General features: G+C 39.1%; 1 protein-coding gene across 2 annotated transcripts; it reads left to right on the top strand.

Moving 5' to 3' along the window:
* Window positions 1-83,908: 83,908 nt before the first annotated feature.
* Window positions 83,909-137,791, top strand: LOC127451929 (neurexophilin-1-like). 2 transcript variants are annotated; one of them, XR_007899165.1, is made up of 3 exons: window positions 83,909-84,338; window positions 132,557-133,551; window positions 135,812-137,791. XR_007899165.1 is itself a non-coding variant. In XM_051717005.1 (2 exons), the coding sequence occupies exons 1-2, from the start codon at window positions 84,285-84,287 to the stop codon at window positions 133,319-133,321; spliced, it is 819 nt and encodes a 272-aa protein (XP_051572965.1). In that variant the 5' UTR covers window positions 83,909-84,284; the 3' UTR covers window positions 133,322-137,791. The 2 variants fall into 2 exon arrangements, 1 of the variants encoding a protein (XP_051572965.1); XM_051717005.1 differs by having other exon boundaries at window positions 132,557-137,791.
* The last annotated feature ends 6,388 nt before the right edge of the window (window positions 137,792-144,179 follow it).

The raw sequence follows: 144,179 nt of genomic DNA, 5'->3' as shown, positions 1-144,179 counted from the left end.
TAAACTTTTGATCAGGGCCATTTGGGTTATTTCTGTTATCATTATGATTTAAAAAGGAGCCAAACAACTATGTGATAATAAATGGCTTCATATGATCATTATCCTTAAATAAAAGACTTTTTTTTTTTTTGTTTTGTTTTTTTTTTTTTGCATGATCAGTCATATTTTCAAAATCAATGCCAAAATTTCACAATATCTTCCAGAGTATGCAAACTTTTGAGCACAACTGTATTATGCAATTTTGCTGACTTTATTAACCTGACCTGTACAGTACAGTGCTATTCATGCTACATTCATCCCTCATCATATTTGGCTTCAATCAGGTGAGGAGATATTTTGACTGGAAAAATAAGACAAATACTGATTAAGATATATATATATATATATATATATATATATATATATATATATATATATATTATATATTTATATTTTTATTAGTAATTAGGATTTTTTAAAATGAGTAATTATAAATTAATTAGACAATTAGTTATTTTCAATGAAGATTTGGGTAATGAGTCTTGTGCAACATCAGCAACAAACAAGGTGCATGGAGAGAGCAATGTACCAAAAAAAAAAAAAAAAAAAAGATAACTCCAGCAACACTTGTTAAAGAGAGAATTTAAAAAATAAAAATAAAACCGATGCATTTCAGCACACAGGCCTTCATCAGGTTTAACAAGGTTAAAAGAGAGCCAGTATAGAGCAGTTATTTAAATACAAACAAGAGTAAGATCCAATGGACAGGACAACATTGTTCACCAATCAGGACAAACCAATCTCAATTTTTAATGAAGGTCTGAAGATTTTGGACTTTTTCTCCATTTAAATTTTTGTATATTTGCTTTGTATATTTATAATGGTTTTAACAACCAGCCAAGTCGAATGCCACCCCCAGAAAAAGTGCTGGTACACCTTATCATCAGTCCATCCTTGGTGATGACCAGTTATCCACAATATACAGACAAATAAACAAGAGATCAGACCACCCTGACCAGCATAGCATGCTCTAAGCATGGACTGCCAGATGCAGTATATATAAACGCAAGACTGAAATATAGTTTGGATGTCATTCTCTACTTCCTCAAAGAACAAAATTACTTTTTCAGGCCATTATTTGTTTTTATTTTTTTAATGGCTTTATATCTCTGATCTGAATCCAGCCAAGCCTAAAGGGATAAAAATGGATAATAAAAGAAACAAAGAGGATGGAAGAAGATAGATAAAGAGGATGAGCAACATTAAAGGAACAAAATCTAATTTGTCTCCACAAAGGGAGTCTCCCTCAGGCAAAAATGCCAATCGCATGAGCCTTTCACTTTTTCATTTGTTTGAATGCAGTCTACATTTGATATTTAAACTAAGGGTACATTTACACGACAACGATGTACTAAAAACGGAAAAGTTTTTCCTTTGCGTTTTTGAAAAGTTTCGCGTACAGACGAATCCCCGTTCACACGGATCCGCAAAAGTGAATACAAACTATGAAGATGGCGATCGGTGGTCGTAGTAGTGATGCAGTAAATCTACACTTTGCTGGAGAAGCATCAATAAACTCAATCTTGAGCAGCAAAAACACAGTCCTGTAGTCCGCCATTGTAGTTTTGAATGTCTCGCGCATTGTTTTGAAGTACATTCGCGCATGCCTACAGACTGAACACGTAATACGCATGCGCATGACGTCATTGTTTTCACAAATTCGCATTTTTGTATGTTTACACGGAGACGATAACGGCATCGTTTTCGAAAACTTGCACTTGTTTTCAAAAACTTGCAGTTTGCGTTTTCAGGCCTCAAAACGCCGTTGTCGTGTAAACGAACAGCCAAAACGCATAAAAAGTTTTCCATTTTTAGTTGAAAACATTGTCATGTAAACGGCCCCTAAAAGGCCCCTATCGTTGCTCCATGAAGCCCTGTACTGTCCGCTAATGTAGTCTGAATAGAGAGAAGTATCCACAAAATGAAATGCTGAATGATATTTCACCTCCGGCATGCATGACTCAGTTGTGTTAGAGATACCTAGGGTTTGACAGTTTGTAGTCACTCTGATAATAGTACATCTTCTCTCCCTCCATTTTACTCATCGGGACCGCAGTGGTCCTCAAAATTCAAGAGTATTCTGACAGCAGAATGGCCATAGCTGTGATAAATCATTTAAGCTTCTCTGATTAGATATGCATGGTGTGTCAGGTGTGATCCATAATTGAAGTATACAGAAGATCTATTGTGCTGTTGTTTAAAGGGGTCTTGTGAGGAATCAAATTAACCTTGAACTTTGAGATAAAAGCGTTCATTGTACTATGAAAATACTGTAACTTTCAGAACTCAGAATCACTTTTTTGAAACTAAGCTTCAAAAACAGCTTGCCCTATAATTCCACAACTTCCACAGATTTTAGACAACACTTGCCAGTGAGAGCATCAGTGTCAGCATGAGTGAAAATGTTTGTCTTTTATCAAAATGTTATATATATATATATATTTTTTTTTTTTTTTTCAGAGGCAGAGCAATTTTAGTTTTTGGCCAAATCACATCCCTCTTACTTTTTCAGCCCCTCTCCTCCAACCATCATGATACATTCTGGTATGTAACCCCCAGTTTTCATAATCCAATAAATTCCTGGTGGATAACAAAAAGCCCTATGTTTTTCTCATTTATTATCCTATTTCAATGTAATATCCTGTTTTGTTTTTTTTGTTTTTTTTGGAAATGTCATATTAAGGGAGTAAAATTAGTTGTGAAAGGTGTTTCATGTTGACTTTAACCTTAGGTTGCTCCACGTGATTGTTAAATCCATCTGGGGGTCGTAACATTATTGGGGGCTCCACTGGGATATTAATAACCAATTCCAGATTTATTAAAAATCATTTTTGTGCTGGTGGCATTGTGTTTGTGCAGGTTAGAGTTTGGCTGGTGTAGGGGTATGATTCTCACTTTGAGTATGAAAGATCCTGGGTGAGCTCCTGAAAATATTAATAATATAGATTTTATATATATATATATATATATATATATATATATATATATATATATATATATTAAATCATAGTGTTATTCTATTTATCAACACAGTGTAAATGTCACAGAAACAAATATCACTGGAACCGGTCTTCTGATAAATTATGTTTCTATTCCTTTTTAGATTGTCAGAACTAAATTTGTGGATCTCCTGCTCCAGTATAGACCACTCTGTCTCTCTTTCATATCAAAGGTTTACACCTTTCACATGGCAAAAAAGGCAAAGAATTTAAAAAGTTGATATGCAGCTGTATAACTACAAAGAACCTCAAAGCTTCACACTAGAGGTCACTACTTTTCATTTCCTTTGAGTAAAAGCAATAAAACCTTTCATTTAATCCCATTCCATTGCTGTTAACATAGTCTGTTCACATGCAATGTCAACCACACACCGCCCACGAGAAATACGCTGATCTTATGATGACATAAAATCCCAGTAGGGAAGGAGGTGTTGGAAACCAGCTCAAATCTCTATAAAAAAAAAAAAGAAAGAAAAAAAAAAAACCGCTCACACAACACCTCTGACTCCTTTAATTAGAGCATACCATTTGAGAAGATCAAGGTGAAAACACTCCTTATGGTGAGAAATATGTGGTCCAGATCACCCACAGTACCACAATGGTAACTTTACCCAAGTATTTCCAGCATCTTGAATGGAAACTATTTTGATTCAACCACAACTGAACACATTGGAGATGTTGGAGATGCTTCAATGAAACTGGAAGTTTATTTTTACCAATATTTGTACTTTTTTAGAAAATTTTTCATGATACATGACAACTTATAATACCTAAGTGCAGGTTTATGGTGCAGAAAAAGTGTATGGTTCAAGGCAAAGGTTCAGTACATAAAGTGTCAGCTTAGAAAAATATTGATAGATTATCCTTTGTTAACACATTTTTCAGAGAGAATTGTCTTTCAGGTCCATTCTCCAATACATTATGCAGTCTGAGGAACATAGCAGTCATGAAACACTCTGGCTCTGTTCCAAAACCTACATAGGCAGCATTTAAAGGCATCACAGATCATTCTTGATGCAAATACTGTTAGAAAAGGCATTATGCTGTCTACTTTTGGACAAATTCTGAAGCAGCATTGCATGTATCCTTTGTAGAAAAGGCGATTCATAATGTATTCCAATGAGCTCAGTGAAAAAAATCCATCCAAGATGGTGAATGTGGCAAGAGATTTGTTCATTATAATTTTACAATTTAATACAATATTGTTTTCGTTAGTATTATTATTATTATTATTATTATTATTATTAGGGGCCAAGCACTGAAGGTGCTATGGCACCTGTTGTTTTCACTATTATTATTATTATTATTATTATTATTATTATTTGTATTATTCCTCCCCAAAGGAAGTCTATGGGAGCCCAAAAAACTGTTCTTAGGAAAATGGTGAAATTTTGCACGATGATAGTGGTGGTCATGAATAGCCCCCATACCAAATTTGGGGTCTCTAGGACATACTCTATAGCGCCACCACCATGTCAAAAATACACTTTTCTTTTGTGCGTATCTTTTGAACCGTTTGTCCTAGAGACACAATTCTTGTTTTGTATGATAACTCTCCTCATGATTCCAGTGGACATCTTACATTAAAACTCCGCCCATTACAGTGGCTGCCATCTTGGATTAGGTCATTCATATTTTTTTTCACTTCTGCTCCTTCAAACTTTGCCTGATTTGCACAAAAAATGGCTCAAAATAATCTCAAGGCCAAGCAGCACAGAATAAATAATACAGAGTTTTTATATTTTACTTTGTTGAAAAGTTATGCAAACACATAGTTAACGAGGTGGCTGTGAAAAAGGATTTGAGGCAGTATCTTGGCAATGCTGTGTCCTATCAAAATGAAACTTGGTATGCCTCATGAGGATCATGGTCTGAGGGCACATGCAGAGTTTTGTGACAGTGCCACCTATAGGTCAATAATTGTGATTATTATTTTGCCAGTGACTTTTGAACCGTATATCCTAAAATCATGGGGTTGGTGTCTGTGGATTCCTTAGGTCATGCAGAGTTCAAAGATACCAGTTTTTCCCCCATATTGGCCATACTGCCTCTCTGCCCTATTGCCATTTATTTATTTATTGGGATTTTCTCCCCTTTTCCCCCAATTTGGCATCCCCAATTCCCAATATGCTCTAGGTCCTTGTGGTGATGTAGTGACTCACCTCAATCCAGGTGGACAAATCTCAGTTGCCTCTGCATCAGTCAATCTGCACATCTTATCACATGGCTTGTTGAGCATGTTACCATGGAGACCTAGCACTTGTGGAGCCTTCATGCTATCCTCCACAGCATCCATGCACAACTCACCATGTACCCCACTGAGAGCGAACCACATTATAGTGACCACAAGGAGGTTACCCCATGTGACTCTACCCTCCCTAGCAACTGGGCCAATTTGGTTGCTTAGAAGACCTGGCTGGAGTCACTCAGCACACCCTGGATTCGAACTTGCGACTCCAGGTGTGGTTGTCAGTGTCAATACTCGCTGAGCTACCCATGCCCCCTATATTGACATTTATTTTAAAAAAAAGATATATCTTTTAAATACATTGTCAGATTTAAAAGAAAATTGGTTTGCCTCATCAACATCATGTCCTGATGATACTTGACAGTGCCACCAGTAGTTCAAAAGATAACCCACACTTGTGTGCTGACTCTAACCTCAGGAAGTCTCCTTGCCACTAAGTGGGCATTTCAACTGAGTGGCTCAGCGTGTTAAAGTGCTGGTTTATAGTTTTGAGGGTCCTGGGTTTGAATCCCATTTGGACTAGAGTTAACATTATATTGTATTTGTTTACTGAATAGTTGCAGTGTTTATCACAGATCAATTCTGTTTGCAGGTATACTTCTTGTTCTTCTTTGTCTTAGTGTTGTTCTTCTGATATATAAGGTAGTGATGTCTTTTAAAAGGATTGAGAAGTTAGGAGATAGCATCACTTGTAGTTGAAAACAACATGGTCTGTTTAGCATGGTTATCCTGTTACATGCTATGATAGCTTAGTATGCTAATCAGTAAACATGCTAACTGTTGGGTTTTCCGTTTTAAGGCTATTTGATCACAATGCTATCTGTAGACAACATTAGCTTAGCATGCTAATCAGTTAGCATTTTCCATATCAGCCATATAGTCTCTCCGATATATTGAATTTTATAAAAAAGTGATAAATCTTTACGAAAATTGGTATGCATCTTTGACATCAAGTCCTGAGTATAATTGAGAAGTTTGGATACAGTGCCACCTATAGTTCAAAAGATAACCTACACTTGTGTGCTGACTTTAACCTACAGAAGTCGCTTTGCCAGCAAGTAGGCATGTCAGTTGAGTGGCTCAGGGTGTTAAAGTGCTGGGTTATAGAGTGGCTCAGTGTGTTAAAATGTTGGGTTATAGTTCAAAATGTCATGAGTTTGAATCCCCATCTTTACAAGTCATTCTGTTGGTCTGGTGATTTTTATCGGCTTAATGAATGGTTGCTGGGCTGTTCCACAATCAAATTCTGAATTTGATCTCTGTTGAAAAATTTAGCCCAGCTGTTGAGCCATGAAATAGCAAATGGAAGGTTCCTGGTTCAATCCCCACCTCAGCAAGTCATGCGTTAGAAATGTGTGTAGTTCTGGAGATTTTTGTATTGTGCTTACTCAATGGAGGCAGTGCTTTCCCCTTTCAAATGTTGATTAGCATCTTTTATGAAAAGTTACATGAATATAAAGTTGATCACGGTAACAGCTGTGCTTTGCTGTGATTCATCTAAGCTTGGTATGTCCCTTTGTTGACAACAATGTTGTGGTGCAGTGGATAGCACTGAACTGTGGAATGTAATATCATGGGTTCAAATCCATCCAGGAACAATGTGGCCTGTGTTTGCTTTGTGAGATCTTTGGGTTGTGCAGTGGTTGTCACATTGGTCTTGGCCCAGTGGTGGACTGGCCATTGAGAGAACTGGGACTTTTCCCAGTGGGCTAGCAGCAAAATGGGGCCGCTGTGTTATGCAGAAGGGGGCAGTGATATGAAGAAAAGGACAGCAACCCCTACATGCTCAACAACATTCTATGTCAGTAGGCCAGTTTCTATGTAAAATCTCAGGCTGAATGTTCTTCCCAGACCACCCCTGTCTTGGCCCTATAATTGCTGGGATGTATATATTTATAATTCATTCAATACAAAAAAAGATTAAAAAATAGTTCAATAAAATTAGAAATACAACTTTATAGTCCCATTATTTGTGTGTGCTACAGTATATATTTTTATGGTTAAAGTATTGCATCATTAGCTTAGCAACATGCTAATGCCAAACTCTATTGAAATCAGGAATAAGGAAGTTGCTACCGTTCTGAACGTTCTAAGTCAGTCACTTATGAGCAGTGTTGGGAGTAATGTGTTACAAAGTTACTGTAATCTAATTACATTTCGCAGTAACACAGTAATTACTTTTAAAATTAAGTAATCTTATTACAGTAACAGACATTAATAAAATTACATTACTTGGATTACACATTTATTGCTAAGATAATTATATTTAGTAAGTAGAAAGTAGAACTTTAACGAACAGTGACAACCCTCAAGAATGTGGCCCAGTTCTCCAACAGAGAGGAGACTTCCACTCAAACAGGGACACATGATACACACCTCTCCAGCAGATGTGTGTGTCTCCGCAGCATCTATCAAATATAAGTTCCTTCACTTTTCTCTTTCGCCTCATCAATCAAAATGAAAATTTCAAGGAGACAAAGAACCTCAGCACAAATCAGCAGCAAGACTAAGAAAACATAATAAATGTTAATGGCTGCTTGTTGTTGATCAATAGTAATTAGATTTGCTTTCTTCGTATTTTGGTCATGATGGTGAACAGTTCACAAAGACATCTCAGCAACACCTTTTGGAATATGAGTGCCTTTGAAAGTAAATGACAGAAAGAGAGGAAGACAGAAATATATTGATGTGTTTCTTGAAATAATTTGCTATTTTCATTTTCATTTGTGTGTGTGTATGTGTGTATATAGGGGAGACTGGGAAATGTTGCAACACATTTTGTTTCAACATTTTTAACTCTTGTTCCCTATCTGTCACTCACTCGATGTTGTGTCGATGTAGTGACACTAGGGGTTGCTCTTGGGAGCCCCAAACACCTCTGATCTTTGAGAAATGGCCAATGAGAATTGGCGAGTGGAATTTGTATGTCACTCCCCCGGACATACGGGTATAAAAGGAGCTGGCTCGCAGCCACTCATTCAGATTTTTTCTTCGGAGCCGAGCGGTTGATTCATTGAATTCCACTGCCGTTCCATTCACCTCTGTATGCTGTTGGATTTATGGCGCATTTCAGCGGTTTCTCCCCCTCGTTCACGGATTGAGTGCAGAGAACGCCCCTGGGTGCTTCGACAGCTGAAAAAGAGAGAGGATATATTCTAAAAGAGTAATTTTCCTCTAAAAGAGTGGCACTGAGGTAGAGCGTAGCACACCCGAGGGGCTGCAGCACCCACATTTTCAAAGAAAGAGCAGTTTCCTCATTCCCTGGGTCACATACCCGATGTTTATGGCCATCATTATCACGATCGCCGGACACTGAACATTCACGGCAGGCACGGCGTGGCGGAAATGGGTCCCCCACCTCCACGCGCCCAGCTGCGGCACACACACACCCATGCTCAGGCGGTTGTGACGAGTCACGAGGACAGTCTCCCTCCTTCCTCCCTCGTTGCTGACTGGTCCTATGGTGGGTACGCGGAGCAAGGTAAGTGCTTTGACGTTTCCCTCAGCACAGCCACGAGCTCAGGAGGTGAGGCTCCTCAATGTGGCAACTCCTGCTCCGCCCTGCCATGAGGCCCCACCCGCAGGTATGTCAGATGCGATTGTACCCTTGGTGCCCCTCGCTCGGAGCTTGGAGGTGTGGCTAGCGCTCTCCAACCCGTCACGATGGCTGGCCAGGACCATCTGACTCCGCTCTGCATGCGGAGTTCACGACCCTTCTGCATAAGGACGTAATAGAGCCTGTCCTTCCAGCCGAGATGAAGAGTGGGTTCTACAACCCCTACTTCATCATGCCAAAGAAAGGTGGTGGGCTGTGGTGGGCCAATCTTGGACCTGCGAGTGCTGAACCAGGCCTTGCACAGACTCCCTTTCAAGATGCTGAAGCAGAAACGCATTCTGTCGTGCATCTGGCATCAAGATTGGCTCATGGCGGTAGACCTGAAGGACGCGTACTTCCACATCTCGGTTTTACCTCAGCACAGACCCTTTCTGCGGTTTGCCTTCGAGGGCCGGGCATATCAGTACAAGGTCCTCCCCTTCGGTCTGTCCCTGTCGCCTTGCCCCGTTAAGGGAAGTGGCCATTCGCATCCTCAACTATCTTGACAACTGGCTGATTATAGCTCACTCTCGAGACCTGCTGTGTGTGCACAGGGACCTGGTGCTCAGGCACCTCAGCCGGTTGGGGCTTCGGGTCAACTGGGAAAAGAGCAAGCTCTCCCCGGTCCAGAGCATCTCATTTCTCCGGATAGAGTTAGACTCAGTCTCTATGATAGCGTGCCTCATGAGCGAACGTGCGCATTCGGTGCTGAACTGCCTGAAGTCGTTCAAACAGAGAACGGCGGTCCCACTGAGACAATTTCAGAGGCTCCTGGGGCATATGGCATCCTCGGCGGTGGTCACGCCGCTCGGGTTGATGCATATGAGACCGCTACAGCACTGGCTTCAGACTCGAGTCCCGAGATACATTTATGAAAAATAACCTTGGCCAGAGAGCATACTGTAGTTCAAGCTTTCAGTTCAAATCTGTCTTCATTTTATAAACCCTTACATTAATGTACGGCAGTGTGGTTTTATTGTGTTCACCTGTTCACAGCTATTACAAAAATATGATACTGAAATATTAAGAAGGAGAGAATTAACAAAAATATTCTAATTTATGACAGCTTTGAACTGTGTATTAATAACCACCATGCAAAACCACTGCTGAAGAAAACATTTGTGCAATTGGACTTTTGACTTAAAACCTTACAGTTACTGTCATATAGCCCTAGTGACAACTTCCCTGTGTGACAACTTAGCCCCTGTCTCCCCTGTTTGAGACAGTCACAATCTGCAGCTAGATCTGCTGCAACATTGTGAGAGCAGAGAAGAGATTTGATAGCCAAATGACAACAGTCTTGATTTAAGGGGTTATAAATACTATTATTATTTAATTACTTCTTTTTAAACAATACACAATCGTATTTTATCAAACTACACAAAAATGACTCTAAGACATTATAGATATTACAGTTTTATCTTCTGTTAATGCCTGATCTTCTGTAAAGCTGCTTTGAAACAACAATGCTTTGAAAGGCGCGTTATACAAATAAAAATGACGACTTGATTTAGTCAACAAGACCAAGAATAAGAGTTGCTTTAATCAAATTGCTTTAATCAATACAGACAGTTTATTGCACAAGGCTGAAATGAAACCACATTTTAATTTAACCTTTAGGGCCATTAAAGACTCTGTGCAGTGTGATGGTAAGCAGAATCTGGACCTCTGGGGTACATTTTCCCACCAGTGGAGGCTTGTTCTTTATGGTAGAATCAAATATGGCCTCTGTGAAACTGTACCTGACACTTTAGGAACTATTGTTGAAACATTACATCTAATAGAATCCAATACAGTTGATATGTTGTTGTACGGCCAGGAGCAAATACACCTCAACAAGTGGGCAGGATATTTTTGTAGTGTGTGTGTGTGTGTGTGTGTGTGTGTGTGTGTGTGTGTGTGTGTGAATAGGTGGATGAGAACTTACAAGGTTTAACCATATAAAAACGAAGACATATTAAGTTGCATGTATATTTTGTAATGTCAGCGTCTCTGGTAAAATCATTAGTAGGTGTTTTTGAGAGATACCAGCCATAAGGGTACAGTAAAAGTGAGACAGGGAGTACAAAAAGAGGGTGGGGGTGGCAATAAATCTACATATGAGGAATTGACTAACTTGTGACCTTATTTATTTATTTATTTTTGTCAGACATGAAAAATGGGATTTTAATACTGACCATCTAAAAAACATGCCAAAGAAAGTTAAGGCGGATGTCAAGATTTTCAGAGGATAATCACTTAAATTTCTGTTTATTTTTCTCAACCAAAGCTATCATATGATTTCAGAAGATTTGGAATATAGAGAAAAATTTGTATCAAGCATTTTTATAATAGCTTTTTGGTGCTTTTGCATCCTCCTCCCTCATGTTGAAATAATGGCTCTACAGAGTGGAAGTATCTCATTACCCTTACATTTCAGGCACCTTCAAACTCTCAAGTCTTGAAAACGTACATTAACACTTAAATAACAACCAGGAACAGGTACTCTGAAGTTTAGGCAAAACAAACAAATTTGTGTTGGATTAAATAATGGCTAAATAATAGATACCGCACACTATAGCCTTGTGTGAGAAGTACTACAGTAATTGTACTGTTTGCTTGTTTTAATCAAGACTCCACTATTCAACAAACAAGCTCTTCTCAAGGTCTAATCTCATCTTCTACCTCTCATAGCTGTTAGCAGAGAAAATAACCTGAAGGGCGACCCAGTTTAGAAGTAATTTGTTTAGTTGACCCTACAACTGGCAGACTGAGGTCTAGATTAAGACTCAGGAGCTAATTATTTGATTGTAGAGAGCGGGACATTAAGGCGTAACACAAACAAACCTTTTCCATTCTAATCCTTCTACTCGCAGAGTCATCAAAAACAAATACAGATGAAGAACTAGCCACTACTTCCTGCTTCCACCCAATGACTCACTTTCTGACCTTGTTGACCTCTCTACTCTGTTCACAATTACAGCGTAAAGCGACGCCCTTGCTCAATTTTGGAAAAACAGAGGAAGAGAGTGATCAGTGTGGGACAGAGGAGAGTAGAGGCATCCCATATGCCGAAAAACCTGACTAACATTGGACTACCAAGCCAAAAAAAAAACAAAAAAACAAAAACAAAACAGCAGTCTAAGCTGGTTTGCTGGTCTCACACCTTTATCAGGGTTGGTCTAGTTTGCAGGTTTTAGAGGGGTTTTGGGCACTTGGTCAGGTTGGGAGACAAGCTTGCTGACCAACTAACCAACTAAGCACCAGCTTGGCCAAGCTGGGAGACCAGCTAAGACCAGTAAACCCTCTTTGTCTGGTTTAAGCGTTTTTTTTTTTTTTTTTTTTTCCTGCAGCAGGGTACTGTTTATCTCCAACAGAGAGGGTAGCACTAGCTGTCTAATAAAAATAAAAACATAAAAAACAGAGTACTTATTTCAGGGCTTTCAGACATCACCATTCCTGTGAACTAATCTATTCATGTCCAACTGAATTGGAAATGAATTTTTTAATGTTTTTGAAATAATGTTTGAGACTCCTTTCTCTTGCTGAGGCTAATTTCATAGCTAACATTTTATGTTTCCTAAATGCATCCAATTAAATAGTATTTTCACAAGTAGATTTTCAAAATTACAGCTTGATTGGAAATTACACTAAATAGAACATTCTGCTGCCTTATGTGATATTTACCTTGACTTATCTTTGTTTTCTTTAAACATAAATGTCTCATATTTAATCTCAACCATGCCCTTCACTGACACTTTTGTTGACATGGTACACTAACTTAAAAAAATAAAAATAAAATAAAATAATAAATTATTAGGGGCAAAACTGTTTGGAGTGGTGGAAATGCTGCCATAACTGCAGGGCAGTCAACAATTTTAATACACTGATAGAAATCAAGTTCACACAATAAACACACACTGAAATCGGAAAGAGTATACCGACTTTTCTTTCGTCAAAATCGGTGTACGTTGACCGAAATTATGAAACACTGCCCCCAGTGGCCAAAGCGGTAAGTGTTGTAGGGCATATGAGCACATGTGAGCTCCATTTATGTCCAGGAGAGGTTGCCAAAAGCTAGTAGTGAAGCAAGTTGTTTTCAGCGTTACAGGACGTTATGCAATGAAGAGAAAATCATATATTTATAGGTTCTATCCCCCAACCCCAACCTAACCTTAACCATTAGTGGAGTAAAAAAGTAATGTTAGAGGGAAAAGTGAAACCTCCAAATCATGCTCCTCATTGATTATTCAAACATGGTTACACCTGGCTTTGAACCCTAGTCTCCCATGCAACTGATGCAATGTGTTACCAGTCATGCCAGGTTAGTAAGATTAAAGATTACAGAGATATAATCTCTAAAATCTGAAATATATATATATATATATATATATATATATATATATATATATATATATATATATATATATATATATATATATATATATATATATATATATATATATATATATATATATATATATATATATATATATATATATATGGTTTTTTTTTTGTTTGTTTTTTTTATAATAAAATTATAATTTTATCCAAGATGGTCTAGTCTATTAAGAAAATAATGTCACATAATTCTGAAGAAATCATTTAATATGTTAATTTAGTAAAAAATTAACATTTATTTTTGTTAGAACAGTTAAAATGGTTGTGCTACTTAATAAAGTGTGGAAATCGTAATATAGTGTCTTTTTGCAGCTGAGATATTACATTGTTTTAGTTACTGTACAGTAAAGTTACTTTACACTTGCAAGTCAAATATCAGTTTTAAAAATAACGAAACATATTTCTCCTCAAATTCATCAATCTATTGTTCTTTTGAGAGATGAAGGATATTGCATGCACTTCTGTCTTGAAAGAATAAAACAAACTTGATCTAACCGAGACAGCGAGAGAAGTGGACAACCCAGATGCACAACAACAAGAATACAAGTACATGAGAGACTCTTATTTGAGAAAAAGACTTCTCACAGTTCCTAAACTAGCAGCTTTAATGAACAGTTTATGCCAAACAGTTGCATTGCTGAAAGTAGAGGATTCTTGGATGAACAAAGTTTGAAGAGCACATCATTTATTTTAAAAGAAATAGTCAATTGTAACATTTTAAATGTGTTACTGTAATTTTTCTATTATTTTCAATCAATTTAATGCCTCCCTTGCTGGCATGCCAGCAACTGAGAGAGAGGAGTAGACTATTTTATTCCTATGAAATTCCGCACCTGCATTCCAATCTACATCTTGATGTAATACTTCCTCATGATCACACAGGGTGTTTTCATGAGCTGAATAGGAGGCTAAACAAAAAGTTAAATTGTAACAAGAATGCAGTATACCCAACAGACTCGTGTAGCACGTGCAAGCCATTTGCGCATCACAAGCCGGCAGCGCTCCACTTTCGGTTAATCACGTGAGTAAACATGCCCCATTTGCTTCGGTCAGGCTGCGCAGATGACAGCCTACATTCTGTGTTTCATTTATTTATTTTGCTTTCAGAACAACACGTGATGTAATAAGGAAAACACCACTATTAATCCTTGAGATTTCACATACAGGTACACCCTCCTTAAACCATGGTCACTTTTTAAAATTACATTAAAAGATTAAAAGAGAAAACATAAACCCCCATCGTAGGGTTATATTTAGAGTCTATTCAAAATATAAATTAAACCTGGAAATAAAATTTTAGGATTTTGCAGGTGCGATTTACCGAAAAGGGCTAAATAGTTGATTGGCTTGTGATGCGCAAATGGCTTGCACACACAGCGCGAGTCTCGTCACACTTTAATATGTTTAGTCTCCCATTCAGCTGATGGAAACATGCTGAGTGGTTTATGAGGAAGGATTACATCAAGATGTAGATTTGAATGCAGGTCAGGTGCGAAAAACGTAATATAAATAAAACAGACTGCTCCTCTCTCTCCCTCTGTTGTTTGCGTACTAGTGATTACCCCTCTGTGTGATTTTGAAAAATGTATGACATAATATAGGAAATATTTAAGATTCCACAATCTTAAATCTTCAGCACAGCCACTGACCAGCGAAATAAAAAATGGTGGTGCAGTATGTCAAATAATTTGGTGCATGTCTATGTGTGTATACATTTAAAGCACAAACCTCATGGGGTGCCCCAGAGGTAAGTAACACATGCTACATGTACATTTTAAATAAGAATCATTAATGCATTATATAAGCGGTACACATACAGCTATTTCACCAAGCAAAATGATGTAACAATGATGATTTTCTTACTTTATTAAATGAAAAGCTATTTTGTAAACCAGGAAATATCATTATTTATTACCCATCTTTGCTTAGCATACTATTTCAATCACAATCATTCAGTTATCACTCACTGGGTCACCTAATTTGACTCACCACACTTTATATCACTTCCTGTGACCTCAGCGTTGCCCCCATCTGTTATTAACTGGTGTGTGAAATCAGCTTTGTCCTGCACTTGAGTTTGGCTGCCTAAATGATCCAAATGGTGCGTGTCTGAATGGGTTAGAGCAGCTAAGAGCAAACCATCTGTACTGAATTTCCCAAAAGCACAACAGAGCCGAGTGCTTCCGAAGAGGAGTTGCAATTAAGACCAACTGAGGTGTTTCCAAAGTGAGCTCAGCCATGTCTTTTCATATAAAACTATAGTAATCAAAGCATGTGTTTAATGTAGCATGAGATTCACTGGTTTCTGTAAGGTAAACCCTGAACTGAACTAATTGATTATGCAGCCTGATTCTATAGCTGACCCTTGCTAACAGATGTTAGTCATAAGTGTTGAACTACTTTGAGAGTTATTATAAAGACGCCATTGAACTGGATCACCCCAACACTTTGAATGATAACAAACACACACATGACAACAACTCTATTGTCTACATGACCTTGTAGATGGGGCACAAATATTAACTGATTTATTGCCTGCCCAAGATGGCCTACAACCTAAGACCAGCTTGTACCAGCTAATCATCAGTTTGGACCCATAAATGACCAGCTTAGACCAGCTGGAAACCAGCTACCATGTACCAAAACAGGTTACCAGTTTAAGCTGGATTACCCAGCAGAGTGCCAATACACGTATGTTGAAAATATAATAAAAAATATTTATACACGTTTCTATTTCCAATAACTGACCCAAACTTGCAAATGATATGCACATAAACACTACAGTTGTTATTACAGAACTGCAATGTCCTAAATATAACTGTTAAATAAAGATTTCAGCAAACTTTATTAGGGAACACCTGTATACCTACTTATTCATGAGATTATCTAATCAGCCAATCATGTGGCAGCAGTGCAAAGCATAAAATAATGCAGATACGGGCCAGGAGCTTCAGTTAATGTTCACATCAACCATCAGAATAGGGAAACAATTTGATCTCAGTGATTTTGACCGTGGCATGATTGTTGGTGCCAGACGGGCTGGTTTGAGTTTTTCTGTAACTACTGATCTCCTGGGATTTCCACACACAACAGGCTCTAGAGATTACTCAGAATGGTGCCAAAAACAAAAAACATCCAGTGAGCGAAAATTCTGCGGAAAGCATTTTACACTGTCTCCCCCCCCCCCCAAAGTGGTGATAGAACTAGATGGGCCTAGAGTCAGATCTTGCATACCCCCCTCAAAAAATATGTTGCACCCCTTCTCAATACACCATGGGGCATGTAGACTTTATCAAAAACCTGAGAGTAGTCTTGTCACATCTTACATAAAACGTGTAGGTTGTGATTTGAAAAGTCCAGCATTAATGGATATGTCAGGTTATGTGTGTGTTTTGTCCATCTGTCTGGGTGTGGTTCTTTTATCAGCCTTTAAATTCCCTAATTTATTTCCAAAAATATGAGAATATGATGACATTTATGGCCACCCCCTTCTGTCAGGCCACCTCTTTTTAAACCTTTCATTAACCCAAGACAACGACCACACGTGGCTGTTTACAGACCAATATCAAATCAATGATACAAAACTTGTTTTTTATTATTTTCTTGATAGTAACTGTTTATGTTTATTGTTCAAGTGCACACCACCACCCTCTAGGGAAAATTACTGTTTACATGTTGCCCTTCCAAGTGGTATATTCTGAACTTTGGGCCACACACTCCGGGGCTATGCTGCTCGCTGTGGGTGTCCTGGAATTATTTTTTTTTCTCATATAACTTCACATAACCTTTCAGTCTCTGTGACTGGAAACAATTCTGGCTTTTGGGATTTGTGGTTAAAGAAAGCAATAGCTTCATGTAAAATAAGCAGGAAAAAGCAAAAGATCTGAGAAGTGATACAATTTGGATGATCATGAATTGATGTAAGAAATAATGCTTAAAATAAACATGAGAGCACACAAGTATCACTGACAGCATAATTAGCGTATTTTGATTGGATGCACAGCCTTTTCCTCTTTTTCAAATGTTAATAATCCTATTTATTTTTCTATCATAACACTACATCATTATATAGTTAGTCCCTGTTGAAAAGACCAGAATTGTTGATCACCAGCGTACAGTATAATCTCTGCTTGTGTCTCCACCATGCTTTTGAACTAACTTAACCAGCAAGAAATCCTTGGTGAACCAGCATCACTAAAAAAGACCATTCGGTTCATCCAGCATTTTCTGCAGGTAAACATCATAGCTGTGCTTAGCCTCCAGGTAGGGCTGGGCGAAATGACTATATATATCGTTGCGATGATATAAAGTGTCAATCGATAGAGATTTTGTGTATATCATGGTATGTATATATATATCCATGTGGGCAGCGTGGGCTTATCTATCAGAGGGCAGGGCTTCATGTCAGACTGATAGAACTGAAGAAACATGCACAGGGTTTTTCCTTCATCGTGTGTTTGCCGCTTTAAAAATGTGAAATATTCTTTTCATCTGATATGCAAATGTTTCATGTCTTTGGAGCTCTGAAGTGCGCGCGACTCCAGCAGTCTTTCCGATATTTGTGCTCCAGAGATAGGAGAGCTTGGAGAGGGTTCACTCGCGCTACTCAATCATTTTTGACCCAGGAAAACCCCTAATGGTGAAAGAAGTCTCCACAGAATGGGACGATTCCCAAACAGGTCAAGAAAATGAAGAGGAGCTTATTATTAAAACATGTGCGACATGGTGTACAAAGCAGGAAAAATTTAATCTGCAAACTGTTTTGCACAATGATAATCACTCGTTATACAAACAATCTGTTTTACCACCTCAAAATGAAGCTTGCAAAAGAACATTATGAAAGCCAAAATATCAGCATTAATTCGGTCATTTATTTATTTATTTTGAAAGAAGTGATATTTATTTTCGTTGGATATATCTTTTACTTATGTTTTATTTTCTTTGTCGCATTGCTTTGAGAAGATCTTATGTTTCTTGAGCAGAGTTTATAATAATAATAATAATAATAATAATAATATTGGTCAACAACATTTTAAACTAAAATGTGGCATACTTTTATATTTAACATTTTGGTAAGGTTGAATTTTGAAAATAAGTTGATTTTTATTTATTTATTTACTTACTTTGACTTTGTTGTCTTGTTCCAAATAAGAGGAAGTAGTTTTTATTAATAAAGTATTTAATTCACTGACTGGAGTTCCAAAAATGGGCATTAGAATATGGTTATTTAATATAGAAACCAATTTTTATTGATTTTCCAGAAAACTTTTACAATATTGTGATATATATTGTTATCGTGATATAAAATTACTCATATAGTGATATAATATTTTCATATCGTCCACCCCTACCACCAGGCATACCAGCAACGGTCTGGCATGGTCTGAAGTCTTTTCAGAAGGGTTATTATGAACTTCACCATAAATACAGAATTTAAGGTCAAGAGACCTTAAGTAATATTAAAGCAAATCTGATATTTCATGGTTACATACAGTACAATTGAGTAAAAGAACAACAAAATGGAGAGAAAGAGACTGTTATTCTGAAGTACTGGGATAATACAGATAGATTGAGAGAAACAGATCAATAGATCTAAATAACCAGCTGCTCTTACCGTCTGGAGTCCAGATCTTTTTTACCCTCATACAAACACACATACACACACAGATATTCTTGCACTCTCATCATAAACATGTCTCAATACACTCAGCACTATACGGGTCATGCATATTGTGGAATGTGTGTGAATGTGTGGGCAGTGTGGGGGCTATTACAGGAAAGCATCCCCCATGCCATTAATCACTCATATACACCCCAAACGTTAACCTGCAGCCTGCCTGTTGAGAGGCCGGACTGGTGTTCTCTTAAAAGCCTCTTATTAAAAATCCACTTTTATGAAATTACTGCCTGGACTACAGTGATGGGAGAAGCTATGAACTTACACTGACATGCCTCAGTGTGTGTGTGTGTGTGAAAGCCATTAAGGCCTCCATCACAGACACCGTGGCCTCTGAGCGCAGGGAGGGAGATAATGGCCAGGTGTGGCCACCCGGAGTGGGGTTAGTGGCCACCACAGCACAGTCATCAGTGCAGAGCTGCTCTCGGTTAGATTCCCACTCACAAGAACCTGTGACTCACTGTAAATAATTGGACATATGTGAGATTTTTATGCATTATGGGCCATTTCCCACCTTTTAAAGAGTGTTTTTCTATTTTGCGAGAGACATTTATTGTGCTCTCCTCTCCACAAACAGACAAATAACACAGAACAAAAACTCAACCTACCGCCAAGACTTGTGTACTGCTGCTGCTCCAAAGAGTCCTGTGCACAGAGTGTATGCTACCTTGGCATGCCTTAGCCTGCTTGGATGAATGGCATAATGCTAATGAACTAAATCTCTACATGTGCCTGGGCCTGCTTGGCCTGAAGCCTTAAACTGCTAGTGACCTGACTCATATTGTGTATCTGACCAGGAAAGCCCAGAGCATGTTTAACTAGTTACTACATAGTTAGCTATGTGTGAATTTATTTAAACTAATGACCAAAGACAGCGTTGTGTACCAGTGCCTGATTTGGCTATGGCGTACCTTGATAAAGACGTGCTTCTATGTGTCATAGCCAAAAGCAGGCATTTCCGTGCAAGCTGATAGAAGAAAAAGTCCCAGCAACCACCTAAGCAAATAGCATTTTCAAAAAAAAAAAAAAAAAAAAAAAACTCTCACAACGCACTTCAGTGGAACCAGCTTACATGCAGACTGAGCAAATTTAAATGTAGGGCAAAGAGAGAGTACGCAAGTTAAATGGATACCGATTACACATCAAAGGACCTATCAGCTTACACCATGTGAGCCATTTGGTTTGACATATCACATGTGAGTGAGCTGATTGGCTAACAGATAACAAGTGCAAAGAACCTATTAGCTTTGTGCAATTCAAGAATATGAGTTTCATGCCTGAATTTAGTCATTTATAATAGTGCGCATCTCATGACTGAAGCTTTAATTTAAAATTTTCTGTACTAATTGTGGGAGAAATCTGTGGAATCTATATAAATATCATAAAATATGATAAATTATGTATTTTTAAAAAAAGTTAAAATATTTTCTCCTATCCCATGCTAATATGCAGAGACAACTATCAGTAAACCATTCATAAGCTGATTCCCCCCCATCCCCCCCCCCCCAAAAAAAGTGTGAACACTGTGGTGCTCTCAAACATTGATCTGTTTATTTGAGCAGCCTGTCCAGCCCGATGCAGCAACACAACCAATGGTGTGAGTTTCAGGTGGGACTATCCATTTGTTCGACCAATAGCAGACCGAGAGTAAATTAAGAAATCTGTTTTGAAAACAATGTTTATTTTTGAAATTTCTTTAGTGTCACAGGTGTCGCAAAAATTGCACACTTCATATTTAACAAACGAACAAGTAAGGGGCAGGTGCTTTTTTAAAAAAAAAAAACATTTGTTTTTGGTTTCACTTAATTTTGCTCTGATTTAGATTAAGATTGTAGACATTTTAGAGAGTTGTACCATTAGTCATCAATTAAGAGCCACTCTTCCACCATTGAGCCGAATCGTTCTTGTGGAACAGTGCCATTCAGTTCCAATCCTGCCTTGTTGATATAGTCACAGTTTCTGTTATGCCATCGTTTCCAAAGTATGCGGTAATAGAGCGCGTTTTCTAAATGCTCCATTTTAGGTGGAGGAAAACTCCATTCTAATGTGGATTAGAGTCGTAAATGTAGTGAAATAAATGCGCAATGTTTAGTTTTATTTTAAACTAAAATGTATAATTATGGACATCATCGCTGTTTTCGGTGTAGGAAAGTGCATTTCAGTGTGGATGACAGGCATAAACGTATCACTATCAATACATTTTCAACTGAAAATGTATTAGTGTGGACATGGCCTTACACACATAGAGTGCATTCAGAAATTATTCAGACCCCTTCATTTTTTCACATTTTGTTATGTTGCAGCCTTATGCTAAAATGCTTTAAATTATCTTTTTTTTCTTCACATCAATCTACACTCCATACCCCATAATGACAAAGCAAAAAACTGATTTTTGAGAACTTTGCAAATTTTTTTACAAAGAAAAAAACTGAATTATCACATTGACATAAGTATTCAGACCATTTGCTATGACACTTGGAATTTAGCTAAGGTACATCCCATTTCTCTGGATCATCTTTGAGATGTTTCTGCACTTTTATTGGAGTCCACCTGTGGCAAATTCAATTGATTGGACATGATTTGGAAAGGCACACACCTGTCTATATAAGGTCTCACATCTGAAAATGCATATCAGAGCAAAAACCAAGCCATGAGGTCAAAGGAACTGCCTGCAGAGCTCAGAGACAGGATTTTGTTGAGGCACAGATCTGGGAAATGCAAAAAATATTTGCATTGCATTGAAGGTTCCCAAGAGCACAGTGGCTTCCATAATTCTTAAATGGAAGAAGTTTGGAACAACCACATCTTCTTAGAGCTGGCTACCCGGCCAAACTGAGCAATCGGGGGAGAATGGCCTTGGTAGAGGTGGCCAAGAACTCAATGGTCACTCTGGTTGAGCTCCAGAGATCATGTGTGGAGATGGGAGAAACTTGCAGAAGGACAACCATCACTTCAACACTCCACCGATCTGGGCTTTATGGCAGAGTGGCCAGACGGAAGCCTCACCTCAGTGCATGACACATGAAAGCCTGCTTGGAATTTGCAAAAAAGCACCTTAAGTACTTTCAGACTGATGAAATGAAAATTGAACTCTTTGCCCTCAATTCCAAGCGTCATGTCTGGAGGAAACCAGGCACCGCTCATCACCAGCGCAATACCATCCCAGCAGTGAAGCATGGTGGTGGAAACATCATGCTGTGAGGGTGTTATTCAGTGGCAGGGATTGGGGGACTGGTCAGGGTTGAAGGAAAGCTGAATGCAGCAAAATACAGAGATATCCTTAATGAAAACCTGGTCCAGAGCGCTCAGGACCTCAGACTAGGCCGAAGGTTCACCTTCCAACAGGACAATGACCCTAAGCACACAGCCACGACAATGCAAGAGTGGCTTAGGGACAACTCTGTGACTGTCCTTGAGTGGCCCAGCCAGAGCCTAGACTTGAACCCAATTGAACATCTCTGGAGAGACCTGAAAATGGCTGTCCACAGATGGTCTCCATCCAACCTAACAGAGCTTGAGAGGATCTGCAGAGAAGAATGGCAGAAAATACCCAATTCCAGGTGTGCAAAGCTTGTCGCATCATACCCAAAATGACTTCTGTAAGCTGTAATCTTTGCCAAAGGTACTTCAACTAAGTACTGAGTTAAGGGTCTGAATACTTGTGTCAATGTGATATTTAAGGTTTTTTTTTTTTTTTATAAATTTGCAAAGTTATCAAAAATCTGTTTTTTGCTTTGTCATTATGATAGATTGAAGTGTAGATTGATATGGAAAAATAACAATTTAAAGCATTTTAGCATAAGGCTGCAACATAATAAAATGTGAATAAAACGAAGGGGTCTGAATACTTTCTGAATGCACTGTACATGCATAAACACACATAAATGTCCATAGCACCATTAGAATTTCTTGTCTGCTGTTAATACTGTCTCATTCTCTCCATCTTAATACTGCATTTGTGTGTTTATAATTTTACATTAAAGATGGGGAGAGAGAAACTGTATGTCATCTGTATGAGTGTGTGAGGAAATAAAAACAGGACAGGGGAGTGTTTGATTCCACATGCAGCACCTATTAATGGCGCTGACATTTGCTGAAAGACAGTCACCCTCCTTACTGCTCATTAGGAGTGTGAGATTGAACAGAACTTCTTCTGCCACTCTGTTTACATCACTTTCACTAAATGTGCCATTAAGTTATCATAAAACTCTGCACTGGGGATTACTGACGGAGGTGTTTTGGTGTTTGTGTAAGAACATCTGCTTTAACTCAACAAACAATTAAACAAACAAACATCTGTCCCTTTCTCTCCAACAAGTATATCTGTACTCAAACATGTCTCTTTCTCACACATTTGTGTGATACATGTAACACAAAGAGATAACAAATGCACACAATTAGAATGCTGCACTGACCACTCTTGTTAATTTTGTGTCTGTTTTAGATATTTAACAAATCACACACACACAAACACACTCACTCACTATGCTATTGAAATCGGGACATACCACAGACCCCTACTTCAGACTTCAGTTTTAGAATAATAATAAAAAAAGGTTTTGTCAAATTTAGCTCACTTCTGGGTACAATTCTGTCCCCAAATTATAACTTAATACATACACATACACAAACAAACACAGATATTTTGCAGTTGTATGAAATAATTGTTTGGGGGCGAGGCTTGACTGCTATAGTTATGGTCCACTTTCATTGTGTGTAAAAGAGCAGCCTGGACATCCTGCTGGATAATTCCTTATGAGATCCATGAAAAAAAACAAAAAAAAACAAAACATTTTCAAGCTACATGAGGGTGACTACATGACAGAATTTTCATTTTCGGGTACACTGTCCTTTAAGTACACATAGGTTGCAGCATTCATAATCTGTTAAAGACACCCACACCAGCTAATGCACACTGATGTTGTTTAACGGCTTATGATAATGTAGCTGAGCCTGGGCGGCTCACACTGTTGTTGCCATTGGTAACTGGCCCAGCACCTGTGTCTCTGTCATGCGGTGATGAAGAGGAACCAGTGCCCACTGTCACATGGTGCCAGCAGCAATATATGACTCTTCCCATATCCTGAGACTGGTGCCGTGCCAATAGCCACCTTCCCCTCAATAATCAGGCATTCTCTAGACATAGAGGAGATATGAGTCAGAGAAAGAGAAAGAGAAAGAAAGACTTTTATTGTACCAAATAAGCAAGATGAAAAAAGGGGGTGGGGGGGGGGGAGAGATGTAATGAAAGTGAATGGTGACTGAGGCTGTCAGTCCGTAACATTCTGCCTTACAGTAAATTTCCTTTTGTATTCCTCGGAAGAAAGTAAGTCATATGAGTAAGGAACAACATGTGGGTGAGTAAATGATGACAACATTTTCATTTCTAGGTATCCTATCGCTTAAAGATAGTAAGCCATGTAAGAAATAAGTTAAAGCAGTGGGAAAAACGTAAAGAATGAGGAAAGAATTAGAAAATAAAATAAGACAAGGGGAGGTAGATTTAATAACAGTACACTTTTTTGTCCCCTCAAGGTCAGATTCAGCCTTTTGAAGACGGATATGATCTCATTTAGCGTTTTTTTATCTTCACCAGGGAATGAGGGATTTTTTTTTCTGTTGACAGGTGTTTTCCCTAGCTATTCCAATTGTTTCAAACACATCAGAATAAGGATGGACAGATCAACATTTTAAGAGGAAGAGAGATTATGAGAAGAAATTAATGTTTGTCTTCTATAAGGCTTTGAGACAGAGGGATAAAAGACTAATTTGAAGCACTTGTGTCTTCTGACTAAAGATTAGAGTAAACCTGCTAAAGACAGCGCTCACACGTCCCTGTCAAAGACATACAGAATAATGCATTGTGTGGTATTTTTCATTATGAATGCGTGGTTTTATTTACAGTTATAATGGTGTGCATTTCATGACTGGAAAGTGTCTTATGTGCCCACACTGATTCCCACATTTTCTGCACTAATTGTGGGTGAAATTCAGCAGAATGGATTTTTGATTATAGTAAATTATGTTTGACAGAGCTAACAGTACAAAACTTTAGTCTATTCAAAGCTAAAAGCATTATCAAATTAGCCAAAATATATCATAAACGAACACACAAGAGGTGGGGAATATGTTTAAATTCATTGGTGATGCAGGGCAAAAACACTTGATGGGACCCCTGCCACCACCCAACATGATCACAGGGGAAATATACATGTTGCTTCCAAAAGTTCATGTACCCAAGATCAATCCCATCCTGCCGAATTACTGACAAGTGCCATCCCCCATCAGACATTTTTTCATCATTTTAAATTTGATCACCTTTCTCTGTAGCACTATTGAACAACCTCAAAGACTTGGGTTCTGGTCTCGTGGGAACCAGGAATTGATTGTGTTAACATAAACAATGGTGAGCAAGAAAAAAAGGTTGCATCTTTGCTCTAAAATGATAGTTTTACTCCACTGACATTTAGGTTTAGGGTTGGGGTTTGGGTTAAGCGGTACAGTTAATAAAATATGAATTCCTGTTGACTGTATTGACATTTACAACTAAAAAACAGCTCACGTTTGGCGCCACTCTGTGGACAATTTACCCAGAAACTGGAGCTCACACGAGCCCATACATTCAACAACCCATTTAGCTTCGCCCACTGGGCGAAAAAACAAAACAAAAAAAACGGCAGAAAACTGAGTTGGATGGCTCTTTTCAACTGTAAGTGATATATATATATATATATATATATACACCAATAAAGTTGTTCTTTGTGAATTGCACTTGTTTAACAAAACCAGAGTAAACAATTTTCATTGGTTGTTATTACTACATCATACTTTTGGGTCGATGGAAAAAATGCCCACGTTCTTGTATGAAGTATGTCAGCGAATGTATTCATACTACTCACCAGCATACTTAAAAATCTTTTTTAATGGCCGAGAAGTACTTTCTTCATCAACTTCAATACATACTCTGACAGTACAAAAATTCGGATGCAGCTCTGGTCTTGGGGACTCATAGCACAGAATATTTTGAATGTATACCTTATATGAAACATCCAGTTCAGTTTAAGTGGAGCCTCTACTAATGCCGTTTTTCTGTGCTATCGGAGTTATCGTAAATACACGTTTTCTACTTGGAAGTTGCACATGAACACACTCTCAAGTTGTAATTATGACTAGGAAACTCTGAGATAATTTTTATACAAAGTTTCAGAGTTGTCTGGGAGGACACATAAACTTTCAATATGGTGGAGAAGAGTACGGTTTCTGTAGTCAATGGTTTTATTATTTATTCTTAATGCAGCTCCCTTGTTATCGCTTGCTGTTTTGGCCAAATACATTTACGTATTTAAGTAACCATTTAATGCATATTGTAAATTTTTACATAGATAAAATAGCTTGTATTTGACCAAAATTCCATCATCATCAGTGTCAAAATAAGAGTTCCCCAAGAAATATGTAAGAATGAATCTTGCATTGTCCATGTTTCCGACAACAAAGCACTTAAACGTGACATATTGTAATTACGACTTCAGAAGTGGGAAGTTGGATAATTCCGATAGCACTTGAAGGCTGCATAACAAACTGATGAGCTGAATCAGGTGTGTTAGATATGGGAGACATCCAAAATGTGCAGTGCTATGGGGTTAAGATACAGGTCTAGATGTAAGATATTTGTTTTGAGTGCAAGAAGTCCCCGGTTTGAATCCTGTGTAAAGTTTTTTTCCACACAAAATTAATAGGCTGTAAGACACGAGGACAAACAAACACACGTAATAACCAACAGACAAAACACATTTTGACAACTTGATTTCTCAGTACATGGAGCTAAAGCTTTAATTAGGCATCAGTTTTATTTAGAGAGGCCATTAACGCCCCAGCCAAAACCCTGCCCCCTTTAGACAGCATATGAGTTACCCATGAGTCCAAATATGAGAAGTTCTTGATGAACAATTCTAGCTGAGCACTGTGCATGCATGCACATGTTCGTACGTGAGTGAGATAAATTATCTCCAGTAAAAATGCATGGCCCTTTGTGTGCTATATTAACTTGTTGTACTGGCTGATTCACTGCATTTTCCCTCAGATCTTCAACCCAGGTCTCAGGCTCTCGTTCACCTCCAGGAAAAATAAACCAAGACTAACATACACCTCACACAGAGGGGAACTCGTCTGAAATTATTTATGCACCAAATTCAGACACAGTGTCTCAGATGACAGGGTGCTGATGCTTTTTTTGTTATTTGAAATTACAATATACGTAAATCAAAATCATTAGAGGGAATTCACAGTGAAGAAGAGGATGGAAGAAATCTAAGGACAAAAAAAGTCATAGAGTAAGAGAGTGCAGAAAAGAGGAGAGGAAAACACATTAGTTAAGTGTGTGTGCGTTCTGCATGAATTAGCTGTACAGCCTTTGGGACAACCATTTCCTTTCTAAACACACATCATCAACTACAGTAGGAGGAAACACAGCCCTGATCCACTCCGATATCCATGCTCTACAAATGCCCTACAAATTTTGATAAATGACCTATCCTCACCAGGACACAGGTCACCTTTACGTCATCATACAGAATGTGATCTTGATCTATGTCTGAATACTGCTTCATAAATTACACACCAGGGCCTGGGAGGTCTACGAGCCCAAGGCGAAGCAGTGTTCCCGGGTACGAATATTGAGATGTCAGCGTAGTAGTCTGGGCTGTAGAGACAGGATCTTACGGAAGTTACACCAATTTAATCCTTTACTTCAGAGTACTTTAGAGTGTGAATGTGTATCTGTGTAGTTTGAAGATTTATGAAAGAGAGGGGAAGGAACAGAAAGAAAAACAAAGTGCAGAGAAGAGAGAGAGAAACCAGAGGAAAGGTTTTAACAGCCAGACTGTTGGGATCAATCCACTTCAACCTCATATCCCAAAGCCAAACTCCAAACATGTGGAACAAGTCAACAGCTAAAATCATATCACCACAGCTTTGTCTCTCTCTGTCTGCCTGTATTTAATAAAATCACAACATAGGGGTCAGGTTTGATTGGCTCTCCTCTCAATCTCACTGGGTGTTAAAGGGAGAGGGGATTATGCTCAGCCAATGAGAATATAACTTAAACTCAAAGGCCAACCAAAAGGTCAGCCTCTTGGGTCAGTTATCTGGGAGGGTCAGGCTCTATGGTGTCAAGCTCTTAAAGCACAAAACCGCTACAAGTGAATAAAAGCACAGAGCAGCAAAAAACCATTTAGAATGTAAAGGAAAGGCTACATCATAAAACAGGGACATTTCTGAGTAATTTTTTTAGCCTTTGAGAAGAGAGGGCAAAAAGAGGGATTTTTTCATAATAGAAATGTTCCATTGCATTTCAGTGAGTGAAACCCCTCAAACAAGATCTCTTAGATCCATATAAGATCAGGTGACTTTCAGTAGGGCTTCAACTAAAATTAATGTTATTGTAGTTTAATTTGAAATATATCTACAAAATATAATTGTTTAGGCTTACTTAAAAAATATGTTTTTTTTTTTTCTTCTTTTAATTGGCTTTGGTTGCAACGTGAATGGTGTTGTTTGTTGTAGTGAGAGGGAGTGTGATCATAATGTGAAGGGGATTCCTTTGTGTGTGTGCTGTTCCTAAAGGCAAAATGTGGATTTTATTCAAGGTTAAATGGGTCATGGAATGGAGAATCAAATTTTTCCTTGAGATATATATATAAATATTGTAAATTTCAGAACTCAAAACCAGGGACTAAAAACTGTTCAAGGAACGAAAACTTAAAACGAACAAAATGTTTAGCAGAATGTAACCAAAAACTGGAACAAAGTGATTTTCAATTATTCTGGAGTGAAAATTTTATTTTTAAATGCTGGTAACCGGTTATAACTGGTTAATTTTGTTCCGATAATTTTTTCATGAAACCAAAGGCAAAAGGGTTTATCACAATAAATTTTTGGAACTACACCACTTAATGTTGCCTGAAAAAACAAAACATGTGCTTTGATCCTGAAGAAAACTGCTGCATCACACACTTCTTTGCCTAACTGCCCGTTGTGGAAGTCAATTTCTGTGAATGAAGACCTTTTGAACAACTATGTAAAATTACTGCATATACATGCACTGCTAATCCAGATACAAGGAAAACATTATTAGAGGTAAAAAGTACTTTTCTCAGTTGTTTCCATGTCTTCATTGAATTATTGTTAGATATGATGCATTAATACAGATTTGATGCTGCCGGGCTTTGACTCAGAAGCAGATCTGTAAATACAATTATACTTAACTGTTAATTAACTGCTTGTTATGATTTTTTTATGCCAATAAATCCACCACACAGGAATTTATTTTCGTTTATTTTAGTGAGGCAAGTAGCTTATATTGGGCTTGTTTTTCCAGACCAAGTAGCTTGTTTCACTTGCGAGATCTTGAAACTCTGCAATTGATATTTCACCCACCCCTTAATGCAGAGCACTGTCATTTTAAAAAAGAATGTTATTCACTGTTCTTTTATTTTGTTCTAACCGGTAACCTTTTGGAAAGGAGGCTGTGGAAATTCTGAACCGGAACAAAAAAATATATATATATTTACTCAGAACGAACCGAAATGAAAAACATTTTGTTTTTAGTCCCTGCTCAAAACTTCCTCCCCAGTCTAAAAAGAGCATTTACTGTTAATACCCTGCTTAAACATCTCGTTTTAAAATCTGTGTGTTCATGACTTCACGAGACATTGCCCATTTGTATTTACAGTTGTGCTCAAAAGTTTGCATACCCTTGGAGAATTGGTAATATATGTACCATTTTTAAAGAAAACATGAGTGAGCAGGCAAAATGCATTTCTTTTATTTCTTATGGGATTCATATTCAACTGTAGGTTATAACAGAATGGCACAATCATAAAACAAAACATGGCAACAAAGAAAAAAATGAAATGACCCCTGTTCAAAAGTCTGCATACCCTTAGTTCTTAATACTGTGTATTGCTCCCTTTAGCATCAATGACAGCGTGCAGTCTTTTGTAATAGTTTTTTATGAGGCCCCAAATTCTTGCAGGTGGTATAGCTGTTCATTCGTCTTGGCAAAATGCCTCCAGGTCATGCAAAGTCTTTGGTCATCTTGCATGAACCGCACGTTTGAGATCTCCCCAGAGTGGCTCGATGATATTAAGGTCAGGAGACTGTGATGGCCACTCCAGAACCTTCACCTTTTTCTGATGTAACCACTGGAGGGTCAACTTCGCTTTGTGCTTAGGGTCATTGTCATGCTGGAAAGTCCAAGAGTGTCCCATGCACAGCTTTCGTATAGAACAATGCAAATTGTCTGCCAGTATTTTCTGATAACATGCTGCATTCATCTTGCCATCAGTTTTCACAAGATTCCCCTTGCCTTTAGAAATCACACACCCCCAAAACATCAGTGAGCCACCATCATGCTTCATAGTGGGGATGGTATTCTTTTCACAATAGGCCTTGTTGACCCCTCTCCAAACATAGTGCTTATGGTTGTGACCATAAAGCTCTATTTTGGTCTCGTCACTCCAAATTACAGTGTGCCAGAAGCTGTGAGGCGTGTCAAGGTGTTGTCGGGCATATTGTAACCGGGCTTTTTTGTGGCACTGGTGCAGGAAAGGATTCTTTCTGGCAACTTGACCATGCAGCTCACTTATTGGCTGCTTTTCTTTATTATTTGGTCCAAGTCATCAATTTAAAAAAAAAAAAAAAAAAGTATTTATTTTTTATTACATTTTAGTTTTATAATGAAATAAATTAATATGGTGGCACAATTATATTTTTGTCTACGAAACTAATTTAAAACATTTAAGCATATGCCTTCAGATCAAAAGATTTTTAAGATCATGAGAAACATTTCAGTCAAGTGAAAAAAAAAACCTTTACTAAAATTATCAGTGGACCTCATGGAATATAATACAATTATTTAAAAAATAGCATTTCATAAACCCCTTGGGAAAATGGCTATCCCAGCTTTATATGAAGAGTTAACTACAAGTAAGCCATAAGTAATTTAATTTCTGAAGAGGGTAAACACTGTGGCACTTTCCAATCTTTCCTCTGTTTGAGCATCCTGACCAGCCCAGGAAAGCAACATTGGTTTAACCAACTGCATGCATTTGGGGCTGGACTACCTGTCTAACAGGAGAAGTGTACAGGAAACCTGTTGGAAAATGTTTTTGCAATACCGTCTGGTGACACAAGTGCCGCAGAAATTACACACTTCAGCTTTAAATTTACATGTACACACATGTACATGGAACAGCATTGGGAGGGTTACTTTTAAAGTGTATTCCACTACAGATTACAGAATACCTGCTGTAACACTTGCTTTGACTATAAAACTAAAAACAAAACATACATGCTAAAAATACATTCTCTGAAAAAATCCTATATTATGCAAAAAGTATATTATGCAGTTTTGCTTCTAAAACAAGATAAAGCAAATTGATCTTGTTTTAAGGATTTTTAAAATATTTTTACAGAGAAACAATGCAAAAATTCTCACTGAGAATAACATTTTTGCCCTAATAACAAAGGTCTTACTAGAGAAAACAATTATGATCTAATGTGGATTTTCTTGATTAAAAAAAATATAAAGGTGCCTGGTAACAGGTGCATGTAAAATAGCATTTTAGCTCAGCATAAAGCTAAATGTTCACATGACAAATTACACAAAGTTTATTTCTATATTTCTGCTGCTCCAAACGTCTCTGTCTGCTCATATGAATGTAACACATCTTAATAAAGTGTTTCACCGCTATTCAAATGCTCTTTGGATCACATCATTTATATGGATAAAATGTTTTCCAAATTAAGAGACTAAATATTAAATGGAACAAATGACAATAAAATGTAAAGTAATCTCTTCAGTAATCAAAATACTTTTTGAATGTAACTATACTGATTACCAAAGATTTAAATTGTAGCTGTAGTGGAATACAGTTACTAATATTTTGTATTTTAAATACGTAATCCCGTTGCATGTATTTCGTTACTCCCCAACCCTGTATGTGAATATACACACACAAACACTCCCACAGAGATGTATGTGGGCCAATTTCCTGTATAACACAACCTGACGTTTTTACCATGTGTAAAGAACAATAGTTAATGAAGACTAAAAGCTGAAGAATTCTCACTGTCCCTGACAGTTAAAGCTTTCAGTACTGAGAATAGACATATCAGATTGTTTTTGGCTGCTATAATTTCCAAAAACACCCATATTCAACCCCAAAGGGCCACCCTCTGATTTCCCCTTGTCTTTCTATTTCTCTCAGCCCTTTCTCTGTGTAATTTCTCATATCTCTCATATCCATGCAGTGGTGTAGATTTCATTTGAACATTTGGGGAAACCCCTAGAAAATTGTACCCATGACTCACATAAACTCATTTTAAACTGTAGGAGGGAACAAACATTGCAAATATAAAACATGTCTATTTTAGCCAACCTCGAACAACAAAAAGAAGACAAAAGACATAAAGGCCTAAAGTAATCACTGATAATTTGCCATAATGTGAGCATTGTAGCATATAGCCACATACAAATTGGATGGCTATACTGTTTTTGTTTTTTTAATGGCTGATAAAATACTAATATTTGAGTGGAATTATGCGCACACCCCTATTAACCCTTTGATAAGTAATCATTAAAAGATTAACATCACCTGCATGTCTCTCTTACAGGATCCCTGTTGCTATCAATGCTTAATTTACTGTCATCTCATACTAAATTATAAAAAAAATAAAAAAAGACAGATACATGATTGGGGAGACCAATTCACTAACTTTTAGAAACTACAGATTTACAGCTATGTATCAACACATTTACAGTTATGTATCCAGCATAATACTCTTTCAGTCTCTTAACGCAAATGCTTCCTCTCTTTTCCCCTGTGACGAATGGATTAGTGTGGGTCGACAGGCAGCACTAGTCTCAAAATCATCTGTCAGTTCCATGAGTTTAGATCAAACAGAGAAATACTGGTGCTCTCAGTGCTGCGCTAGGGTGCTTGTTCCCTCAATACAAAGAATCCTGGACACCCTTGGGACCTTTAGCGTCAGTGGGGGGGGGTATAAAAGACCTCTTAGCCTCAACACAGAGCCTCTCAGTTTGCCATACCAAGTGATGATTGCTTTAAGCCTAACCTCTGGCTAAAGAAACCCATCCAGACACAACTGACCATAGATATAAGGAGTCTTGGATTCTAACTGTATTGTGCCATGCAGAAAGGATTTCTAATGCTGCAACAGGTGCTTCACACAGCCAGGAACAGAACAACATTTGGCAGACTTTCACACATCTTACACTTATTTTTACACATATATATTAACTGGAATAAGAGCTTCTCCTTCTGGTGTTTAGGAATAACACTAATATCTATTCTACTTCCTCATTAAACGGCGTGTAAATACTAAATATATGTAATATTAGTTTCTGGGCCCCCACTGCTTTGGTATCTTCCCGGTACTGCTTTTTGTGGCTTTGGTCTAGGTAGGTTAATCACTGGGGCCCTCTGGTCTGGCAGGTCCCACCATAAAGGCCTAAATTAGTCATTAGTAAAGGAGTTCCTCTGCTTCACCTAATCAGTCAGTATTAGCTGGTGGAATGGACAGAACTGGGGGGCGGGGCTGACTTCTTGATTGCTTTCCTAACCCACTCAAGCAATCAGTAATATCCCTTGATCATAATTAGATGATCAGGTGTTTTTATGCACTGTAAAGCAAAAATCACTAATGGTCTTGTGTCCATAGAGCTCACTCATGCAAATTCGAATACACTGCTGTCATAAAGGCCACTTCAATTGCAAACCTGCCAAAACAACATTACTTAATTTATTAAGCTTTTCCCCCATTCTTAAACCAGTACTCATTAATCAATGCTGATGCATTTAGGATCAGTAAAGAAGAAATGGTGGTTGCTAACCCAGTGATTATAATAATATTGGATGTGGAAGATCCAATATTTTATGTGAGGGCATAACAATATATTTAATATTAATATTAAAACTGATCAAAGCGCAGTTCCAAACTCTGCAACTAAATTTCTGAATCTTGCACAAAAGTTGTGTTCAATAACAATATAAAGGGATATATCAATCTAATAAATCAAATGAAAGGACTATATATTTTTAACCCCTTAAACTCTGGTGTATTTTTTGGGCTGCCACCTCACTCAAATTTAAAAGCTCACCATTCACACATACTGTGGACTAATTGCAAAAAATTGGTGTAATTATTAATACAAATATTTTATATGTTTACAATCTTATGATGAACAGATATAAAAAAAATTAAAAATTCCTAAATTTGTAAGCATGTAATTCTGGTTCTGTTCACTCTATCTTCATTTAAAAAGTATTATTGTATTCCTCTAGATGGCAGCAAGTACTAGGAAAAAATATTTTTCTTCTATCACCTTTCATCACAAAATTCAGATCTGAAATGTAGGTGGCGCTCTAATGCATTTTAGCCCTCACAGATGTGCTCATCCATAGACATTCAATCTAATATTCTGTTCATGTTCAAAAATATTTCACTTTGTGATTATTTTTAAAATCTTCGAACTGTGGTGTTAGGGCACAAAAATAAACTGTATAGTCATATTCCTGAGAATGAGAGCTTTCATTTGATATAGGACTCCATTTAAGTGTTATGTGAAAGACTTCTTTATAATAATTTATATTTCTACCACATTACCTCTAGGTGGCGCTTATTTGTGACACAGATATTTACAGCCCTTATTTTGTTATTTTATGTAACAAAAATGCAAAAGTGATGGTATTGTATTAAAAGTTCAGATTCTAAGCTTTCAAATGGGGTATCCCATATGCCTGACTTACATATCCGGGGACTTTAACGTTTTAAGTGTAAACTTATTTCGCGATATAGCGCCCTCCAATGAAAGGGTAAATGGATTTAAAGGTAATGTGTATTTTTTCAATGTTAAAATACTTAATATGCAACTATAGCTTAATATGCAACTATAAGTAAGCCATTTGTAGTTTGATTTCCCCAAAATGTGTAAACACTCTGTTGCTATCAAAACACTGCTCTGTTTGTTTAAGCATCCCAAGCAGCCCAACATAGCAAAATCAACTAATCTATTAAATTAATAGTGTGAGTTTGGGGCAAGACTAACTTTTTGGCCAAACAATGGAAGACAGGGGAGTCTTCAGCTAATCTGACATTATTTTTGCAATTATGTATGCAAAAAAAAATTACACTCTTCACCTTTAACTTAAAAATCAGACATTCTGATAAGAGGTGAAATTACAACAGTGGCAAATGAAAACACACTACATTTTACAAAAGGACAGCACAGTCCATACCTATAAATCTTTTAAAGAAAATAATAAATTTGCTTTTCTATTTACAGTATGTTCTTGTCAGACACCATTTTGTACTTACACCATTTACAAGAAACACATTTTCCAACCATTTAACCAGGCATATTTTACTGATTAAAATTTGGAGACAAAATGGGTTCGATTTTGTTTGCTTGTGTTCTACATTTGGATTCAGTTTAGACCTAATTTATTTCCTGTTTGTCCTCTAAGAACATATAAGAAAATAGCAATGCAGATCTGGTCTTAATTGTTGCCAATTGATCTTTTACACTCAAACTGATTCCTGACTTAGAATATTTGTAGTGTTTATTTGACTCTAAAGAGTTTAGTATTCTTGTCGCTATTAATGGTCCAAATAAATAAAATGTCACCGACAGCCACTAATGCAGCTTTTATTCCCAGCATTTTTAAATTAAAATATTGAGGTTTAAGTCTCACCAATTTAAACAAGCTGTCATAGTGAAACGACACCCACTTCCTCAGCCCACCACAAGCTTTACAGGAAATATGTGACTTTGGCATTCAAATACATCACAGCACTATTAAGGTTAATTAAGGTTCATTAAATGCCAATAAAAAAAATAAATAAAAAAATGTTAAACTGATGGAAATACTTTGCATTTCTAGACTCCAATAATTATATGTTTTGCATTGGAGTCATTGGGTCGTTATTTATCACAGCAGGTTATCTGATCTAAAGCGTTGTTTATAATGTTGGCATTTTATTCTCTAAATTACTTCTGCAAGGTCTGCGACATCTAATCTAAGCCATCTCTTGTAAGAACAGATTATAAAAACAAAATACATATTGGGGCTTGTTTTTGATTGATGTCACTATAAATCTTTTGTATAAAAAAATAAAATAAATAATAATAATAATAAAAAATTGATTTGTGTAAATACCAACCCAGGGTAAATTTACAGATTAAAAGTTTGTCTGTCAGTCTCATAAAGCAAGGTATGTGTGTATGTATGTGTCTACATATATGCCTGTCTTTTAGAGCTTAGAAGTACAAGTAAAAATAACAGGGGTTTGAAGGTCAAACACAACATATGAGACAGGCGTCTCTCATATCCCAGACTGTGAGAAAATTAGATGATAGAACAATTATAAAACTGTTTAGTCATATTTTCTGATCAAAACCAGATGGTCAGGGTTCTCAATATACATGGCTAACAAATACATAAGAGACTAAATCTCCACAACCTGTCTGCTTTTAAAAACTCAAGTGAGAGACTTTAAAGTTCGAAGGTCAGAAAAGGGTGTCTGTGTATGTTTAAAATACTAACATTTCACACAGATTGGTAGACAGAAGCAGATTTTAGTGGGATAAGTTAATGTGATCACAGCTTGACGTACGAGACCACACATGTGTATAGCTACCAAAAGCTGGCTTTCAGGGTAGATCATCTGACCTTTTCCTTCTGAAATTCAACCACTATTCAGATAAGTGGCATCCGAGGGTTTTAAAGTCAATATACCAGATTGCAGTTGACATCCAAACAAGAGCAGCCACTAACATAACCAAAAACTAAAATAGTCATAAAACTGAGAAGGATTTCATTTAATTTAGCTGTTTATTTTATTTTGCACTGTTCTTTGTTGTCCAGCACAACTGCTTTGGCAATGTAATTTTGCAAATGTTGCCAATAAAGCACATTAAAACTGTAAGAGTGGGAGCAGGGAAAGACTGGGACCAACAATCACAACCCACATCTGATAATCCCCCACTATATGCTTTAGAAATGTATCTAACAAAATACTGCCTATTGTACTATTTAGCTGATACTGCATATATTAATGTTCACTGTATTTTCATATGTCTGAAATAGCCGTTTAACATTGCAAAGGCAGTATAAATAAATTGCATGATAAATAAAAAATCTAAACAGGCAAGACCACAAAAGGACCTTTAGTTGATGTTTAGTTTTTATTTCTGCTGGGTTGTGCAGGTTAGCCCCACCCACTGTGAAATCTCATTGGTCCAAAATCCTGCTCCACATAACAGTGCATTACAAATCAAATATCTTTTGATTGGTTTGTAATTTATCACATTATATAGCAGTCACATTCAGCGTGGACAGAGAACTAGCTTGTCCACACTAAATGGAAGCGTGTTGCATTTCATCTAGTTAGGTCATGGTCTTACTGTAAATGTCAGAGATTTTTCTCCCTTGTAATCTTGGTGTATGTATATTTTATACAAATTTGGTTTAAATTTTTAAAAGTCCCAGTGCTATATGGCCAGTCCATCCCAGGGTTAGGTACTGTTGATAGCTCCATAAACATGTACTGCACTGTGTGTGTGTTTGTGTTTGATAAACCAGTGGTTCTCAGCTGGTTTTGCTTCAGGACCCAGAATTTACATTGGAAATCAAGTGGCAACCCACCATTGTAAAAACGTAACCTGTATATAATGTATCATGGGTCGCATTTCCTTTTATATTGCATAGTTTTGTTCATGGTTTTCAAGTACAAAGACATGCATCAAGTGACATTATTTTTGTTGTTGACGTCAACAACAAAAGCAACAGGAAGTTTTCTCTCCCTCCTTTTAAAAATTGAAAAGCATATTTACTTATATGAGCCCATTATTATCCCGTTTGTTTCCTAATTTCAAACATAATTCAAACAGAACATACATATTACATAGGAGGAAAGGCTCCTCATTACCATGGTTAAGTCAGTGTAGCTAGTCTTAAATAATAATAAATTATAGTATTTATGAAAAAATAAATACTAGCTGAAACACATCTTGAAACTAACTACAATTCCACTGTTGATATAAAATGAGGTCTAATAGATTCTACCTTTAGATGATTTCATATGAAACTATAACATTTTGTCAAAATATAACAGTTACTTTTACTCATGTAAAATCATGAAACAATTTTGTAAAGGTGATGATGTATAATGACAAAAAAAAAAAAAAAAAAAATGCATAACACAGTTTTGCTCTTTTCCTCCTCAGTGCTGTTTGGCATGTCAGGGCTGCCTACTGTTTGAGAGGTTCGACTTGACTTCCTCCGTAATGCTTTAAACTAGAAAAGTCTCACTAGAATTGGTCACATCAGTTTTGAGGTCTGTGCATCGCAATATCAAGGGAAGCCCGGTTGTTGCACGCGCGCACCAGAGAGCAGATCATTAGCACGAGCTGGTTCCGTTACACTCGTGCAAAAGTGCAGATGAGATGCCTTTAGCTGATGGCGAGATTATCATTAAATCTGCCTCGGCAGTCCTAAATAGGCTATCATTTGGGCACCGAAATATCTTCAATGGGAGAACCATGGCATTGTTCTTTCCCTGCTGTCCGCGGCCCAGTCCGAATAGACCTGCGACCCATCAATTGAGAAACGCTGTGATAAAAAAAAAAAAAATCACAGTGGAAAAAAAAAAAAGTCCACTGATTTCAATTTGGTTTTGTAGACAAATGAACAGCTGTAGCTGCTGGTAGTTTTGCACAGATGGAAAATAAGTTTATGGTGGTCCTGAAAAATACAGTACAATGTATGTATGTATATATAATAGGGATGTGCCCTAAGCCCATGCGCAATCTTTTTTCCCTCCCTTTAAACTGTACTAATTTGAAAATGTTAAGGTATTATTATTATTATTGTTATTATTAGACTATTATTATTCTTTTCCCACTGTTTCGCTAATTCTGTACATGTAATTTAACTAAATAACTATGTCCTCCACATCCAATTCCTGATATATTTATGGGAATTTCACCTATTTGTAGGCTATATTGATTTATTCTAATTTCCTTTAATGTTTGTATTTAATGTTAGCTGCAAAATGTGTGCTTGATATTTGACAATTGCTTGACACCTTGTGCCTCAGTTAACAACATATTCTACAGTTCATGATCCTACACATTCAGCTTCATCTGGTAAGAAAAAAATATATAAAATAATAATATAATGAAATAATAATAGTACAACAATATTAATAATACTCATAGTAATAATAATTAGTATTAGTTTTATTAGTCTATTATTATGAATAGGCATATACAAGACATATATTATTTATAGAAACTATACATGTAATAGAGTTGAAAAATGGGTGATTCACTTCATTTTGTCGTACTTCCGGTTTAAGCTCCACCCACATTCAGTCCTATCCGGATATAGATACAGATCATTTTGATAGTAACAGATACAGATACAAATACAGATAATGGCTGCGCTGCACACCCCTAAAATATAACCAGTGTTGCTGAAATCTAGAGTAATTTAATTTTATCTAATCTGTTGCATTGACTTTAAGAAACATATAGACTTTGAACAAACAGAGCAAAATTAGGCCACGGCATGACTAACATCACAAACATGTTTTACCAAATATAATCCTACTGACAAACCAAAATTACCAACATATGCTCTAACAAACTTCTTCTGTGAGATAAGCACAGGTTGGAGTGGTGCATGCATTTTGTTATTTCTATTTGTAACAATTTAGTGTAATGTTTAGATTTGATGTCTTGATGTGCTATGCAGTCGTAAGGGGTCATGTCATGCATTTTTTTTTTTTAATCTAATTTAATTATTTTCCCTGAGGTCAGCAAAAATAGTCAGAATTTAATTATAAATGTTAATTTTAAACCCTGTCTTTGGCACTCAAACTGAAACGCTTGGTTTTTGGCTCTCTTACCCTTTAAGACCTCAATGTAAAAGTTATGATTGGTCAACATTGTACAACCCCTCGAATACAGCCATATTTGTTTGAAGGTCATTCAGAAGAGAGAATGAACCAGCTCTACAATAACAAAAACTGTATTTCGGGGTTTGTACATATCGCGCATGCAACACAAAATAACAATAGCAACAAAGGCAGTGAAACACATTGCATCTGAATGTAACAATCTGTTTACGTAAGCCCTGCTGGACCATAAACCATAAATATCAAACAGTCATCAGCAGATAAGATGCTCATAAATTAAACTTGTTTCTAACAGTTTTGCATTGATGTCATTGCTTTCGAGGCGGTCATGAATTAATGAGACCCCAAGAGAATGGGCCATTTTTACAGGTTGGTATCAATAAATATATATATTTATTTTTACATGACACCTTTAACAAGGGATAGTTTTTGAAAGACACGATACTCTATCTGTTTTAAGGTTTTCCATGAGCTGTATCCCAGCATTCTACCAGAATCTGGCTCACTGAGTTTTCCTTCACAGTAGGTAATTACACCCTGTCAGATGCAGATTAAACACACAAAAGTCTGATATCATTATCTCTCAAGGTGATGCATGTCATGTAAAAATACTTCCTCCTATCCCAACTTTACGTGCAGAGACAACTATAAATAAGCCAGTTGTAGGTTGATTTCCCCCCAGAAGTGTAAACACTGTAGCTCTGTTGTGCTTTCAAAACATGGTCTTTTTGAACAACCAGCTCTACCTACAATAGCAACATCAATCAATGGCTCAATCAATTGTGTGAGTTTGGAACAGGACCATCTGTTTGACTGATCAATGGCAGTGTTCGGAAAACTGGTGTTTTTTTATAACAATTTATTGATGCTAGTAGTGAAAAAATATATTATGCCATAAAGTTATTTAATTTGTTTATGTTTGACCTTTGACTAGTTTAACCTTTGACCTCCACACAGGGTATATTTTGCAAACAACACAGTGTTCCCTATCTGTCACTCACTTGATGTTGTGTCGATGTAGTGACACTAGGGGTCAATCTTGGGAGCCCGAAAAACCTCTGGTCTTTGATAAAAGGCCAATGAAAATTGGCGAGTGGTATTTGTATGCCACTCCCCCGGACATACTGGTATAAAAGGAGCTGGTATGCAACCACTCATTCAGATTTTCTCTTCGGAGCTGAACGGTCATGCTCACTGAGCTCAATTCTCATGACTGTTCATTCACCTCTGCTGGATCTGACGGCGCATTTCAGCGGCTTCTTCCTCCTCTGCGCTGGTGCACTGCAGAGAACACCCCTGGGAGCTTCGGCAGAAAAAAGAGAGTATATTTTCCTGAAAGAGTATATTTCTCTAAAAGAGCGGCACACACGGAATGTCTTTTTAAAGACGCGTCTTTTTAAAGATGCCTTTCCATTTGTGTGTTATTCCTGGTTGCGGTCGTTACCTCTCAACTTCAGATGGTCACGATCGCTGTCTTTCGTGTCTGGGCGCGACCCACATGGAGACAGCGTTCGAGGATGGTTCATGTTCTCACTGCGAGAACATGACCATGGCAAAGTTGCGGTCGCGGCTTGCTTTCGTAAGAAAAGCAATGGCCAGGGGCTATACAGCAATTCCCCCGGTGGATAAGGCGCTCACAGTGCACCTATGCCCGAAGGTCACGGCGCGGTCTCTCGGGCAGACGATGTCCACATTAGTGGTCCAGGAGCACCACCTTTGGCTCAACCTGGTCGAGATGGGTGAGTCCGACAAGACACGGTTCCTTGCTTGCGGGTTGCTGGCCTATTCGGCGACACCATCGAGGACTTTGCCCAGCAGTTCTCGACAGTGAAGCAGCAGATGGAGTCTATCCGGCATATCCTGCCCTGGTGCAGCTCAAGATCCTGCACCCCATCTGCTCGTTGCAAAGGGCATCCCTCTGCGGTGACTGCACCAGCTCCGCCGCAGCCCGCCCCTTCGGCCCGGCAGGAAGCAGACGCCACCCGTGAGACGGGCAACCCAGGGTCGACGAAACCCACTGCATTGGAGCTGGTAGTAAGACCACTCCATCCCCCAATGGAGGGCCAGGTGAAGAATCTTTTGTTGCCTTTTTATTTGATTTCGCCGCATGATTTCTTCCTTCCCTGGGTCATATACCCAGTGTGCACGGTCGTCATCATGACCACCGTCCACCTTTTTTCCCTTGCAGGATTGGCGATCCAGCACCCAGCTGTGGCACGCATCTGCCCCCGATGTGACAGTCTCCACGGGTTGCGAGGACAGGCCTCTTCCTCCCCCGTCCCAGGCTGTTCTGGGGGTGGTCACAAGGAGCCAGGTAAGTGCTTCAATATTCCTAGACTCAGCACAGCCACGACATGGTGTGGCACCTCGAGCTCCGCCCCGCCGCGAGGCCCCACCTGCCGGTACATCCGATGACGTTGTCCCTTTGGTCCCCCTTGCGTGGAACTTGGATGTGTGGCTTGCACTTTCCAATCCGTCACGATGGCTGGTCTGGACCGTCCGACTCGGCTATGCGATTCAGTTCGCAAGGTGTCCGCCCAGGTTCAGCGGTATCCACTTCACCTTGGTGAAGGATGAAAACGCTGCTACCTTGCGCGCGGAGATCGCTACCCTCTTATGGAAGGGTGCAATAGAACCTGTCCCTCCAGCCGAGATGAAGAAGGGGTTTTACAGCCTATTTCATCATACCGAAAAAAGGCGGTGGGTTGCGGCCAATCTTGGACCTGCGAGAACTGAACCGGGCTTTACACAGACTCCTGTTCAAGATCCTGATGCAAAAACGCATTCTGGCGAGCGTCCAGCATCAAGATTGGTTCGCGGCAGTAGACCTGAAGGACACGTACTTTCACGTCTCGATTCTACCACGACACACACTCTTCCTGCGGTTTGCATTCGAGGGTCAGGCATATCAGTACAAGGTCCTCCCTTTCGGCCTGTCCTTGTCCCCTCGCATCTTCACGAAGGTCGCAGAGGCAGCCCTTGCCCCGTTAAGGGAAGTGGGCATTCGCATTCTCAACTATCTCGACGATTGGCTAATCTTAGCTCACTCTCGGGACATGCTGTGTGTACACAGGGACTTGGTGCTCTCGCACCTCAGCCGATTAGGGCTTCGGGTCAACTGGGAAAAGAGCAAGCTCCTCCCGGTTCAGAGCATCTCTTTTTTCGATTTGGAGTTGGACTCAGTCTCTTTGACAGCGCGCCTCATGAACGAACGCGCACAGTCGGTGTTGGCCTGTTTGAAGGCGTTCAAACAGAAAACAGCGGTTTCACTCAAACTCTTTCAGAGGCTCCTGGGGCATATGGCATCCTCAGCGGTGGCCACCCCGCTCGGGTTGATGCATATGAGACCGCTTCAGCACTGGCTTCAGACTCGAGTCCCGAGATGGGCATGGTGCCGCGGGACAAAGAATCTTCTGTTGCCTTTTTATTTGATTTCGCCGCATGCCCAAGTGGCTGCGGTACCCAACAGTTCAGCAAAAGAGCGGTTTCCTCCTTCCCTGGGTCACATATCCAGTGTGCACGGTCGTCATCACGACCACCGTCCACCTTTTTTCCCTTGCAGGATTGGCACTCCAGCAGCAGTCTCCCTGCCCCTACGCACACAGCTGAATATGCGTTTCCCCCAGTGAGCCTACTTGCACAGACTCTATGCAAGGTCAGGGAGAATGAGGAGCAGGTCGTCCTGGTAGCACCCTACTAGTCCACCCAGACGTGGTTCTCGGACCTCACACTCCTCGCGACAGCCCCCCCCCGGTGAATTCCTCTGGAATCTCCATGTCTGGCCCCTCCAGATTGCGCCTCGTTCCCTCATGGGACCTCTCTGTAGTTCTTCAGGGTCTACAGAGAGCCCCTTTTGAGCCTTTGCAGTCAGCTGAGCTTAAGGCACTCTCCTTGAAGACTGTCCTCCTGACTGTGCTCTGTCAGCGAAACATGCCTGGAGTTCGGTCCGGGCTACTCTCACATGATCTTGAGACCCCGACCGGGCTATGTGCCCAAGGTTCTCACAACCCCTTTTAGGGACCAGGTGGTGAACCTGTGAGCACTGCCCCAGGAGGAGGCAGATCCAGCCCTGTCGTTGCTGTGTCCGGTGCATGCTTTACGCATCTATTTGGATCGCCCGCAGAGCTTTAGGATCTCTGAGCAGCTCTTTGTCTGCTTTGGTGCACAGCGGAAAGGAAGCACTGTCTCCAAGCAGAGGATCGCCCACTGGCTCATTGATGCCATAGCTATGGCATATCACGCCCAGGACGTGCCGTCCCCGGTAGGGCTACAAGCCCATTCTACCAGGGGTGTAGCAGCCTCCTGGGCCCTGGCCAGGGGTGCCTCTCTAACAGACATTTGCAGAGCAGCAGGCTGGGCAACACCCAACACCTTTGCAAGGTTCTACAACCTCCGGGTGGAACCGGTTTCGTCCCAGGTAGTGGCACGCAATACAAGCAGATAAGCCCGGGATAGCCAACTGGGTGTTTCACTTGCACATAGCGCCTTTCACCTCCTCTGAGTTGAAGACGTGCGCCATTATTTCCCAGAAGTGTTCACAAACTATGTTCCCTGGTTGGCTTCCTCCGAGCCCTGTGGCAGTCGAGATTTCGGAGAGACTCACTGCTGGCCCAGTACACATGCTAACTAAGAGCCCTGTTCTGGGGTAGGTGCTCCACATGTGGTGGTTCCCTGTAAGGTAACCCCAATTGATGTATATCTTCCGCTAATTCATTTCCCTGTTAGCAAACTGCATCTTCCTTGGGCAGAGCCCCCTCTGCCACAGTCTCCATGTTTGTAGCAACTCCCCCCCAGTTGGGTAGGATCTACCATGAGAATCTACACATGGTCGGCAAGACCATGTGATGTATTTTCCACTTAAATATCCCCCCCTCTCTTTGGGCGAGGTGTGGTCTCTGCGGTGTCCTCCCCTTGTGAGGGACACCCCCTGACTAGACCTGGCAGCCCAGTCGGATAATCCCCCTTGTTTTTTAGGGAGTGGAAAAAAAGAAGGGGAAAAGAGGCCACGACTGGGTTAGCCTGTCGCTATCTTTTGGGTAGTCGACTTGTCCCCAAAGGGCAGTTCGACACTCATAACTATGTTGGGGGAGGTTACATGTCGGCCTGGTGCGCTGGCTACAAGGCACACAGTGGTCTGCCCATCACACACCACCAGTTCATGTAACACAGTTCAGCCAGTTGCGGCGTTTTGTATAGGGACCCCTAGTGTCACTACATCGACACAACGTCGAGTGAGTGACAGATAGGGAACGTCCTGGTTACATGCGTAACCTCCATTCCCTGATGGAGGGAACGAGACGTTGTACCCGTACCCGTATTTCCGGGGGAGTGGCATGCAAATACCACTCGCCAATTTTCATTGGTCTTTTTTCAAAGACCAGAGGTGTTTCAGGCTCCCAAGAGTGACCCCTAGTGTCACTACATCGACACAATGTCTCGTTCCCTCCATCAGGGAATGGAGGTTATACAAGTAACCAGGACATTTTTTCAACTGTCAAAGGTTTTAAGTCTTTTAATTCATTATTTAGGTATTTTATACATCATTAATTTGTCATCTGTATAAAATTTCTAATGTCGAGTAAAATCTACTGTTGGATAAAATGGTTTGTAAGCCTTTCTGAATCACAATTTCAAAATACTAAACCACATTTTAAACAAAACTAACAATCACTAAACAAATTAAACTTGATAAAACAAAAATAATGACATGCTATCTACACTAACATTATCATCAGACTGATGCCATTATCAACTAGTATAGCCACAAATCATCATACATCCTTTAATATATTAGCTATTGAGGTTCGCTTCCCCATAGAGGGTGACTAAGTTCAGAGCTATGGTTTATGTTCTTCATTATACGGTGCTTGCTCGGACACCAGCGGCAGGATCCGACTGGCTGTGCCTGGTCTCGCAGAGGCTGATGGAGAATAATTTCTTTTTCTACCCTCCCGCACCCAGCAGTTTAACATGGGCTGCTGACAGGAGAATTTTCACACTCTTTTAAAGGGATATTGGGTGTTCTACTCGACATACATGTTTGTGAGAGTGTGTGTGCAAGTTTCTGAAGTCATATATAAAAATGCAAAGGGTAGACACATGTTGTCTTCAAGTAGCAGCGCATGTCCACTACAGTTACTCATTATATTAAACTATGTGTGTTTGCATGGATATGACAGGTCAGAGAGTAAAATGCATCCATTAAGTATTTTATGTTCATGGATGTGAACACACGATAGCAGGTGTTTTGGGGGTGCTGTAAATATATTATAATAATAATCAGTTTAGTAGCAAAAAACTAACAACATTACTAACTTTCTTCAATGCTTCATTTAAATTTGTAGATCCTTCAATATGTCAATAAAGCCTTAAATATCCGTGAGTGCCTTCTCCAATGCAACAAATAAAATCTATTGTGAGCAAACTGACAGTTTACCATGACTACCACTTAAAAGTGTCTTATGCAAGTGTCGGAGAAAAGCCAGCTTAGCCAATCGAATTGTGCTCTTGCCCAATTTAAAACTGTTATTTATTCCACCAATGAAATTCATTTAACGGACAATGTAATTGGCCACAACATCCTCTCTCTCACAATCTGTTTGCTCTCCTCTCTCTTGATTTCATTCTAGTTAGGAAAAAATATACTTTTTACTTTTCTAATACTGCTGTAAACGATTTCAGCCATTCTGGAACTTCCACTAGACCAGCTGTTGAATTAGCCAAGCCCCCTCTTCCCATAACCCCGCAATTTAAAGAAACGCGCACACAGACACATTAGAGACCATTGTATTGGAGCAGATGGAGGGTGATGAGTCCCCCTGAGCATTTCGCCGTCTGACTCTGAGCGTTTCGCAGGAGCAGGACACCTTACCAGCACTTACAGGTGCATCTCAATAAATTAGAATGTCGTGGAAAAGTTCATTTATTTCAGTAATTCAGCTCAAATTGTGAAACTCGTGTATTAAATAAATTCAATGCACACAGACTGAAGTAGTTTAAGTCTTTGGTTCTTTTAATTGTGATGATTTTGGCTCACATTTAACAAAAACCCACCAATTCACTATCTCAAAAAATTAGAATATGGTGACATGCCAATCAGCTAATCAACTCAAAACACCTGCAAAGGTTTCCTGAGCCTTCAAAATGGTCTCTCAGTTTGGTTCACTAGGCTACACAATCATGGGGAAGACTGCTGATCTGACAGTTGTCCAGAAGACAATCATTGACACCCTTCACAAGGAGGGTAAGCCACAAACATTCATTGCCAAAGAAGCTGGCTGTTCACAGAGTGCTGTATCCAAGCATGTTAACAGAAAGTTGAGTGGAAGGAAAAAGTGTGGAAGAAAAAGATGCACAACCAACCGAGAGAACCGCAGCCTTATGATTGTCAAGCAAAATCGATTCAAGAATTTGGGTGAACTTCACAAGGAATGGACTGAGGCTGGGGTCAAGGCATCAAGAGCCACCACTCACAGACGTGTCAAGGAATTTGGCTACAGTTGTCGTATTCCTCTTGTCAAGCCACTCCTGAACCACAGACAACGTCAGAGGTGTCTTACCTGGGCTAAGGAGAAGAAGAACTGGACTGTTGCCCAGTGGTCCAAAGTCCTTTTTTCAGATGAGAGCAAGTTTTGTATTTCATTTGGAAACCAAGGTCCTAGAGTCTGGAGGAAGGGTGGAGAAGCTCATAGCCCAAGTTGCTTGAAGTCCAGTGTTAAGTTTCCACAGTCTGTGATGATTTGGGGTGCAATGTCATCTGCTGGTGTTGGTCCATTGTGTTTTTTGAAAACCAAAGTCACTGCACCCATTTACCAAGAAATTTTGGAGCACTTCAGGCTTCCTTCTGCTGACCAGCTTTTTAAAGATGCTGATTTCATTTTCCAGCAGGATTTGGCACCTGCCCACACTGCCAAAAGCACCAAAAGTTGGTTAAATGACCATGGTGTTGGTGTGCTTGACTGGCCAGCAAACTCACCAGACCTAAACCCCATAGAGAATCTATGGGGTATTGTCAAGAGGAAAATGAGAAACAAGAGACCAAAAAATGCAGATGAGCTGAACGCCACTGTCAAAGAAACCTGGGCTTCCATACCACCTCAACAGTACCACAAACTGATCACCTCCATGTCACGCCAAATTGAGGCAGTAATTAAAGCAAAAGGAGCCCCTACCAAGTATTGAGTACATATACAGTAAATGAACATACTTTCCAGAAGGCCAACAATTCACTAAAAATGTTTTTTTTTTATTGGTCTTATTATGTATTCTAATTTTTTGAGATAGTGAATTGGTGGGTTTTTGTTAAATGTGAGCCGAAATCATCACAATTAAAAGAACCAAAGACTTAAACTACTTCAGTCTGTGTGCATTGAATTTATTTAATACACGAGTTTCACAATTTGAGTTGAATTACTGAAATAAATGAACTTTTCCACGACATTCTAATTTATTGAGATGCACCTGTATATGGGCTGCCTCATATAACTGAACACGCACAATGATTGAAAGGCAGAAAGTCTTCTGATTGGCTAAACAAAAGATCTGACCGCAGCCCGCAGAGGCAGGTGTGATATTTCATGGCACCTATGTCATTGATATTTGACAGATAATAGTTTTTTGCATGTCACTGAATTAACAACAAATAACACCTTTAAGTAGAATTGAATGAGAATACTTTTTTTCCCACTCAAGTATGTTTTTGGCTAGATATTTAAACTTTTAATTAAGAAAATTTTTCACTCAGTATCCATACTTTCACTTGAGTACTTTATATACCCCTGATTCTGTGGACAAAATGCAAGTACATTTATGGTGCATCATAATGTCACACATGTTGCTTCTGGTTCTTTACTGCATCTGTCTGATCACAGTTATCTCAGATTGTTTTCTTTTCCAACAGAATCCTGTGAGCCGTGATAAACATGTTACTACAGATGTAATTTCCCCAAGAGCAGGCGTCTGGAGATCATCAGGGGACAGCGCAAGTCCCACACTAGTCTCATAGCAAACAAAATTAGAAAATGCATTCTCAAACAATCCGCACAAATCTTATTTGCTGGTTTGATGGAACTTCTGCGAGTAGAAGCATACAGGACTTTTTATCAGTCCGTCTGGAAACAAAGTCATGTCCACAAGGTTCCACGTTGATACAATGAGCGCTTTTAAGGACAAAATAATCACCAGATTTGCCCAAGTCTGCCAGGTTAGTGACATTAAGGGCTCTATTTTCATGAGTGCACAAAGCGCAGCTCTAAGCGCTGCCACTGTGCACAATGTCTTATTAAATTTTCATGAGAGCACTAATTCTAAGTGCAATTTTCGTGCCAGCGCAAATGGGCATGGGTGGGAGTGTTTGCGCTACTGTGGGTGTAGGCGCGCAAACTGTGGGTGTATTGTCTGTAAACGAAGTGACGTAAAGCACAGTTTGCTGTTTTCCTAAGAATTTGGTCGTTGAGCTAAGACGTCTCTATACCACGTCTTAATTTAGTGCAAAGTCCAAATGCAGTTCCTGCGTTTGCAATTTGGAGATTTCACCAGCAGGTGGCAATAAAGTTCATGTCCAAATTCTGAAAGTACAGAACATCAAATAATGTCCTTGACGATCACTGTTGAAGCCTTTGTTGAAACAAAAAATTGTGAGATTTGTTACATTTTCTAGAGGTCATTGTTTATTTTTTCATTTATTATTATTTCTATTGTTATGTTTGAGTCACTGCAAAAGGGGCTGGTGGAAGACGGAGATGTTTGGATTTGGTACAATTTCTTGATCACTTTGTTCTTGTTTCAATAAATTAATTAAATTTTTCAAAATCAATGTCGACCGGTAGAAACGAAGTGCATGCCGATACAATCACTGTTAATACTAGCCATGATTTGTGTGTCAGTAGATGAAAATGATTAATAATACTTAAATTCTCTGTAATTTAATGGAGCCTACATCCATATCCTGAACCACATTTTCCATGGTTTTAAAAGGAACGTGTCCCATTTAACAAGAACGCACAAAATATTGTAAATCCTATATTTTTTTAATTAACTGTATACAGACCATTTACACTACCAACTTCTTATGAATATGCTGTCTTAGTTTATATCGCTGGTGCTTGAGAGGGAATGGACTGTATAATAGGAAGGAGACAGTGCCGGAGAAGAAGCTCCATTGACCCGATTAGCGCCTTTCGCCAAACCCACTTGCGCACAGACTTGGTGAAAATACCAACACTTCATTGACTTTGCGCTTATGAATTAAGGCATTGTGTTGCGCTTAATGCTTGCGTTCTTAAAATAGGGCTCCAAATCTTTTAAAAATATTCAGTTTCGTTTGCAGAAATTAAAGCGCAAATCCATGAGCAGAGCTGCATATTCTACTTTGTTTACTTAGCTATGTCTGTGAAATTCTCTATGGTAAAGTTATCTATGCTGTATTTAGAATCTCTGCACATTTTCTGCTATTTTCCCATGTGTTTTCTGTGCAATCGCTCGCAGAGATTGCCGTGCCATTATATAAATGATTTCTTTCCCCATATCGGTCTTGTAATTTGGTATCGAAAAATCCTCCACGTGCAGCAATGACAGCTTTACGGATCCATAGCATTCTAGCTGTCAGTTTGTCCAGATACTCAAGTGACATCTCACCCCATGCTTCCTGTAGCTCTTGTCGGGCACTTCTCACTCACCTTACATTCCAGCTGATCCCACAAAAGCTCAATGGGGTTAAGATTCATTATACTCTTTTCCAATTATCTGATGTCCAATGTCTGTTTCTTTGCCCACTCTAACCTTTTCTTTTTGCTTTTCTGTTTCAAAAGTGGCTTTTTCTTTGTAATTCTTCCCATAAGGCCTGCACCCCTGAGTCTTCTCTTTACTGTTGTACATGAAACTGGTGTTGAGCGGGTAGAATTCAATGACGCTGTCAGCTGAGGACATGTGAGGCGTCTATTTCTCAAACTAGAGACTCTGATGTACTTATCCTCATGTTTAGTTGTACATCTGGGCCTTCCACATCTCTTTCTGTCCTTGTTAGAGCCAGTTGTCCTTTGTCTTTCAAGACTGTAGTGAACACCTTTATGAAATCTGGCAATTTCAAATTCATTGTATAGCCTTCATTCCTCAAAACAATGATTGACTGACGAGTTTCTAGAGAAAGCTGTTTCTTTTTTGCCATATTTGACCTAATATTGACCTTGAGACATGCCAATCTATTGCATACTGTGACAACTCAAAAACAAACACAAAGACAATGTCTTCATTTAATGAACCAAATAGCTTTCAACCATGTTTGATATAATGGCAAGTGATTTTCTAGTACCAAATTAGCAATTTAGCATGATTACTCAAGGATAAGGTGTTGGAGTGATGGCTGCTGGAAATGAGGCCTGTGTAGATTTGATCAAAAATTAGTTTTTTTACATCAGTAATGTCCTGACTATACTTTGTGATCAGTTGAATGCAACTTTGGTGAATTAAAGTACCAATTTCCTTGAAAAACAGCAAAATCTGTACATTATTCCAAACTTTTGGCCGCCAGTGTATATATAAGCTGCTGCCATTTTAGTCAAAGTTCTGACTACACAAGACTAGTCCCACATCAACAGCAGGAGCAAAGTTAACACAGTAACTACAAAAAAATCAGGTCTTAGTGCTTCAACACAGTCAAGAAAACACATCTTCCTCTAGTCTCCACCTTTCTCTCTGTAAACAGAACTCACTTGATGTCCTGTTTCTTTGAAGCCTCCCAGGCTACCCAGCATCAGCAGCACCAAATCAGTCTTCACCGGCATGTTTCTCTATTGGTTTATCTCTTCTTTTCTCTTCCGTCTCAGCAGGCACCAATTCTGTAGTCAAGAACTTTTGTTCCCTCCATTTCACGTGCCATAAAAACAAACAGAACTCAAGATGGCTGCCATTGCGATAAAGGATAGAAAATAAACAAATGTGTGAGAATTACCTGCTGGCCTACAGAGTCTGCGAGTGGTTTAGATGTTTAATGTTCACTGCAAGTTGCTTTATTTTGCTTGGAAATGACGTGAACAAGTCTTTGATGTGAATGAATGGAATAATGTAATAGGATGAAGTCAACAGTGTGTGGCTGAGTGCACGTGTGTATCCAATGGTGTGATGATTTCACAATGACTCCAATGCAATAAAAAAAAGCAAAATGGTTGGCATTCAGTTTTAAAAGTGTTTGAAAGAAGCTTTTGTACCAGATGTTGGGGGCTTTAATGCCAAATAAAAAATCAACAAATAGCATTGGAAAAGAATATTCACGTATTTGCAAATCTAGTCGATTTTGACAATTATGGATATATTTGGGTCAGGTGATATGCTTTTAAACCTATGACATAATATTTAAGCAAGATTGTTGTTGTTGTTGTTGTTGTTTTGCATCTTGTAGGCCTTTTCTTTAATTAAACTGTAAATACTGAGGCAGACCGCAGGGATTTGTTGCAAGTAATAAATCGGAGATGGAAGGATAAAAAAAAACTACATCCATCTCACTTGAGGGCAAAGGCTGAGAAAGCCTGAACCTCCGTTGCCACAGGGGTGGTGACAAAGTTTAAATCCCAGGTGGATGAAGTCAAAGTATCATAAGATGAGGTGATGACACCCTCTCAGATGGACCATCAATCTCTCAGAGAGATGCCCAGAAGGTCTCAGTGGGTAAAAGGAGAAGGGTAGTAATTGTGTAAATAAAGTTCCCTTATTCTCACATGTACAGTACACTGATTGGTGGCTATTGTCATCAGTGTTAGGCCTCACTAAGAGTTGCTGTGCAGTTTGAGAAATAGAAAAATTGGAGCTATGTTGTTTTAATAACTTTTGGTCATTTGAAAGTCTTTAGGGGAAAATAACACTTTCCATCTTATCGTATGAAACACTAAGTCGATAACACAATGTAACATAATTTTTGTTCCTGGATAGTAAGTGTAATTTCCTAATTGCTTGTGCCTCAAAAGTATAAAAATGGCTATTATTCCACACAAACTTTGCTTTTGTGAACAGGACAGTGATATTTTGAAATTTACATATTTCCAAAGAGAAATCAGGTGAATTTGTGTCTTTTCGTTCACATAAAGTGAGAAAAAAATAACATATGAATCCAAATTAACATGTATTTATACTAAAGTAATACAAAAATGACTACAAAAGATTTAGAAGTGAGTAGTTTTTCGAGATTTATGATTATACTGTAAATCACTTTCATGAATCAGCTCCCAAATGTAGTCTCCCATCATGTTCTCATTATACTGTCCTTGGTAGCGGCGTTCAAAATCTAGTATATCCTGATGGAAGTGCTCGCCTTGCTCCTCCGAGTATGCTCCCATGTTCTCCTTGAATTTATCAAGATGAGCATCAAGGATATGGACTTTGAGGGACATCCTACAGCCCATTGTGCCATAGTTCTTCCCAGAGTCTCAACCAGCTACACTTAGTTTTCGGCCTTGTGATTGCCCAGGAAGCCCCAAACCACTGCGACAAATCTATTCCAAGCCGCTTTCTCCTTACTAGTGAGCTTCTTGGGGAATTCATTGCACTCCAGGATCTTCTTTATCTGTGGTCTGACGAAGACACCGGCTTTGACCTTTGCCTCAGACAGCTTAGAGAAGAAGTCTTGAAGGTACTTGAAGGCTGCCGACTCCTCATCTAGAGCTCTGACAAATTGTTTCATAAGGCCCAATTTGATGTGCAGTGGTGGCATCACTAGTGGCTCCCACTTGACGTTGTTCCTCCCCACAGAGAACTCGGTCCACTGTGGCCAGTCCCGCCTGTGGTAGTGCACCTTGGTGTCCCTGCTGTCCCAAAGGCAAAGATAGCAGGGACACTTTGTAAAACCGCCTTGGAGACCCATCAGGAATGCCACCATTTTGAAGTCGCCTATGACCTCCCAGCTGTACTCATCATACTTCAAGGCATCCAGCAAGGTCTTGATGCTTTTGTAATCCTCTTTGAGGTGTACCGAGTGAGCCAGGGGAAGAGACGGGTACTTGTTACCATTATGGAGCAGCACGGCTTTGAGGCTCCTGGATGAGCTGTCAATGAAGAGGCACCACTCATTCTGGTTACAGGCGATTCCGATTGCCTCAAAAAGACTGGTCACATTGTGGGAGAAGCAGAGCCCATCTTGAGGGGTGAAGAAGCTGGAAAAAGTTGGTGACGCTTCCTCTGATCTGCGACTTGCACACTTTCATCGAACAAGTTCCACTGCTTGAGTCTAGATGTCAAAAGCTCGGCATTGGACTTGGTGAGACCAAGATCTCTAATCAAGTCGTTGAGGTCTTTTTGGTTGGGGTAGTATGGGTTTCTCTCCTCAGCTCCACCTCTGAAATCCCTCAAAGTCCATATCCTTGATGCTCATCTTGATAGATTCAAGAAGAACATGGGAGCGTACTCGGAGGAGCAAGGCGAGTGCTTCCATCAGCATATACTGGACTTTGAACGCCGCTACCAAGGACAGTATAATGAGAACATGATGGGAGACTACATTTGGTGGCTGATTCGTGAAAGTGATTTACAGTATAATAATAAATCTCGAAAAACTACTCACTTCTAAATCTTTTGTAGTCATTTTGTATTACTTTATTATAAATACATGTTAATTTGGATTCATATGTTGTTTTGTTCTGACTTTATGTGAACGAAAAGACATTTGCCCGTTTTCTCATTGGAAATACTTGGTCAATTTCAAAATATCACTGTCCTGTTCACAAAAGCAAAGTTTGTGGGGAATAATAGCCATTTTCTAAACTTTTGAGGCATAATCAATTAGGAAATAACACTTACTACCCAGGAATCAAAAAAATAATAATTTGTTAAACAGTGTAATAAGACATCATTTCTACTATCCAATGGCAAATAATGTAAATCCTAAAGAGTCCTCTAATTACAATAAATGCTCCCACTCTGAAAAGATGTCTCCCCTTACAAGCCACAGGGAAGTCTTGGTTGCCAGGATGCTTTTGTTTATGTGTTTAAGGTGAACTGCAATACCCATAATTCGTTAAGTCGGACATGCCTCTGCTTCTTCAATGTCTGTCACCAATCTCTCACCACAGTAATAAATGGTAATCAGTGTAATCCCTGTCAGCTAAAGTGCGACTGTGAGGGTGGCACAGGCCTGTATTCAATCATGGGGAGAAAAAGTGTGGTCTGCTTTCAATCAAAAAGATTTTCACTTCATTGTTTTTCTTCTCATTTCTTCTACCTCTTTCTAGATTGGATATTTAATATGAAGGGACGGCAGAAGGGGGCAGCTGAGGGCTAGATGAATGAAGAAAATTGTCAAAAATTAAAAGAAAACCTTGAGGCCTAGTAAAGCATAAATTCTGAACTATTAAGGAAAGAAAGGGAAGGGCAGCATAATGGACCAAGAGGACAACGCTGATCATTTTTCACTATTACAAAAATGAAATTACATCTTCTAATGGTGAAATAAATTAGCGTAATCAAGCTAGAACAGGCTGTTCATCATCTGCCCTCTGGAGGATTCTCTGATTAATAGGGAACTGGCAGTCATCACTGACATTTTACAGGCACGTCACACATTTTAAAGTTGATACCTAAAGCTAAATTTACCCTGCCCACAACCAGCAGAAGACAAAATTGTCTGGACTGGTCTGAAAGTACAAAGTTCGTCAGAAGTGTGTGGAGATAAGTGGAGATGTGTAAATGATTAAGATTTGACTATGCAATTGGTTTCAATGATGTCCTCGGAAGAGTCTACGGGGGGCCATCATTCAAAAAAGCAAACAAAAAATATGATTTTTTTCAAATTAAATAAATAAAAGAAAGATGATGTATCTCTTGGTTTTAACACATCTGGTACTGCCTGAATCTTTAGACATGTCCATTACATCTAAACATTCTAACAACTTCAGCAGTTTGCATCTCAGAAAACTCATTCATGTGAAATCTAATAATAAGTTAAACACAAGGGCAAATCTTTGCTGAATGGTTGGACCCTCACTTTTTGGTACATGATTTTTGTCTGCTCCTAAACCCAAATGTAAGCATTCCAGTGAGACAAATCCTCAAAAGAATGATCTGTTGGACAGATAGATGGAAGAAGCAACAATTAAAGGAATAGTTCACCCAAAAATGAAAATTTGCTGATAATTTACTCACCCTCAGGCCATCCAAGATATATCTGAGTTTCTTTCTTCATCAAAACAGAATTTAAGACTTTTAGGATTTCATTGCAGGCCTCCTCCTCTAAACAATGCAGGTGAATATCCTCCATTTTTTGACGGTCCAAAATGCATATTTAGGTTGCATCAAAATAATCCACACGACTCCAGTCGACAAATAAAGTTCTTCTGAATGCAAACGATTGATTATTTTTAGAAACAAAACAATACTTATATACTTTTTAACTACAAATGTTAGCTTCCGTACATCTCTGTGACTGCGCTCATGAGAGGGATGACGTAAGCTCGTTGGTAAGGTCACGCGTCACATGGAGGAGGAGTCATGAAGCGTGTCATTGTTTACATCGTTTTTTTTTTTAATTATTATTATTTGGAAATTATTTTTGTATTTTTTATTTTATATTGTTTTGAAATTGTTTTGGACTGTTTTGGTTTGTGAACGGCACAAGTTTCTCTTGTAAACAATGACGCACTTCCTGACTCCTCCTCCACGTGACGCGTGACCTTACCAACGAGCTGACGTCATCCCTCTAGTTTAGAGGAGGAGGCCTGAAATTAAATCCTAAAAGTCTTAAATTCTGTTTTGATGAAGAAAGAAACTCAGATACATCTTGGATGACCTGAGGGTGAGTAAATTATCAGCAAATTTTCATTTTTGGGTGAACTATTCCTTTAAGTTAAAAGTCTGAAGTAGCATGTGTAACTCGTGGTGAAAAATCAAAGAGTATGTTGGTACAATTAGTCCTTCTGATATACTTTGAGGATCATCTGTAGAAATCCATCAGTAATCCAGCTCTGGAAGCACTGAAGTGATTCTCTCTGAAAAGTCTGCAAGAGCTTGATGACCTCGGTTACACTGGGCATAGCCAACCTCAATTTTTGCTTTTTTTTTTTTTTTTTAAGAAAATGAGGAACAATTCAAAATTGATTTTTGTTGTAATCAACATTATGCCACATATTCTTTCGATTGAGCTTAACTTGTATTGAACACGGAACATTCCTTTAAAGGGTTAGCAAGAATGATAATTCTGACATCATTAACTGGCCCTCAAATTGTTCAAAAACCCATATGACTTTGGTTTGATGTTATGCAGTATGTATGTTAGTCTCAGTAACCATTCACTTTTATCACATGCCCATGTAATGAAAGTGAATGGTGACTGAGGCTTTCATTCTGCCATCCCTTTTTTAATGTGTGTGTTCCAAGAAAGAAAGCCATACAGGTTTGGAATAACATGAGGGCGAGTAAATATTGACAGAATTTTATTTTTTGGTGATCTTTCAACCTTAAAAGTTTAAATCCCATAATACAAAATAGTAATGAAAAACTATATCTGAATGCATCTTTTACCTTGAAAAAAAGAAGAAGAAAAAAAGAAAATCTCAACTGGGTGTTTGAGTAGTTTGTTTGTGTATTTTGATTTCAATAGTGAGTAAAAATATGTCTGAATGTGTATGTATGGCAGAGGTTATCTAAACTCAGCAAGTTCACCTAAATACATCTCTGTATCTGAGGGGGTGGAAGAGAAAGAGGGATCTTGCACATGAACAGAACACACATCGCTGTATTACATTAGAGCTGTTTTTAAGTGCAGCTCAAGGGCATTTAAGAGAACGGACATGACAGAGAACAGAAAAAAGCATGAGATGAATGTGCCACATTATCACAGTTCGTGTCTGATGAGAAGACAAGAGTAAGATGACCAGAAAAAGAGGAAACCAAAGACGGAGAGACAGAGCATGCATTTGGAAACAAAGACAGTTAAGTCTTTAACAACTTTAACAAAGAGATGCTTCAAATGAAACATCAAAACTTTCTCTGTATCATTAGTTCAACACATGTTGTGATCACATCATTGAATCCACATGCTTCAATGCTGAAATATTGAAACTCTTGAGTTTTGCAACATACATGTCAATGCCATCTAATTGTCAAACTTGTCTCTGGCACCCTTTTTTGTCTATCTGTCTTTCCATTTCTCACTCTCTTCTCACCATATAGAACAGTATTCACAACTCTTATTCAAATAATTTCTTACAGTCCCACCTTCAAAATCTTTTCCTTTCTCTCTCTCTCTAAGTCTCACTCTCTTTAACTGCCATTTTAGTAGTCCTCAGAGTATTTTTATTTGAGTTTTTACTGCTTGCGCTGACAAAATCATGTCAAAACCACATAAATAAATAGCTCCACTGGAACCTTAACAGAGTAATTGCAAAGATCCAGAGCCTAACCCCCTCTTCCTGAACATGAGGACCCCCTAAAAGACCCCCCCCCCCCCCACTATGAGGTATAGGTCTCCCTCTCAGTGCCTGGAGAGAAAGACCAAAGTACAAAACTGTTTTTTTTTTTAGTTTTCCATCTTCTTCCTTTCCTCTTGACGTCTGTATGTTGAAGGTTTACTATTTTGACACTTAGAGCTAAGCAAGTCAATTTAGTTTTCATAAACATTTGTTCTGGCAGTAGATCAGACAACCCTTGAGAAGTCAGGAGAGAGCCCTGAAGAGGTCTTGTCCGTGATTCCAGTCATAACTGCTAAGGGTAGTCTTACCTTTCCCATGTCCCCTTAAACTCAACATCAATCCTACTCCCTTACAGCATGTGGTGCAGGAGCATGCTGAGGTGCTCTAGGTGTGCTATGGATGTTATGGAAACGTTGTGTATCCACTGGGAGAATGTTTGGGGCACTGTAAGTACTGTTAAAACGTTGCAAAATATGGCTTCAGATGGAGTGGTTCGTCCTTATGTGTGATCTCTAAACTGGGTCACTGTGCGAGCCTCTGTTTTCATTTTACAGTAGCTAGAATGTGTGCAATGGTGTTTTCATCTGGAAGATCTGAAAAGTGTTTTGAATGTTTTTACAGCCTGAGTGAGTTATAGTGTCTGTTAATCATAACCACACAGCAATATATACATCTGATACCTCTCGAATAAGCACACATATGCTTACAAAAACACACATGCACAAACACCCATACAGTGCAGCATCTCAAATAATGCATGATGGATGGATGCAACCACTTATTATTTAGGAATAGAAAAATTACAAAATGTATGTATGCACACAATGTTCTATATAATTTCATGCAATATTTACATACTTGCAAACAGATTGTTTGATATATATTCTGGTCATGTATAACATGAAATAAGACAGGTCTCACTGGAAAATTCAAGGTGTAGATGTACCAACATCTTATCTGGATCTGATGGCATTACAAGTTCCAGATCTCTATTATCACATACCTGGAGAGGATGGGTTTGCTATTTCCTCAGGAGACAAATCTCAAGCAGCATCGCCCTCTATGCTCCATATGAGGTCCATCAAATAGGAATTCTAGAGAGGTTAAAGAGTCAAATAAATATAAAGTCTGTGGGGCATGAGGAGCAGTTAAGACAAAAATGATGCTAATGCAAGAGAAGTGCATTAGAATATATTTTTTCAATTCTGCTATTGGGGTTAAATGGGAAATAGTCAGAGTTAAAGAGATGCAGACATAAACTAGCAGGTTGTTGAGACCTTTATTCAAGGTAATGTGGTCGAACACTCAACAGCACTATTGTCTTTCATACCAGTAACTTGTAAAAAAAATTGATTAATATCAAATAAGCACAACACAAAAAGTGCCTCCAGATGATACAGGGGGAAAACAAAGTAAAACAGATACAAAATATGTAATTATAAAACACATGAAACTCACCTCAATCTACAGGAGAGCAGCCAACAAGAAGGAGAGGTCCAGCTGATGTGCCCTTGGGATACCTGGAGGGAAGAAAAGGCTCATCAACAACAGCACAGAAGGAGAAGAAAAAGTTTCCAGATGACTTTGTATTGGAAAAACATATATGGTATGTGAGAAACCCCCACACAGAGGACTAGGACGCTCCAACATTAAGAAGTTTGCTGTAAACTCAACTGTCCTGTAATAGCCAGGACGTCCAATATTTTGGTCAGAATGAATATGTCTATTGTCTCCTAAGCGTCAAAATGCTTTGAAGTACACTCACTAAATAGAGATGGAATGAGTAGATTAAAGATAAACTGGAGCATCCAAAAAATGGAATGGATTGACAAACTGCCTTTTTTTTATTTGATCAAAGGTGCTGGAACAACATTCCAGACCATTCCTGCCCAATTTAACCCCATGCTTTAGGCCTATTGATCTTGGCTAAGCTATCTACATTTTTGAAAAGAAATGGTGACAAATTCGACAGTGAAACAATACATTCAGCTTAGAATAAACAATTTATCTCAATTTTTTCAAACTAGTAGTGGCCTAAAATACGTTTCTAGCTCAGCAAAATGTCATCAAGTAATTTTTATTTGTATAGCGCTTTTCACAATACACATCATTTCAAAGCAGCTTTACAGAAAATCATGCTTTAACAGAAAATTAAACTGTAATATCTATAAAGTCTTGGAGTCATCATTGTGTAATTGTAAATTGTGTATAAAATTAAATAATTTAATTGTTAAATGATAATTGTATTTATAACCCCAGTGAGCTAGACGAAGGCGACAAGGAACACAAAACTCCATAAGATGTTGGTTAAAAATAACCTTGGGAGAAACTAGCATGCGAGTTTCTTTCTATGATGCAAACATACCAAATTTGCAATGAAAAGCAATCGCTTTGTATTTTATTACTGTTAATTAGCACATAAGACTCAGCATTCCCCAGATACTAACATACTTTTACTACCTCTGTTGTACATACATAGATATGGCAGAAATAGTAGTAGTATGGTAGTATGCCATTCTGAACAAAGCCCCTGTTCTAATAAGCAAACTCCATGCATCCACGCCAGTAGGTGTCAGTATAAGTCCAAGACCAATGGGACAAAAAAGAGCCAGCAAAACGACAATGGAATTGTTTCTGATCCTCTTTTTTTTCCTGACCTTGTGTGTGTGTGTGTGCGCGCGCGTGTGCGTGTGTATGCGTGTGTGTGCGTGTGTGCGTGTGTGTGTGATGGCTTTGCCCTGATCACTCAACCTCAGTGGCACTCCTTACACTAAAAGCTTTTTTAATTAGGAATTCCATTAGTCTCGCTGTCTCTCTCTACCCTCTACACCCCAGCGGTAAAGATGCATACGTACACCTAAACCCAACTGTGTGCATTCTAAAATAATCTGCTCTGAAACACACTTATAAAATATAACACAAACAAAAAGTACATTCCATAGATGATGCAGTATGTACCCATGTGTCAGTTAAGATGCCTCTCTCGAAAGCATCCTTCTTTACATAAACAAACAAACAAACAAACCTCATTTAAAGGTAACAACAGCAGAGGCTCCATAGCCTTTAAAAGCATGAGTCACATCAGATGGAGATAAATAGATGGGGATTATTGATTTTTATATGAAGTGTCTCGCTCGCATTTAACCAAAGTCTCTTAAAACCATTTTTCCTCATCCACAGACATTAAACATGCATCACTGTTGTATTAATGAGGACTACTGTGTCTGGTTCCTCATTTCTGACACTATAACAGAATAAGAAACAAAGAGATTATCTATGTGTTTAAAAGATCTTGCCAAATATTCTTCAATCTGTTTGCCATACTATAGATAAAAGGTCTAGAATTTTGTATGTTTTATATATATATATATATATGCAAAATTGCAAAACAACAACAACAACAACAACAACAACAAAAAAAAAAACATTGTTTCTGCTTATTTCCCCTGCACATGTGAAAACACTAATTCAATTGTCAGCATTTTAGGTTGGGTTTAACCCTTCTTTATAAGGTCATAACTGCTTCCTGTTTTGACCTGGTCATCTGTGGAAAAAGGGCGATGCTAAGAGCAACACGCACACACGCACGCACGCACACACAGAGCAACCTCTCAAATTACACTTCACCAGAGGCCTGCAGTGTGTGTTTGTGTGTGTGTGTGTGTGTGTGTGTGTGTGTGTCTATCTGTCTGTCTGTCTGTGGCAGGGGACAGCACTGTTTAAATAAGCTTCACATTCACCTTAATCAAAGGATTCCCATCATCTTTCAACAAAGCGAAGCATATCTAATAGTTCCCTTACAAAAATTAACTGCAGTTTTTTAACTGTTGTACAAGAGTGCTAAATTGCATGCAGTATTACAGCAGTACTGGAAACTGCAGGAATACTGGGTCCAAATTACCACACGTGTACTGCAGTACTGAAAATTGCAGGAATATTGCATCCAAATTATCACACTTGTACTGCAGTACTGAAAATTGCAGGAATACTGTGTCCAAATTACCACACTTGTATTGTAGTACTGAAAACGTCATGGTTACTGGTGTAACCTCCGTTCCCTGATGGAGGGAACGAGACGTTGGTGTCGATGTAGTGACACTAGGGGTCACTCTTGGGAGCCCGAGACACCTCTGGTCTTTGATAAAAGGCCAATGAAAATTGGCGAGTGGTATTTGCATGCCACTCCCCCGAACATACGGGTATAAAAGGAGCTGGTATGCAACCACTCATTCAGGTTTTATGCTGAGGAGCCGATATAAGGTCCGGCCATTTCAGCAGGTAGTTCAGCGTTGTGGCAGGAGGGACCAACGTCTCGTTCCCTCCATCAGGGAACGGAGGTTACACCAGTAACCATGACGTTCCCTATCTGTCACTCACTCGACGTTGGTGTCGATGTAGTGACACTAGGGGTCCCTATACAAAACGCCACAAGGCTGAACTGTGTTACGTGAACTGGCGGTGTGTGGTGGGCAGACTTGCTGTGTGCCTCATAGCCAGCACACCAGGTCGACACGTAACCTCCCCCAACACAGTTATGAGTGTCGAACGGCCCTCAGATAGAGACGGGCTTAACCCAGTTGTGGCCTCTTTTCCCCTTCTCTTTTTCCACTCCCTAAAAAAAGATTAGGGGATTATCCGGGATTATCCGACTGGGCCACCAGGTCTAGTCGGGGGGTGTCCCTCCCAAGGGGAGGACACCGCAGAGACCACACCTCACCCCAGAGAGGGGGGGGATATTTAAGTGGAAAAATACGTCACATGGTCTTTCCAACCATGTGGAGAGCCTTCAAGGTAGATCCTGCCCAATGGGGGAGGAGGTACTACAACATGGAGACTGGGGCAGAGGGGCTCTGCCCAAGGAAGACGCAGTTTGCCAGCAGGGAAACGAATTAGCGGAAGATATAGATCGCATGGGGTTAGCCTTACAGGGAACCGCCACATGCGGAGCACCTACCCCAGAACCGGGCTCTTAGCTAGCGCGTGTACTGGGCCGGCAGTGAGTTTCTCCAAAAACTCGACTGCCACAGGGCTCGGAGGAAGTCAACCAGGGAACAATTTTTGTGAACACTACTGGGAATTAACAGCGCACGTCTTCAGCTCAAAAGGAGGTGGAAGGCGCTATGTGCAAGCGATACACCTGGCCGGCTATCCCGGGCTTATCCGCTTGTGTTGCGTGCCACTACCTGGGACGAAACCGGTTCCACCTGGAGGTTGTAGAACCTTGCAAAGGTGTTGGGTGTTGTCCAGCCCGCTGCTCTACAAATGTCTGTTAGAGAGGCACCTCTGGCCAGGGCCCAAGAAGCCGCGACACCACGGGTAGAATGGGCTCGTAGCCCTACCGGGGGTGGCATGTCTTGGGCAAGATATGCCATAGATATGGCATCAACAAGCCAGTGGGTGATCCTCTGCTTGGAGACAGTGCTTCCTTTCCGCTGTGCACTGAAGCAGACAAAGAGCTGCTCAGAGAGTCTAAAGCTCTGCGTGCGATCCAGATAGATGCGCAAAGCGCGCACCGGACACAGCAACGCCAGGGCTGGGTCTGCCTCCTCCTGGGGCAGCGCTTGCAGGTTCACCACCTGGTCCCTAAAAGGAGCGGTGGGAACCTTGGGCACATAGCCCGGTCGGGGTCTCAGGATCACGTGAGAATAGCCCGGACCGAACTCCAGGCACGTTTCGCTGACAGAGAACGCTTGCAGGTCACCTACCCTCTTGATGGAAGTGAGCGCAGTCAGGAGGGCAGTCTTCAGGGAGAATGCCTTAAGCTCGACTGACTGCAAAGGCTCAAAGGGGGCTCTCTGTAGGCCCTGAAGAACTACGGAGAGATCCCATGAGGGAACGAAGGGCGGTCTGGAGGGATTCAGCCTCCTAGCGCCTCTTAGGAACCTGATGATCAGGTCGTGCTTTCCTAAGGACTTACCGTCAACTGCGTCGTGGTGTGCTGCTATGGCAGCAATGTACACCTTCAAGGTGGAAGGGGACAGCCCCCTTCCAACCTCTCCTGCAGGAAGGAAAGCACTGATCCGACTGCGCATCTCTGGGGGTCTTCGTGTCGAGAAGAACACCACTTAGCGAACAGACACCACTTCAAGGCATACAGGCGCCTCGTAGAGGGGGCCCTAGCTTGAGTGATCGTGTCTACCACCACGGGTGGTAGGCCACCTAGGTCTTCCGCGTCCCGTCCAGGGGCCTGACATGGAGATTCCAGAGGTCTGGGCGCGGGTGCCAGAGGGTGCCCCGTCCCTGAGAAAGAAGGTCCTTCCTCAGGGGAATTAGCGGAATTAGCGAGGAGCATGAGGTCCGAGAACCATGTCTGGGTGGGCCAGTAGGGTGCTACCAGGACGACCTGCTCCTCATCCTCCCTGACTTTGCACAGTGTCTGTGCAAGTAGGCTCACTGGGGGAAACGTGTATTTGCGAATGCCAGGGGGCCAGCTGTGTGCCAGCGCGTCTATGCTGAGAGGAGCCTCGGTGAGGGCATACCAGAGCGGGCAATGGGAGGATTCTTGGGAGGCGAACAGGTCCACCTGAGCCTGACCGAATCGACTCCAAATCAGCTGGATCACCTGGGGGTGGAGTCTCCACTCTCCCCTGCGGGAAACCTGCCGTGACAGCGCGTCCGCTGTAGCGTTGAGGTTGCCCGGGATATGAGTGGCTCGCAGCGACTTGAGGTGCTGCTGACTCCGGAGGAGGAGGCGGCGGGCGAGTTGTGACATACAGCGGGAGTTGTGACATACAGCTACCGCTGCCGTGCTGTCTGTCCGAACTAGCACGTGCTTGCCCTGGATCAACGGCCGGAACCTCCGCAGGGCGAGCAGAATTGCCAGTAACTCGAGGCAGTTGATGTGCCAACGCAGCCGCGGACCCATCCAGAGGCCGGTGGCTGCGTGCCCATTGCAAACAGCGCCCCAGCCCGTCTTGGAGGCATCTGTCGTGACCACAACGCGCCTGGAGACCAGTTCTAGGGGAACACCTGCTCGTAGAAACGAGAGGTCGGTCCAAGGGCTGAAAAGACGGTGGCAGACCGTCGTAATGGCCGCACGGTGTGTCCCGTGGTGCCATGCCCATCTCGGGACTCGAGTCTGGAGCCAGTGCTGAAGCGGCCTCATATGCATCAACTCGAGCGGGGTGGCCACCGCCGAGGATGCCATATGCCCCAGGAGCCTCTGAAAAATTTCAGTGGAACCGCTGTTTTCTGTTTGAATGCCTTCAAACAGGTCAGCACTGACTGGGCGCACTCATTCGTAAGGCGCGCCGTCAAGGAGACTGAGTCCAACTCCAAACCGAGAAAAGAGATGCTCTGAACCGGGAGGAGCTTGCTCTTTTCCCAGTTGACCCGAAGCCCTAGTCGGCTGAGGTGCGAGAGCACCAGGTCCCTGTGTGCGCATAACGCGTCTCGAGAGTGAGCTAAGATTAGCCAGTCGTCGAGATAGTTGAGAATGCGAATGCCCACCTCCCTTAACGGGGCAAGGGCAGCCTCTGCGATCTTCGTAAAGACGCGAGGAGACAGGGACAGGCCGAAAGGGAGGACTTTGTACTGATACGCCCGACCCTCGAACGCGAACCGCAGGAAGGGTCTGTGTCGAGGAAGGATCAAGACGTGAAAGTACGTGTCCTTCAGGTCTACCGCCGCGAACCAATCTTGATGCCGGACGCTCGCTAAAATGCGTCTTTGCGTCAGCATCTTGAACGGGAGTCTGTGTAAAGCCAGGTTCAGTACTCGCAGGTCCAAGATTGGCCGCAACCCACCGCCTTTCTTTGGTACGATGAAGTAGGGGCTGTAAAACCGTAGGAGGGTAGCGATTTCCGAGCGCAGGGTAACAGCGTTTTCGCCCTTGACGAAGGTGAAGTGAATACCGCTGAACTTGGGCGGGCGCCTGGCGAACTGAATCGCGTAGCCGAGTCGGACGGTCCGGATCAACCACCGCGATGGATTGGGAAGTGCAAGCCATGCGTCCAAATTCCGTACGAGGGGGACCAAGGGGACAACATCATCGGACGTACCGGCAGGTGGGACCTCGCGGTGGGGTGGATCGCGAGGTGCCACAGCACATCATGGCCGTGCTGAGTCTAGGGACATCGAAGCACTTACCTGGCTCCTTGTGACCACCCCCGGAACAGCCTGGGACGGGGGAGGAAGAGGCCTGTCCTCACGACCCGTGGAGGCTGTCACATCGGGGGTGGATTTGTGCCACAGCTGGGCGCTCAGGGGCGGAAAGGGCACCGCTGGAGTGCCAATCCTGCAAGACAAAGCCCGTGGATGGTAGTCGTGGTGACGACCGTACACACCGGGTATGTGACCCAGGGAGGAAGGAAGCCGCTCTTTTGTTGAACTGTTGGGTACCACAGCCACTTGGGCGTGCGGCGAAATCAAACAAAAAGGCAACAAAAGATTTTCCACCCGGCCCTCCACCGGGGGATGGAGTGGTCTTTCTACCAGCTCCAGGTGAGTGGGTTCCCTCGTCCCTGGGTTGCCCATCTCAGGGGTGCTTCGAAGACCTCCGTGGGTTCTTCGGTGCCGGCTGCGAGACGGGTGGCGTCGGCTTCCTACGGTGGGCTCCACGCCGGGGCCGGGCCGCAGGGGGACGCTCTTGGTGACGAGCAGACGGGGTGTGGGGTCTTGAGCCACGCCGGGGCAGGATGTGCCGGATTGCCTCCGTCTGCTGCTTTACCGTCGAGAACTGCTGGGCAAAGTCCTCAACGGTGTCGCCAAATAGGCCCGCCTGGGAAATGGGGGCAGCAAGGAACCGTGTCTTGTCGGCCTCGCCCATCTCGACCAGGTTGAGCCACAGGCGGCGCTCCTGGACCACTAGTGTGGCCATCGTCCGCCCGAGAGACCGCGCCATGACCTTCGTCGCCCGGAGGGCGAGGTCGGTCGCCGAGCGCAGTTCCTGCATCGAATCTGGGGCGGAACTACCCTCGTGCAGTTCTTTCAGTGCCTTGGCTTGGTGGACCTGCAGGAGAGCCATGGCGTGCAGGGCAGAGGCGGCTTGTCCAGCAGCGCTGTAGGCCTTGGCCGTCAGGGACGACGTGAGCCTACAGGGCTTGGAGGGGAGCTTAGGGCGTCCACGCCAGGTGGCGGCGCTCTGAGGGCATAAGTGCACTGCGAGCGCCTTATCCACCGGGGGAATCGCCGTATAGCCCCTGGCCGCCCTGCCATCGAGGGTAGTGAGAGCGGGGGAACTGCGGAGTCGGGGTCGGGCAGTAAAAGGTGCCTCCCACGACTCCTCATGCACCTCCGGGAGGAATGGCACTGGAGCGGGGCGTGGCTGGTCTGTGCGGCGCCGCGAGCCCAGAAACCAATCATCAAGCCGCGAGGGTTCAGGGGAGAGTGGAGGGTTCCACTCTAGCCCGACGCTCGCGGCCGCACGGGAAAGCATGTCCGTCATTTCGGCGTTGGCCTGTAACTGGGCGACCGTCCCCGAAGGGGGAAGCCCAGCTGAGGCTGCTGCGTCCGACTGGACAAGCCCGCTCTCCGATGCTGCGCTCGAGAGCTCATCAACTTTGCGGACCTCGAACAAGAAGCCAGACTCACCGTGCGACGAGCCGGCGAACTCATCCAGAAGCCCGATTGGGGCAGACGAGCATGCTGGGGAATGGGAGGTCCGCAGGGGGGATACCCAGCAGAGGCGATCCCATTGAGGTCCCCAAATCGCCCCCAGCGCCAGCCGCGCTGACCTCAAACCCGTAGGTAGGAGGACCAAGGCGGGGAGCCGCTGGGGTGGCTTGCTTCCTTACAAAAGCAAGCCGCGACCGCAACGTTGCCATGGTCATGTTCTCGCAGTGAGAATATGAGCCATTCATAAACGCTGCCTCCGTGTGGGTCGCGCCCAGACACGAGAGACAGCAATCATGACCATCCGAAGTTGAGAGAAAACGACCGCAACCAGGAATAACACATGAACGGAAAGGCATCTTTAGAAAGACGCGTCTTTAAAAAGACGTTCCGTGTGTGCGCTCTTTTAGAGAAATATACTCTTTTAGAGGGGAAAAATGCTCTTTCAGAAAATATACTCTCTAGTTTTTCTGCCGAAGCGCCCAGGGGCGTTCTCTGCAGTGCACCAGTGCAGAGGAGGGAGAAGCCGCTGAAATGCGCCGTCAGATCCAGCAGAGGTGAATGAACAGTGCTATTCAGCTCAATGAGCATGACCGTTCGGCTCCGAAGAGAAAATCTGAATGAGTGGTTGCATACCAGCTCCTTTTATACCCGTATGTTCGGGGGAGTGGCATGCAAATACCACTCGCCAATTTTCATTGGCCTTTTATCAAAGACCAGAGGTGTCTCGGGCTCCCAAGAGTGACACCTAGTGTCACTAAATCGACACCAACATCGAGTGAGTGACAGATAGGGAACTGCAGGAACACTGCATCCAAATTACCACACTTTTACTGCAGTACTGAAAATTGCAGGAATACTGTGTCTAAATTACCACACTTGTATCACAGTACTGAAAATTGCAGGAACACTGCATCCAAATTACCCCAATTGTACTGCAGTTCTACTGTTGTTCTTTAGAACTGAACTCTGCACTCCTACACTTAATACATTTGCTGTATTTCCCTAGTTTCTTCAGAACTTGACCAATGACTGCAAACACAATGCAGGTTATTAGCAATCAGCAATTTATTGACATTCAAATGTTTAAAAAGGTTTAAAAGCTTTTAAAGGTGTGCCTGGCCATTAAGACACCTGAGCATTAGCAACGCAATATTTAAAATTAAACATTCACTAGCAAATATAAAAGTATAAAATAAACATGAAACTTTTTTTTTAAAAAGATAAACATGAAAAAGTTAAAAACATGAAAAAGTTAAAGGCATCCATTTTCACAAATTATCAGAGCAAGTGCCATGAACATGTGATACAGTACATGCAGTATACAGTACAGTATATTACCTCTAAACTGCAGTACTGTAATGTATAGAACACCTATCACTGGCAATGTTGTTTAAAATATTTTATCACATGATTTTTTTTATAGTTAATCACAGATTTTCAAAATGCTGAAATATGAGTCTATATACAGTTGAAGTCAGAAGTTTACATACACCTTAGCCAAATACATTTAAACTCAGTTTTTCACAATTCCTGACATTTAATCATAGAAAACATTCCCTGTTTAGGTCAGTTAGGATCACTACTTTATTTTAAAAATGTGAAATGTCAGAATAATTGTAGAGAGAATGATTTATTTCAGCTTTTATTTCTTTCATCACATTCCCAGTGGGTCAGAAGTTTACATACACTTTGTTAGTATTTGGTAGCATTGCCATTAAATTGTTTAACTTGGGTAATGTTTTGAGTACCCTTCCACAAGCTTATCACAATAAGCTGCTGGAATTTTGGCCCATTCCTCCAGACAGAACTGGTGTAAATGAGTCAGGTTTGTAGGCCTCCTTGCTCGCACATGCTTTTTCAGTTCTGCCCACACATTTTCTATCGGATTGAGGTCAGAGTTTTGAGATGGCCACTCCAATACCTTGACTGTCCTTAAGCTATTTTGCCACAACTTTGGAGGTATGCTTGGGGTCATTGTCCATTTGGAAGACCCATTTGCGACCGAGCTTTAACTTCCTGGCTGATGTCTTGAGATGTTGCTTCAATATATCCACATAATTTTCCTTCCTCATGAAGCCATCTATTTTGTGAAGTGCACCAATCCCTCCTGCAGCAAAGCACCCCCACAACATGATGCTGCCACCCCCATGCTTCATGGTTGGGATGGTGTTCTTCGGGTTGCAAGCCTCACCCTTTTTCCTCCAAACATAACGATAGTCATTATGGCCATTTTGTTTTATCAGACCAGAGGACATTTCTCCAAAAAGTAAGATCTTTGTGCTCATGTGCACATGCAAACTGCAGTCTGGCTTTTTATGGCAGTTTTGGAGCAGTGGCTTCTTCTTTGTTGAGCAGCCTTTCAGGTTATATCGATATAGGACTTGTTTTACTGTGGATATAGATACTTGTCTATCTGTTTCTTCCAGCATCTTCACAAGGTCCATTGCTGTTGTTCTGGGATTGATTTGCACTTTTCGCACCAAACTACATTCATCTCTAGGAGACAGAATGCGTCTTCTTCCTCAACGATATAATGGCTGCGTGGTCCCATGGGGTTTATACTGGCGTACTATTGTTTGTACAGATGGACGTGGTACCTTCAGGCATTTGAAAATTGCTCCCAAGGATGAACCAGACATGTGGAGGTCCACAATTTTTTTTCTGAGATCTTGGCTGATTTCCTTTGATATTCCCATGATGTCAAGCAAAGAGGCACGGAGTTTGAAGGTAGGCCTTAAAATACATCCACAGGTACACCTCCAATTCAGTACAACTCCTATCAGAAGCTAAGTGGCTAATTGTATAAAGGCTTCACATCATTTTCTGGAATTTTCCAAGCTGCTTAAAGGCACAGTTAACTTAGTGTATGTAAACTTCTGATCCATTGGAATTGTGATATAGTCAATTAAAAGGGAAACAATCTGTCTGTAAACAATTGTTGGAAAAATTACTCGTGTCATGCACAAAGTAGATGTCCTAAACAACTTGTCAAAACTATAGTTTGCAAATATTAAATCTCTGGAGTGGTTAAAAAATTTGTTGTAATGACTTCAACCTAAGTGCATTGTGGCGGGGTGAGCAAGAGACAGACTCAGAGAGGCATTTATTGGAAATAATAATAAACCTAAAATGTCCATAAAAAGGAGTAATAAAGTGTCCAAGGGGGAATAGTGTTCATAATAAAGGGGGAATCTGGCATCCTCGTGGTGAGATGGGGCTCAGTGAAGGGCGGGGTAGTGTCCATAGAATGGCCCAGGCACGGGTCCATCGGCCGCTCATGTTCCCCTCCAGGGTCCATGGCGCGAGGGACTGTTGTGTGTGAAAATCACAAGAGATCAGCAGTTACAGAAATTCTCAGCCCATCCAGCATCCTGCCACCTTCCAAATCAATGAGATCACATTTTTTCCCCATTCTGATGGTTGATGTGAACATTAACTGAAGCTCCTGACCCATATCTGCATGATTTTATGCACTACACTACTGCCACATGATTGGCTGTTTAGATAATCACATGGATGATTGTTGGTGCCAGAGGGGCTGGTTTGAGTATTTCTTTAACTGCTGCTCTCCTGGGATTTTCATGCACAACAGTCTCTAAAATTTACTCAGAATGGTGCCAAAAACAAAATAACATCCAGTGAGTGGCAGTTCTGTGGACAGAAATGCCTTGTTGATGAGAGAGGTCAACAGAGAATGGCCAGACTGGTTTGAACTGACAAATCTACGGTAACTCAGATAACCGCTCTGTACAATTGTGGTGAGAAGAATATCATCTCAGAATGCTATTCTGAGATGCAGGTTGGCACTGTTTTGACAGCACGAGGGGGACCAACACAATATTAGGCAGGTGGTTTTAATGTTGTGGTTGATCGGTGTATATGTCTTATTTGTCAAGATTTATAGTAATGCGCATGTGTACAAATGTTGGAATTTATTCACATTAATAAAGTTACATTCCTGCTCTACCACACTGAGTGGGTGCTCTTACGTAGAATAAAAATTAAAAAAGAGGTTGCACTAACCTAACTTTTCCCAATATTTTCCACATTTTCTTTATTGTATATGGTATATGTGGGGCTTTTCTCTCTCTCCCTATGCAAGTGTGTGTGTTTGACTGCGTGCAGGGGAGCTAGAGAAAGAGAGAATGTGCGGGCACAACTGATGATGCTCTCATCTCAGCACAAGAGAAACGAAAGCATGAGCAAAGTGCTTGTTGTTCACTCTATTTACACTTTAGCGTAATTCCAGATGTATTTGCATAGCCTATATTTGAATGTGTTTCAACAAAATACACAGAACGCAGTTTGTGGACTAAGGATATTCCTCTTGCTATCACCATATGGAACAAGCGCAACTGATTAGAATGCCAGAATCTAAAGTCAATTTGGTATTTACGTTAATCACACTAAAATAAATAATGTGTCAAACATTGTAAATTATTGTAAGGGTTACTCTGTGTAGGCCTATGTGTCTCTGATAACAAAACACCTGTGGTTTGTGTGGCTGCCTCTCCCTCCCACTAAAGATCCGCTTACTTTTGATATTTAGATTTGGGTGTGAGTCAAACAGTTACAGCACAGTCACTAAATGCTTTTATAAATACATTTCAACAGAGTGGAGTTTTAACTAAAAACAGCGAGAGGCTTTATCCATCTTTTTAACACTGAAGGATGACAGAATGATAACAAAACATAGTATAAAAGGCCCACCAGCTCTCTCCCCCAATATCAAGAACAAAGTTCATTTGAGAAGGCTAGATGGCATTTTACTGTTGAACTGACATGGAACTGACATTCTTCTCTGACAAACACTGAAAAGGAGACAGTGAAACTGAGAGAATGAATATAAACAGACAGACAACAGACAGCGTACTGGCACACACTACTGTTTAAGACAAATTCTGTACTTATGGGCTGCATAATAACCAAAATAGCAAGAAAGAGAGAGAGAAACAGACAGGCAGGCACAAATTAAGTCTCTATGGCGACTTTGCAGATTTATCTCTGTTTTATATGTCTTTTGTTGCTTCTGTGGGTACATGCAGACTTATATTTAGCATGCTGATGCAGTCTGATGAAGTCCATTTAAGGGGCAGATCAATAGGGGCCATGGTGGACAGACCTGCCCCTTCGGCCTCATCTCATCATCCAACCCACAACTGATTTCAGACTCAATTAAATGACACTCATTAGAATAAATGCTGGAGGCTAATGGCTCATTTTCATATTGATTAAGTTGTTTGGTACTCTTTAAACAACAGTGACCAGAGAAACAAACAGAAGGGGAATTTTGAAGAGGAAGAGACAGCAGAGAGTGAGAGAAGATGAAAAGGCGAAAGTGAAAGACTGAAGAAAGTATGAAAGCCACTTCTGAGCTGAGGGCTTGACTTTGACAAAGTCTGGAAACAATTCCTTCAAAGAGAGTGAGAAAGGAGGAAGAAAAATTACACACCATTTCATGATGACCCCCTATAGCATTTGCTGGATTCTTTGCTGATTATTCTTCATCAGGCTTCTGATATTCTGAAGAAGAAAAAAAAGAAAAAAACTTCAATTACATTCCTTACAATCATTATCACACTGCGTACACATACCTGTAAAGAGCCTGTCTATGAAAACAACCAAATGGATCAGCCTCTATGGAACACTTTGCAAAGAAGAGAAAAAATGGAGCTTGCATTTATCTCCGTGTCATCTTTCAGAAATAGGTTTGCAGATGAAACAAAGAGAAGAGGGGTGAATCAGGGACTGATGACTGAGCCTGATCCTTTAATGAACTCGACCTCTCTCTACCTTCTTCCTTGCACTCCTCTTACTGAAACTGCAGCTCTTTCATCCATCATCTTCACATCTCTGTCTTTTATGCGGGTTTTCTTTGCTCAGGGTTTGCTTTTGTTTCTCTTTATTATATTTTTCTGTCCCCTCTGTCCCTTCCTTGATGTTATCTATTTCATCCCACATGTCTCTGAAGTCTTAAGTGTAATTTTGACATTTACAAACAGCACTCAAGCTACTTATGCTGGTAGCCTATTATGTAGAGTTGGGGGATGGGGTTTGGATTGTATTTTTCGGCACAATTTGTTGCAGCTAAAAACAAACACCAATCATCTGCTTTACATTTGTGATATACATTTCCTCCCTCCTAATAATTACGAATGTTTACATTCATAATGAGTGTGTATCACTGTAAATTTTGTGATGATGTTGGGCTGAACTTGACTGAGCATCAATAGGCAGCTGTTATTACTGTATGTTTGTTTCACTGATAATTGTTTGGCCACCTTGATTCTTACAGAGAGGTTGCCTTTCTCATTTATATTCTGTTTCTCTATGCTTTGGTCTCTATTTCTTTTCTCTGTCTCTGCCCCACCTGGAAAAAGAAACTTAATCGTAGGGGTAAAATCAGTGTGAGTGAAATAATATAATATGTTATTCTCTGGTGAGTGAGTGAGTGTCACTTAAGTTTGATGCCTTCTGAATGCAAACAACCTTTAATAGGCCCTTGCTGTGTAAACTGCCAGGAACAAAATTAAAGTAAACATTCAATTCAAAGTACACAAACATTGACTGAAAATACTGTATGAAGAACGTGTTCATATATTTTCCTTAAAGCAATGGTGCCCTCTTCAGCTGCAAAAGGTAAAACACCCTTTCTTATCTGTTGAATCTTTCTCAGTTTAAGGAAATGTTCACCCAAAAAGGATAATCCTCTCATCATTTACACACCTTTAAACAGTCTCAGACAACTTTATTTCTTTTGCAGAACACAAACGAAGACATTTTGATGATGATTTGATGTGTTTTTGTCCATATAATGCAAGTCAATGGGGTGAAACACTTTTAAAGGTCCTAAAAAGGCATAAAGGCAGCACAAAGGTAATCCTAAAACTTCAGTGGTTTAATCCATATCTTCTGAAATGATCAAATTGGTTTGGGGTGAGAAATGGACCAAAATATAACTCCTTTATAACTGTAAACCTAAGCAAGATTGACGCCTTGATACTTCAAGCACAGCGTGTGTACATGATGGACAGAGCACATGGCCAAACCAGGACAAGAGATACATGCATACTTGAAATATACATACACCTCACATAAGACTGTCCATACAGTATATACATATACTGTATATATTTCTGACTATTTATCAAATTATGTTCCAACTTACAGTTTGAGGTCTTCCAATGTAGAATTTCTTACATACTGTAATATAAATCTTAAAAGATCTGGTGAAGCTGCTTTTAGCCACTATGTGCCAACAATCTGGAATGCTTTACCAATTGAAATTAGACAAGCACCAAGCATTTACATTAAAAAAAAAGATCAATATTTGGTGTGACCACCTCTGCCTTCAAAACAGCACCAATTCTCCTAGGTACACCTGGACAGTTTTTCTTAGTTTTTGGCAGATAGGATGTTCAAAGCTTCTTGGAACATTCACCACAGTTCTTCTATCTATTTAAGCTGTCTCAATTGCTTCTGTCTCTTTATGTAATCACAGACTGACTCAATGTTCAGTGGGGGGGCTCTGTGGGGGCCATGCCATCTGTTGCAGGGCTCCCTGTTCTTCTACCCTATTCTATCTGCAAAAGGAATGTCTGGGAGTCTAAAATTTATATTTCCTATTGACATACACTCACCGGCCACTTTATTAGGTACACCTGTACATCTACATATTCATGCGATTATCTAATCAGCCAATCATGTGGCAGCAGTGTAATGTATAAATTCATTCAGATACGGGTCAGAAGCGTCAGTTAATGTTCACATCAATCATTTACATTTATGCATTTGGCAGACACTTTTATCCAAAGCAACTTACAGTGCCCTTTTTACAGGGACAATCCCCCTGGAGCAACCTGGAGTTAAGTGCCTTGCTCAAGGACACTGTGGGGATTGAACCAACTACCTTCTGCTTACCAGTTCAGTGCTTTAGTCCACTACGCCAACACCACTCAGAATGGGGAAAAAATGTGATCTCAGTGATTTAGACCGTGGCATGATTGTTGGTGCCAGACAGGCTGGTTTGAGTATTTCTGTAACTGCTGATCTCCTGGGAATTTCATGAACAACAGTCTCTAGAGTGTAAAGAGAATGGTGCGAAAAACAAAAAAAACATCCAGCAAGCGACAGTTTTGTGGGCGAAAATGGCTTGTTAATGACAGAGGTCAGAGGTGAATGGCCAGACTGGTCCAAACTGACAGGAAGGTGACAGTAACCCAAATAACCACACATTATAAGAGTTCTATGCAGAAAAGCATTTCTGAAAATACAACATGTCGAACATTGAGGTGGATGGGCTACAGCAGCAGAAGACCTCTCTGGGTACCACAACTGTCAGCTTAGAACAGGAAACTGAGGCTGCAGTGGGCACATGCACACCAAAACTGGACAGAAGATGATTAGAAAAACATCACCTGGTCTGACAAACCTGTATTTCTGCTGAGGTACACAAATGCTAGGCCAACTACAGCCTAAGTTTTTTGTTCTTGGCTGACAGAAGTGGAACCCAACGTGGTCTTCTGCTGTTGTAGCCCATACGCCTCAAGATTCGACATGTTGTGCATTCTGAGATGCTATTCTGCTGTACAATTGTACAGAGTGGTTATCTAAGTTACCGTAGCCTTTCAGTCAGCTTGAACGAGTCTGGCCATTTTTCATTGACCTCTCTCATCAACAAGGCATTTTCATCCGCAGAACTGCCGCTCACTGGTTGTTTTTTTGTTTTTCGCACCACTTCTTTTACACTCTAGCCATTGTTGTGTGTGAAAATCCCAGGAGATAAGCAGTTACAGAAATACTCAAACCAGCCCATCTGGCACCAATAATCATGCCATGGACTAAATCACTGGATCACATTTTTTCCCCATTCTGATGGTTGATGTGAGCATTAACTGAAGCTCCTGACCCATATCTGCATGATTTGTTTTACTGCTGCCACACGATTGGCTGATCAGATGATTGCATGAATAAGTAGATGTACAGGTGTACCTAATAAAGTGGCCGGAGAGTTTATATATATATGTATATAGCTCTGGAAAAATTAAGAGACCACTGCAAAATTATCCATTTCTCTGGATTTACTATTTATAGGTATGTGTTTGAGTAAAATGAACATTTTTGTTTTATTCTATAAAGTACTGACATCATTTCTCCCAATCTCCAAATAAAAATATTGTCATTTAGAGCATTTATTTGCAGAAAATGACAACTGGCCAAAATAACAAAAAAGATGCAGTGTTTTCAGACCTCGAATAATTCAAAGAAAACAAGTTCATATTCATTTTTAAACAACTCAATATTAATGTTTTAATTTAGGAAGAGTTCAGAAATCAATATTTGGTGGAATAACCCTGATTTTCAATCACAGCTTTCATGCGTCTTGGCATGCTCTCTACCAGTCTTTTCACATTTTGACCAGTTGTCATTTTCTGCAAATAAATGCTTTAAATGACAATATTTTGATCTGGAATTTGGGAAAAATGTTGTCAGTACTTTATAGAATAAAACAAAAATGTTCATTTTACTCAAACACATACCCATAAATAGTAAATCCAGAGAAACTGATAATTTTGCAGTGGTCTCTTAATTATATATATAGGAATAATGTTTCAGAAGGAAATTGGTACTTTAATTCACAAATGTGTCATTCAACTGATCACAAAGAATAATCAGGACATTACTGATGTAAAAGAACAGCACCATCACTATTTGAAAAAAGTCATTTTTGATTAAATCTAGACAGGCCCCATTTCCAGCAGCCATCACTCCAACACCTTATCCCTGAGTAATCATGCTAAATTGCTAATTTGGTACTAGAAAATCACTTGCCATCATATCAAAAACAGCTTTTTGGTTCATTAAATTAAGCTTAACATTGTCTTTGTGTTTGTTTTTGAGTTGCCACAGTATGCAATAGACTGGCATGTCTTAAGGTCAATATTAGGTCAAAAATGGCAAAAAAAGAAACAGCTTTCTCTAAAAACTCATCAGTCAATCATTGTTTTGAGGACTGAAGGCTATACAATGCTTGAAATTGCCAAAAAACTGATTTCATACAAAGGTGTACACTACAGTCCTCAAAGACAAAGGACAACTGGCTCTAACAAGGACAGAAAGAGATCTGGAAGGCCCAGATGTACAACTAAACAAGAGGATAAGTACATCAGAGTCTCTAGTTTAGAAATAGACGCCTCACATGTCCTCAGCTGACAGAGTCATTGAATTCTACCTATTCAACACCAGTTTCATGTACAACAGTAAAGAGAAGACTCAGAGGTGCAGGCCTTATGGGAAGAATTGCAAAGAAAAAGCCACTTTTGAAACAGAAAATCAAAAAGAAAAGGTTAGAGTGAAGCAAAGAAACACAGACACTGGACAACAGATAATTGGAAAAGAGTGTTATGGATCTTAACCCCATTGAGCTTTGTGGGATCAGCTAGACTGTAAGGTGCGTGAGAAGTGCCCAACAAGACAGCCACATCTATGGCAAGTGCTATAGGAAGCGTGGGGTGAAATGTCACCTGAGTTTCTAGCCAAACTGACAGCTAAAACGCCAAGGATCTGCAAGGCTGTCATTGCTGCACGTGGCGGATTTTTTTGATGAGAACTCTCTGAAGTAGTTTACGTTTTTCAGATTGTAATAGTAATTTTTCACGTTGTTCCTGACTATACATTGTGATCAGCTGAATGCCACTTTAGTGAATAAAAATACCTATTTCTTTCCATAAGAGCAAAATCTGTATATTATTCAAAATTTTTGGCCGCCTATATATATATATATATATATATATATATATATATATATATATATATATATATATATATTTACAGTTGCAATCAATATTATTCAACCCCCTGACCAGCAGTACATTCTGTTGATGTGAATTAAAACACATCAGCTATAACCTCAGTAAACAAAGTAAGATTTTAATACACATTTGAGTGATTTTGAGAACAAAGGTTCAGTTTACCCAAATTGTAAAATAAAAAATAACTAATTCTCTCCACAAATGTCATGTCAAAAATATTCAACCCCCAACATCAATCATTTGTGGAGCATCCTTTATCCTTAATAACAGAAAATAAATGTTTCAGGTAAATGTTCTCAGGCTTCGGACACCTCTCATGAGCAAAAGCTTCCAGCTCATTGACATTCTTTGGTTTCTGTGCTGCCACTACTTCCCAACAAAGGTTTGCAATGGGATTTTAATGATGGACTGAAAGGGCCATTTAAGGACATTCCATGACCTATCCCTGAACCTGATTTTGGACAACTTGGATGTATCCTTGGTGTTATTGTCTTGCTGGAAAGTCCAGTGATCACCGAGCTTCAATTTACACACTGAAGGCATCACATTTTTCATGCCAAAATGGCCTGATACCTGAAAGAATCCATGGTGTCAGTCATATAGTCAGGATAGCTGTTTCCTGCAGCCGCAAAACACCCCCATAACAGGACTGACCCACCTCCATGCTTGACTGTGGGGATGGTGTCGTTCTTGTCATCACCTTGTCATATTACTCCAGACTTACTACTGACCCATGGGTCTAAAACTCAATTTCAGTTTAGTGTCATACATCTATAAAACCTTCTTCCAGGACTCCACAGGTCTTTCCTATTTCTTTCCTATTATTTCTTGAATATTCAAGTCAACATTTCCCTTGGTGAAGTTTTGCTTTCTTCCACACCCCAAGAAGGTTGCTGTTGTACCATATTTAATAAATGTATGAATGGTACTGCCAACTTTGTCAATTGGAAATTGAAGTGCCTTGGAAATGTACTTTTAGCCATGACCTTTCTTGTGTAATGAAATAATCTCCTCTATTAGCTTTTGAGACAGCTTATTTTTAATTGCATTTTTTGCATAGAAATACAGTTTTGCTTATAACGCTAAACTTACATTTTAAAATTTAAATAAGTGCCATTGCAGATTGATGACTTAATTTTGTTTTAAAACAATTACTTGTGTAGCCTTACATATTTAAGAAACAGATACTTGCAATAGGGGTTGAATAATTATGACATGGCTGTATTTATAAAAAAAAAAAAAAAAAAAAAAATCCTGCCATTTACAAATATTAGGTTATATATTCACACTATGACTTTGAATGTGTCACTCAACTGATATAGATGTAAAGTTTAAAAATTCTGGGTCATCAGAAAAGCTTACCTTTGTAAATCCTTACTGTCTTGGAGGGGTTGAATAATTTCGATTGCAACTGTATATATATATATACACAGGTGCATCTCAATAAATTAGAATGTCGTGGAAAAGTTCATTTATTTCAGTAATTCAACTCAAATTGTGAAACTCGTGTATTAAATAAATTCAATGCACACAGACTGAAGTAGTTTAAGTCTTTGGTTCTTTTAATTGTGATGATTTTGGCTCACATTTAGCAAAAACCCACCAATTCACTATCTCAAAAAATTAGAATACATCATAAGACTAATAAAAATACATTTTTAGTGAATTGTTGGCCTTCTGGAAAGTATGTTCATTTACTGTATATGTACTCAATACTTGGTAGGGGCTCCTTTTGCTTTAATTACTGCCTCAATTCGGCGTGGCATGGAGGTGATCAGTTTGTGGCACTGCTGAGGTGGTATGGAAGCCCAGGTTTCTTTGACAGTGGCCTTCAGCTCATCTGCATTTTTTGGTCTCTTGTTTCTCATTGTCCTCTTGACAATACCCCATAGATTCTCTATGGGGTTCAGGTCTGGGGAGTTTGCTGGCCAGTCAAGCACACCAACACCATGATCATTTAACCAACTTTTGGTGCTTTTGGCAGTGTGGGCAGGTGCCAAATCCTGCTGGAAAATGAAATCAGCATCTTTAAAAAGCTGGTCAGCAGAAGGAAGCATGAAGTGCTCCAAAATTTCTTGGTAAACGGGTGCAGTGACTTTGGTTTTCAAAAAACACAATGGACCAACACCAGCAGATGACATTGCACCCCAAATCATCACAGACTGTGGAAACTTAACACTGGACTTCAAGCAACTTGGGCTATGAGCTTCTCCACCCTTCCTCCAGACTCTAAGACCTTGGTCTCCAAATGAAATACAAAACTTGCTCTCATCTGAAAAGAGGACTTTGGACCACTGGGCAACAGTCCAGTTCTTCTTCTCCTTAGCCCAGGTAAGACGCCTCTGACGTTGTCTGTGGTTCAGGAGTGGCTTAACAAGAGGAATACAACAACTGTAGCCAAATTCCTTGACATGTCTGTGTCTTGATGCCTTGACCCCAGCCTCAGTCCATTCCTTGTGAAGTTCACCCAAATTCTTGAATCGATTTTGCTTGACAATCCTCATAAGGCTGCGGTTCTCTCGGTTGGTTGTGCATCTTTTTCTTCCACACTTTTTCCTTCCACTCAACTTTCTGTTAACATGCTTGGATACAGCACTCTGTGAACAGCCAGCTTCTTTGGCAATGAATGTTTGTGGCTTACCCTCCTTGTGAAGGGTGTCAATGATTGTCTTCTGGACAACTGTCAGATCAGCAGTCTTCCCCATGATTGTGTAGCCTAGTGAACCAAACTGAGCGACCATTTTGAAGGCTCAGGAAACCTTTGCAGGTGTTTTGAGTTGATTAGCTGATTGGCATGTCACCATATTCTAATTTTTTGAGATAGTGAATTGGTGGGTTTTTGTTAAATGTGAGCCAAAATCATCACAATTAAAAGAACCAAAGACTTAAACTACTTCAGTCTGTGTGCATTGAATTTATTTAATACACGAGTTTCACAATTTGAGTTGAATTACTGAAATAAATGAACTTTTCCACGACATTCTAATTTATTGAGATGCACCTGTATATACACACACACACACACACATATATATATATATATATATATATATATATATATATATATATATATATATATATATATATATATACACATACATACATACTGTTTATGGCGTTGTATTGCTTATTACATTGACTTCATAGTGCCTTGTATCGTAAGCCGGTCTTAAACCAGTTTTATTAAAAGGTGCATTTAAAAAAAAAAAAGCTGCCTTCCGTACATAAATGGGATTCTTCAGAATGGCTGTAATAAGAAAAACCAACACTAGAGAGAGCTAAAGATCTTTCTGAAGTTCATAGCTCACAGGCAGAGTTTCTCCTCATTGGATTATCCACTGTCTCCTACACAACACACTCAAATGACATTAGTGTTGTGAAACAAGATAATGCCACTAACGCCCTCAGTCCTGATCCATGCGCTAATGCAGGCATACATACAGAAACAGAGATACAAAAATACACACACTCTACATAGGTTGCAACATCTTCAGGCAGAATTTCCTCTGAGTACAGCAGAAGAGATTCAGTTGCTCACATAGAACATGTCCACGTCACATTTCACCCCAAAATCACACACACACACAAAATAAATAAATAAATGTTTTGCATAAAGAAAGTAAAATCTATTTTATGAACATTAAAAGAATATTCCGGGTTCAATACAAGTTAAGATCAATTGACAGCATTTGTGGCATAATTTCGATTACCATAAACATGTATTTCAACTCGTCCCTCCTTTTCTTTAAAAAAAGAAAAAATATTTCTTCTGTTAAAACTTGTGTATTATTTGAGCTGTAAAGTTGTTTAAAATTTTGTTTTTACTGCGTTATGTCGTCATGGCAGCGAAGTTAGCAAGGTTAGCAAGTGATTTTATCACAGTAAAATCATGTTAACATGCAAATAATCTATTCTCAATGGTGATATGTTACAATCTAAGTAATATTTCATTATTTGTTTCTGCATTACAGTGATGAGAATACGGAGGGGGACTTAATGGCCATGAAAATAAAGTAATTTTCTTTTAGCAAATATAATTTCTAATTTCTAGTTTTATCCCTCTCCATTTGAAGGTCTGTTTTTGTAATAAGCATATTTTGAGGTAGAAATTACTTTCTAATCATTCTGTTGCTGCCCTGTAATGTCCTCTGAGTGTGCCTCATGGCAATTCACCAGCGACCTTTGACCCTGTGAAGTCACTGTACATCCCCTCTCATATATTAATTCTGAGTGTCTGATATTGAGACTCTAAAAGATACAAGAAATAAAAAGGCAAAACGAATGTATAGAATACCTGAAACCTTTTCTCTTGTTAATTCATTTTAAGTTATCCCCTGGTTTTATTTGGTTAATTATTATTATTTGTTATTGTTTTTTCTTTCTTTATAATTTTACTCTTTGCTGCTGCTATAACTGTATCAATGAGTTCACTGTGATCATTGTATGTATATTTTGTTGTAAGTGTTCTTGTTCTGTAATAATAATAAAAATAAAAAATAAAAAAAATACTGAGTGTCTGAAGTGTGTGTGAGCTTATGAATGATTAAGTGGGAGTGTGTTGGCTTGGTGGAGGGGTGGTGAGAGGCATAGGGTCAAATGCTCTAATCGAAACCCTGAAGAGACACAAAATGTAAAGATCAAGGAGCAGAGTAACAGAGAAACAAAACAAAGATTGAAAGAGAGAAAAATAGAGATAGAGGGAGCAGAAATGACATATAAAAAGAAGGAAATGATCACATTTGGTTAGAAAAAGACATACAAGAAAATAAATTATGGCTCATGACAACAGTGTGGCATTGAACCAATTGTTCTCAATTGAGAATCGGATTTCATAATAGACTCGCGGATTCAAATCAATAAAGCTAAACAAATTGCATCTCAATATGCACAGTAGGGCTCTCCCAGGGCCAGTTACCAGTTAGGTGGAGGGTAGAATACCTAGGATCACGGAGGAAGAGCCGAATTATTACTGTATGGACTGTGGTGCATCAGCACAGACAGACCGATATGAATAGCCTGTGCCCTGTGGTGGGGACCAGAGAGAGAGAGAGAGAGAGAGAGAGAGAGAGAGAGAGAGAGAGAGAGAGAGAGAGGGAGAGAGAGAGAGAGAGAGAGAGAGAGAGAGAGAGAGAGAGAGAGAGAGAGAGAGAGAGAGAGAGAGAGAGACTTAAAACGTCAGTGCGTGTAGGAGCCCCTCGGCCAGTCTGCGTGTACTGATACTTGCGACGCACGAGGAGTTTGTTCTCCGGTCAGGCTCGCGCACTGGGATCCTGATCCTAACCGTCACAAACACACAAAAGCGCGGATAACGAATATGATTTCCCTCACAAACCAACACTAAACGGAGTAAAGTGTACGCTTTCGTCTCATCTTTCATCGCAGAGATGAAATGTTCTGTCAGTTTCCACACACCTTTGATGTGACGCGCTCCAAGTAGCGGGAATTTCCCGTGACAGACAGCAGGTGGGATTCCACTGAGAGGAGAGTTGTTGTTGTTGGAAATGGGACCGGGTCTCGGCTCTTTTGGATACGGTACCGGAGGAACCGCGTTTTCTTGAACGGAGAGCAGTCGATACAAGGAGACCGACGAGATGCGCTCCGACCACAGTTTCATCCTGCTGCTCCTCAACGGGATAGCGTGCTTGGTAAGCGGGGTTGGGGTGTGATATAAAGCCTAAGTTGCGATATTACGTTACAGTACTGTGTTTAATTAACCGAACGGGGTCTGTGTGAACGGCCGCGCTTCAGGTAGTCATACCTGCACGTAACCTGCGAGCCCAAGGGATGGCCGTTAACTGTATTCCCACCGTGCGCTCGTGCCTTCAATTGTCCACTTCACACTTGAGGGCGGGAGTTTTAAGGCGCGAGCTCTAAATGGACCCGCGCTAGCGCGTATTGACTGTTCCTTGAACGTAACGGTTCGCTTCGCGCGCAAGGGGTCCCATGCGTTTTGTGCTGTGTGCAAGAGATAGTGAGAAAAGTGAGGGGGACAAAATGCGTCATGCAGTTTTGGGGCACCGGTGACTGTCCTGGCTCACTTGGTGCCCTTGGTGAGTAGAACCCCCCCCATAACGCTAAACTTTTGTATATATCCCAGTATTAGAAGATAATAATGACTTGGTATTGTAGTGGTATTTTTTTTTTCTTCTTTTCTTCCTAATGGTAAAGGACCGATGTTCAAATCCTGACCTTTTACATTTATTTATGTTTTAATATGCCAAACGAAAGTCGAGCTTAACAGCCAGTTTGTTGTATGGAAAAGAGAAGCTGGAACATTTAGCTAAATAAAGTCATAAGTTTTTATCGACATGCAGGTGAGTAAAGGATGAGTTTGTTTTGGGTGAACTAGCCTATCTAAAGTAAATGATCTGCAGAAGGTGAGGCTCTATTGGAATGACTAAATTAAGATGCTTGAATAGGTGATTTTGCAAATAAGTTTTTAGACAAACACTTTTTTTATTATTATTATTTTTTTTATCTTCAACACTTGTGCAATGTAATTATTTTAGTTGCGCTCAAAATCCACTTGGCTCAAAAAAAAAAAAAACAAAAAAAAAAAACTAAAATTAATTCCTGTAGGAGTGACACTATCCTCAGCTGATATCAATGACATATGCCAGGGGTGTCTATATAGCTTAGTTGGAGCATAGGTTGTGTATGGCTTCCTGTTTTTTATGCACCTGCTGTGAGGGTGTTATAGCTTAACAAATGCAGTCTAAATTTAATCCCCCTCTAGCAACCTCTGTGTTACAATGATCCATGGTGTAGCTGGAATAATTCATGACTTCTTTGACACCTTTTAATCCTGTTATATTTGGCATGGATACAAAATGATGTCATTAAAAGGGAAAACAATCTGATTCTGTAATCTAAACTACAACAAAAAAAGCATTGGATTATTTGTGGATTTTAATTATGCCACATTCAGTGACTGTTGGTAGTATGTAGCATTAGTGTAAATCCAGCTTCCACGCTGTAAAGCCTCACATTGACTACTTACTTTTGTCCATTTAAGAGTCATTCAGAAGGGAGTGGACAACTAATAATCATAACAAATCTTCCCTTGATTAATTACAGAACACCATTATGTAATTAACTGAGCAGGGCTGCCAGTGAGAGGAAACTTAATAAGGTCACATTCCTTTATATTTGAAACCCAAGTCTGGATTTGATAGAGTTCAGTCCTATCTTGGAGGCAAAAGAGAGATACCAATAACATTACTAATACTGGGCATGTCAAACTTTAATAAGGAAACATCACAATCTCAACTGCAGTGGTTTTTAACAAAGGCAATTTTTGTCATTTTGTAATATGAAAAAAGTGAGATAATTGCAAAGAAAAAACCTCACATATGCTGAAAACAGCACACTCATAAAATGTATTAAAATACCATACACGGTTTGCCCCCTGTCCCATGCAGAGTGCTGTCAGTACATACCTTTAGATATATAACCATACTTCACATCATCAAGACACTAATAATGTAATTATCCTATTTAGCTCACGGCATTTGATCATTTATCTGCCGCATTACTTAAAACCTGAGGGAGAGGCAGATGCGAGAAAATGGCTTACACTTTTGTATGCCTCAATAGGGCTTCATGGGTAATTCATTTGGTGTGTGACAGTGATAAATTATGGAGCAATCTGTGAATGATCCCTTATTAAACACTATTATGCAGTTATTATTAATAGATATGTAGAGCACATTAATAATGAACTTTAATTTTCAGCTGCTTTCATTGAATCTAAGAGCCTGCTTTAATAAAGCCTTCAAGCGTTTGTTCAGTTAAACTCTGGAGCTTTCTGTAAATGTGTGCCCTGTGCCATAAGCTAAATTTAGCAGCATGAAGTGGAGAACATTCACTGATCAGTAACTGATTTAGATTTAGATTTAGAAGCCTTTATTTTCATTGCATCGAAATACAAAAAAATGTCAGAAACTGCTCAGTGGTGCTACAATACATACACACATGTAAACCACATAATCACATTCCATTCATAAACCTAAATGCAGCAGGTAAAACAAGAAAGTGCAAGTTAAGTGTTTCAAACAGTTATTGCACAGTCCACAGTAAGTATCATATATATATTGTGCAAGATAGCCCTTAGTTTAGGGACTGGATGACTTTTGGATAGAAACTGTTCAAGAATCTGGCAGTGCGCATTTTAATTGCCTTGTATCGCCTTCCTGAGGGCAGGAGGGCAAACAGGTGGTGGCTGGGGTGATAAGAGTCCTTAACAATTTTTTTTGCTCTGGATAAGTAGCGGGTGTTTGCAATGTCCTGTAGTAAGGAGAGAGGGCATCCAATGATGTTCTGCGCTGTGTTTATGACCCTCTGTAGAGATTTTTTTCAGCTTCTGAGCAGCCCCCATACCACACTGTGAGGCAGTATGTTAAAACACTCTCTATAGCAGAGCGGTAGAAGGCCACCAGTAGCTTTGGACACAGATGTTTTTTCTTTAGGACTTGCAGGAAGTGCAGGCGCTGCTGTGCCTTTTTAACAGCAGCTGTCATGTTTGTGGACCAGGAGAGACTGTCAGGTATATGGATTCCCGGAATTTAAAACTGCGAACTCTTTCCACACAGTCTCCATTTATAAAGATAGGAGGGGGGTCAGCTCTGCACTTCCTGAAGTCCAAGATGAGTTCTTTAGTTTTCTTTGTGTTTAGCGAAAGGTTGTTTTCAGAGCACCACAGCGTCAGTTTTCGGACCTCGTCATGATATGCAGACTCACTGCCTCCAGAAATGAGTCCAATGACTGTAGTGTCATCTACAATTTTTATTATGTGATTGGAGGAGTATATGGAGATACAATCATATGTATAGAGGCAGTAGAGTAGTGTACTCAGCACACATCCCTGTGGGGACTGGTGCTGAGAGTGAGGGTGGAAGAGAGGTTGAGACCGAGCCTGACAGACTGAGGGCGGATAGTGAGAAAATCCATAATCCAGGTGCAGAGGTGAGCGGAGAGGCCCAGGTGGAGGAGTTTCCTGATAGTATTGAAAGCAGAACTATAATCAATAAAGAGCATCCGGACGTATGTCCCTCTGTGTTCCAGGTGCTCCAGAGCCTTGTGGAGGGCTGTGGCAATGGCATCCTCTGTAGACCTATTGGCCCTGTGAGCAAATTGATGGGGGTCAAAAGTGGGAGGGAGGCTAGCTTTAATATGCCTCAATACTAGTCTCTCTAGACACATTGTGACAATAGAAGTAAGGGCAATGGGTCTGTAGTCATTTAAACTGTCTCCAACAGGCTTCTTCGGGGCCGGGATGATAATGGCTGATTTAAGGCAGGGTGGGACGATGGCTTGTGACAGGGACAGATTGAAAATGTTTGTAAAGACAGCAGCAAGTTCGTAGGCACAAGCCCTGAGTACCTTTCCAAGCACTCCATCAGGGCCTGCAGCCTTTCTCGGATTCACTGACTTGAACACCTGTCTCACCTCGTGTTCCTGTACCGTCAGTGTCTGGGTTCCTGTATCAGGAGGAGATGTATGTTGGAGTGGAGACTTCGTATCAAAACGTGCAAAGAAACAGTTTAGCTCCTCTGCCAGTGATGCGCTGGTGTTACAGCCAGTGGTGGCGCTGCACTTGAAGTTTGTAATATGCTGCACTCCCTGCCACACCCTCCTTGTGTCGTTTCTAGTAAAGTGGTCCTCTATCTTCCTCTTGTAGATCAGCTTAGCATCTTTGATGCCTCTTTTTAGGTTTGCTCTCGCAGTACTGTAAAGAGCCCTATCACCTGATTTGAAGGCCATATCACGAGCTCTGAGGACAGTATAGACTTCTGACGTCATCCAGGGTTTCTGGTTTGAAAATACCTGGATGCGCTTCTCCTCAGTGACGATGTCAGTACAGCTGGCAATGTAGAACAGAACAGTTTGTGTATATTCTGCCAGGTCCTGATGTTTAAATAAGTCCCATTCAGTCCTTGCAAAGCAGTCTTGTAGTTGGAATAGTGCTCCCTCAGGCCAGGTTTTGATAGTTTTAGTGGTTGGCTTTATCTGTTTCCTGACAATCCACGTAGACCCGGGAGGTTGCGCTATGTCCACGGGGATACTGTTAGCCCGTTGCAAGTCCTCCGTAATGGCCACACTGGATTGCAATCCAAGGTTAATCAATTCCTGCCGGCTATAGACTTGCTTTGCTTGACAAAACTCAGCATAGATGAACTCACACACTAGAACATACATAAAAACAAGCACCATGCTGGTGAGCCAAAAGCCGCTGCACTCATGCGCGCCACCATTGAGATTCATGCTTATGAATGCGCTGGATATAAACATCTAAAATCTGGCCATGTATACACTGCAAAATTTTGGGAATGACAACTGGATTTAAATGCAAAAGTGAATCCCTAAATTGTCATTCTGTGTGTGTACAGAATACAGGAGTCACTCCTGAAATCGCAGTGTTTGACATAGTGATAACCATAGCTGCCGGTACGTTTTGGCATCTCACAGCTGTAAACAAGAAACATGAATGCAAACGGTTTAACCAATTTGATGTTCTCTATTTTTGACCTGAGTAATTTTATCAACCAGAGACATACTGTCGTGGCAGCCATTAGTATCCTGCCGTCAAGACAGGTGCTGTGTTTTGAACGGCGTGCCTTCTCTAAACTGTATTTGTATGGATTGCCCCCAGACTGCAGGGCTGGTGGAAGAAACTTTAGTTTAGAAAGACAGACTGGTGTCAAAATTTTCCAGTAATTCAAGACACGTACCGCTGTTACTGTGATTTTCTAGCACCAAACCTCAGACGAGCTGTCAGTGTCCAAAAGAGAGTGGCATCTCTGCATTATCGACTAGCTGTTCATTTCGGTTCTGTATACACTATGCAGATTTAATGTAAACGCTGTTGTCACTACTTGGATTTTTCAGGAGTGAATTTGGTTGTAGAATGTGGTTGTCACTCATGTACATAATCAAATTTGTGTGTACAGAAAAAGCACTCAGAAGAGGAGTGACAACATTTAGCTGTAGTGTGTGCATGACCTGAACAAATCTGTAAACTGAATAAATCTGTAAAACATCTAATTTAACAAAAATAATAAAATTACTTTAAATGCTTATGGCATCAATCGTCTAATACAAGTTAAAATCTTTTCACCTCCTTTTGTGATGATTTAAGTGATTACTCCACAGAACAATGTCACACAGTCAAGGGCTTATTGCAGGCAATTACCTCGTTAAACATGTTTATGCTGATGATATTGGCCCAGCATCATTCTCATTACAAGCTCATTAAATTAATACAGTTACAAGATGTCATTTTTCAGAGCAAGCAGTCCACTTTCTACACAGTCATGAGGGAAAATGAACTAAACGGCAATATTAAAATCCAGCTCCTGTTCATCTGTCTACGCACGTAGTAAGTAGGGTGACTATACGTCCTCTTTTTCCCAGACATGTCCTCTTTTTCGGACCTTAAAAAAGCGTCCGGCCGGGATTTCTAAATTTGCGAAAATGTCCGGTATTCGGCTTTAGTTGCATTATGATGTGCATCTGGTCTAATACTTCATTTTGTGTGCGTGCATATTTGCATTGCTTTAACCCCTCTTTGTAAGTCCCGTCTTCTCGCACACCAATTGGTAGATTGTAAGAGGCTTGCAGCAACTATTGGCAAAATTCCTGCCTGTCAATCTCTCCGCGAATGCGCGAAGCACTGTTGTGTTCGGCATCAAACAGCTGCTTAACAGTAGCAGCAAATGACAGCTGAGTGGAAACAATGCCCAAACAAAAGTGCAAATTTACAGAAGATTTGCACAAAAAATTCCCATGCTTTCTTCCATGTCGAGATCTGTGGGAAGCAGAATGTATGACATGTAAAGCTGGCCCTTATGTGTCAGTTGCTAATAAAGATGCAAGTGACTTAGAAGCACACATTAGCTCTGCGAAGCATAAATCCAAGGTTAATCAATTCCTGCCGGCTATAGACTTGCTTTGCTTGACAAAACTCAGCATAGATGAACTCACACACTAGAACATACATAAAAACAAGCACCATGCTGGTGAGCCAAAAGCCGCTGCACTCATGCGCGCCACCATTGAGATTCATGCTTATGAATGCGCTGGATATAAACATCTAAAATCTGGCCATATATACACTGCAAAATTTTGGGAATGACAACTGGATTTAAATGCAAAAGAGAATCCCTAAATTGTCCTAAAGAGTCAGCAAAAGGTGAACGGACTACTTTTTGTGACCAGGTACAATTGTTATCACATTGCTTCATTTTCCATGGCCAAATTAATAGTAATAGTTAATGGAGGTACACTCTTGGCATCATATATTTTATTTTAGTACATGGACATTCAAAAGAATGTTGGAAATATATATATATGTTATGCTAATAAGAGTGTCTTTTTCACTGTATTAAAGTTTGCATTCGTAGTAAAACTGTTTTGAACCCTATTATTCCACCCCACCCCGGTGAAGAAAAAAAAAGGTGTCCTCTTTTTGGAAAACCAGAATATGGTCACCCTAGTAGTAAGGTTTGGTTTTGGCATACATGGAAATTGTAAAAATACAAACACATTCACACCCTTACAAATGCATGTACAGTACAATGATCAATATGGGTTAAAGCTGATTTTTTTTCTTCTTTCAAACCCATTTAGTTTTCAGGGACAATTCTGATTGGCTTAAATCCCAAAAAAAAAAAACAATATGTTGTGGTTCAACCTGTTGAACAAGGCCTCTCCCTACCCTCACAGTCTACTGCCTTGTCTGGCCGGACCTACCATACAAGGAAATTCTGAGAAAAGTCCTTTAGATTAACCTACAGCTCATCTTGAGACAGCACTCACAGAAAAACAAACAAATCGCAGAGATTTCTGAAAGGCAAAACCACAGTACCAAAGGGAGGGATAAAGAATAGTAACTCACACTGTGAAATTCACACACATAACCCTACTGAGGACATCCATTTCATTAAACAGTCTGCCTGTGTGGTATGTTAAACACTGTTGATTTTATGCATAAGCACGGCCCGGCTGACCCTTGGTGCAGCCCATGTAGGTTCTCTGCCCACCTCCACTCCAGAGATGGGCATCATTGACATGGCACTCACAAGCAAGATTTCCCCTTTGGAGATAACAATCCAAGGCAGAAAAATGCATGAGACAATTTAAATAGCACTGCTTCTATGCATAGATTATTAAGTCAACACTCAAAATGGGTGACAGCTCTTTTAATTACCTCTCTGTTAAATGCCCTTACATAAATATTTAAGGAATGTTTAATTGAGACAAATGAAGAGGATTGTGTTAGTGACTAAGCTTACGTTATTCTAAGCATAAAGGCAACAGGTGGATTTTGTAGTTGTCCTTTTTGCCAGTCTCTATAATCAGTAGTGATTAAGGTCATGACTGGCCAGAAAAATACTAAACTCAAGTACGCAAATGCAAATTCTTGGGCAACGCATTGCAAGCATGGGGTCACATCATACGTACTGTACTTAACGTGCTTTTGTGTTATGTGGCAGGAACAAGCCTCAGTACTAAAGATAGAGCTACCTTTGAAGATGTACTCAGTAATTTTTTCCTCATTACAAAAGTTTAACTCCTAAAGACATTAATTGTCATTTTGTAATGTATGTAGGAAATCATGACCACTCACTTTAAAATGAAGAGTCCAGTCATATCAAATCCAGTCCAACCTTATAAAAGCTGTTTTATTCTACATGGAGAGGGTCCACACATGGGGGCTGCCATGTCAGAATCACATGACCAGCCAAATACTACTCGCTTAATCTCAGTAACCATCCTGTTATTTGACATTTTCACTCATTGATTAAAGTAATTATAACTGACTGTGAATAAAAAAATTCTACAATAGCATCTGAAACTGAAAATTATTGATTTTAAATGATGCTGCATCCAAGCCGCTAGGTGTCAGTGTCCAAGAAGACACAAAGACAAAAGTTACTGAGTGCACCTTTAAATGTCTAGACCATTAAGCTGGATTGGTTATTATTCAGGTAGATAGATATAAACATGTTTATAAGATCTAACTTTCTCAGCAAGAGTTTCTTTAAACTGTTGCACCACCATAATAGTAGCTGACCTGAGAATGCAACTTGTACTTGTGTTGCATTATGAATTGCACTCTGACAAAAAGGAACGCAACAATGCATGAAAGTAAGTTTGCATAGCAAAGGAAGCATCTGCGTTCACGTACTTGTGAAGAGTATGTCTCAGGCCAAAGATAAAACCATCTGCTTGAGACAATCAGCATTTAAAATATAAATATTGTTGTCAGAAAAGCGCAAACTTCACATGCAGCTCATTTATTACAATATAATCACGAGAGTGACAGAATAACATTTTACAATTTCTGTCTGACACATTTCCTCACTAAATAGATAGACAAACAAGCAGACAGAAGTACCATGTGTATCTCAGGGATAGTTAAAGGAATAAATGTGTCGATGCATATACATTATTCTAGACTATTGTTATAAGCTGTTTTACATTCATATTTTCATAAAAATTTATTTATTATTTAAATACATGAAGATGACATGGTTTCTGAAAATGTGTTGGCAAGTCAGTTCACAAGTCTACATTTCCATGCACTAAGGAAAATAATTAACTTCAAATCTAAGGCTTCTTCCACTTTTCTGTCTTTCTTTGAGCAACTTCATCACTCAAAGGTCACCTGATTAAAACATTTATTGAAATTATGCTTAAAGTTTTACCTCCAGTGTGGATTTTAATCAATATGAAGAATTTTAAATTTTTCAATTATTCACAGTTTTCAATTAACTCAATCAATCTGCTGGAATGATTATGAAAGGATAGCTTGGAAAGGAAGACAGCAGGATCCAAAATTAACACCCGTCAAGCACCAAATGCGGGTAGATTTGGCCGGTTAATTTCGCAGCGTCACACGCCACTCTGGTGGGTGCTTTTACCTTTCTATCAGTTTGTAAAATAATTTTACACGTAGATCGATTCCCAAACAAAGGATTCCTTTGAACCGGTTCTTTTTAGTGAATCCAAAAGGCTTATAAATCAGTTGGAGCTGACTAAATGAATTTACTCACTCCAAGTAAACCAAGAACTGTTACTGTGTTATGTGTACTTAAGGCTCATGAGACTCACTCGTTCATATGGCCATAGTGATGTAGTTTAAAATACAAAGTGAGTTTTCGTTGTAGTAAGTGGACAATCTGAAAATAATCTGGCTTTTAAATATTTAATAAGTAACAAAAACAATACAATTATTTAAACAAATTTTTTTTTAAACATGCTTACACTGTTGTTTATTTGTCTCTCATGTCTGTAAAATCCACTTGTAAAATGCAATAAAAAAATAAAAAAAATTAATCTGCCAGCCACCTTGGCTGGTCGACTAAAAAGTTCATTTCAGACCCTGGAAGTCAGATTTGTTTGTGTCTGAGGAGGTTTTGGACTTTTTGTAGACAGATTTGTAGATAGGGACAAACATGGGTTTCTTCATGGATGCAGTGCCACATCTAGTTTATCTGAAGAACAGACATCTGTCACCTGTGGGAGCAGACAGATGGTTATTGTACTATCAGAGCATTGTAATGACCTCATCGGGATGTGAAGATGTCCTCTGCTGACATCATTAGGGTGTGACATAGGCATCTGTTGGCAAAACCTTCAAGGCTGGATGCAAATAGAGTAATGCCTTTCTTATGATCCCCCCATGGTGCCCACTTCATTTTTAATTCCTTAAATATAAAATTATTTATTACAAATATATTAGTTGTTAAAGCTGAAGTATGTTACTCCTGCGACACTAGCGCCACCAAACGGAATTGCAAAAATATACTTTTTTTTTTTTTTTTTTTAAACAGCTTTCTGAGTACGTCCCCCTTCTGCCATTGGTCAAACAAAGAGATAGTCCGGTCCCCAACTCGGAACAACAGAACTCTTTGAAAGGCTCCTTATTTTCATCCTACCTCCGTATACAGCCTCCGAAGGCAGCATTTTGCAGCTTTTGGATGCCTCCATTTTAAACATTAGTGATCTGCTAATATGGGTTTTTCTAGAGAGTGAGGTGGCCAAAGGTATAAATAATGCTGATATATATATTACAATTTAAGGATAGCAAATAAGATGTACTGTACACAAAATTGCTGAATTTAAAGGAATACTTACAGTATTTACTCTAAATTGTACACTATCCAATGACAAGGCTGTTGGTAAAAAGTGGTGGAATGACCACTTCTTTTAATCGCCAAAGCATTACAGTTATCGGCAGATGCAGATAAATTTGCCTTGATTTTTGCTTTTTGATATGGAAAACATTCAGGCGGTTAGTTTTTTTTCAGGTTTTCCTGAATGGTGTAGAACATTAGAGAAACGGCACTCCAATCTTTTACTGTGAAATGTGATCACTTCAAGAGTCAAATCATAGCCAGACATCACTTTGGTACTAGATAATTTATCAAAGCAATCAGTTCCACAGTTTAATTTCTCACCTTCTTTTTCTTTCAGCCCCAGTTTTTCTGCTCTCTCTACCTCTGATTCTCAGTGTGTTCCATGAATGCCCCCAATAAGTGAAAATAGGGTCAAATAGATGAGATCTAAACTGCCTGTTAGAGCCTGTCCTGTAGTGGTATGGAGAATCCCATTACTCTGCACATCAGCTGTGCTCTCGGCTGTGGAAGAAGGGAGGGAGGGAGAACAGATGTAGTTTAGGATGGTGTTTATGAAGATCAAATAGGATCAAATTCCTCCCATCAGCCTGTCTTGTACCCCTACCTCCCTACCCCACACAGCCCCTATGTTACCCTACTTCTTCCTACCTCATTTCCAGAGTCATCGTTCCAATCCACATGGCCTGGGTTAAAACTGGATGGACCCCATCTCCCCCAGGCCAAATGAGTACTATAGATCAGTGCTTAACAATCCTGGTACTAGAGTAAAACCCAGACTGGATGTCTCCCTTATTCGACCCACCCAATTCAGGTCATGGAGCCTCTAGTAATGTGCTGATGAGTTGAATCAGATGTGTTAGGGTGCTTTCTCGCTTGTTTCAAAATCGAGTTTAATTCCTCCCCTGCCCCCTCTAGTCTTTGTCCACATATTTTTATTTGGGTCCGAACTGTGGTATGATTGTGTCATCAATGTGAGTACAAGCTGCAGCTGTTTACTACTGTAACTAGTAAATGATGGCAGTTCCACTGTGTTATTAAAGTTTTTGTCTCTTTGAATTTATCACCAAAACTTTCCAAGCACAAAAACTTGTCAGGAGCTTCAGTCAGTGTTCAGATCAACCACGAGAATGGGAATTATTTCTGTAATTGCTGATCTCCTGGGATTTTCACACACAACAGTCTCTAGAGTTCACTCAGAATGGTGCCAAAAACAAAAAACATCCAGTGAGCAGCAGTTCTGCGGATGGGAACGCCTTGTTGATGAGTCCAGTGAACCTTAAGGCGGTGGGCTTCAACAGCAGAAGACAACATGGTTCATAATAAGGTGCTCAGTGAGTGTACATCAGTATTGGTATCAATTCTTTTAAAAGTAACTCTTCAGAATATTACATTACTACTTAAGAAAGTAACTAAATTAATTAAAAAGTTACTTTTAATGGAAAGTAATGTGTTAATGTGTCACCCTCTGCCTTTCTTCTTTCAGAGCAATAATGCTATGCATTCCATACAAATGAGCCTTGCATTGCATACAAGAGACATTACTGGCCATGCTACATTATCAACTGTACAAAACAGCATGCTAAACAAACAGATATTTAGAAAGGAATCAGAAGGTCTATCCATAGAACTTAAGGAACAGGATTGGGAAACACTTTCACAACCTTATTGGGCTCCCCTTATCACATAGACCTGGACAGCATTACCAATTGTAATCCCTCACGACTGCCCTGCTCATTCCAACTTTCTCTCTCTATACCCAGCTCGCCTCACCTATCTCAGACCAGATTGTGCTGATTTGCATCCATACACACGTTCACTGTTTCAATAAAGCATAATGCAAACATTTGATTGACCGCCGTCTCCCCATGAATACAGAATTAGTTGTGGGCATTGCTGAACAGAACTCATACAAATCATTTTAGATGGCCACTTTAAGTGAGATAAGTTGTGTAAAAAAAGGTAAAGGAAGGAAACATGGACAAAGGCGAGGCGGCCTGGCCTGTAGTGGGTGGATTGTTCTAGGGGAGTAAGGGTCTGCTTATTGGGCACTCATGACCTCCTTGAAGCTGGCATATATAATTATTCATTAAGAGTCAAAGGGCTTGTTTCTTGTGAAATTACCTTTCTCTCCCCTTTGTGTTCTCCTCCCTCACACCTCTTGCCTTGGTGTGGAATAATTAGTAGAGTTGGGGTTCTCGAGTTTGGACTCAGACTCGATTCTCAGTCACGAGTCCAAGTTTAATGGACTTGTCACGGACTCGGATGTTTGTTTACTCAGACTTGACTCGGACTCGAGCCTTTGGGACACAGGATTTTTTTCAGAGTCCAGCCGAGTCCATGACATTTGTGATTCAATGAAATGTTTTTATTAATAAATAACAAAACAGAAATTAATGAACACATCTCTGTCTGCATGCAGCTGTATTAGCCCCTGAAGTCATAGATGTAGCCAGAGTCATTTCACTGTGTTTAAGCAAACACACGCACACACACATACGCACAGGCACACTCATCAGTCAACCAATATGCTTGAACATTACTATAGAGACTACTGTATAACATCAACTACCGAGGTGGCTGGCATGACGAAAACATAAAGACGGGTATGTATCCAATGTAATAGAAACTAAACAAGGCAGTTTCACACGACATGGGACATGACAACTGGTAAAATTGCGTGTGGTGTTTGTGCAGCCAATTCTATTTGCTCGCATTGCAGTTTCATCATGGTTAAAAACTTAAAATCAAGAACTTCATTGAGTCAAGTCATCCACATTATGTCTCTCACAGTTTACTAAAAACAGCATATCAAAATAGAAATACATAAAAATAGTATTAATATTGGATATTAAGTCTTTTTAGGCATATAATGTATCTACACATGTAGGCTTCTGTAGTCTCTTGTGGTCCACGCAGTGTTGTCAGCATGAACTGGTCCATAATAGCTTGATGAATTAACTGTGTAACTTTTTAAATAGTCGGGGAAAAAAGCATTATTGCTAAAGCAGACAGCAACTCTAAACAGATGAACAGCACCTATTTATTAATGATTGACTATTTTCAAAGCATTGACGAGCTGCTTAAAATACATTCTTTTACAGCATTTGTCCACCATTCACAACATTCAACCAGGCACAATAAAATATTAGGATATTTTGCGCAGTGAAATGTTTTGTTTATAATTTAATTATAGGCTATAAAATAAATGTATTTTTCGATGACAGAGTTTGTGTATGAAGCTAAACTTCATGTTACGAGTTGAATTTAGTTGGTTATGATGTTTTTATTTTAAATGTTTATTTTATTTTATTTTTATTGTAAACCACCGGGTAACTAATGCACGTCTTTTTTAAGCCTATATCTCTGACACTTTTGAAGGACAATTCTGTTAAATTTATGACTCAAAATTATTATTCTCCATGTTTTTGCGGTTCAAGAAGACCTAAATATTTTGTATCTTCTGTGGCAGCAGCTGCGAGAGGGCACACGGACGCATCAGGGATTTAGGTACATGAGCAGCACTCAGAACGGCCCTGCATTGTGCGGTTTCCCGCAAATTAACTAGAAAATGATGTCCGTGACGACATAGCCCTAATATTATCAGTGGGCTTTTCCAGTGTTTTGGATGTAGCATTTGCAGTCAAATTGTGAGACGGAACTTCTCAGCGAGTGCTAATTACAACCGTGTTGACTCATTTGTACAGTATGTATTTTCCTAAATCAGTCGGCAGATCCTAAATCAGGCTGGAAAAATTTCCTAAATCAGGCTGGAAAAATTTCCTAAATCAGGCTGGAAAAATCACTCTGGACTCCACTCACCCTGCCCACTACCTTTTTGAACTGTTGCCTTCTGGCCGACACTTCAGAGCTCTGAGCACCAGAACCGTCAGGCACAGGAACAGTTTTTTCCCTCAGGCTATCCATCTCATGAACTATTAAATTGCCCCATTGAGCAATAACTATGTGCAATACACAGTTTAGTCTTTTTTATATTTATCCAACACATCCAACCTCTTCTGCCATTTCATTCCTCTGAAAAAACAATAAAACAAAACAAAACAAAAAAACATTTGCACTGTACATAACAGATTGTATTAGATTTGCACTACCCATGTGTATGTGTGTATGTATGTATGTGTGTGTCTGTACGAATGTGTATAATTAGTTTTTTTCTATTTTTATTTTTTTATTATTATCTATGTCTTACTGCTGTTTTTGTATTGTTTTTGTATTGTTGTACACTGGAAGCTCCTGTCGCCAAGACAAATTCCTTGTATGTGTAAGCATACTTGGCAATAAAGCTCATTTTGATTCTGATTCTTCTGATTCTGATTCTGAATCTTCTGATTCAGATAGAGAAAAAAGATTCCGAAAGAAATCTCAGTATAGACTATTATTTTTTTAGGTATGGTTAATTTTAAATAAAACTAAATTAAATTGGAGTAATAATAATAACTCTGGTTGTAATGACTAATGCAGCTTTCAATTTGGTGTATGTTTGAGTGGAGGACAAAAATCAAAAAATAATTGAAATGTCAACAGAACGCAGTAAGAATTGTGTTGATGGACAGTTTTGTCTTCATACACCAAAAGCATATGCTTTCATTCTGAAACCACTTTGAAATTTGTTCAGCAGGATACTAATCATAAAATGTATATATGAAATGCAACAGAGGTGTTTTTGTTACATTTATATTGACAAACTGTTTTTCTTAGTTGTGAAGTTTAAAATAAGCTTAAAATATTGATGTTGAGTTACAATTTTAATTCAGATTCATGAACAGATTCATTCGAACTTGACTCGGACTGTTATGGACTCGGTCTTGAGTCCGACTCGGCCCCTTTTGGACTTGGACTCAATTCGGACTTGATTGTTTAAAGACTCGGACTTTACTCGGACTTGAGCAACACTAATAATTAGTTCTGAGGGCAGAGCCGTTTTCAGATTTTAATCATGTAACAGAAGGCGAAATCTCCCAGCATGAGTAGATGAGGTCTGTTGAGGAGAGTGAGAGAAATAAATGTGTCGGCAAACACTCAGGAATCTGATTGGGATCTGGGTCCTTTAATTAAAAATGTATGTCATATTAGAGATGGAGATTTCAATCCAACAGCCTGAGGAAACACTGAAGCACACAATTCCTATTGAGAGACAGAGAGAAAGAAAGAGGGTAGTTTTCATTGTTTTCATTCACTGTCAGCTTCCCATCCTCTCCCTCAATTATACTGAGTGATTTAGAAAATGAAAATCTCATCTCATACATATTGTTTTCTGTATAATAGCCAAACTAATTTGACACCCAGTTTAACAGCACACTGCTGTTTCACTGGGACTTACTGCCGTGTGTGTGTGTGTGTGTGTGTGTGAGTGTGTGTGTGTGTGTGTGTGTGTGTGTGTGTCATTGTGTAGTACCTTGACCCTCAGTGGCTCAGAAGAGGCTAAACCTCCTAAACCCAGTACTTAAAATGCACTGGAATATTGATCTTCCATTCGTCAGCTGTTAAACAGCGAATGCTTCCATGTAGTAAAAAACTGTTAAGTGTTCCACTTGAGACAATACTTTGAAAATTCATACACTACATGGCTGAGTGCATAGTATATTTTGTAAGTGCATAGTGTATAGTGTGTCGTTTGGGACACAGCTCAAGACTAAACATATCAATTGTAACTCCTTATAGAGCTTTCAAGCAAGATTCACCATACTTGGCACAGACCTTCAGACTGTTCTGACTTAGTGTTCTATGTCTTTTCTAACTGTTGGGACCTACAGTTTCTCTGTAGACAGTCCAAAGACCCCAAAAATCCCAAAGATTTACATTGACGGAATGTTCAAACGGGCCAAGACTCTTCAAACTCCAACTGTCAAAGCTCACATATACGTGTCTAGCAATTAGCTAGAACACCACAGCAATAGCTAGGCTAGCAAACAGCAAGAACACCCAAGAAAAGCCTAGCAAACAGCCAAACCCTAGCAATAGAAAACAGCCAGAAGACCCTAGAAATGAACTAGCAACTACTCAGTCGTCCTTAGCAACCACTTAGTAATGCAAGAGTCTGTCTGACTCTTACTTTTTGTCTGTCTGTCTGATTTTCTGTTTGTCTGTCTAACTGTGAGCCCTGTATAATCTTCAGACTATTTTAAACTTTAAGACAAGGATTTGTCAAACCAACATCAAAAATTGTCTTAACAGTGTACTACAAAAATTGTTGTAGCTACTATTTCACGGCAAATCAGGACCATATTCTTTCAGGAAAATATTTTTAGCTTGTAAACGTTGGCTCTTCCCTTCAGGAAGGTTTACATTAATTGCAGTGCCTGTTTCTTTAAACAACTAGGCAAAAGCATGTACCTCTTTCTCCACCAGCATAATAGACCTTTTTCACGTACTGCGTTTCTGCCTTATTTAGCAGTGTAAATCTAGCAAACTTTTTTATATGATCATTTTTTTTAAATATTGAGTGTAAGTTTATAACATTATGCTTTGTGTTATATTACCCTGGAATCAGTTTTAAAAAAAACAACTTACTACAGCTGCGAGGGGGTTTGGAATATAGCTGCTGAAAGAATGACAGTAAATTTGACTTCTCCCATCTGACTGTCTTAATCCTCAATTGTCTAATTTGTTTCTTCTGGAAAGTCATTCAAATGTAATAGTGGATTTTTTATTTTGTTCTTGGAGCAAATGGGTAAGTGAAAATAATATTTGCTGTGGTCTCCCATTCACCACTCTTGAAGATTACCCTGCAAACATTTACTTCCGCCTTCTGAAACACGGAGTGTGAAAAAGGTCTATTCTGAAACTTTCTTATAGTGTATCTGTCTTTTCTACTATTGCCTGGGGAGATGTGATTCAAAGGGCTGGAGCTGGCTACATGCTTTCACACACTCATTATGGAATATATCAGCCCTCTGAGGCCGCAAGGTTGCTGTTTTAAAAGGTTACCCACAACAGACTGCAATCCTACAGCTGATAGGAGCTTAATTTAAATCCACATTGAAAATTTCACTTCAAAGACGACAAGTTATTACATGCTACTGTAAGTGTTTTTTTTTTATTTATTTCCTGAATAAAGACTTCTCATAACAATATGAAAACAAGCACACACATTTAATTAAAAACTGCTGTATAGTGTGTCACAGTCAAAACTGAATATATATGAAGAACTGAGAAAATTAGAAACTCAGGCCATATTATGATGATTTGTGTAGGGGGATAATGAAATAAAAAAAAGTAATTTGGTTAAGATAGTGTTTAATCCTGTATTTTAGTAAAAGATTAACTAGAACCCCAAATTATTAGATATTTTGTTTCTCTATATTAGATACATTATTTCTTTATTTGTAGCTGATTGAGAGCCTATGACACCATAATCTGTGACACCATCAACACAATATATCAGTGTTTCCTACAGAATTCAGCTCTTGCAATATATATATATATATATATATATATATATATATATATATATATATATATATATATATATATATATATATATACACAGGTTTGGGGAGTAACGGAATACATGTAATGCGAATACATATTTAAAATACAAAATATAAGTAACTGTATTCCACTATAGTTACAATTTAAATCATTAGTAATTAGAATACAGTTACACTGAAAAATATTTTGATTACTGAAGAGATTACTTTGCATTTTATTGTAATTTGTTTCATTTAATATTTAGTCCTTTCAGATGGAAATATTTATCCATATAAATGATGCGATCCAAAGTGCATTTGAACAGCGGTGAAACACTTTCTTATGATGTGTTCATACGAGCAGACAGAGAAAAAAGTTTGAAGTAAGTTTGGAGCAACAGAAATATAAATAAACCTTGTGTAAATTGTCAGCTTTACGCTAAGCTAAAATGCTATTTCTAGCCATTTTACTTGCACGTGTTACCAGGCACAATCATATTTTTTTATCAAGAAAATTTACTTTAGATCATAATTTCTTTTTTTCTAGTAAGACTTTTGATATTAGGGCAAAAATCGTATTCTTTATAATAATTTGTGTATTGTTTTCCTGTAAAAATATCTAAAAATCCTTAAAACAAGATCAATTTGATTTATCTTGTTTTAGAAACAACACTGTATAAGATATTTAGGCTTTTCAGATCATTTATTTTTAACATGTGTATTTTGTCTTACTGTACTGGCAGAGTTTTTATAGTCATACAGAAAAAAATCTACCAGTGCTGAAGAAGTAATCCAAAGTATTTAGAATATGTTACTGACCTTGAGTAATCTAATGAAATACGTTACAAATTATTATAATTTTACAGCATGCATTGTGTAATCTGTAGTGGAATACATTTACAAAGTAACCCTCCCAACCCTGTATATATATATATATATATATATATATATATATATATATATATATATATATATATATATATACACACACACACACTACCGGTCAAAAGTTTTGAAACACTTACTCATTCTTTATTATAATTTTTTTTTCACATTTTAGAATAATAGTAAAGTCATCAAAACTATGGAATAACATAAAAGGAACTATGGGAATTATGTTGTGACTAAACAAAATCCAAAATAAATCAAAACTGTGTTATATTTTAGCATCTTCAGAATAGTCACCCTTTGCCTAGAATTTGCAGACATTTTCTCAACCAACTTCTTGAGGTATCACCCTGGGATGCTTTTTAAACAGTATTGAAGGAGTTCCCATCTATGTTGGGCACTTATTGGCTGCTTTTCTTTATTATATGGTCCAAGTCATCAATTTCAAAAACATTTTTTAAAATTTTTTTTAAATTAAATTTTTGTTTTATAATGAAATACATTTATATGGTTGCACAATTATATTTTTGTCTACAAAACTCATTTCAAACATTTAAGCATATGCCTTCAGATCAAAAGATTTTTAAGATCATGAGAAACATTTCAGTCAAGTGTTTCAAAACTTTTGACCGGTAGTGTATATATTAGTAACATTACAATTATTTAATAACAAAAAAATTTATTGCAAAAGTTTATCTGTATCTTGTTCTTAACAGGTAGTTAAAGGGCAGTTCACCCAAAAATGACATTTCTGTCATTATTCACCCTCAAGTCTGTATGAATTTGCCTCTTTCGTAGAACACAATAGTTGATGTTAGGCAGTATGTCTCAGTCACCATTCACTGTACCTGAGTCTTACTTTCCATTTAATAAAAGTGAATGGTGACTGAAGCTAACATTCTCCCTAACATCTCCTTTTAAGGTCCATGGAAGAAAGAAAGTCATACAGGTTTGCAACAACATGAAGGTGAGTAAGTGATTACAGAGATTTTATTTTTGAGTGAACAATAAGAGTACAAGTCAATACTCAACAGTTACATTAAAAATTAAAATTGTAACAAATTACATCATGAGAGAACCTTGCTTATTTAATATGTATATTATAGATAGATTGATAATAGTATTTCCCTTTCATGTATTATTAATATTATTGTATTAATATTACTATCATTATTGGTTATGTATATTACATATTTATTAAATCTGCTCTAGGGAGATGAGAGATGAAGCCTAATGGCTGTTTAAGTGTTTCTTTTCACCCTGCAGCTGAGCAGGTCTGGTTACATGTTTTTTAATTTTTTTAAATTTCTGAGATTGCTGTATTTTTATGATGGAGCGCCACGGTATGAAAGGCGGCAAAATTAGATTGCTCCAACGTCACGCAGTTTTGACAGCTTTGTTGATTATAAGCAAGAGTGATAGTTTTAATGCATCGCTCGCTCACAGAGACATGGTACAATACCATTCGCATGTCGAATTAACAGGTTTATCTGTAACATCATAATTCAGTGAATATGTGCGTTCTCACTGCGCACGTTCACACTGAACTCAACAAGCTCACACTGAAATCAATGAGCAGCTGAAAGCTGTACAAGGGAGAGAGGGAGAGATGTGGAAGAAATGATTTATTTGTGCAGATGTGGAATTACAGTTTGATACAAAGACAAGATTATTGATTTGATTTATTCATCTGTATGGATTGGTTTACCAGTTCACAGCTACATATTAAAATGAATTAAATAGTGTGGAAATTCCCCGCATTATGAACGCTGAACATGCGGGATTGATTAAATTTGTGCGCAATACCCGCATCCATGCAGAATTTCATGCCCTGATAATAATAATAATAATAATGGTTATTATTACTACATTAAGAAATTACAGAATTATATAAGGCCTACAACTGTATTATAATAACTTATAATAACTATATTAATATTATTATTATACCCAAGTAATATTTCTCGAAAAATTTAATAAACTTGTACGTGGCACTGCTATAGAATCTGGTTAAACCTTTGAGATGATCTCACCTCCTCTTCTGTCCACAAAAACCTGGTGTCATAGGGTTGTTTAAGATTTATATAGGATCTTGAAGTGAAAAATTAAAGTGAATTTGGAGCGCTGTACATATAATACGGTCAGCGCATGTTACCATACTGAAACCAACGAAACACGTCTGTTATTCTGTGCACAAGATAAAATTTGTGGAGCGAGCACAGAACAGCCTCACATGTGCTCACTCAGAACAGAGCTGTGCACGAGCATTGCGTGCAGACAGTTTGATTAAATCACATCATAGCCCTTTGTGGTTTAATATTCACAGAAGGTCATATCTTCATTTAGATTTTATTTCGATGGATTGTTCAGACCTACACAATGCAATAGAAAGACATGTTTTTGTGGTATTTCACGGCACGCGCTAACTTTATATCATCACATTCAATTCAGACTGCAAGCTCACAACTTGAGTTTCTTCTTTTGCTGTGGCGCCGGAGATTCATTAGTGGTGGAGCGCCACAATAGTGGTGCAGGAAACACTGCCATATATTCAATAAGAGAACTACAAGTTAAGGGGGCCGGGTAGCTCAGTAAGTAAAGACGCTGACTACCACACCTGGAGTCGCAAGTTATAATCCAGCGCGTGCTGAGTGACTCCAGTCAGGCTTCCTAAGCAACCAATTGGCCCGGTTGCCAGGGTGGGAAGAGTCACGTTGGGTTAACCTCCTCGTGGTCACTATAATGTGGTTCTCGCGCTTGGTGGGGCACGTGGTGGGTTGTGCATGGATGCAGCGGAGAATAGTGTGAGTCTCCACATGCGCTAGGTCTCTGCGGTAACGCACTCAACAAGCCACGTGATAAGATGTGCGGATTGGTGGTCTCAGACACAGAGGCAATTGAGATTCGTCCTCCGCTACCTGGACTGAGGCGAGTCACTACGCTACCACGAGGACTTAGAGTGCATTGGGAATTGGGCATGCCAAATTGGGGAGAAAAAAAATAAAAGAAAACTACAAGATAGCCCATTACTCTGTAATTAAATTGTAAAACAATTATTAAAGCTATTATTCAACAAATTTCAGACAAGCGCTCATGGAATACAGTTCCTCATGGCACCGAGAACAGTCATAAATTCTCTTAAGGGCAAATCAGCAGAATCAGTGATATTCCCTGATGCTGTCGCTTAAGCTCTGCTGAGCAAAATGGTGCTGTCATCTCTTTAATTGGCCTCAGTAGAGCACTGTAGCTGTCCCTTTAAGATACTAAAATGTTGTGCCAGTCTGTTTTTAATTGGCTGGGGTGAAACTGTGTACCTGTCTCTTTAAATTCCTGTTTATTGCCTCTGGAGCTGACAAGCCCACACTGGTCATCTCCCTACATTTCTCTAAACCGCCTGCACTATTCTCTATCTCTCAGATCCCACTCTTCTTTTTACACTTGTCTATCTCATTTTGGCTTTGAATGTCTGCCAACTCTCCAGATGCCTTCTTCATAATCTTAGATGCTGTTCCTCCAGCTCACCCCAACATCTCTCCACTTGTACTCACTCTTTCTGGCTATGTTTGGAATGCCATTGTACTATACAACTATTTTTGAAGTATGTGTATAGTATGCAGATGTTCTGTATGCATGGAATACGCTGATGTACTACATTTCCCAAAATGTGCAGTATACAACTAGAGAACACTTTATGGAATACCTTCTATAATCCATAATATTACTATTTACTTTGGGGTGGGGGTGGGTGAGTGGACTTTTTGCCACTTTTACTCAGAGGACAGTGCAGAATCAACATGATCATATGGGGCGAATGTTCCGGAACCCTGAAATCAACCCCATTCTGTTGAATTACTAACAAGCGCTATCTCCCATTGGATATTTTTGCATCAATTCATATGTATTTACCTTTTTTTATGATGATTGGGATTCGGAGGTTGCATATTCCCTCTAAGATCACATTTTTACTCCACTGACAGTAATACCCCATTTACACCTTGAATGCGTTTTCTGACACAGTGCAGGCGCGTTTGAGCTTAATATACAACTCGCCACTGGTGCCACTCTGTGGACATTTCACACAAAATCTGGGGCTCACACTTGCCCATGTGTTCACCAACACTTCCAGCTTTGGCCTCTGGGGGCAGTAGTTTAAATTTCAGTAAGCACTGACCATTTCAGCTGGAAAACCTTTGAACCGATTGTTGCCGAATTCACAGTGAAATTAGTCTGGGAGAATTAACAAGAAAAAAGGGAATTAGGTCAGAAAATGATTGGAAAATGAAAGGCCAGAATTGAACTTGGGTCACCGACACACAAACGCCATCATAACACACAACCGAAGCAATTGCACTACCTGTTAGGCCACGTCTCTGACTGAACAATTTTTAACATCTCTTTCATGACTTTTTATTTGATCGTTCAACCAGAGGTCAAGACATTAGTACACAAAGCTAAAATAAATGTTGCAAACTGATTTCAAACATTTATTGCTGCAAACTGTACACTGTTTCACATACTATTAAAAAAACATTAGGCACTATACAGTATATATACGGCACAGTGTGCAGTCCACTAGTATTCCATTCTCTCTCTTCCTCTCATCTCATCCACTTTTACTTTCTTCAACTCATTCTTCACCCCCGCTCCCTTCAACCATGAAAACATACTTTCTCTCGATCTTCTTGTTTTGTCGCCTGGATAAGCACCTAAGGACTGTGCTCAATAACATTCAATGAGTCACAATTACCACAGCTCTTCCCCCAACCTACCCTCCTCACTGACTCATACTACACAACACCAGACGGCAAAAACACAAACCAGTCCCAGCCAACTGGCTCACCTATTTTGATTATTCCTATACTGTGTGTCTTAAATCTATTCTGTATTTGAACGTTTCACATCATGCCCTGCACCAACATCCTCTGTGGTTGATATTTACAGCTTAGCTTTGCTTTTTACTAAATCTTTGGTTTGATTTGTATGTCTTGGTGCAGTGGTGGCTCAGTGGTTAAGGCTCTGGGTTACTGACCAGAAAGGTGGAGGTTCAAGCCCCAGCACTGCCAAGATGCAACTGTTGGGCCCTTGAGCAAGGTCCTTGACCCTATCTGCTCCAGGGTTGCTGTATCATGGCTGACCCTGTGCTCTGACACCAGCTTGGCTGGGATATGCAAAAAATAATTTCCCTGTATATGTATAATGTGTGACAAAAATAAAGGATTCTTCTTCCTTTCCATTCTGTGTGATAAGATTCAAAGGTGTTACCTGTCCTGCCCTGGGTATGCACTTATCAACATTGTAGCACTTCACACAGCTGATGTGGGCTTACCTCCACTAAAGCTCACACACTCACTCACTTTCCCTTATGTTTCACCCTTTCTCTCTCTCCATCTCTTCTTATTCAACCTTTAGCTCTATGACTAACACAGCACTTTCTTTCTTTTTTTCCTCTTCTGCTCAGCTATTTGCCATCTGCTGCCTAAAGTTGTGCTCTTGTCCTTTTTTGTTTTATCACCCTGCTAATCAACAGTTAGGTCTTCTTAAACACACTGACTGCCCAGATGCTTATATTGCCAATGGCGCTAAAGGGAGGATAACAGACATCGGCTCTGTTCAATAAATCTAGTGATCTGCCTTGCTGTCTAAAGACCATTTCAAGACGGTTTAAGGAAGTGATGTCTTTTTGTTCCTTGAACATTTCCTGCTAGTTGTCGCATTCCAAATGGGATAAATCACCCTCCGAAGGGAACTTTGAAGGGAGAACAATCATGACAGTCATACTGTAAAATTGCTTCAAACTGAATTTCCAGTAAAAATGACATAAAAAGTGAGTTCTGAATGACCCTTATTTTTGAGCCCTACACCTTTTAGCCTTTCAAAGCTCTCACAGTAGATGGTAAAGTCTTCGAAGGGAACAGTGCATAGTAATCATCACTTCTGAATGGAACGCACCCTCATTCAAAACAACCGTGGGAGGTGCTTCATTCATAGTGACTTAACACGATTAACGTTACTAACGATAACACGATTGTTATAAAATGTCATTATTAAAATGTGGACCATGTTGTTCACTGGCTGGATGCTGGTAGAGCTCGCTCCAGCACATCGCTCCCATTATAATAAATTAAGCTGTGCAAATCATTTACTTTTACATTTTGTCATTTAGCAGACCCTTTTATCCAGAAGAAAGAGACAAGAAAAGTATTTTTATCATTAAAAAATAAATCCTTACCTTGTCTGCAGGTGGCGCAGACAGCTTTATTGAACGGCTTCATAGATTATAACTGAAGCGATCCAATATTCACGAGCTCTCTGCTGGGGAAATAATTGTGAGCATCTAAACTACGATACAGTTTCATCTCGCGTAGACGTGCTCAGTATCAACAACAAGTCAGGTAAATGACTTCAGGTAAATGTTTGATGTTCATTGAGAAAATTTGTTGACTCAGAGACTTATTTAAAGGATCCGGAAATTATACCGGAAGTGCTTCAGAAACAGTAGCGTTCTAATTCCTTTGTTATTGTTTACATGCTTGAAATGGTCTGTACAGCCTGCACAGGCAGCTACATAACTGAAATGGATCATCATAAGTGTCTGACTTTGAAAGCTCCGTAGATTTACACAGAATTGCAACATTTGTCATTCACAAAGTTTCTACACATCCCCCAGCCCTTGCATGTTTGTTTATTAAATATTTTGGACAATTTGATGATGTGCATAAGTGTTGATGTTTCAATGGCCTCTAGTTTTAATCAATGATTTTTATTATTTTTTTTGGCTGTTTTGTGGCACATTTTATTCATAGTCATGGTAGAGGTAAGACAAGAAATCACGGGTAGAAAGGGGAAACATGGCCAGAAATTTAACAGGGGTCAATGAACACCATGGCCCAACATTTTGAAGCATGTGCACTAACCGCACGACTACATTTGAAAACTTTAAATTTATGTATTTTTTCCTGTTGTGAAGTCACGGAGCCACACCAGTTAAATTTGCGAAGAAAAAGTACATTTATTAATTCTGTTATTTATCAGACATAGGAGAGAATGTGAAATTTTAATTAAAATTATGTTTTGCTATGGTCTTCTCTGCCTTTCCCATCTTTCTCTTTTTCTCCCTCATCTTTCTCGGTCTCACTTGGTCTTTCTCATCTTTCTCTGTGAACGGTCTATCTCATCTTTCTCTGAAGGAGTACATTTGCATGATGTATTTAAGAATACCATAGCAGTTTAAAATAACTTCCCCTCCGGTTATAATGTAAAACACACGTCAGCAGATGCAATTACATATGCAACCTTGACTTACACTAGGCTTTAGACATGCCTTGGCTTACACAACATAACATAAAGTAAAAAGTTTAATAATGTAATACAAATGATCAATAATGCTACTAAATTATTATGAATACCAATAATGATCAAAAATACTAATCAGCATGAAAATTCTAATCTACAACATTGATTCTGCTTAAACTCCTTTTTATTCCCTGCATCAGTCCTCATTACATGTTAACATTTATGTTGGTGTTTAAATGTTTAGCTTTGCTATTTTTCCTGCATATAACGACAGAGGTTTGAGTTCTTTTGAATAAGTTTTGCAACTCAAAGCATGTATTATTGCCTTATACTCATTTAAGTCCAAATTTATTCAAAATCCTATAAACAAGTCACTGGAGAGTAAAGAATTCAAACAAATGAATACTCTATGAATAAATGAGATATACTGCGCTCAACGCAGTGTGCCTTTTCCACGCGTTGTTATATTAAAGAGAATTCTATCTCCCTTAATTGAGCCTCACTGCAGAGCTACTTTTCCTCCTTATTGTCTTGTATTTTCCCTCCTCTGTTTATCACATCTAGCCTTTCCTTCTCTCTCAGCCCACCATAATCCACATGAAGAGTGAGTGTAGGATTAGAGTCTGGACAGTCTAGACAGCCATTACACTTTCAATCCCGCACACATAACCAAACCCTCCAGCTGTATTCTTCCTCTCCCTTCAGCATTTTGTCAGGCAAAAAAACATGTTGTTATTTCACCTTCTGTGTTTAGCATGGCAGTGTCATCTCACCCTGGACTCTTCTAGTGATCTAAGGAAGCGAATGAAGTCTGCATCAAGTCGGCAGGGTGATGAAATGGTTGATTAAGTTACAGACCTTAGTAAATCAATATCAAATCAAATCACATTTATTGTCACACAGCCATATACACAAGTGCAATTGTGTGTGAAATTCTTGGGTGCAGTTCCGATCAACATAGCAGTCGTAACAGTGATGAGACATATACCAATTTACAATAACATCAAATTAACACAACACAATTTAAAGTCTAATATACACATAACTACACACAACACAATATACAAATAATAACATACACTGTACAGTATACAATACACACAATATAGATACACATTATTCAATAAAAATAAAATATAAAAAAAGTATATATAGTAGTATATTTAGAATGTACAGTAGGTTGTATTGTACTGTATTGACATTCAGGCTGTCGTTGTTAAGAAAGAATATAATATAATAATAATATAATTTATGACAGTCCGGCATGAGATATAAGAGTAAGAGTAATAAAGTGCAGTGCTGATGTATTTTGATCGTGGGAGATCAAGAGTTCAAAAGTCTGATTGCTTGGGGGAAGAAGCTGTCATGGAGTCGGCTGGTGCAGGTCCTGATGCTGCGATACCGCCTGCCTGATGGTAGCAGTGAGAACAGCCCATGGCTCGGGTGGCTGGAGTCTCTGATGATCCTCCGAGCTTTTTTCACACACCGCCTTGTATATATTTCCTGGCGGGAAGGAAGCTCACCTCCGATGATGTGTCTGGCAGTTCGCACCACCCTTTGCAGTGCTTCGCGGTTGTGGGCTGTGCTATTGCCGTACCAGGCAGAGATGCAGCCAGTCAGGATGCTCTCTACAGTGCAGGTGTAGAACCATGTGAGGATGTGGCGGTTCATTCCAAACTTCCTCAGCCGTCTCAGGAAGAAGAGGCGCTGATGAGCCTTCTTCACAACGACTTCAGTGTGGATGGACCATGTGAGTTCCTCAGTGATGTGGACACCCAGGAACTTGAAGCTGCTGACTCTCTCCACTGGTGCTCCATTGATGGTGATGGGGCTGTGTTCTCTTTCTCTTCTCCTGAAGTCCACCACAAGCTCCTTTGTCTTACTGACGTTGAGGGAGAGGTTGTGCTCCTGACACCAGTGTGTCAGAGTGTGCACCTCCTCTCTGTAGGCTGTTTCATCATTGTCAGTGATCAGACCTACCACCGTCGTGTCATCAGCAAACTTAATGATGGCATTGGAGCTATGTGTTGCCACACAGTCATGTGTGTACAAGGAATACAAGAGTGGGCTGAGAACACAGCCCTATGGGGCTCCAGTGTTGAGGGTCAGTGATGAGGAGATGTTGCTGCCTATTCTAACCACCTGGCGTCTGCTTGACAGGAAGTCCAGGATCCAGCTGCACATCAAGCTTTTTAAGCCCAGAGCCTGGAGTTTCTCATCTAGCTTGGAGGGCACTTTGGTGTTGAATGCTGAGCTGTAGTCTACAAACAGCATTCTCACATAAGAGAGCAGTGTGTATTATAGATGCAATGGCATCATCAGTGGAGTGGTTGTTGTGGTAAGCAAACTGCAATGGGTCAAGAGAGAAAGGCAGCACAGAGTAGATGTAATCTCTGATTAGTCTCTCAAAGCATTTGCTGATGATGGGGTCAGAGCAACAGGACGCCAGTCATTTAAGCAAGTTATTTTTGATTGCTTTGGAACAGGCACAATGGTGGATGTTTTAAAGCATGTGGGGACTACAGACAAAGAGAGGGAAAGGTTGAAAATGTCTGTAAAAACACCAGCCAGCTGGTTCGTGCACGCTCTGATGACGTGGCCCGGAATGCCATCTCGGTCCGCGGCTTTGCGGATATTCACCCGTCGGAAGGATCAGGTTACATCCGCTACAGAGACGGAGAGTGAACTAACCTCTGTAGCTTCGGCCGTGAGAGCTCTCTCCACGAGGGCGGTGTTATTTTCCTCAAAACGAGCATAAAAAGTATTTAGCTCATCCGGGAGAGAGACAGCGGTGTTCATGGCGGAGTTTTTATTCCCTTTAAAGTCCGTGATGATGTTAATTCCCTGCCACATGCTTCTAGAGTTGGTGGTGTTAAACTGTCCTTCAGTCTTGTTCCTGTACTGGCGTTTTGCTGTTCTGATCATTTTTCAGAGGGCATAACTGGCTTGTTTATGCTCCTCCGCGTTCCCGGAATTGAAAGCGGAGGTCCGCACATTAAGTGCCGCGTGAACATCGCTATTTATCCATGGCTTCTGGTTCGGGTAGATCCATATTGTTCTGGTCAGAACTACGTCCTCCACGCACTTTTTGATGAAACACATTATGCTATCAGCGTAAAGCTCAATGTCGTCATCAGAGGCGGACTGGAACATCTCCCAGTCCGTGTGATCAAAACAATCCTGTAGCGTAGAGTCTGATTGGTCTCACCAGCACTAGATTGTTCTGAGGGTGGGTGCTTCCTGTTTCAGTTTCTGCCTGTAAGCGGGCAGAAGCAGAATGGAAGAGTGGTCCGATTTGCCAAATGGTGGGAGGGGGAGGGATTTGTAGCAATCCCGGAAGGGAGAGTAGCAATGGTCCAAAACCCGGTCCCCTCGTGTGTTGAAACTAATGTGCTGGTGGTATTTTGGTGCGACTGATTTGAAACTGGCTTTTTTAAAGTCCCCGGTCACAATGAACGCGGCCTCGGGGTGCACGGTTTCCTGCTCACTTATACTGCCATACAGTTCCTTGATTGCCCGGTCTGTGTCAGCTTGTGGCGGGATGTACACATCAGTGATAATGACCGCTGTGAATTCCCTCGGTAGCCAGAATGGTCGACACAGAAGCATGAGAAATTCCAGATAAGGAGAGCAGAAAGACTTGATAGAATGTACGTTCCTCTGATCACACCAGGATTTGTTGATCATAAAACATACACCACCACCTCTGCTTTTACCTGAGAGGTCTTTCGCTCTGTCCGCTCGGTGCACGGAGAACCCCGCGGGTTCAATGGCTGAATCTGGAATCTCCGCAGACATCCAAGTTTCCGTAAGGCAGATAATGCAGCAGTCCCTCGTCTCTCATTGGAAAGAGATCCGCTCTTTCAGCTCGCAGAGCTTGTTATCCAGAGACTGAACATTTGCCAGTAGAATAGTGGGTAGCGGGGGTCGATTTACGCGGCGTCTTACTCTGATGAGAACGCCGGCTCTGTTTCCCCTTTTCCTCCTGCATTTCCACGTCCGGACTGCCCAGACAAAGGGCTCCGCTTGTGTGTTTGTAAACAGCGGGTCGGCATTGAGGAAGTTGAAGTCCGGTTTACGGTGTGAAATTGCTGAACCAATGTCCAAAAGTGTTTGTCTGTCATAGACAATAAGGCAGACAACATCCAAGACAAAAAACATAAGAATTGTGAACAAAACAAACAAAACACTACCATGTTGTATCGGAGCTCGCAACGCAGCAGCCATACTCGGCGCCATCTTGAGTATATTGAAAGGTGGATTAATATTCCTGTCAAGAGGTGTAGAAAAATACAGTGATATTGGGTAAATCCACTGATATATATATAGAACTGGATCGCTCACGCAACGTTAAACTGCCAGCAGAAGGTGAAGCCACCGGAAGTGTTCGAGAGGCCATCTTTGTATGCCCAAACTGTCATAGAGCAGCAATGACTGACAGGCGAAAACACTCCCGTTTCACTGTCTCCGACCTCCGGATATGACAGTTGCATTTCGACCTGTAGTGACAATCATGTTTAATGTTTAATTTGCTCGTTATGGATAATATTCGTTACGAGGGAGAAGATATACGCGGATCGCAATGTCAGAGTATGTTCAGCCTATCAGTACAACACAACGATCACCAAAGAAGCGGCAAAACTGTCCACAAGTTGTAATGTAAGTATATAAGCTGTAATATTAGCTTGTTTTGGGGTGACAACAGGTCCTTAAAAATGTAAAACTAGGATTTTTAATTCGCCTAAAATGCCCTGGATTTGCCTGTTTTCATACTGAAGTGCTCGCTATTGTCGTACACGGATACATGTAATAAAGTACGTGTTCGATTTCCATTTAAACCTAGCTAATCAGTTTAATTGTAACCAGCTTTGCATGTCTCCCTCAGGCGCTGTACATTAGGCAGAGAGAGCACATGCTCTTATTCAAGTGACCACGAGAAAAAGGCACTTTTTGATGAAAACATAAAACAAGTAACTCTGAACAAACACTTCGATGTTCACAATAAATAAGTCTGAAAATGTCTGTTTGTATCTTACCGCAGTTTCATTGAACTTGCTTACATTCAGCTGATCTGTTCGCTGATGAAGTTTGTTAGAGGTGGATACTGTTTGATATAGTAGATACACATAACTCGCTCTGGCTTTCAAGAAACAGGAAAAATCCCCGAATTTAAATAAATAAATAAATACATGTAGAGATGTACATGCAAGATATAAAAGAAGATATTTCAGATATAAAATCGGTGGTTGAATGACTAATGTTTACTCACTGAAATTAGATGATTTCCTGTTAAGTCAATAGGGCCATTGGAATGTTTGGGCATAGCAATATGGCAGCGCAGTGGCTTCACTGATATGATGTCATGAGCAATCCAGTTCTATATATATCAGTGGGTAAATCGTGTCCTTAATTTCAGTTGGAAGACAAAAAATATATAAAATCCAATTGATCTTGTTCAGAGACGCTTGATTCAGAGTGTGGATTATAATATCTTTTCAATCCCCCACAGACCCCTCCTTAGTATCAGTTATTTATGCATGGAAATTTGTCAGCAGAATGCTTGAAGTGAAGTTACATTCAATCTTTTCATTCCATAAATGAAAAAAGGATGTCTCAGTTTCAGGCCCCAGAAGTGTTTTTAATGTTTGACTCTTAGTCTGCCAGTCTCATCAGGACCATTGTATGGTAAAGTGAACAACTGGCATTGTCAAAGCCATAGCCCATGCTATAATCAATGTGAGTAAATTCACACTTATTTTGCAGGTGCAGAACCATACAATTGATGGTGCTAGCACCACTCTCTTCCAGTAAAGCTACACGAAATGTAACAGTAGTTAAAGTATAACATTTTTGATTTGATAGATTTAAAAAAGTAAACCTATCAGTGATCAAAGTAGTAAATTATCACAGTTATCATTAAATTACAGGGTGTGGCTTTTCAAATGAAGATTGTGATAAAAGTCTCACTTGGTCTTGATGAGGTCAAGGCTTATAGGAGAAAACTGGCAATAGATCAGTGTGAGAAGTCAACCATTTCCCAACATATTGAGAGTAAAGATATGGATGAGAGGGTGAGAGAGAACAAGAGAACAGAGGGTAATGGTGTGGTTTGTTTTCCTCACCCCTCCTCCTTTAAACCATCTTCACATTCAACCCCACATCTCTTAAAAAAGAAAGAAAAAGAAAATGAGAGTGAGGTATGAATAGATTAAAATCAATATGTCTACCTGCCATTTTAGTTTTGTTTATTATTAATCTGGGGCTGAGATGCTTCTCCAGGAAGATATGGGAAAAATGGGATTTGCTCTCAGAGTCTCCTGTGCACCTTTTCTTGTTTGGGTTTAGATGGAGAGAAGTGGAATGAGCACAGAAAAAGTCAGGGAAAGATGGAAAGTGAGATGGAGAAATGGAATTCTGAGAAGAGGTCCAAACATGAATAAAAAATGACCTGATTGATTGATTGATTGATTGATTGATTGATTGATTGATTGATTGATTTTCTAGACTCACTGCGGCCAGAATGTGATGTCACTTGATTTGAGAATTAACAAAATAGTGTCTCTAGACTGGAGTGTTTACTCCCTAGAGGAAGATGGGATGAGGTACAAAGCTTTTTGTTGGTGAAAGCAACGTTGCATCATTCAGCACAGGGACGCAAAGAGGGTGTGTGTGTGTGCCATTTATAAGCAGTTAAGTTTGTCATTTGTTTTTAACCCAATATACACTCAAATAGCATTTTGGCTGAACACGATTCAACCATGGACAGTGGTTCCATGTGATTGAAACAAGTTTTCTTAACAAAATGGAATAAATTTAAACCCAATAAAACGGACAGTGTACAACTAACTTGAATGAATGGTGTTCGTTTAACTTGAATGTATGGTGTTCATTTAACTTGAATGAATGGTGTTTGTTTAATATGTATGAATGGTTTTCATTTAACTTGAATCAGTTATGTTCTCCTACATTTAAGCCTTCTTGTCTTGTTTAGCCTACATGTTTATATCACGTTAGATTAAAGGAATAGTTCACAAAAATGAAAATTTGCTGATAATTTACTCACCCTCAGGCCATCCAAGATGTATCTGAGTTTCTTTCTTCATCAAAACAGAATTTAAGACTTTTAGGATTTCATTTCAGGCCTCCTCCTCTAAACAATAAAAGTGAATGTCCTCAATTTTTTGACGGTCCAAATTGCATATTTAGGGTGCATCAAAATAATCCACACGACTCCAGTCGACAAATAAAGTTCTTCAGAACGCAAACGATTGATTATTTTTAGAAACAAAACAATACATATATACTTTTTAACTACAAATGTTTGGTTCTGTACATCTCTGTGAAGTTCGCTCATGAGAGGGATGATGTAAGCTCATTGGTAAGGTCACACATCATGTGGAAGAGGAGTCAGGAAGCGCGTCATTGTTTACATTGTTTTTTTTTATTATTATTATTTGGAAATTATTTTTTATTTATTTTATATTGTTTTGAAATTGTTTTGGACTGTTTTGGTTTGTGAACGGCACAAGTTTCTCTTGTAAACAATGACACGCTTCCTGACTCCTCCTCCACGTGACGCGTGACTTAACCAACGAGCTTATGTCATCCCTCTCCTGAGCGCACATCACAGAGATGTACGGAAGCGAACATTTGTAGTTAAAAAGTATATAAGTATTGTTTTGTTTCTAAAAATAATCAATCGTTTGCAATCAGAAGAACTTTATTTGTCGACTGGAGTCGTGTGGATTATTTTGATGCATCCTAAATATGCATTTTGGACATTCACTTGCATTGTTAAAAGGAGGATGCCTGAAATGAAATCCTAAAAGTCTTAAATTCTGTTTTGATGAAGAAAGAAACTCAGATACATCTTGGATGGCCTGAGGGTGAGTAAATTATCAGCAAATTTTCATTTTTGGGTGAACTATTCCTTTAAGTTGATTAGGTCAAGTTACTAGAACTAGGTATAATGCAAGTTATAAATGTCAGTTCTATTTCCTAATTCTTCAGTGACTGTCAAACGAGTCTACAGAGGCAGCACATGGTATGAAACAAGTCCATTTATAGGAAAAAAGTTTTTAAGTCTGTTGTACATACCACATTCAAAGCTTAAGGAAATACAGGTTCAATACAAGTTTAGCTCAATCAAAAGCACTTGTGTCAGTGTTGATTACCACTAAATTATTTTGATGCGTCCTTCCTTATCTTTAAATGGGGCACTTACAATGGAAGTAAATGAGGCCAATTCTTGGAGGGTTTAAAATCACTGTAAACCAGTATAAGTTACACTAACTTAAAAAATTTGAGGCAACTGATTGCCTTTACTTTACAAGTTTCAAAACTTAAGTCTCAAGTATGCATAACTTGTTTTTCTCAGAAACTATAAATTAAAATAAATGATTTTGGTCCAATCAAAATATGCAATTACTAATGTTTATTTTAATTAGCCACAACTCAAAGTTTAAAGTTCTGCAAACTTAATTAATATATTTATACAACTTAAAAAAAATATGTTTTTGAAATCATGAATATGCTTTGTATAACTTATTTTAAGTCATGTTAACTTAATAATTAAACTATATAATTTTAGGTGACTTGAAATGTGCTAGTTGTATTACTTAAAAAAAAAATTGCAACTACCTTTTTTTTAAGTTTCCTTAAATGTGAAAATTTTGCAACTTAAACATAAAATAATAAAAAAGCAAACTGCATGTAGTAAACAAATTTAATATAAAAAGATAAGATACAGTTATTGACAAAACTTAAGCACAGCACTGAAAAAAAAAACAACATTTAACAGCGACAGGATAAATTGTCTACAGCTGCATTAGTGTTGTACATCCTTCAACGTTAAAACCTTATAAAGCCAAATCTCTTTTGGGTAACTCAGATTCAATGCATAAATCATTCCAAATGTATAAAGAAATCTGACAAGCCTGGGCAGGTGGTTGATGACTTCACTTTCAAGAACAAATACATTTCTGACCAGATTGTAATGAATTGCAGCATCTGTGAGTTCTCTGACCGCTGTTAACAGGGCAACTGGTGAATATCCAACATTTGGCTCTTCTGAATCTTCAGCCCTGAAATGCAGAAATAGAAAAAAGTGGCAAAATTAAAGAACAATTTATTAAAATTTGTTTCAAAATACACACCAACATAAAAGAATAGTTCACACAAATTATGTCATTATTTATTCACTTGTTCCAGACCTGTATGACTTTATTTCTTCCATAGAAGACAAATTTTATTTTTATTTTTTATTTTTTATTCTTTTTATATAAATCATCTTCTTTAAAGGATAATTCCCCCAAAAATTACAATTCTCTCATCATTTACTCACCCTCATGCCATCCCAGATGTTTATGACTTACTTTCTTCTGCAGAACACAGATGAAGATTTTAGAAAAATATCTCAGCTCTGTAGGTCCATACAATGCAAGTGAATGGTGACCATAACTTTGAAGCTCCAAAAAGCACAAAAAGGCAGAATAAAAGTAATCCATAAGTGGATAAATCCAAATCTTCAGGTACAATAAAGAGATCAGCAGATCAATATTTAAGTCCTTTTTTTATTAAAAAACTCCACTTTCACTTTCAGATGTGAAAGTGAAACTAAACAGGCTTTCAGATGTAAATGTGAAAGTGGAGATATATAGTAATAAAGGACTTAAATATTGATTGGTTTCTCACCCACACTAATTATATCACTTTAGAAGACATGGATTTAACAACTGGAGTTGTATGGATTACTTTTATGCTGTTTTGACCTGCTTTTTGGAGCTTCAAATTTCTGACACCCATTCACTTTCATTGTATGACCAAACAGAGCTGAAATACTCTTATAAATATTTGTTTGTAAACTGCAGATGAAAGTCATACACATCTGGGATGGCATGAGGGTAAGTAAATAATGAAAGAATTGTAATTTTTGGGTGAGGTAGTCCTTTAAGTTTCAAAAATGGTTAAATGATTTAGAAATGTGTGACTAAAATAATTTACCCCGCATGTTTTGAAGGATCTTGAGGCATCTTCTCTCAGCAGCACAGGAAGTGCACGAAGCACAGTGGTTCGACTTGTGTGGGCACAATGTTGATCCTGAAAGTAAATTTTTATTCTAGTGTTGTTGTTTTTTTTCCTCCCTTTTTCTCCCCAATTTGGAATGCCCAATTCCCAATGCGCTGTAAGTCCTCGTGGTGGCGTAGTGACTCGCCTCAATCCGAGTGGCAGAGGACAAATCTCAGTTGCCTCCACGTCTGAGACCGTCAATCCGTGCATCTTATCATGTGGCTTGTTGAGCGCGTTACCGTGGAGACGTAGCACGTGTGGAGGCCCACACTATTCATCCACGCACACCTCACCATGCGTTCCACCGAGAGCGAGAACCACACATTATAGCAACCACGAGGAGGTTACCCCATGTAACTCTACCCTCCCTAGCAACCGGGCCAATTTGGTTGCTTAGGAGACCTGGCTGGAGTCACTCAGCATGCCCTGGATTCGAACTCGTGACTCCAGGGGTGGTAGTCAGCGTCAATACTCGCTGAGCTACCCAGGCCCCCATTTTTAATCTAGTGTTAAATGTTGAACATGTTGAATGTGTTATTCAGCCTAAACATTGTGAATTATCTAAAACCCTTCAGTTCCCAACCCAAATTCATAGCTTTTGTAATCTTCACAATAGTCTGAAGATAGGAAAGCTTAGGCCCAGATGGAATCTGTAGACAATTTTGGCTCTTTCCTAGTAGATTTTTTGTGAAAATCTGCAGAATTTTGTGGATGGGATTTAAACATGGTAAAATGTGTACCTGAGAGTACTGTACTCTTAATGGTTGCTAAAATCATCACACAATTAGCCAAACTATTTCATAAACAACATGCAAGTGATGGGGAATTTGTAGAACATTTAAGGGTAACACTTTATAATAATGGTCCGTCATTAATAGGTAATTATGCAGGAATTAATGCAGGATTAATGAGTAGTACTACATTAACACTTTAGTTACTACTATTAACTAATATGGAAACATGATTAATCAATCAGTAAGTAATAGAGAACTGATGACTGAGGTAGTTCACTGTTCGGTAATCAGTAATTACTGAACTTGATCTGCCTCATTGAGAAGTATTAACTAACTATGGCTAATTTAAAATAACTACTAATTAATTTCTAATCAAAACATTAACATGTGTCTAAAATGTGAATTATTAAGTTTTTATTGTGAACAAGATCATGCATGGGTTCTTTGTGGGAATTAATTTATGACTGTAACAGGTTGCTAAATCAAGGCTACAGTGTCTGGTAGAGTATCATATTCAAGGATGTAACCACATATTCAGGATTGATGGGGACCAAATTTAATAATGTAATAATTAACCATGGAAAAAACCCATATCACTAGACCAATATTACGAATATTGGGGGGGAGGGGGGGCATGTCCCCCTCAATGTCTATGGTGGTTACGGCCATGATCATAGTCAGCTTACCTTACAGAAATATAGGGATGTGCGTGCCCAACCTGTGTATTCCTTGGGATATCTTTTCTGTTCATTCAAAAATTATTAACTTCTGTATGTTTGATATTGCTGAAGGTCTTTTTTAAATAATTCTGGTAACCCATAAGTAATTGTGAGTCAAGTGAGTCAAGTGTTACCACATAAGTATGAAGGAATTACTAATGATCTGGACCATTATTTTAAAGTGAGGGTCATGGTAATACATTATTAATTAATGAGATCTTACTGTTTCCTTCCTTGGGAGTTAAAGGATATCTGGACCATTATTCTAAAGTGAAAACACATTATAAACCATTAATAGTAACTGAGGTGTTACTTGTCAGTTACTATTGAATACTCAAGTGTTTATTCCTACATTTTATTCATTTAAACAGATAGTTAACAAACATTCACAGACATAAAAAATAAAATGAAAAATTCTGGCATTAAATTATGAATCATTGAAATAATTGAACATAATTGCATGGGCTACAAACCTTTAGCAGGATAATGATTTTAATTGCTGGTGCTCACAGTTACTACATGTTTTAAAAGTCTTATCTCTTAACATAAAGTAAAATAATAAAATGATGTGTCTAAAGTCAAGTGTGTTGATCTACACAAGACTCCAACAGAAAATGGAGAGAAAACTGGCGTGCAGCATGAGGCCGATTCCACATGTGTACTTCCGCCCTAGACAGTCCACTCTGTAAATACGTACAGTTTTTATCAAATTAGTTTGACATATTTCCTCCTTTGCCTATGTTCGATATGAACAGAACAGAATGTATGTTGTAGTTTACCGTGTACAGGTGGATTGAAGGGGCGGAGCAAAATCGCACTTGCTCTTCTTTTAGTTTCAGCACAAGCATTGAATATGGCGAACCCTGATTGGATTAGACGCTTGATGGACGTGACACTCATTCTTTTTTTTCATTGGATCCATTAAGTTTCTCCGAAAAAAAAAAATGCACTTCACATAAAATTAAACACTTCTTATAAGATTAACCTACAGTATCTATGAATAAAAAAAACATTTTAAAAACATTTTGTAAAAAAAAAATGTTGTGTATATTCAAGTGTGTATTCATTAATTAATAATGCATTACCATGAACCTAACTTTAAAATAATTAGTAATTCCTTCATGTTTATGTGGTAACGCTTGACTCATTACTTATAGGTTAACAAAATTATTTTAAAAAGACCTCCAGCAATATCAAACCTGATATTTGTAATGAGCAGAAGAGATATCCCAAGGAATACACATGTTGGGCACATACATCTGTAAGCTGAATATGATACTCTACCAGACACTGTAGCCATGATTTAGAGAGCTGTTATGTTCATAAATTAATTCCAGCAAAGAACACACGTGAGGCGCATGTTTCTCTGAAGGCGCATTTCATGATCATGTTCACAATAAAAACATAATATTTCACATTTTAGACACTTGTTAATGTTCTGATTGTAATTAATTATTAGTTATTTTAAATTAGCCATAGTTAGTTAATAGTTCTCAGTGAGACAGATCAAATTCAGTAATTATTGATTACCTAACAGTGAACCAGTTCGCTACTACTTACTGATTGGTTAATCATGTTTCCATATTAGTTAATAGTAGTAACTAAAGTGTTAACGTAGTATGTATCATTAATCCTGCATATTAATGACGGACCATTATTATAAAGTTTTACCCATTTAAGAAATGAGAAATGTTGCAATTCTGCTGAGTTTTCTGCATGCACAGATTCTGTCTGGGCTTATAACATAAACATATTCTAACATAACATGTGAATACAACTTTTCAGTACACTCACCATTAAAGGGATAGTTTACCCAAAAATGAAAATTCTCTCATCATTTACTCACTCTCATTTCATCCCAGATGTGAATGACTTTCTTCTGCTGAACACAAACAAAGATTTTTAGGAGAATATCTCAGCTCTGTAGGTTAATTCAATGCATGTGAATGGGGACCAAAACCTAAGCTCCAAAAAGCACATAAAGGCAACATAAAAGGTAATCCATATGACTCCACTAGTTAAATCTATATCTTTTGAAGTGATCCAGTTGGTTTTATTGTAGGTGAGAATAGACCAAAATATAATGAATTTTTCACTATAATTCTCCTTGGCGATCATGATTTCAAGCTCGATTACACTTCCTATAGCGCCATCTAGCACTGTACAAATGCATTAAGCACCAGGAAGTGTAATCAAGCTTGAAATCATGATTGTGCTTAGAGATTGCAATGGCAAGATGTACAGTGAAAAAGGGGTCTTATTTTAGTCTGTTCTCACCCAAAACCAACTGGATCACCTCAGAAGACATTGATTAAACCACTCGAGTGGACTGGATTACTTTTATCAACTATCATTCACTTGAATTGAAAGGATCAACAGAGCTGAAATATTCTTTTAAAAATCTTCATTTGTGTTCTGCAACAGAAAGAAAGTCATACACATCTGGGATGGCATGAGGGTGAGTAAATGATGAGAGAATATTAATTTTTGGGTGAACTAATCAGGTGAACGACTCAAGTGGTTAAATATATATCTTATGAAGCGATAGTTAAACAAAGGACTTAAATATTGATCTGTTTCCAGCCACACCCATCATATCACTTCTGAAGACATGGATTACTTTTATGCTGTGCTTTTTGGAGTTATACAATTTTGGTATCCTTTCACTTGAATTGTATGGACTGACAGAGCTGAGATATTCTTCTAAAAATCTTGTGTACAGGAGAAAAAAGTCATACACATCTGGGATGACATGAGGGTCAGTAAATGAGAGAGGTTTTATTTTTGAGTGAACTATCCCTTTAAGTATGGGACAGGCTCAAATAAAAACACAGAACAACATTAAACAACTAAGACCATAATACCTTTAAGTAACGAATCAAGAGAATCTCAGCAAGTTCACCAGAAGTCTTTTCCGACTCCAATGCCTTCTGACAAGATATAAAGTCATCAGCGAAGACTGTATACAGCTCAAGTTCTGCATACATGTGTTTGGTCAATTCTGGTTTGTAAAACACTACTCAACAAACACCTGAAACAGAGAGATAAGAAAGGCTAGTTATTCACAATGGATTGAAAGACATCCCTACAAATGATCAAACTTGTGCATTTACACAACAGTTTTATCTGGACATTTTTATTTCTCTTCAACTTGCCTGGCAGTCAAACAATATCTTAGTCATAAAAAATGTGGAAAACCAGTTAATTCCAATGTTGCCCATTTAGGTCAAATAAAGAAATATGGCTATTTGACAGTAAACAAACACACACACACACACACTTGTTACTTACTTCGGAAACTTGTACAATGCGAACAACAAAATACATCCACCTTGTTCAAACTAGGGCGGGAAACTTGTCCAAAAAAGTCCTTTAAGCCCTCAGTATTCTTTAGAATGAGAAGAAAAACTAATCTTATCTATCAGTTAAATTACACAACAGTAACCTTATATATATATATATATATATATATATATATATATATATATATATATATATATATATATATATATAAGTTAAGCACACGCTGCATCATTTAAAATACTATCCCGTAGACAGACAAAACAAACGCTCTTTAGATAACTGCTCGTTTTGTATTCTACATATCCTAAAATATCACAATTAAACCGATGTTAAACTAAGAGGTTATTTCAGTTACCTAAACCAGCAACTTGCTGTATGTCTCCTTCCAACATTAAGTACTGTTTAGGATATTTATGTAAATACATCTAAATTTAATATTTGTGTAGTTCCCATATTACAAAAATAATAACAGGAGTTATGATTGAACTTGAAATTACTTACTTTTGAATCCACTCGGACAGCAGCAAACATCTGGAGGAAAAGTGTGCGCTCAGAGACAGCATGTGTTTGAACAGAAGTATATTCCTTCTCCAAAAAAAAAAGTCCTCTAATTAGAAGCTAAATGCATGTAAACCTTAAATACATGCAAACCGATTTTTTCACATATGGTTAAATAAATAAGTAGATATTATGGCCAAATTAATATGCACGACAATAAAGGTGTCTGTTCCAGCTCAATATTTTAACGTTTTTAATGTACTTGCTTTGCACATCACATAAAAATGTTAATTGATTCTTTCAATACACAGTAAGTCATTTTGTTCACTCAGGCCAAATCTTTTTTAATTGGAGTTATACATTGTATTTTGACAATATAGGGCAATGCAAGACAAACAACAGAATTGAAAAACAACAATAACCATTGTTTGTACTTATTAAAGAAGGCAATCTGGTCAAGTTATGAGTCATGGAAATCCATTTAAATAAAGTATATTATTCGTAAGTCAAATGAACTCCAATGATCCTGCATTGCTCCCGTCAAAAACATTAAAATAGTTAACAAACTCAATATAATAAATGCCAATTTAATTACTCAACATCAAATGTATCTCTTCAAATGGAAAAACTTGATGACTGTTGCCAACTGTGTCTCAGCTGTTTACTTCCTGCTGCCAGTTGCCCTTTTTGAATGAGCTTGATTGAAACGAGCTCTTTCAAAATGAACACATCGAGTTACGCCAAAGAGTCACCTATTCAAGTCAGTTTAACATGATGCAATCGTGTTTGAACAAGAAACCTCATACAATGATGTTAAATCAAAAGTAATTGTTTAAATAAAGTGAACAGCCTCCAAAAATCTTTTTTTTTGTGTAGAATTTTAAGTAAAATTAAACGAATCAAGCAAGTCCAACTGTAATATAGACTGTAATATAAATCACTGCCACACTGCAGTCAATTTAGACAATACAATTCATAATCAATGCAATAAAAACATTCAGTCAGAAATTCAGAATGACAGCATGGGATGATTTAAACTCATCTGGTCATTATGACTAAATAAACCCTGACAGGATGATCAAGACCCCAACGCATAGCAAAAATGAATGATTGACTGTACATTATTCAACTTATTACATGACTACTAACCAACTTAATAAACATGATATTGATTTGATTTCAAATTACATTATTATGTGAGCAGAAAGAGTCCGCAGAGTGTTTAGAAACTTCCAGTTTGTGTTAGAGTTCTGTTGGTGCTTATATTGTGAAAATGACCATCTGACTGGTCATTATCTCACTTATTACATAGCTACATGCCAAATAAATACATAAGTGGACATGAAATATTGATTTGAGTTGAAAAGCTTATTTGTAGAAATCAAAGAGAGATAAGAAAAGTAGGAAAGATGACTTGCAATACCCAGAACACTTGGGGAATATCACTTAATCCCTGGCTGTACGGTCATTATTCAGAAGTTTCTGACAGCTAGATGGGCCAATTGAACAATCAGAATTGAGTATTCCAGAGAACTGTGTAATAATTTCTGACAACACCTGGTACAAATCGCATCCAACAATATGCGCGTAGGATACATAGGATCATCAAGACAGGTGCTTCTAAGCAGAATAACACAATTTAATATTATATCTCCAATTAGCTGGTATGACATTGATTCAATACCCACTCAGTTTAGCTGCTTAGAAGATTAGTAGGTCTGAACCGGAGCTAATGTAGAATTATTCAGTCTGCAGAGGTGTTACACACTCGTCAAGGCCAGATATTAATCCACACATTCTTTTATAGAGAACTCTGAGCCTCGAATGCAAAAACTAAAAGAGAGAGAGAGCTTAAAAAGAAGCACAAAGAATCAGAGCAAAGTGAGCTGAAAGAAAGAACAAAAACTACTACAGAGGACTGAATTAGCCAGAGCGTGTTGTGCTAATCCGTACTGTATAAATTGGAGTCTGTCTTATCAAGATTGATGATAGGCACTTAGAGTAAAGTAAAATGAGAATCAGGCATGAGTAAGCCTGATTAAGCTGGAATAAGCCTGCATAAGACAAGATGAGATGGGCGTGAAGCATCAGAGTGGTCTGAAGGATAAGGGTTGAGACAGGGCGGCATGTATTATGGAAGAGAGAATTCCTTAAGCTCAGTGGATAAGACCTGCCCTGACAGTCAGCACTTGCTAACACACACACACACACACACACACACACGTTAGTGCGGCTATCCTTATGAGGACTCTCCATAGACATAATGATTTTTATACTGTACGAACTATAGGTTCTATCCCCTAACCCTCACAAAAAACTTTCTGCATTTTTAGATTTTCAATAAAACATAATTTAGTATGTTTTTTAAGCTATTTGAATGATTGGGACACTAGACATGTCCTCATAAACCACATTTATAGCATAATACCCTTGTAATTACCAGTTTGTAACCTAAAAAAAAAGTCCTCGTAAACCACCCAAACCCACCCACCCACCCACACACACACACACACACACACACACACACAGCAGACACTTATACACACTTTCTGAATATGCATACTCATATAGACTGACAGCAGGATCACACACAGACACACAAAGATGGGCAGAATCCTCAAACACCAACTACTGTATGACTGCATGCATACACTGAGATGGACTACTGGCATATATTCTAACTGTCATATATACTCAGTCTAACTCAGATACACACTGGCTTAGAAATGAGGGTTGGTTTAAGAAGGCATATTCTGCTTTTTCTTTTCTTCTGTGTTTTTCCTTTTCACACTCTCTCTCTTCAAAAGTCACAGTCATACATACAGTCACCTACACACTTAGTGCCCCATATAGTTACTTTATGGTTAGTCATTCATTATAAAACTAGCAATGTCAAATTCATGAGCAAATAATTTTTGAAAAAGTTATTTTTAATGATTCAGTCGAACAGATTCACAAGACATTTGTAAATCACTTGATTGTGAAAGACAACTTTCTTTGGGAGTGACTTTCTTTCTACGTGGTGCATGACATGCCGAAACCATAAACAAAGCAACACTTTACACAATCTATGTAACCTATTCAACAACATAGTGATAAACAAGGAGTTCTACAATACCTGGAGAAGCGATCCAATACATCTCCATTCTTCTCTATAGAGCACAACAGTCTGGTTCTGGAAGTAAAAATGCCATTAATTTTCTCCATAGGTGATTCATTTTAACAATAACTTCTCTGCTTCACCAATCAAAAAATTGTGGGCAACAAAGCGCACTAAACGAGTCGAGCAGCGATCGCTCAATCTCATGACGCACTGTGAATGATGTAACCAAGTTGGTCTCCTCTACACTCTTAAACTACATATATATTAGTATATATCTGAAAATTTTGCAATAATATTGTATTGTTTCTATACTTATAAGCAACAACTTTAAATGGTTTTATATTTTTCTAGTGTTTTTAATTCAATTACATTATTCACAATGCTTCATGTGATTGCAGTTTATTTTCTCATGACATGCACAGTCTTGTCCAATTTTTAAATACTTTTTTGCTTCAAATCAAAGTTTCTAATTTTGTGATTCACCTCGGAGCTGGTTGGTTTGGTTGATGTAAAACATTTATATGAGAAAAAAGAAAATGAATGGGAAAATATGTCCGGAAACGAGACAGCTGAAAAAGTGGGCGGGCACTGTTGTGCTCTATAGCAATGTCAATGGAAACAGATAGGGAGAATTATAATTCCATTTAATGCTTTTAAGAGCCCTCCAAAAACAATCTGCCACTGGTAATGATATACTGAAATACTTGTGATTTTAAATACACTGTTGAATGGTCATCAATAGGGAAACATGCTTTTTGACACCTTATGTAAGTGTAACCAATTTGTTAGGCTTCCTAACACTATACAAAATCAGTTGGTCTGAGCAAATTAACATAAAATTACAATTAAATAAGTGTCCTTTCTTTCATTCTACCCCTGGGTTGAGACACTTGGAACTCCAGAGGTAAGTCTCAGTCAGGGTTGGGAGGGTTACTTTTGAAATGTATTCCACTACAGATTACAGAATACATGTTGTAAAATTTGTAACGTATTCCATTAGATTACTCAAGGTCAGTAACGTATTCTAAATATTTTGGATTACTTCTTCAGCACTGGTAGATTTTTTTCACTTGTTTTGACTATAAAAACTCTGCCAGTACAGTAAGACAAAATATACATGTTAAAAATACATTCTCTGAAAAACCTAAATATCTTATGCAGTGTTGTTTCTAAAACAAGATCAATCAAATTGATCTTGTTCAAAGGATTTTTAGATATTTTTACAGGAAAACGATACAAAAATTATTATCAAGAATATGACTTTTGCCCTAATATCAAAGGTCTTACTAGAAAAAGAAATTATGATCCATAGTGAATTTTCTTGATAAAAAAATATGATCGTGCCTGGTAACGTGCATGTAAAATGGCTAGAAATAGCATTTTAGCTTAGCGTAAAGCTGACAATTTACACAAGGTATATTTCTATTTCTTGTGCTCCAAACTTACTTCAAACTTACTTCTCTGTCTGCTCGTATGAATGTAACACTTCATAAGAAAGTGTTTCATTGCTATACAAATGCACTTTGGATCACATCATTTAGATATATATATATTTTCCATCTGAAAGGACTACATATTAAATGAAATAAATGACAATAAAATGCAAAGTAATCTCTTCAGTAATCCAAATACATTTTGAATGTAACTGTATTCTAAATACCAGTGATTTAAATTGTAACTGTAGTGGAATACAGTTACTTATATTTTGTATTTTAAATACGGAATCCCGTTACATGTATTTCGTTACTCCCCAACCCTGGTCTCAGTTATTCTATAACAGTATGCCCCTAGAACAGGTGAAGACAAGACGTCACAAGGCTATAAAGTAGCTAGTGTAAGATGGTTTCGGCTAACTTTTAGTCTGACCATTGGCAATGGTAACTGATTTTCTTGGTTGTGGTACATGTCGCACTAACTCGCGAAGTCTCTGCAACCCATAAACCTGGAAGTGCTTTCTGTCTCTCAGTCGGAGAGATTCTTTACAACGAGAGACTACTTCCTAGAAATGAATGTCTTTTTTGGGGACTATAGCTTTGAACTTGACCATTCAGATACAATGCAATATATCAAAGCATCATTGTTCTCTGACACTCAACAACCCACACAAACCAATGAAAAGTCACAACACACACAAGCTTCCGACTTTACTGTTTGATCCAAGGTAGGAGAGCTCTTGTTGGATTATGTGTGTTTGAGGTATATCAAATAGATCATTATCATCTCATAATTACCAGTTACACTCTGGGGCTCTTCACCCATCCATGAGCCCACCAAGAGTGGCATCTCATCCACCTCCACCACTCACTGTGTACAAACTGTGAGACACACACATCTATTTACATACTGTACACACCCACACTATTTCATCCAACAACAGCCTCTCCTCTTGCACTAGTTTCTGCCTCAACTCTAGACATATCCCTTTCTTTGTTTTTTCTCTTTGTTCATGCCTGGCAAATCTCTCTCCCTTAGTCAGATTAGCTCTGGGGGTCATATAGACCTCCTGTAAAAACAGAAAAGCCATAAAGTGATCAAATCATTCACTTGCAATATCTAAACCAATATAGTGAGTGTAGAGGACAGGTCAGACTGTGGAGATGAATTCCTGTTGATGGGAGTCTAATGTGTCTTGGACATTTGAATGAGATGTCAGGATGCTTTACTGAGGGTGAAATGTTAATTATAGTGCTGATGATGTTACCCTTTCAATTTAGTCTCCCAAATCATGCATTATTACAGTGCTTGCAAGGTAACTCAGGCTTCCTTTATTGAAATTACTCATCTTTTCTTGTCCACACTTTTCTGCAATTAATTCTGCCCAAACCACCCAACATACAGGCTGCATTCAAACATTGTTTTTGATTTTTTTAGATAATTTCAGCATTAGGATTGCTATTTTTAGTTTTTATAATCTTTAAATCTTTTAAGAAATGTAAGATTAAATTGACTTGCATTGCTAGAATGTTTGGTATTAAAAATATTACTGACAACGATTACGTTTTTGTAATATTTATAGAGTGAATTGCAATGTGTCTACTTTCTTGGATTTATTTGCATACTGTATAGGCAAGTGATTTGACTTTTTTTCTTACATGATTTTAACCATCTATTGCTGCATTTGCACTGCAAAGATGGTGTCGCATTGTGTTTTGATCTCATGCATAGCCAGCAAGCAAACAATAAGTGTGAGAACAGCAAAATTTGAGCATTGTGAGTTTGCCAAGTAGGACATGTAACTGGATCAGCATCTTTTATTAGTCCTGGAGTAAAATTCCTTCTCAACGAAACCCCCCATCCCAACCCCTAACCATAATCTACCCCCTAAAATTAGAGGGAAATTATGTGTTGATAAGAATGATGATGTTCCTAACCCTAACCCCTAGCCCTAGGCCTAACCCAACAATAACCCTAAATTTAACTCGAATATCTGATGGTCTGAAATGCTATTCCAGAACCAACATGGATGTTGATTCAGGAACACACGCAACTTCCTAAGACAAGTTAACCTAAATCTTTTAACACTATTCTATTGGTGCTTTGCAAGCAGTGGTATTTCCTTCAAGACTCACAAATCTAGTTTCTAATTAGATTCCTCTCCATGTAACCTCCTCTCTTTATTTACATTTTTATCCTTTCTATTATACTGTATCTAACCGGATCACTCCTGTTCCTGTTTTCTTTCCTTCAGCTTGCTCTCGGACAGGAAGATACCCACTCCTCATCTTCTTCCTTTTCCTCCCCTTCATTCAAGTCATCCTCCCCTGCCAACTCCTCTAAAACTCTGGGGGTTCTGGGAGCTCAGGGTTCGGCCTCACCCTTGAGCCGCTTGGTGATGCATAGCCGAGGCCATGCCGCCAATACTTCCACGATGGAGCAGGAATTTTGGGAAATGCTGGGTAGCGACCTCCTTAAATCAGACACAGATGCATCGGGAAACTCCCGTGTCAAGCGCCATCCCCCAATCGTCAAAACGGGCAAATTTAAGAAGATGTTTGGCTGGGGCGACTTCTACTCCAACATCAAGACAGTGCGCCTCAATCTGCTCATCACGGGTAAGATTGTGGATCACGGGAACGGAACCTTCAGTGTCTACTTCCGTCATAATTCCACTGGCCAGGGGAACATCTCTGTCAGCCTGGTTCCTCCGGTGAAGGCGGTTGAGTTTGACTTAGAGCGCCAGAGTGTGGTCTACCCTAAAGACTCCAAGATCTTCAACTGCCGCATAGACTACGAGAAGGTGGACCGCAGCAAACGCACCTCGCTCTGCAACTATGACCCTTCCAAGACCTGCTTCCAGGAGCAGACACAAAGCCACGTGTCCTGGATCTGCTCCAAACCCTTTAAGGTCATTTGTATCTACATTTCATTCTACAGCACAGACTACAGACTGGTGCAGAAGGTCTGCCCAGACTATAATTACCACAATGAGATGCCCTACCTACCTTCAGGGTAGATCTAAAAGGACCAGCGAACTAAAGGAGTAAGAAAGGCTGGTTGGGGGAAGGGGTTAATAAATGAGGGATATCTGGAGGAGATTGAACGTTAATTTGGGAGGGGGATATTTTAAATGATACTTCTTGAAAGACTCTTCAGAATTTTAACATTGAGCTTTTGAAACGCCCCCTTATGACCTCAACTTTCTCTTCTGTATGGCCTGTAGTCATCACAGATGCTTCTCTAAAGGTGAATGTACAGTATTTGATGTGCTGCAGTTGATGTCTTAAAGAAGTTCTGAAACAACCTGGCAAATGTGACGTCCAAAAACACACAGCATATGCAAAACCAAATTGTCAGGCCTAGGTGAAAGTGTTTTGCTGCTCAGGATGGGAGGGTCCTCTACGTCAGTACAAGTCCCTGATTGGCTGCCCTCATCAACGCCCAGTTTAACCATCTTCTAATCCAGTACTCAACTTTTGGGGCAAAAAAAAATATAAAACATACTTGTATGCTGGTCAGCTCAGAGTACTATGCAGAGGTGGAAGAGGTTGTACTTTTGGTGTAACTTGTTTGTTTTGTTTTTTCTTAAAATATAAACACTTTAGCAGGAATTAGCTTACACAACCCAACACGGGACATTAGCAAACACACAATATGCCTCATTGACGCCTGTCTCCACCTCTGTATATTAAAAACCAGAAAGAATGACGGAAAAATCGACTGAAAAGACACCTGAAGCAATGTGGTAGTGCAGTAGAAGCAGAATGCAAAAGTGAAAGAGCAAAATTATCAGATTCAACAGTGAGATAAGAGTCTCCCCTCCTTTATGTCAATGAGAAAGAAACAGAGAGATACAGAGAGAATGAAAGCAGAATAGAAAGCTCTCTAATTAAAATACAGTGCAGAAAAAGAGATGTCAATTCTGCATTGAGCCCATCTCTCTATTTTTCCGACTGTTATGTAAAAACAGAAAGGACATTCTGTTTGGTCAGGATTCCTGACTTTTGTGCTGTGCTAACTATTTTGCTGAATGCAGAATTGCTTCGTCCTTGTCTGAACATTTGCTCGCAGTCAGCCAGTTTATCTTTGACAAAGAAAGAAATGTTATTATGTTAATTCTGCATAATTTAATCACACTACAAATGGGAAAGCTGACAGTAGATTCAGAGATTTACCTGGCCTAGGTCTCCTCTGGATGTTTCTTCATATGTAATTGCCACATTAGATAAACAGTAGTCAGGCTGACCTTCAATGAATACACAGTTTAATGATAATTACAGTAAAGGAAAATAATCATTAATATCATAGAAAGTCTGAGACCATATTCAATAGATTAAGATAAAACAAACATTCAGTAACTAAGGGAAGACCTTTAATGTTAACAGCCAGGAGTGTGTTTCCCAAAAGCATCGTTAGCCATCTATGGTCGCAAGTTCCATCGTTACCAACATAGTTCATCGTGTTTCCCAAAACCGTAGTCCCAACGAACATTCGCAAACAGCATCGCAAAATTGTGTGTTTGGAACTACAGCTCTCTACCTGTGGTTAGAAGCATAGTTTCTTGTTAGTTTGCTGTGTGGACATTATTTCACTTCGCTGAGGCTTCTATATGTTTCATTCTGTCAACACTTTGACCACGTTTAAACATGCATTTGAGAAAAATATTTATTTCTGAGTTTTGCAGAAAGCTGCATTCTGAAACATCACGTAAAAGCGAGTGCAGCCGTTTAAGGGATTAAAAGCTGTTAAGAGAAAGCGCTTTATCGCACATGGTTTCTGTCAGAGAACACAGCTTTTATGTGTTTATGTTAATGCATAAGTGCCGATAATATGTTTTTGAAGAGTGCGTATGTGCATATATGCTTAAGTGTGTCAGTGGAACACCAAAGTCTGATGTAAATTGAAACCCCAATATTGCAGCGCAATGCATCTGTCGCATTACAAAGTGCATACCACTTTCGTGTCTTTAGCAGCTTTCTTGTATTAAATGTGTAAATGAGTTTATAATTTAATCTTTATAATTTAATCGTTATTTCTTCGACCCCGGAGTAACGTCATTAAAGACAGATCAACCGCCATGGTTTGAACGATGGATGTGCGACATAGTTACAACGGTTTTGGGAAAAAGTCATGACTAGCTAGTTAATTTTTTTGTGGTCTAACACCTTGACAAAGCCTCTTTTACATGGTGATGCTATCACTGTGTGTAGGGTATTTGCTCAAAAAACAAGAGCTAAAGCAGGCAGAAGAAGAGTTACCTGTTGTCCTCAAGGTTTTGTTTCTAATGACCAGGCCCAGACAGAATCTGTTGAGTTTATCTGTGCTGATTTATTTTTAAAATAAGCAGAATTCTGCAGAATGGATTTAAATATGGCAAAATGTGTTAAACTGAGCTCTTATTATTGGTATTATTAAATTAGGTGGCGTATTTAATAAAGAAACACACAATAGCCAGGGTGTGGGTAAAACTTTATTAATGATGGGCGTTCCATTTCATTTTCTGCAGAGTTCAGTGGGCACAGATTCCATGAGGGCCTGCTAATGACTGATCCAACAGGTCTATGTCTGATCCAAGCTGTAATGTTTGATCTGTCGCTGTTGCATCCTAAACATGACACTACATAGAAATTTTGGCCAGTATAAGACTCAGCACAGATACTGACACATAAAAATAAAACACCTCCGTCAGTGCTCCAGACTTTGCCCAGTGCAGCGTGTCTCGTCTGCCCTGCTGGTGAACTGTGCTGTGGGGCTCACAGCTCTCTGCTCTCTTCTCCTCCGAGGTGCCGGTTTGGACTGAGCTTCCTAATCTCCTGCAGCTTAACTACACCACCGCCTGTGCAGGACTACACACACACAACACAGCATTACATATTTTAGAAAGACCCACTGTGGTGTAATTGCTCAACCTGCAGGCTTGTTCTGTCTCATTCATTAGTTACATTTCTTTCATTTGTTCTCTATTACTCATTAGTTCTTTCTCTTTCATTATTTTTTTATTTTCTTTTGCTTGTTTGTTCTTTCATTCATTTGTTCTTTTTTTTGCTATTTTTTACCTTTCATTTGTTCTTTTTTTTTTTGCTCATTTCATTCATTATTTCTCTCGTTCATTTTGCATTCACTCATTCTTTCTATAATTTCATTCTTTGTCTTTATTTCTATCTATCTGTTCTTTCACTATCTTTCATATTTTAAAAAACTATTTCATCCTTTCATTTGTTCTTTTCTCTGGTTTTCTTGTTCTTTCATTCATTCTTTCTCATTCGTTCTGCATTAATTTGTTCTTTCTTTCTATGATTTCTTTCTTTCATTCTCTTTCATTTGTTTTGCTTATTTTTTATCTTTCATTTGTTCAGTTTCTTTCGTTGCTTGTTCCTTTATTCCTTTCTTGTTCTTTCTTCATGTTTTCTTTCTATGATTTCTTTCTTTCTAACTGTTATTTCTTTCATTCTTCCATTTATTTATTTTTTGCAAATTTTTTCTCTTTCATTTGTTCTTTTTGTTGTGTGCATGTTATTTCATTTGCTCTTTCTCATTTGTTCATTCTCAAGAACCTCTTAGTGGTTCCCGTCACTCCACTTATGGTTGCAGATTACTTGATGAACCGGCCTCATGCTGCACTCACCCTTAGCTAACATAAAGTGTTCCCTCTGTGCTCTGGTATGGGAGTTTGCTTACTAGTTGTGCCTATGCTAGAATGCTAAACATGAGCACAGCAGGAATGAGAAACTTACAATGACAAATTAATCTTATGTTTCATTTAATCGCTTTTAAGTAATAGCACCATTTTGAATTCTTCTTACTCACACAGCTCACGGTAAGTCTGTTAATGCCTGTATATAGAACAGTCTCTTCAGTAACAGATACCATTACATTCAAGGAAAATATCTCCAAAACAACTCAGAAATCTCCCTCTTACCGCAGAAAGAGGGATAAGGAGACTACACTGTCACGCACTGCTGGGCGTTGCCAAGGCAAGGATAAAAGTTGAAGTGGAGGAACTCTTCAGTTGTCATAGCGACGGGCTCTTTGGCTGGCCTGTCGGGCTTGGACAGAGCATCGGACACCTGGTCAATCCATAGAACCAGAACTGAGCTTGTGTGCTCCATAAGCAGCAAATTGTGGTACTACATGTACTGAACACACATACACTGCACATAAATTTATAAATATATCAATATATATAATTATACATATATATAATTATACATAAAGCCAGATATATACAAAACTTCAACTCCCGGGAACTGGATGAAGCTGTATTACATGTCAGACATACAGTGGACTTCTCTCCGGTTCATTTGAAGTTTATCTGTTGATTTCACTATTTTTACATTGTTTATTTTTTTGTGTGTGTCATATTGATATAGTGTATGAATGACAATGGTGGCATTTATTGTGGTTTTCTGACATCTGACTAAAAAAAACTGAATAAATTAGAAGGAAAGCACTGAGAATAGCTCCCGAGCTCAGAGGGCTAAAGTGACTGTTGTCTCAGGTCTTGTCTTGTTTTGACAGATGATTGACAGAGGGGATAACATGAGCTTGACATGAAAGACTATGTTAACTCTATTTGCATACTTTACTCAGTGCCCACGGCAAAAAGCGGGAAAACAGGAGGCAATAGTCCACTGGGACATAGAGAAAGAAAAAGATGGAAGGAGAGAGGACGAGATACATGACAGAGATACTGAAACACTAAACAATTATACAATAAACTGCACTTAAACCTCATCACCATGAACTCAAAATGTCTACTGCTGCCACGTTTTTTTCGTACTTTTTCTCAATTACGTTACGTACTTTCTTTCTTTCTTTTGTTTGTTCGCTTCCTTTCATTCTTTTCTCTCCTTTTTTATTTATTTACATTCTTATCCTTTCAGTAGTTTGTTATCTTTAATTTCTTATTTATTGTTAATTTACCTGCTTTCTTCTTTCCTTCCTTCTGTCCTTTCTCTTTCTTACTTTCTTCCAAGTTTGTTCTCTTTTACAGTATTTGTTTGTTGTCTTTCGTTTGCTGGTTTCCTTTTGATAATTTCCTTACCCTTATTTACAATAATTTTCCTTTCTTTCAATAGTTAATTGTCTTTCTTTTGTGTGCATTCTTTCCTACATTTGCTTCCTTTCTTTTTTCAGTAGTTTGTTCTCTTTCATTTGTTCATTGTATTTTACTTGTTCCCTTCCTTCCTTCCTTCCTTCCTTTTATTTTAATAGTTTCTCTTTCATTTGTTCATTGTCTTTCATTTCAAACCCAAATCAAATCAAATCACTTTATTGTCACACAGCCATATACACAAGTGCAATGGTGAGTGAAATTATTGGGTGCAGTTCCGATCAACATAGCAGTCGTGACAGTGATGAGACATATACCAATTTACAATAACATCAAATTAACACAGCACAATTTAAACATCTGATATACACATAATTACACTCAACAATATACAAATAATAACATACACTGTACAGTATACAATACGCACTATATAGATACACATTATTCAATAAAATATAAAAATATATAAAAAAGTATATATAGTATATATAGAATGTACAGTATTGTACTGTATTGACATTCAGGCTGTTGGTTGATAGTCAGTTGTTAAGAGAGAATATAATATAATAATCATATAATTTATGACAGTCCGGTGTGAGATATAAGAGTAAGGGTAATAAAGTGCAGTGCTGATGTATTTTGATCGTGGGAGATCAAGAGTTCAAAAGTCTGATTGCTTGGGGGAAGAAGCTGTCATGGAGTCGGCTGGTGTGGGTCCTGATGCTGCAATACCGCCTGCCTGATGGTAGCAGTGAGAACAGCCCATGGCTCGAATGGCTGGAGTCTCTGATGATCCTCCGAGCTTTTTTCACACTCCGCCTTGTATATATTTCCTGGAGGGAGGGAAGCTCACCTCCGGTGATGTGTCTGGCAGTTCGCACCACCCTTTGCAGTGCTTTGCGGTTGTGGGCTGTGCTATTGCCGTACCAGGCGGAGATGCAGCCAGTCAGGATGCTCTCTACAGTACAGGTGTAGAACCGTGTGAGGATGTGGCGGTTCATTCCAAACTTCCTCAGCCGTCTCAGGAAGAAGAGGCGTTGATGAGCCTTCTTCACAACGATTTCAGTGTGGATGGACCATGTGAGTTCCTCAGTGATGTGGACACCCAGGAACTTGAAGCTGCTGACTCTCTCCACTGGTGTTTGTTTGCTTCCTTTTGTTCATTTCCTTTTTTCATACCTACCTACCTTCCTTCCTTCCCCTCCTTTATTTACTTTTGTTTTCCTTTCTTTCAATAATGAATTGTCTTTCAATAGTTTGTTATCTTTCATTTGTTTGCTGTCTTTAACTTGTTCCCTTTCTTCTTCTCTCATTCCTTCTTTCCTGCTTTCCTTCCATCCTCCCTCCCTCCCTCTCTCTAGTTTTTCACCATAATTAGCACAAAATCTGTCCAAAATCATAATTAAATCTGACTTCCTTTAGCATACAGATGAGCTTAAATAGCCAGAGAATGATGTTGTCATAAAGAAGATCAATTACAGTATTATAGCTGACAGCATCCTTAGCACTCCCTTCTGTTATGTTTTTATTTCAACAACTCCAACCCACTCTACTCTCTCCCCTTCTTCTCTCTTTTCTCTAATCTCACAGTCTGGCCGCTTGTGTTGCTTGCCTGAGGATAACCTTGGAGAAAGTGATGAAAATACTCTAATTTGGGCTGTGTGCTCCCTCTCAAACAAACATTAATAACGTAATTCAAACCAGTGGCGCCTCACATCACATAGCAAGAAGAACAAACCAGACAAAAAGGCATAAAAAGAGACTAAATGAGACAAGGAAAGTGAAAGATAATGGGTCATATACATGGCAGGAGGACAAAATGCATAAAAGTGTCAATAAAAAGTATTGGGAAAAAGCCAAAGGGCTGTTAAAAATGGTCTTAAATATTTCTAAAAACTAACACAATGAACAAATAACACAGCAAGACATCAATTTGTAACACTAGTTTGGGTTATACTAAATTGGTTGTTTCCTATTGTGTTAGCCATTATATACTCATGTTAGCCCCATACCATCACCCAATCTTTTAATTTCCCTTATATATCATTAGTTCAATTCAGGATTTGGTTCCTCATATTTTCATTTGGTGGCTTAAAGGATAGTTCACCCAACAATTAATTCTTTCTCATAATTTACTCAGCCTCATGCCATCCCAGATGTGTATAACTTTCTTCCTTCTGCTGAACACAAATGAAGACATTTAGAAGAACATTTCAGCTCTGTAGGTCCTCACAATGCCAAAGTGAATGGCTACCAAAATTTTGAAGCTCCAAAAAGGACATAAAGGCAGCATAAAAATAATTACACCGATCAGCCACAACATTAAAACCCTCTGGGGTCTGAGGGTGTTTTGGGCCCCGGAGAAGTTTTGACATGCCTTGACATTTGTGCTTTTTTCAGTTGCTTCAAAACATATTAATGGCTAAAGTCTGATAACACTGTATTCAGCACAAACTGGGCTACAATAATATGTGAACAACATGTATGTATATACATGTTTGTATTTTTAAAAATACATGTTTGTATTTTTGAAAAAACAAATATTTTAAGTCACTGAAATAAGGCCATATAACACATACTAAACATTTGTTCAAAAGACTTTTGAGAACTGGATCTTGTAGCCTAGAGTTTTCGCTACAAAATGATGTGAAAACCATCCTGATCAATCATTCATAAAAAAAAATATAGTCATTTAACTTTTGTAAAACACTTTTAGTGTTAGAAAGGCCATATGCGAGGAGGCGTGGATGATCATGAATACTGATGTGATTCACACAGATTCACACAGTCTCTTCTGCTCACCAAGGCTGCATTTATTTGATCCAAAATACAGCAAAAACATTGATATTGTGAAATATTTTTACAATTTAAAATAACTGTTTTCTATTTGAATATATTGCAAAATGCAATTTATTTCTGTGAACAAAGCTGGATTTTCAGCATCATTACTGCAGTCTTCAGTGTCACATGATCCTTCAGAAATCATTCTAATATGCTGATTTTCTAATATGGGCATATTTACAGCACATTTGACATATTTACATCCGAACAGATATTTGCAAGCACAAGCTTCGTTGATGATAATGAGGCAGCATAAAGACTAGTTAAAATCTAATCTAAACATTCATATTATTTTAATATCATATTACATATCATATTTATATCATACAGCATACAATTTAAATACCTGCTTTAGCCGAAACAACATTTAAATGTAACTAAAACTTGCCTATTAGGACATATTTTGAATCCTGGTTGGCAAGTCTGGAAATAGTCCAACTTGTAAAATATGTACGTTTATATAAAATAGCATGTCAACTAATGTATGTAAAACTAAAAGACTTACTCATCTGAAATTGTATCCTCGGCTGGATCAAGTCGCTTTTCAAACGTTCCTCGTCGGATTTCCGCTCTTCTTCGGAGGAAAATGTGAACCCTTCGTCACTATCCAGGAGCTTCCTCACCTGCAGAACGCGCAGAAAAGTGAATGAACTTGATGCTTTTTAAGGCATTGTTGGGGGCGTTTACCATTTGCATTGATCGCCTCAGCACATTACCACATGAATAGCGCGCTTTGCTAGTGGGTGTGATCAGATTAGGGATAATGAGCTGAGCCAGGAGAAACTGTACATCGATTTGTTTCATACAGATTACATTGCAGGAGAATATTTGTTTTAAATTTGAATTGTTTTATTTAAAAGTAGACATTTTAAGCTTTCTTTAGAGATATGTTTCATGTTTGTCTAAGTATTCGCAGAGTTTCAGTTCATTTTTGTGACGTGTTTCAGAAAGATGCTCGCGGAGACAGAGACGGCTGAAAGCGCACCCAGATTATTTTTTTATTTTATAAAAGCAAAAGCTTTTGTTGTTATTGTGAGTGTACACAAATAAAAGTAGACCCTTTATAGTTTCTAATGATGTCTTACACTTTTCTGTATGCCCAAAAATGACAGTATTTTAAGTTGTTTCCGCTGTTATGAGGAAAAAATCCAGTAGTACACGCCGGCACATCCGTCGACAAGGTCCTCTGAAGGTGTCCTGTGGTATCTGGCACCAAGACGTTAGCAGCAGATCCTTTAATTTCTGTAAGTTGCGAGGTGAGGTCTCCATGGATCGGACTTGTTGGTCCAGCACCTCCCACAGATGCTCAATCGGATTGAGATCTGGGGAATTTGGAGGCCAAGTCAACACCTTGAACTCTTTGTCATGTTCCTCAAACCATTCCTGAATAATTTTTGCAGTGTGGCAGGGTGCATTATCTTGCTGAAAGAGGCCACTGCCATCAGGGAATACCGTTGCCATGAAGGGGTATACGTGGTCTGCAACAATCTTTAGGTAGGTGGTACTTGTCAAAGTAACATCCACATGAATGCCAGGACCCAAGGTTTTCCAGCAGAAGATTGCCCAGAGCATCACACTGCCTCCGCTGGCCTGCCTTCGTCCCATTGTGTATCCTGCTGCCATCTCTTCCCCAGATAAACAACGCACACGCACCCAGACATCCACATGATCTAAAAGAAAACGTGATTCATCAGACCAGGCCACCTTACTCCATGGCCCAGTTCTGACGCTCACGTTCCCATTGTAGGTGCTTTCGGCGGTGGACAGGGGTTAGCATGGGCACTCTGACCGGTTTGCAGCTACACAGCCCCATACGCAGCAAGCTGCAATACACTGTGTGTTCTGACACCTTTCTATCATGGCCAGCATTACGTTTTTTTAGCAATTTGCACTACAGTAGCGCTTCTGTGGGATCAGACCAGACGGGCTAGCCTTCGCTCCCCACACGCATCAGTGAGCCTTGGGTGCCCATGACCCTGTCGCCGGTTCACTGGTTGTACTTCCTTGGACCACTTTTGGTAGGTATTAACCACTGCATATCAGGAACAGTGTATATGACTCAAGTGGTTAAATCCATATCTTCAGAAGCTTTATGATAGGTGTGGGTGAAAAACAGATAAATATTTAAGTCCTTTTTTCCTATCAGCTCCACTTTCACATTCTTCTTTTTTTTTCTTTTTCTTTTTTTTTTTTTTTGACGATTCACATTCTTCGTTCATATCGCTACCTACTGGGCAGGGAGGATAATTTATAGTAAAAATGAGCTTTAATGTTGATCTGTTTCACCACATAAACGTTTATTACTAAAGGAGTCTATAGAAGACAGATGTGTTTTAGTACACACATTGCATGTGTTTGCATCCTAATAAAGATAGCTCCAAATAAAGTTTGGGGCCAACTGATGAGTAAATTTATTTAATTTACATGCCAAAGCCAATTTCACTAACATTTGGTGCTTGGTGAGTAGTCATATTGGACCCTGAATATATTTCAAGAGTTTCATATTGCTTGGCTGAGGTGCAAAAAAAAAAAAATTAGCTGGCAGCATAAAACAACAACTTAAAGACCAACCAAAAGCCACAGCCAAACGGTAGCATTGCAGTGTACTGAGCAAATGCGCAAGGTGTACGCAGTAATCTTACTATGGCTTTTTTTTTTAACCAATGTCTGCCTTTCAGCAAATCAGTTCTAATTGGCAAAAAACATGTCACATAATTAATATTCATGAGCAAAGCTGCACCCCCACCCCACACACACTTTTCAATGGTTCCCACGCCTCTGCCAGTCACTAATATCATTAGTTCTTTTAAATTGTGAATAATTTTCAAATGAAGATGAGCAAATGCTGTAGGTAATATGGAAGGCTTTTATCAAAGGTTTGGCTTTACTTCCACTTCTAAGGTTTTTTCATTCAGTACATTATAACACCAATAATTAATGACAGCATCACTTCCTCCACTTTCATGTAACAACTATA

The sequence above is a fragment of the Myxocyprinus asiaticus genome, chromosome 14 (assembly GCF_019703515.2).
Source record: "Myxocyprinus asiaticus isolate MX2 ecotype Aquarium Trade chromosome 14, UBuf_Myxa_2, whole genome shotgun sequence".
Taxonomy (NCBI): Eukaryota; Metazoa; Chordata; class Actinopteri; order Cypriniformes; family Catostomidae; genus Myxocyprinus; species Myxocyprinus asiaticus.
This window is presented reverse-complemented; position numbering and strand designations above follow the sequence as displayed.

What these genes read in the sequence shown, in the direction of transcription:
- LOC127451929 (XM_051717005.1), top strand. Translation starts at nt 84,285, where the DNA reads ATGCGCTCCGACCACAGTTTCATCCTGCTGCTCCTCAACGGGATAGCG. An exon ending in TCAACGGGATAGCGTGCTTG is followed by an intron (nt 84,339 to 132,556) that starts GTAAGCGGGGTT and finishes TCTTTCCTTCAG; the next exon opens with CTTGCTCTCGGACAGGAAGA.